Source organism: Pseudorca crassidens, chromosome 2 (genome assembly GCF_039906515.1).
Source record: "Pseudorca crassidens isolate mPseCra1 chromosome 2, mPseCra1.hap1, whole genome shotgun sequence".
In the NCBI taxonomy this organism is placed as follows: Eukaryota; Metazoa; Chordata; class Mammalia; order Artiodactyla; family Delphinidae; genus Pseudorca; species Pseudorca crassidens.
In genome coordinates, this window is record NC_090297.1 from 115,940,017 (window position 1) to 116,061,912 (window position 121,896).

General features: G+C 41.1%; 2 protein-coding genes and 1 pseudogene across 3 annotated transcripts; 2 read left to right on the top strand and 1 right to left on the bottom strand.

Moving 5' to 3' along the window:
- Positions 1-33,285: 33,285 nt before the first annotated feature.
- CD48 (CD48 molecule) lies at positions 33,286-54,693 on the bottom strand. The gene is made up of 4 exons (XM_067714060.1): positions 54,517-54,693; positions 38,833-39,126; positions 36,177-36,434; positions 33,286-33,478 (listed from the first exon to the last, which is right to left on the bottom strand). Exons 1-4 carry the CDS (start codon positions 54,596-54,598, stop codon positions 33,399-33,401), a joined length of 714 nt encoding a protein of 237 aa, XP_067570161.1. The 5' UTR covers positions 54,599-54,693; the 3' UTR covers positions 33,286-33,398.
- A 10,378-nt stretch (positions 54,694-65,071) lies between these two features.
- Positions 65,072-86,536, top strand: LOC137209241 (small ribosomal subunit protein eS1-like; annotated as a pseudogene).
- A 1,637-nt stretch (positions 86,537-88,173) lies between these two features.
- Positions 88,174-105,474, top strand: SLAMF7 (SLAM family member 7). 2 transcript variants are annotated; one of them, XM_067714073.1, is made up of 7 exons: positions 88,174-88,268; positions 96,599-96,931; positions 98,222-98,494; positions 98,712-98,828; positions 99,779-99,882; positions 101,658-101,720; positions 102,551-105,474. In XM_067714073.1, the coding sequence occupies exons 1-7, from the start codon at positions 88,214-88,216 to the stop codon at positions 102,620-102,622; spliced, it is 1,017 nt and encodes a 338-aa protein (XP_067570174.1). In that variant the 5' UTR covers positions 88,174-88,213; the 3' UTR covers positions 102,623-105,474. The 2 variants fall into 2 exon arrangements, with proteins under 2 accessions (XP_067570174.1, XP_067570183.1); XM_067714082.1 differs by lacking the exons at positions 98,222-98,494; positions 98,712-98,828; positions 99,779-99,882.
- Positions 105,475-121,896: the final 16,422 nt, after the last annotated feature.

The following is a 121,896-nucleotide window of genomic DNA, read 5'->3' on the forward strand; positions in this document are numbered from 1 at the left end:
CAATTAATCCATCATACCAACAGGCTAAAGAAGAAGAATCACATGATCACGTTAATAGACACAGAAAAATAATTTGACAAAACTGAACAGATTTTTTCTTCCCTCTACACAAATCTTTTATTTTTTTAACATCTTTATTGGAGTATAATTGATTTACATTATTGTGTTAGTTTCTGCGGTATAACAAAATGAATCAGCTATATGAATACATATATCCTCATATCCCCTCCCTCTTGCGTCTCCCTCCCACTCTCCATATCCCACCTCTCTAGGTGGACACAAAGCACCAAGCTGATCTCCCTGTGCTATGCAGCTGCTTCCCACTAGCTATCTATTTTATATTTGGTAGTGTATATATGTCCATTCCACTCTCTCACTTCGTCCCAGCATACCCTTCCCCCACCCCGTGTCCTCAAGTCCATTCTCTATGTTTGCGTCTTTATTCCTGTCCTGCCTCTAGGTTCCTCAGAAACATTTTTTTTTATTCCATATATATGTGTTAGCATACAGTATTTGTTTTTCTCTTTCTGACTTTCTTCACTCTGTATGACAGTCTCTAGGTCCATCAACCTCACTACATATAACTCAATTTCGTTTCCTTTTATGGCTGAGTAACATTCCATTGTATATATGTGCCACATCTTCTTTATCCATTCATCTGTCAATGGACACTTAGGTTGCTTCCATGTCCTGGCTATTGTAAATAGTGCTGCAATGAACATTGTGTTACATGACTCTTTTTGAATTATGGTTTTCTCAGGGTATATGCCCAGTAGTGGGATTGCTGGGTCATATGGGAGTTCTAACTTTACTTTTTAAAGGAACCTCCATATTGTTCTCCATAGTGGCTGTATCAATTTACATTCCCACCAACAGTGCAAGAGGGTTCCCTTTTCTCCACACCCTCTTCAGCATTTATTGTTTGTAATTTTTTTTTACATCTTTATTGCAGTATAATTGCTTTACAATGGTGTGTTAGTTTCTGCTTTATAACAAAGTGAATCAGTTACACATATACATATGTTCCCATATCTCTTCCCTCTTGCGTCTCCCTCCCTCCCACCCTCCCTATCCCACCCCTCTAGGTGGTCACAAAGCACCGTGTTGATCTCCCTGTGCTATGTGGCTGCTTCCCACTAGCTATCTATTTTACGTTTGGTAGTGTATATATGTCCATGCCACTCTCTCACTTTGTCACAGCTTACTCTATTGTTTGTAATTTTTGATGATGGCCATTCTGACCACTGTGAGATGATACCTCAATGTAGATTTGATTTGCATTTCTCTAATGATTAGTGATGTTGGGCATCCTTTCATGTATTTGTTGGCAATCTGTATATCTTCTTTGGAGAAATGTCTATTTAAGTCTTCTGCCCATTTTTGGATTGGGTTGTTTGTTTTTTTGATATTGAGCTGCATGAGCTGCTTGTAAATTTTGGAGATTAATACTTTGTCAGTTGCTTCATTTGCAAATATTTCTCCCATTCTGAGGATTGTCTTTTCGTCTTGTTTATGGTTTCCTTTGCAGTGTAAAAGCTTTTAAGTTTCATTAGGTCCCATTTGTTTATTTTTGTTTTTATTTCAATTTCTCTAGGAGGTGGGTCAAAAAGGATCTTGCTGTGATTTATGTCACAGAGTGTTCTGCCTATGTTTTCCTCTAAGAGTTTTATAGTGTCTGGCCTTACATTTAGGTATTTAATCCATTTTGAGTTTATTTTTGTGTTTGGTGTTAGGAAATGTTCTAATTTCATTCTTTTACATGTAGCTGTCCAGTTTTCCCAGCATCACTTATTGAAGAGGCTGTCTTTGCTTCATTCTATATTCTTGCCTCCTTTATCAAAGATAAGGTGACCATATGTGTGTGGGTTTATCTCTGGGCTTTCTATACTGTTCCATTGATCTATATTTCTGTTTTTGTGCCAGTACCACACTTTCTTGATTACTGTAGCTTTGTAGTATAGTCTGAATCAGAGAGCGTGATTCCTCTAGCTCCGTTTTTCTTTTCTCAAGATAACGTTAGCTATTCGGGGTGTTTTGTGTTTCCATACAAATCATGAAATTCTTTGTTCTAGGTCTTTGAAAAATGTCATTGGTAGTTTGATAGGGATTGCATTGAATCTGTAGATTGCTTTGGGTAGTGTAGTCATTTTCACAATGTTGATTCTTCCAATACAAGAACATGGTATATCTCTACATCTGTTTGTATCATCTTTAATTTCTTTCATCAGTGTCTTATAGTTTTCTGCATACAGGTCTTTTGTCTCCTTAGGTAGGTATATGCCTAGGTATTCTTTGTGTTGCAATGGTAAATAGGAGTGTTTCCTTAATTTCTTTTTCAGATCTTTCATCATTAGTGTATAGGAATGCAAGAGATTTCTGTGCATTAATTTTGTATCCTGTCACTTTACCAAATTCATTGATTAGCTCTAGTAGTTTTCTGGTAGCACCTTTAGGGTTCTCTATGTATAGTATCATGTCATCTGCAAACAGCGACAGCTTTACTTCTTTTCTGATTTGGACTCCTTTTATTTCTTTTTTATCTCTGATTGCTGTGGCTAAACCTTCCAAAACTATGTTGAATAATACTGGTGGGAGTGGACATCCTTGTCTTGTTCCTGATCTTAGTGGAAATGGTTTCAGTTTTTCACCATTGAAAATGATGTTGGCTGTGGGTTTGTCATATATGGCCTTTATTATGTTGAGGTAAGTTCCCTCTATGCCTACTTTCTGGAGCATTTTTATCATAAATGGGTGTTGAATTCTGTCTGAAGCTTTTTCTGCATCTACTGAGATTATCATATGGTCTTTTCTTTCAATTTGTTAATATAGTGTATCACATTGATTGATTTGCATATATTGAAGAATCCTTGTATTCCTGGAATAAACCCCCCGTGATCATGGTGTATGATCCTTTTAATGTGCTGCTGGATTCTGTTTGCTAGTATTTTGTTGAGGATTTTTGCATCTATGTTCATCAGTGATATTGGCCTGTAGTTTTCTTTCTTTGTGACATCCTTGTCTGGTTTTGGTATCAAGGTGATGGTGGTCTCGTAGAAGGAATTTGGGAGTGTTCCTCCCTCTGCTGTATTTTGGAAAAGTTTAAGAAGATAGGTGTTAGCTCTTCTCTAAATGTTTGATAGAATTCGCCTGTGAAGCCATCTGGTCGTGGGCTTTTGTTTGTTGGAAGATTTTTAATCACAGTTTCAATTTCAATGATTGTGATTGGTCTGTTTATATTTTCTATTTCTTCCTGGTTCAGTGCCTGAAGGTTGTGCTTTTCTAAAAATTTGTCCATTTCTTCCAGGGTGTCCATATTATTGGCATATAGTTGCTTGTAGTAATCTCTCATGATCCTTTGTATTTCTACAGTGTCAGTTGTTACTTCTTTTTCATTTCTAACTCTGTTCATTTGAGTATTCTCCCTTTTTTCCGGATGAGTCTGGCTAACGGTTTATCAATTTTGTTTATCTTTCAAAGAAACAGCTTTTAGTTTTATTGATCTTCACTACTGTTTCCTTCATTTCTTTTTCATTTATTTCTGATCTGATCTTTATGATTTCTTTCCTTCTGCTAACTTTGGGGTTTTTTGTTCTTCTTTCTCTAATTGCTTTAGGTGTAAGTTTAGGTTGTTTGTTTGAGATGTTTCTTGAGGTAGGGTATTATTGCTATAAACTTCCCTCTTATAACCATTTTTGCTGCATTCCATAGGTTTTGGGCCATCATGCTTTCATTGTCATTTGTTTCTAGGTATTTTTTGATTTCCTCTTGATTTCTTCAGTGATGTCTTGGTTATTTTTAGCTATTGTTTAGCCTCCATGCGTTTGTATTTTTTACAGTTTTCTTTTCCTGTAATTGATATCTAGTCTCATAGCATTGTGGTCTGAAAAGATACCTGATATACTTTCAATTTTCTTAAATTTACCAACGCTTGATTTGTGACCCAAGATATGATCTATGCTGGAGAATGTTCCATGAGCACTTGAGAAGAAAGTGTATTCTGTTGTTTTTGTATGGCATGTCCTATAAATATCAATTAAGTCCTTCTTGTTTAATGTGTCATTTAAAGCTTGTGGTTCCTTATTTATTTTCATATTGGTTGATCTGTCCATTGGTAAAAGTGGGGTGTTAAAGTTCCCTACTATGATTGTGTTACTGTTGATTTCCCCTCTTATGGCTGTTAGCAGTTGCCTTATGTATTGAGGTGCCCCTGTGTTGGGTGAATAAATATTTACAATTGTTATATCTTCTTCTTGGATTGATCCCTTGATCATTATGTAGTGTCCTTCTTTATCTCTTGTAATAGTCTTTATTTTAAAGTCTATTTTTCTGATATGAGAATTGCTACTCCAGCTTTCTTTGATTACCATTTGCATGGAATATCTTTTTCCATCCCCTCACTTTCAGTGTGTATGTGTCCCTAGGTCTGGAGTGGGTCTCTTGTAGACAGCATATATACGGGTCTTGTTTTTGTACCATTCAGCCATTCTATGTCTTGGTTGGAGCATTTAATTCATTTACATTTAAGGTAATTATTGATATGTATGTTCCTATTATCAGTTTCTTGTTTTGGGTTTGTTTTTGTAGGTCTTTTCCTTCTCTTGTGTTCCCTGCCTAGAGAAGTTCCTTTAGCATTTGTTGTAAAGCTGGTTTGGTGGTGCTGAATTCTCTTAGCTTTTGCTTCTCTGTAAAGATTTTAATGTATCTGTCAAATCTGAATGAGATCCTTCCTGGGTAGAGTAATCTTGGTTGTAGGTTTTTCCCTTTCATCAGTTTAAATATGTCCTGCCAGTCCCTTCTGGCTTGCAGAGTTTCTGCTGAAAGATCAGCTGTTAACCTTATGGATATTCCCTTGCATATTATTTGTTGTTTTTCCCTTGCTGCTTTTAATATTTTTTCTTTGTATTTAATTTTTGATAGTTTGATTAATTTGTGCGTTGGCATGTTTCTCCTTGGATTTATCTTGTATGGGACTCTCTGTGCTTTCTGGACTTGACTGACTATTTCCTTTCCCATAATAGGGAAGTTTTCAACTATATACTCTTCAAATATTTTCTCAATCCCTTTCTTTTTCTCTTCTTCTTCTGGGCCCCCTATAATTCGTAGTTGGTGCATTTAATGTTGTCCCAGAAGCCTCTGAGGCTGTTCTCAAATCTTTTCATTCTTTTTTCTGCTCTTTGGTAGTTATTTCCACTATTTTATCTTCCAGGTCACTTCTCCATTCTTCTGCCTCAATTTTTCTGCTATTTTTTCGTTCTAGAGAATTTTTAATTTCATTTACTGTGCTGTTCATCGTTGTTTGTTTGCTCTTTAGTTCTTCTAGGTCCTTGTTAAAGGTTTCTTGTATTTTCTGCATTCTATTTCCAAGATTTTGGATCACCTTTACTATCATTACTCTGAATTCTTTTTCAGGTAGACTTCCTACTTCCTCTTCATTTGTTTGGTCTGGTGGGTTTTTGCTTTGCTCCTTCACCTGCTGCGTTTTTCTGTCTTCTCATTTTGCTTATCTTACTGTGTTTGGGGTCTCCTTTTCGCAGGCTGCAGGTTCATAGTTCCCATTGTTTTTTGTGTCTGCCCCCAATGGCTAAGATTGGTTCAGTGGATTGTATAGGCTTCCTGGTTGAGGGGACTGGTACCTGTGTTCTGGTGGATGAGTCTGGATCTTGTCTTTCTGGTGGGCCGGACTGCATCCGGTGGTGTGTTTTGGGGTGCCTGTGACCTTGTTATGATTTTAGGCAGCCTCTCTGCTAATGGTGTGGTTGTGTTCCTGTCTTGCTAGTCGTTTGGCATGGGGTGTCCAGCACTGTAACTTGCTGGTCATTGAGTTGAGCTGGGTCTTAGCATTGAGATGGAGACCTCCGGGAGACCTCTCACCGATTGATATTACATGGGGCCGGGAGGTCTCTGGTGAACCAATGTCCTTATATCAGCTTTCCCACCTCTGAGGCTCAGGCCTCACACCTGGCTGGAGCACCAAGACCCTGTCAGCCACATGGCCAGGTACGTGGGCCGTTTCTTGACTTTTGGGAAGTCTGAGGTCTTCTGCCAGCGTTCAGTAGGTGTTCTGTAGGAGCTGTTCCACATGTAGATGTATTTTTGATGTATTTGTGGGGAGGAAGTGATCTCCTTGTCTTACTCCTCCACCATCTTGAAGGTCCTTCTGCACAAATCTAAAAGCTCTTTTTTCTCCTTTCCTCTTAGAGATCACAGAAGATTAAAGTTCCAGAGCACCCAGGTAGATCATTTACCAACTGAACAGTTTTTCTTGATAAAAACTCTTGACCAGCTAGAAACAGTGGGGAACTTCTCAATTTGATAAAGAATATCCACAAAATCCTACAGTTAAGCCATCAAGTTTGTGGTAATTTGTTATAGCAGCCACAGGGAACAGTTACAGGACCTAAGAGGCAAGGTGACTAACCTGAGGTTTGCAGTTATTATACTTGGTACATCAAGCTGCTTCATCAGCTATAAAGAACAGACTTTGGCAGCCAAACAACAAAAGATACACAGGTGACAATGCCTTGAATTTACAAAGCCATTTTCAAAGGCTTATTTGATCTTTACAGCAGCCCTATGAAGGAGGCAGTGCTGGTGGTGGTGTAAGGCACGGTCTGAACCAAACTTGGGAATCCTGACTCTGGGTCAAGAGATCTTTCTCTTCCCCTGGAGTGTACTAATTTCCCCCATGAATATTCAAGAGGGTAGGAAGAGGAAACTTCTGCTAACTCAACTTCCTAAATGTCCAGGGCCTCCACATACATTATTCCATTAATCTTTGTGATAGTAAAAAGCAGGCATATTTATCACTATTTTACAGATTGAGGAACAGAGCTGCTAAATAACTTGTCTAATGGCTCATAGCCAAAAAAATGGGAGGATTGGATTCAATCCTAATTTGACTCCAGAGTTTGTGCTCTATTCACTCACCATACCACTTATTACACTGGCAAGAACCTTAACCAATCTTCAAACTTGTGTTGGTCAACAACCCATTATCCGTGGAACATTCCATCTGGCACAGAGAAATGTATAGGCAACAAGAGCATCCCGGGTGAGCACCATTTCCTGACCCACATCTTCATCACTTGTGACAAAGCACCACTTCCTTCCCTTTGGCTATGTGGAACCTCTCCTTGAGAGCAAAGAGGACATGTGTCTGTGGCAAAACCCCTCCCTAAACAATCTCAGGTGGGCTGCACAATGAGGTCATCTCCTATTCCTAAACAAGAGAGTCTAAATATTCCCCTGAGACTTTCTGCTCTCTCTTCTGACATTTTAAGGCCTAGGATGGCAAAGTGACCTGCCTGAAGGTGCCTGGGTCTGGGCTGCCCCTGAGCATCCCATCTTCCCAGCCAATGACGGTTCTCATCACGGTCTCTGACCAAAGGTCCCTATAATATAGGCCAGCCCCACAGTGAAGGGTCACTGAGAAGCAGTCCAGACCACCTGGCCACTTGGAGCCCATGATGAGTACACTTATCTGGATAAGTAAAAGAAAATCAAAAAACAAAAACCCCACAAAAACAAAATGAAAGTATAAAATTCCCCCAAACTCTGAAACATCTCCTAGGAGATCTGATTGCAGAGTCTAAAACTGGCCTGGGGAAAGCACTGGGAAAAATACCCTGGGGTCAGCCCTGCTGGGTGAGATGAGGAAGCCCATGGGGACAGGTGTCTGATATGGAGGCTGAGCAGACCAGTGTACCAAACAGCCCTGCCGTGGGCTGGGGTTGTAAGGTTGAGCGGAGATGGGGGCGAAAATGAGACTATGAGGTGGCTCTCTCTCAGATCTAGGCCCAGGTTTTATCCAGCATCTTTCCCCTGAGAATTCAGGAAGTCACCTTCCTGAGCAGATAGCTGTGCCCAGGTTCAAGGAGGGGAGCTGGGGACATAGCCCAGTATGGCCTGTGATGATGCCCACTGGCAGTGCTTTCCGGACCTTACCCAATCTGTACTACTCAGAAAGCCCACTCCAAGGCTTTTACCAGGTTTCCCACATCAGTGCCTCCTCCAGGGTTCAGATCTGGTTCAGAACACTGGAGTTTGGAGGTTAAGGAGAGAGATTCATGAGCATCTGTAATCTGAGGATTTTCTCCCTGAACACTTGTCACTTTCCTGATGCTCCTGCCATCCTTCCAGACCCCAGAGCCAATATGTGGAATCTCTCCCCTTCTGGGGCCTTCCTGGGACTTGACCCTGAACTTCTCATGTCCCCGCAGTCTCCACAGCTCTTTGAGAAACATTCTTGGTAGGGTTGGGGGTACTTTTTAATGTCCCTCAAATTACCCTGCACGGCAAGCCACGTAGTTTGCTAGCTTGCTTTCTGCTGCCATAAGCTACTTGAGAGAGGGAAGTGTCCTTACCATTCCACACCTTCTAGGAAGGAACAGCGTTTACGGACCAGTAACCATGACTGTTGAGCCACCAACCTCAAACCATTTCTGTGCACCAAAAACTACCTCCCATAATTCTGATCTATCTTCTTAGACAAGAGTGGTAAATATGACAATTTGCGAAGTACCCTAGAAACCCTGACTAACCACATTCAGCCTTGTTCTTCCCTCTGTACAAAGCTCAAACCAAGGCTGCATCTTTGGCCATTCTAGAAGACTCTTTGGTATATCCACTGAACACTTTTCCTGAAAAGGCTGGCACAGAGCTGGATTCTCCTTTGTCTCTGAATAGTTCCAGTCCCCAACCAACCAAGCCTTCCCTGGGAGACAGAGACAGCTGGGGAATGAGGACTGCATGCTCCACGAAGTCATTCAATGATCCTCTGAGATGCTCATGGGTCATGTATGCAGCCCAGAACAGGGATTCCTGTGCTGTCATGCCAAAGAAGTGGGCTGACTTGAAGTGAGTCCAGGGAAGAAGGATAGGGAAACTAGGATACTGAGTTCTGAGAAAGTCAGACTCCTTCCTCTTAGCCCCCAGAAATACAGATGTTGCCTGGCCCACCTATTTGACTCTGTATTTATTTCCCAATAAAAGAAGGGCTCTTAAAGGCAAGAAAACAAACAAACAAAAACAAAACAACAAGCTGTAGACTAATAAGCTTCAGTGAAGAACTCTAGCTGGGATCACTGGAGAGTGCAATGAATTGTGGGGACAGCCCCAGATGAAACATGGTAGAGGAAGTGTCCAGTAACTTCCTTTTCTCCATCCACTTGCCTGCCCCAACACTACCCTGAGAAAACCATTCTGTTGGCTTAAAACATAATGACTCCAAACATCCTTTAATGATGTAATCATAAAAGGACTAAAACATTTAATTATCCACCACTCAAATTACTTTATCAGATATCATTTCTAGTTAAGAGCAGGACATTTAGAATATGGGATTTTTAAATATTAGGGTTCTGTCTCCTCTTTTAAAAATTGCAAATGTAATACAGCAGTGAAGAAGATTTTAAAAGAAAGAAAATAAAATCTTCCATAGTTTTCCAATCTTGTCACAACTGTTTTCAAGTTTGTAAATCTTTGTTTATAAGGTACTAGAGTGTCTGGTTCAGAACTCTGGCTCTGTGGTCAGGGAGACCTGGGGTTAAGTCCCCAGTCTGTTAGTTATAGATCATGTGACCTTGGCAAGCTGTTTAATCTCTCTAAGCCTTTCTTTCTTCAGCAGTAACAGAGTTAAGATGAACCATCTCATAGGATTGTTGGGAGAACTAAATGACACTAATGCAAGTAAGGTGTTCAGTGCAGTGTCTGGAGTATGATGGCCATACTGCATTTGGCATCTGTCATTTTCATTATTTCTGGAAAGTAGGCATAAGTGATTAAATGACAAACCTCATGTAGCTGCAGCAGGTGATGCACAGGAAGTACTACTTGTGGTCAAGATCAAGGGCAATACTCAGACACCTGGAACAGAATGCCTCAGGCACCCCAGAAAGGGATGTCATTCCTGGGTTTCTTCATAAGACCAATGGTAAATCTGCAGCATAAATTAGAGACAAAGCACATCATGGACCATTAAGAACTTCTAGCAATTGAAGACAGAAATGTAGATCTTCTGCAATCAGTATTTTAAAGCCCTGTTATAAAACAATTGAAAATTCTCAGCACAGACCATCACATTTGATAAAGAAAAATATCAGTGTATAAAACACAATAAGAACAATAAAATAAAATATGAATCAGAACTGAAAATGTAAAGCAGAATGAAAATATGAACTGAACCCATAGCCACACCTGATTCAGTTTTGCAAAATTCATGTGTGGGAGGTTTTGAAGTCCGTATCAAAATCACACAGTATAATAATTGCATTTATTTTTTATTTTAACTGTAACTGTATAAAATACCTATAGAGTTCTCATTGTAGTGTGGGTTGGTCAACTTAATTTATTCTTTTGCTGTATTAAGCAATTTCAAGTCAAAAATGCCTTTGGGTATCATCATAAGTAAACGTCTGATAGTTGGGCTACTTCCAAATAATTACAGTCAAGACAGGGTGGAGACAGTGGGAGGAATACTCCTTACTGTGCAGTGACTTAAGTTAAGTACTTTCTTGCCTCAGTGGACTACTTATTCTATAAGCACATATGTAACTAAAACGACTGGTGTGCAAACAGTTTTGTGTTTTTTTAATTTAACATAATACATAAAATGTATTGTTATATGTGCTGTTTAGTTTATGAACAGAGATTTCTTAAAGAATTTCATGTTAATTATCTTGCCTTGAAAAGAGAGCAAAGGAAGAGCAAAGGATTGTTTAAATTGTTAGGTTTTGGAAGGCATTCTATGGGGTAAAAGAAGTACAGACTGTACCCGAAGACAGAGGTTGCCTTCTTTAGTTTTTCTGTTTCTAAACTTTGTGCTGTTAAGCAAGATAACAGAGTTAAAACAGTAAGGAGAAGTTCCCATCCTATGATATTTTTCTGGGCATGAATAAGTCAATTAAGAGGAGGCCTCTAAAAAGAAAAAAAAAGAGGAGGCCTCTATCTATGTTGTCTTATATTTAGGAAGCATGGCTCATAGCTCCCAGTTCTGATGACAGAGCAGGGAAACAAACATTAAAATGCTAAATCTTGGTCTCATTGGGCCTCAAGTGGCTGAGATATTAAGTCCTACTTGCTCAGATGGCAACTTGAGCTCCAGCTGTCCTTCTCAAATTTCCCACCAGCTAGAGCCGACAGCAGGAACTTCTGCAGATGTTCCCCGCTGAATCCCAAAGTGTCCACTCTTCCCCCTTGGGGAGACCCACACTGGGACAGAAGGCTGGGAGAAAGACAGGCAATCATATTGCTTCCTGTGTTGTTTACTGAACTCTTTAAAATACAAGAATCTACTTAAGAGCCTGGGTTCTAAATTTGGTTTGTCCACACAGGTGTGTTAGGTCATGGGCGTGGAAGAATATGAGAATTCTAAAATAGAAACAGCTTATTTCTCCTAAGAGCTCTGCACCAGGCCTAGACATTACAATTATTATCCCCAATTGACAGATGAGGAAATTGAAGCTTAGAGAGTTAAATAACTTGCTTGAGGTCACACAGTAAATAAGTGACAAGTATAGCACCTGAATATAAGTTCTACCACCTCCTGCCACACTGGCTTGGAATACATGCTTCCTAGCAAAGCCATTATCAAAGCCCTTAATGTCTAGGGAAAAGAAGGCCACATAAGGAGAGATCAGGGGAAGAGAACGGCTATGACCCTATGCCCTCATTCTATCACATTCTTTCTGGACTCTGTACCCTGTATTCTATATATTTATCCATAAGTATCTATGACTCTTGACTTCCTTAGTACTTCCTGTCCTCTTCTTAGGAACTGCCTCCATTTTGACCTTAGGCTCCCTCTTTCTCCCCCTCCCTCTGTCCCACTCCCATTAGTCCTTTGAGCTCTCCATCTCCCAGGACATTTCTGGCCACTGGTCCAGGTCTGTGATTGCTGCCTTGCTAACATTTTTCAGCTGCCAGTTTTCTACAAAGACTCATTCTGGGCATGCCATAAGCATGGTTCTGCTTTCCTTGTCCTCAGTTTCACATCGAATCTCCATAGGTCCTGATTCTTACTCTGTCTTTTCTCAGAAATCTCTATCTAGGACTTTCTTTTCCTTCAATTGAATTTTTATTTTATATTGGGGTATAGTTGATTTACAATGTTGTGTTAGTTTCAGGTGCACAGCTAAGTGATTCAGTTATACATATACATATATCCACTCTTTTTCAGATTCTTTTCCCATGTAGGTTTTTACAGAATATTGAGTAGAGTTCCCTGTGCTATACAGTATGTGCCTGTTGATTATTTTATATATAGTAGTGTATATATGTTAATCCCAAACTCCTAATTTATCCCTCTATCCCAAGTTTCCCCTTTGGTAAACATACATTTGTTTTCGAAGTCTGTGAGTCTGTTTCTGTTTTGTAAATAAGTTCATTTGTAGCATTTTTTTAGATTCCACATGTAAGTGATATTGTATGGTATTTGTATCTAGGACTTTCAATACTTGACCTCACTATTGCTCAAATTCTTCCTCAAAGGATTAATGTGTGTGACAGCTTATACTGCCACCCAAGTACCTGAGGGTTCGAGTTTGACTTTACACTAGTGGAAATTTTTTTCCAAATTGTGAAGGTGTATGTAGTCAAAGGAGAATGGGATCAGAAAAATATGAATTTGAACCATAGAGTTTTCACTCACTACTTGTATAACCTCTAGGATAAGTCACCTTGTTGATGGAACACAGCTTTTCTACCTATAATATAGTGCACTACAAGTTACCTAGTATATACTGTAATGTGCTGCTCAGACCTCCTCGAAAAAAAGCAATCATTCCCCAGTTGCTGGAAGCATTGGTGACTGACAGCTCTCAGCTGAGTCCCACTTCCAGAGCTGCCCTCAGCCAGTCCCTTCCCTGAAGGCCACCCACATCTAACAACTGGTCAGTTGGTCAATGAAAGGATATAGAAGACCAGTCCCTCTGCCTCAGTTTAGAGCAGCCCTTCAGGAGTATCCCAGGTCAAGAGTTCCTCATGGAGCCAGCTGAAGTTTTTGCTGTAACTGCATTCAGAGCTCAACTCCTTTGTCTGCTCAGTCCTACATCCTTTGCTTCCCACAGGCATTGATTCCACAAGTACTCCCCAACAAACTTCCTGCATACACATCTCCATCTCAGTCTATGTTGGGAAGAACTGACCTAAGATATAGCATATATTTTTTGAATGTTAAAACAACATAGGGTATATAAAGCACAGTATTTGATATAGCATGGTCACTCAATATTTGCTACTTCCCTCCCCTTCCTATTGTTCTTTTCTCTCACTGATTCCTAATGATACTTGACGTAGTGAACCTAGGCCTTCTAACAGGAGGCAATGTCCCTCTTCCCACCTGATCAAAGCTCCTTTTCACATACAAAGGGTTAAAAACATTTTTGGAAAGGCTTTCATCCTCTTGATGGGAGCCACCAAAAGTTTTAAGTTGGTCAGTGACCAGGTCATATTTCTGTTTAGAAAGCTTACTTTGGCCATAGTGTGGGAGAAATTTAGGTAAAACTAGAGGCTGGGAAATGATTAGCAGAAAAAATGGTCTCCACTAAGAAGTGGCAGTGAGGTGGGAGAGAAGGAGGTCCATTGCAGACATTTTATAGTTGGGTTTGGTAGCGTTTGGTGACTGTTAGGATATGGGGTCTAAAGGAGAAGGACCTCTAAAGTGACGTTTAGACTTATGGTGTTGTTTCCAGGCATATAGCAATGTCATTCTCTAAGATAGGAAGTATAGGAGATGGAGATAACTTTGGATCAAAATTAGGAGCAAGGGCATAAGATTACTTTGTTGGCTTGGGATGGGTACAGTTGAAGTGGTTTTGGCTCACCCAGATGGAGATTTCCAAGGAGTACTTGAATATATAGAGCTGAATTTCAGAGGAGAGGTATAATCTGGAGAAAAACAGAAACAACAAAACCAAGTAAACCTTAGAAGCCACCTTTCAAACTTCCTCATCTCATGCTCAGAAAGCTGAGGTTTAGAGGTTACCACCTCTGAAGGATTTGCCAGAAGCCACGTGGCCAGTTTTTTAAAGCCATGACCAGAAATCAGGTCTCTTGGGTCAGTGTACCCATTCCTTAACTGAGTTTCATTTTGCTCTATTTATATATATGTTTCCCCAATTTAACAATGCCTACTATACAGTAGGTGTTAAAAGTGTTTGTGGAATGAACATACTAATTGCAACCATTCTTTGAGGTAGGGCTGGCCTCTCCCCTCCACATCATCACTGAAATTTTACCTCAGTGGCATCTTGGAAATCATCAGACCCAGAGAAGTCCTATTAAGCCACCAAATTTACATTTCCCCAGGTACCTCCTGACCCCTCTTCACTTCCTCTGAGAGCCAGATCTCTGTTGTGCAGGTCACACCCATGGGCAGGGTTTCTGTGGAGTCCACAGACCTGAATGGGAAAATTGATAAAAGCAAGAAGAATAGAAAGAAGGTATTATTTGGGGGCACAGAGATCATGTAATCAATTCCTTTTTATTCTACATTTGGAAAAACTTAGGCTAAGACCTTGTTCTGGATGATTTATTGAGGTTATCCTATTTAATCCTGGTGAAAAGATCATCCACTTGTTTTACATGAGGAAACTGAGACTAGAAAGTTTACTTTTCCTGAAGTTCTAAAACTGGTGGATTTGGAACTCAAACCCAAGACTGTCTGGCTCCAAAAGTTATGCTCTTTCCCTCATACCATGCAGCCTTCCAGAGGCTCCCATCGTGTGTGGTTCCAGGTCTTAAGTATAAGCATGGATACCAAACATGTCCATTCCAGTGCTTTCTCTAGGTACCAATAGGCCCTTCAATTTTCCCATCTTAGCAGACCCTGCAGAATTCACTGCTCTGGGGTCTGGGAGAATCCAGGAGACCTTTATGAACATAAAATAGGTAATGGGTCGAGCCCAAGGGAGTGCCTAGTGGGCATCAGGAAATCCCAAAGGAAGGAGAGAACATTTTTGACTTCTAGCCTCAACTCTGCTGGTAACTTGTTACGTGGCCTTGGGTATATCACTTCCCTCTCTTGGTCTTCTAAGATTGAAGAAAATATGGGGAAATGCAAATTTTCTGGGCTTCCCTGCTGATGATTTCCAAGTCTTCTCTGTAATAATCATCTCCATCACACAGGGTATGGAAAGAGGTGATGTATGGGGAAAGAGAGAAACTCATCCCTAAGAAGTGGTTTGGGGGCTTTGGAGAAGCAACAATTAGTTTGAATCTTAACAAATGGGTAGGAGTTTGTTAGGCAAACAAGGAGGAGGAGGGGAGATTCCAGGAAGTATAAAAGATTGAGCAAAGGTGCTGAGAGAGTTTGGGGAACTGCAAGTAGTTCAGGAAGGTTACAGCACTTGCTGCAAGGGAGGAGCCAGGTTACAAAATAGACAAGAGACATCCACAGAAGCCAAGTCATGTAGACATTAATTAGTAACCTTGAGGCCCTCTAAACAGTTTATCCTTGAAGATTGTAGGCATGGAGATGTCACAGTCAAACTTGTGTTTTAAAAAGACCCTTCTGCTCTGATTTCTGCCCTCTACCAGAGAATATAGCACAGCAAAGAAAGGAGCTGCTCCTATTGCCTGGGAACTGGAATGGAAAGACATTTATGGGACAGACCATCCAGAGCCACAGCCAACCTGTAGCCCCTACTTATCTGTTATTCATGACAGCCCTCTTCTCTTCTTGATTGATTTGACAGAAAAATGGTAAGAAGAACACTGTTATCCACACCTCATAGAGCTGCAGAATTAATTAATTACCTCTATTGTTTTTGACAAACACCCCCAGGGGAAAGACTTTCACACTGTGTGATTTTCTAGCCAGGTTTAATAAAGACAGCCTTGCAGATGGGGTCTTTCAAGGAACCACCAGACAGATCAAATAATGACAGTTCTCTGGGAATGAGGTTTTGAAAGAGTTCCAATCCCTTTCTACCCCTCCAGTGGCTTCCAGGCTGTTAGTTTTCACCATGATTGTGGACTTTTGGTTTTAAAGGCAAGAGAGAGGCTAGAGTGGAGTGGGAACCAGGCAGGTTAAAATGCCACAGAGCTCACTGTTCTTACTGGGATTCAGCCATTTTTCTTGAATAAACATTCCTTGAATTGTTGTAAGCCTTTGGTTAATTTCTAGAATTCTGAAAAAGTTGATTCTGATCATTCCCCACCCCCACCCCCACCTCCAGTTTTCTCATTGCTTTTACAGATGAGAGAGTTTTCAGAGGTCCATACTCTGCCATTTTTGCTAACATCTACTATTTGCGGGTGTGTGAAATTCTCATTCTATTAAGGGGATTCTCATCTACTAGGTTGATTTTTTTAATTGTCATAAAATTTTTACATCTTTTCTTTGTTTATTGAAGTGATTGTATGCTTTTTCCCCTTTAATGAGCCATTGTGATTAACTGCATAAATAGATTGTTCAAAGTGAAACCATCTTTGCATTCCTGGGATAAACCTATGGTATATCTTATTGGGTTAAGGAATTCCATTTGTTAATATTTTATTTAGAATTTCTATCCACAAGTGAGCTCGGTCTATAATACAGAGAAATAAAAGAAGAATAATTATCATTTGGACAACTGAACTCAGAAATGTCAGTAACCATGACGTGACTTCCGTGTACAAGAGTTGGCTGTAACTTTTAGTTGGTTCCTCTTGGGAAGTAGGTAAATCCATTTGAGGCTACACATGGCAAATCAGTTAGCGTTAGGATTAGATGAGTTGAAGAAGGCTGAAAAAGAGTGCTTTAAGCAAGATACATGTTTATTATTTCCTCAACTAAACTAAAAGAAGACAAGAGGTAGGCAGTTTATTTTAGTATGGTGATTCTTTGGATATCTCTAGAATATCTGGGATAGCTCTAGGATATGGTGGTTCTACTATCCTTATGTTGTAACCCTTGTTCTCATGGTCCAAGATGGCTATTGAAGCTCCATCCATTCATTTTTGTCCCAGGCAGCAGGATGAAGGAAGAAATGAAAAATACTTTCCCATTCATTCTCAGAAATCCCACACAATTTCTGCTTATATAGCAATGGCTAAAACTTAGCTATGTGTAAAGGAGTTGGGAAATGCACCCTTTAGATGAACGGAACACATCCAACTAAACATCAGGGTTTGTTAGTTTGAGAAAAAAAAGGAAGATAAATATTTATTTAATAAGCAATTAGGAGTCTCTGCCACCCAGAGAATGGTTTGATCATGGAAGAGAGGACATATTTGTAATCAGATGTATGGGAAGAAGGTGAAGGTGTACGTGCTTGCATGAACATTTGCTCGGCAGTCAAGGAGAATGGGGAGGACATCTACCAACATTACGTGCTCATCTCATTTTCTCTGAGAACAGTGTCACAATAGAATTTATCCCTCACATTTATTAAAAGTTAAACGCAAGTTTCTTGGTCTGGCTGCTAATTTTACAGGCATGTTTACTTTGTAGAAATTTACCAAGCACTTTTCAGAACATATGTAATATTCCAATAAGAAAAGATAATGAGAAATAGTGACTGGGAGAAAATACTGACTTTTAAAGTTTTGTTTCAAATCCTTCCCTAATTTTACCCATTTGAGCCACAACACTTTGAACCTATTTTCTCTCCCCTTTGTATAGAAATATACTATTATTTAGCATATAAATATATTTATATTATTTTATTATCATATATAAATACATAATAAAATTTATATAAGTATATATATTTATCAGGATCATTTCTGAGGGCCACACATCTACCTATAAAACCTTGGTATTGCATTACATTAATTATCCCATATCTAGAAAAAATTTTATAAAATAAAACCAAATTAATATTCAGAATTTTTCAATGAAATATTTCAAATTTCACAATTTTCTAACTTGCCAACTCACCCTGCAGAAATTTCACATAGAAACACTTCTATCAATACCTGTAACATCCTTGAAATTTCCCGTACATCAGCGAGAACAACCTATCAAAGCACAAAACTGGCTGTGCAACTTTCCTGCTCAAAGCCAAGCAATGGCTTGCTAATGTTTCTAGGATAAAATTCCCAAGACCCTGCATGATATGGTCCCTGTTACCCCATCAGTCTTTTCTCCTGCTACACTTTCTCTAGCTTTCCCAGACACACTGCTCTTCTCTCATTCTGAATCTCAGGAGTGGCAAGCTTCTCATGAATTATGGTTTCCTGAATTCAGTTTTGTATCTTTGGTGCTGATGCAAGGCAGGAGGAGGTGGGAATTAGAGCAGTGTCTCTATAGGTGCTGGTCTATGGATCTGTCCGATGGTACCAATAACTATCTCCGACTCTACTTGGAAATTCATAAGAGGATGGGGCTGATTCTCCTCCAGCCTCACCTCTCCAGAGCCCTCACAAGAGATTGGAGAGGGATCACTGGCTCTTTTCAGAGTACCTCCTACCTTTCCAGTTTTTTCATAAAAAGAACACCTCAGCCTACTATGGATGTATATAAATTTCTTTACTGAATTGTCCACAGGATCTCAAAAGCCCAAGGAACTTTAGCAAAAACAGCGGTCATAGGAATTTACATATAAAGCAGAATGTCACAAAGTCTGCAAGCGAAGCTGATTCACCTTGGTGGGGAACCCTAAAAATTTGCCCATTAAATCTTGCCACCTAGATGCCAGTGTTTAGCTTTTCTTTTGATTCTTCAATTTACTCCAAAACCCTTCAGTGAGATTCTCTCCCACCTTTTTTGTTTGGGTGTCTTGCGTACAACCAGCTGATACACGAGGCACAGTTTCTGCCCTTTCAGTCCTTTCTCATCTTTTGCAAATACAAATGCCCTGGCTTTGCCCTGACATTGTTTGAAATTCTCTTTTGCTCAATCAAAGTTGATTTTGAAGTGGAGAAAGGTAAATTCTAGTCTAAAGGGTGAGGGAGAAAATGGGTCCATTCCATTCTCATTGAGTCGCCTTGTCAGTGAAATTTTGCAGCCGATTTTCTCACTAGTATTGCTAAGAAATAAGCAGACATCAGTCACATTAGGAAAATGAGATTTTTTTTGGGGGGGGGCTGTGTGGCATATGGAATTTTAGTTCCCCACCAGGGATCATACCTGCGCCCCCTGCACTGGAAGTGTGGAGTCCCAACCTCTGGACCACCAGGGAAGTCCCAGAAAAATAAGACTTTTCTTATTGATCTGACCCTGACTTTTGTGAAATTAAAGTTCCAGAATTATTGTGCTAAGGAACATTTGATTCTTTGAGAACGGATTTATTTTTCGAGAGCCACCGCCCAAGATAGCTCTCTATTTTCCACCTAGAAATGTGGCAATAGCTTATTTTAGATGCTTTTAAATTCAGACCTCTCCAGCAGCCAGGTTAGTTTTTTCTTCCAGAGCATCCCTGCTTCATGCTCCTTTCCTCTTTCTTAAAGGCTCCTCCACACACCCATCCCTGACCTATCTAATGTCTGCTCATTTTTCAGCCTCTGATTCCAAGGGGAGGCTCTCTCTGACCCTCAAAACCAGATCCAGTCATCCTGGTTTGCATATGCTCAGCTCTCACAAGCTCATCTGTCTAGCAGTTGTCATATCTGACACCTGTCGCATTGTCATAATTGAAATTAAATTACCAATTTTCCTTTGTGCTGACTCAACACTTCCAGTGCAGGGGGCACAGGTATGATCCCTGGTGGGGAACTAAGAGTAGAATGTAATCTGCATGAAGGCAAGAACTGTGTCTGTCTTTCTACATGCTATATCTAGAATGGTGTTTGAATCATAGCAGCTGCTCAATAAATACATATAACCACTTTTTAAAATAGTCTGAACTTGGTTGTTTGGACACTAACATCAAAGAATGTGCTTTTCCCCCCATTTACATCAGGACTATGTCAAACTGCCTTCTTTCACTTAAGGATGTTTTGGGAAAATCCCTCAGTTTCATTTTCATCACTTCTAGTAACTTAACAGTACAGTTCAATGTAAAACTCCCCTTTAACCTCTTCCTGTCACTCCAGCTCAGGCTTGCCTCATGGTCCAAAAAGTCTATAATAGGGAGGGGGATATGGTTTAAACTCCCCCACACCCCTCCTATTTTACCTTGCCCATTTCCAGCTTCTCAAGTGGTTTTAGGTCAGGGAGGGACCTTCTGTTGGTTATCTCTGTTTCTCCGGATAATACTAATCCACTGTAGATGCCTTCTCTGACAGATACCTGAATATTGGCTCTTTGGTGGAGCATGGGTTTGAATGTCTTGGCGGTGGTGGGGGTGAGGAGTTCTCCACTGAAGAGTGCTGATGTGGGAGATGTTCTCTGGCTTCGCCTCTTCCTGCCCTCCCCCGACTCAACTCCCACTGATGATGTACCATACAACCTCCTGCTTCTGAGACCTGCCTTCCTGGTGGCCAAGGTGGCAAGACAACTGAAACCTGGTACTGTCTGCAGAGTCCACTGTGGAAGCTCATACATGTCAAGGAGTAAGTGTACAGGCTGCTTCTTCATCTAGCTCCAATGTCGTGTTTCTACCTCAGGGAAGATCAATGGACCTACTGCCCAACTAGAGAGTAAGGTGTTAATCTACACTTCCTTTGCATATCTTAAATCTCTCATGTAGTACTTTCAGGGCCCCCTTCATCTGGCATTGTGGAAAGGGGACCACACTCCTGAGGAGGGGAGGAGAAAGTCACAGGTCTCTCCAAACTCCAACAATCTTGATCCTGATGATTTTCTCTTCTCTCCCTAGTCTTCTGCTTATATAGAAGGGGGTTGAAGAGTGCTGGGGTGATTGCTGGGGTAGCAAAGTCAGTTCAGTCACCCATGACTAAACCTAGACATTGTGCTATCCATGATTTATTTGCAGCTCTATTTAGAATAGAGGTCTCTTTCTTGTAGCTCTAAATGAGAGGCATTTGGAAAAGTCCTGCCAGGAACTCCATTACAAATATCTGTTGATCCAGCCTCCACGGAGGGCAGAGGGGCAGGGGATTGAGCTGTTACCGATGGACAAGAATTGAATCAGTAGTGCCTAATGGAAGCTCCATAAAAACCCTAAATAAAGGGGTTCCAAGAACTTCTGGGTTGGGGAACCCGTCCACAATTTGGGAGAGTGGCGGACCCTAAACTCCACGGTGACAGAAGCTCCTGGACTCTGGACCCTCCCAGACCTCGCCCTCCACCTCTTTCTCTGGCTGTTCATCCCTTTATCATAAATGGAAAGACCTTCAAGATGGCGGAAGAGTAAGGCGTGGAGATCACCTTCGTCCCCACAAATACATCAGAAATACACCTGCATGTGGAGCAACTCCTACAAAACACCTACTGAACACTGGCAGAAGACCTCAGACCTCCCAAAAGGCAAGAAACTCCCCACGTTCCTGGGTAGGGCAAAAGAAAAAAGAAAAAACAGGGACAAAAGAATAGGGATGGGACCTGCGCCTCTGGGAGGGAGCTGTGAAGGAGGAAAGGTTTCCACACACTAGGAAGGCCCTTCACTGGTGGAGATGGGGGTGGGGATGGCGGGGGGGAACTTCGGAGCCACGGAGGAGAGCTCAGCAACAAGGGTGCAGAGGGCAAAGCGGAGAGATTCCCGCACAGAGGATCGGTGCCGACCAGCACTTACCAGCCCAATGGGCTTGTCTGCTCACCCGCCGGGGCAGGCGGGGGCTGGGAGCTGAGGCTCTGGCTTCGGAGGTCGGATCCCAGGGAGAGGACTGGGGTTGGCGGCGTGAACACAGCCTGAAGGGGGCTAGTGCTCCACAGCTAGCCAGGAGGGAGTTCGGGAAAAGGTCTTGACCTACCGAAGAGGCAAGAGACCATTGTTTCAGGGTGTGCGAGGGGAGGGGATTCATTTTTTCGGGGTGCACCGCCTAAACGAGCTCTAGAGACGGGCGCAAGCCACGGCTATCAGTGCGGACATAAAACACTAAGGCTGCTGCTGCAGCCACCAAGAAGCCTGTGTGTAAGCAGAAGTCACTATCCACACCTCCCCTCCTGGGACCCTGTGCAGCCCACCATTGCCAGGGTCCCATGATCCAGGGACATCTTCCCCGGGAGAACGCACGGCACACGTCAGGCTGTTGCAACATCACGCTGGCCTCTGCCGCCACAGGCTCGCCCCACACTACGTACCCCTCCCTCCCCCCGGCCTGAATGAGCCAGAGTCCCCTAAACACCTGCTACTTTAACCCCATCCTGTCTGGGCGGGAATAGACGTCCTCAGGTGACCTACACTCAGAGGTGGGGCCAAATCCAAAGCTGAACCCCAGGAGCTGTGCAAAGAAGAGAAATGGAAATTACTCCCAGCAGCCCCAGGAGCAGCGGATTAAATCTCCACAAGGAACTTGATGTACCCTGAATCTGTGGAATACCTGAATAGACAACAGATCATCCCAAAATTGAGGAGGTGACTTTGGAAGAAGCAATATATATATTTTTCTTTTTTCTCCTTTTGTGACCGTGTATGTGTAGGCTTCTTTGTGTGATTTTGTCTGTATAGTTTTCCTTTTACCATTTGTCCTAGGGTTCTGTCTGTCAGTTTCTTTGTTATTGTTTGTGTTTTGTTTTTGTTTTTTGGATAGTTTTTAGCACTTGTTATCATTGGTGGATTTGTTTTTTTGGTTTGGTTGCTCTTCTCTTTCGTTCCTTTTTTATTACTTTTTAATTTTTTATATTTTTAATAATTATTTTTTATTTTAATAATTTTTTTTTGCAGTACGCAGGCCTCTCACTGCTGTGGCCTGTCCCGTTGTGGAGCACAGGCTCCGGATGCGCAGGCTCAGCAGCCATGGCTCACGGGCCCAGCTGCTCCACGGCATGTGGGATCTTCCCGGACTAGGGCACGAACCCATGTCCCCTGCATCGGCAGGTGGACTCTCAACCACTGCACCACCAGGGAAGCCCTATTTTAATAATTTTTAAATTTTATTTTCTTTCTTTCTTTTTTTTTTCTCCCTTTTCTTCTGAGCCATGTGGCTGACAGAGTCTTGGTGCTCTGGGCAGGTAAGTCCTGTGCCTCTGAGGTGGGAGAGCTGAGTTCAGGACTTCGATCCACCAGAGATCTGGCTCCACATAATATCAAATGGTGAAAGCCCTCCCAGAGATCTCCATCTCTATGCTAAGACCCAGTTCCACTCAACGACCAACAAACAACAGTGCTGGACACCCTATGCCAAACAACTAGCAAGACAGGACCACAACCCCACCCATTAGCGGAGAAGCTGCCTAAAATCATAATAAGGTCACAGGCACCCCAAAAAACACCACCAGACGTGGTCGTGCCCACCAGAAAGACAAGATCCAGCCTCATCCACCAGAACACAGGCATTAGTCCCCTCCACCAGTAAGCCTACACAACCCACTGAACCAACCTTAGCCACTTGGGGCAGACACCAAAAACAATGGGAACTACGAACATGCAGCCTACGAAAAGGGGACCCCACACATAATAAGTTAAGCAAAATGAGAAGGCAGAGAAACACACAGCAGAAGAAAGAGCAAGGTAAAAACCCACCACACCAAATAAATGAAGAGGAAAGAGGCAGTCTACCTGAAAAAGAATTCAGAGTAATGATAGTAAAGATGATCCAAAATCTTGGAAATAGAATGAAGAAAATACAAGAAACGTTTAACAAGGATCTAGTAGAACTAAAGAGCAAACAAACAATGATAAACAACACAATAAATGAAATTAAAAATTCTCTAGAAGGAATAAATAGCAGAATAATTGAGGCAGAAGAATGGATAAGTGATCTGGAAGATAAAATAGTGGAAATAAACACTGCAGAGCAGAATAAAGAATGAAAAGAATTGAGGACAGTCTCAGAGACTTCTGGGACAAAATTAAACGCACCCACATTTAAATTATAAGGGTCCCAGAATAAGAAGAAAAAAAGAAATGGATTGAGAAAATATTTGAAGAGATTATAGTTGAAAACTTCCCTAATATGGGAAAGGAACTAGTTAATCAAGTCCAGGAAGCACACAGAGTCCCATACGGGATAAATCCAAGGAGAAACACACCAAGACACAAATTAATCAAACTATCAAAAATTAAATACAGAGAAAAAATATTAAAAGCAGCAAGGGAAAAACAACATACAAGGGAATACCCATAAGGTTAAGAGCTGATCTTTCAGCAGAAACTCTGCAAGCCAGAAGGGAATGGCAGGACATATTTAAAGTGATGAAAGGGAAATAACTGCAACCAAGATTACTCTACCCAGCAAGGATCTCATTCAGATTCTATGGAGAAATTAAAACCTTTACAGACAAGCAAAAGCTAAGAGAATTCAGCACCACTAAACCAGCTTTCCAAACAATTGCTAAAGGAACTCCTCTAGGCAGGAAACACAAGAGAAGGAAAAGACTGAAAATAACAAACCCAAAACAATTAAGAAAATGGTAATAGGAACATACATATTGATAATTACCTTAAATGTAAATGGACCAAATGCTCCAACCAAAAGACATAGACTGGTTGAATGGTACAAAAACAAGACCCAGGGACTTTCCTTGTGGTGCAGTGGTTAAGAATCCACCTGCCAATGCAGAGGACAGGGGTTAGAGCCCTGGTCCGGGAAGATTCCACATGCTGCGGAACAGCTAAGCCCATGTGCCACAACTACTGAGCCTGCATGCTGCAACTACTGGAGCCTGTGCACCTAGAGCCCATGCTGCGCAACAAGAGAAGCCACCAAAATGAGAAGCCCATGCGCTGCAACGAAGAGTAGCTGCTCCTCACCGCAACTAGAGAAAGCCCACGTGCAACAATGAAGACGAACACAGCCAAAATAAATAATTTTATTTTAAAAAAATGTTTAAAAATAAAAAACAAGACCCATATATATGCTGTCTACAAGAGACCCACTTCAGACCTAGGGATACATACACACTGAAAGTGAGGGGATGGAAAAGATATTCCATGCAAATGGAAATCAAAAGAAAGCTGGAGTAGCAATTCTCACTTCAGAAAATGTAGACTTTAAAATAAAGACTATTACAAGAGACAAAAAAGGACACTACATAATGATCAAGGGATCAATCCAAGAAGAAGATATAACAATTGTAAATATTTATGCAACCAACATAGGAGCACCTCAATACATAAGGCAAATGCTAACAGCCATTAAAGGGGAAATTGACAGTACCACAATCATAGTAGGGGACATTAACACCCCACTTTCACCAATGGACAGATCATCCAAAATGAAAATAAATAAGGAAACATAAGCTTTAAATGATACATTAAACAAGGTGGACTTAATTGATATATATAGGACATTCCATCCAAAAACAACAGAATACACTTTCTTCTCAAATGCTCATGGAACATTCTCCAGGATAGATCATATCTCTTGGGTCACAAATCAAGCCTTGGTAAATTTAAGAAAATTGAAATCATATCAAGTATCTTTTCCAACCACAATGCTATGAGACTAGATATCAATTACAGGAAAAAATCTGTAAAAAATACAAACACATGGAGGCTAAACAATAGACTACTTAATAACCAAGAGATCACTGAAGAAATCAAAAAAATACCTAGAAACAAATGACAATGAAAACACGATGACCTAAAACTATGGGATGCAGCAAAAGTAGTTCTAAGAGGGAAGATTATAGCAGTACAATCCTACCTCAAGAAACAAGAAATATCTCAAATAAACAACCTAACCTTACACCTAAAGCAATTAGATAAAGAAGTATAAGAAAAACCCCAAAGTTAGCATAAGGAAGAAAATCATAAAGATCAGATAAGAAATAAATGAAAAAGAAATGAATGAAATAATAACAAAGATCAATAAAACTGAAAGCTGGTTCTTTGAGAAGATAAACAAAATTCATAAACCATTAGCCAGATTCTCATCAAGAATAAAAAGGGAGAAGATTCAAATCAATAGAACTAGAAATGAAAAAGGAGAAGTAACAAATGACACTGCAGAAATACAAAGGATCATGAGAGATTCCTACAAGCAACTCTATACCAAAAAAATGGACAACCTGGAAGAAATGGACAAATTCTTAGAAATGCACAAACTGCCAAGACTGAACCAGGAAGAAATAGAAAATATGAACAGACCAATCACAAGCACTGAAATTGAGACTGTGATTAAAAATCTTCCAACAGGGCTTCCCTGGTGGCGCAGTGGTTGAGAGTCCACCTGCCGATGCAGGGGACGCGGGTTCGTGCCCCGGTCCGGGAAGATCTCACATGCCGCAGAGCGGCTGGGCCCGTGAACCATGGCCGCTGAGCCTGTGCGTCCGGAACCTGTGCTCCACAACAGGAAAGGCCACAACAGTGAGAGGTCCGCTTACCGCAAAAAAAAAAAAAAAAAAAATCTTCCAACAAACAGAAGCCAAGGACCAGATGTCCTCACAGGCGAATTCTATCAAACATTTAGAGAAGAGCTAACACCTATCCTTCTCAAATTCTTCCAAAATATAACAGAGGGAGGAACACTCCCAAACTCATTCTACGAGGCCACCAGCACCCTGATACCAAAACCAGACAAGGATGTCACAAAGAAAGAAAACTACAGGCCAATATCACTGATGAACATAGATGCAAAAATCCACAAGAAAATACTAGCAAACAGAATCCAACAGCACATTAAAAGGATCATACACCATGATCAAGTGGGGTTTATCCCAGGAATGTAAGGATCCTTCAATATAGGCAAATTAATCAATGTGATACACCACATTAACAAATTGATCACAAGATGATCATATGATCATCTCAAAAGATGCAGAAAAAGCTTTCGACAAAATACAACACCCACTTATGATAAAAACCCTCCAGAAAGCAGGCATGGGTTTGTTGTGCTGTCTGCTCCATAGGCAGCCTCTGCCCAAGCTGGGCTCCCAGGCACAGAGGTTACTGTACTGGGAGGCATTCATTCAGGAGATCACATTTCTCATTTCACTAAGGAAGGAAAGAAACCATCAAGGTAGTGCCTATCAGGAACTGTGCAGACTCTCACTGGCAGATGGTACATCAGGGGCAGAAATGTCTGGGTAAAAAGCAGGAGCAGTGAAAGAAATAATCAGTACTGTGAGGTGGAACAGAGGAATGAAAAATTAAGAGATGGGAAGAAAAATTAAGAGATGGGAAGAGATGGGAATAGAAAATGAGGGTGAGAGAAATTTGGAAAGAGAGAAGAAGGAGGAGAGAGGAGAGAAGACTAAGAGGTGGGTGTGATCGGGAGGGGACTGGGCAAAGGAACTGTGCTATAGCTTGCCCAGCTGGAGCATGGGGGGATGGGTAGTGCAGCTGGTGAAACAGGGAAAGGTCCTGTGGTTACCACTTTCCAGCTGGTACAGGTGTCTCTGGGCTAAATCTGTCCCCTCCCCCACCATGCAATCTTCTGAGAAGGTGGGGGGAGTGCGGGAGAATAGCAGGAGGTTGGGAGGAGAGGAAAGCACACCTCTCCAGGTGCAGGGGCTGACACTTTAACAAATGTGCTTAAATATAACCCAAAGGTACTGGAGGAGGTTGATCCTGTTATTCCTGGACAAGAAGTAAGGATAAAGGATGGAACATTTCTACGACTGCTTTGCTCTCAGCAAGAGTTGTGTAAATACACATGGTCAAAGAAGCCATTTAAATCTAAAACCCAATGAAGAATTTTGGAAAGACTTCTGCCAACACCCAACATTGTTTCCTTAAGAAGAGTGTTCAGGAAAAGAGCTTGACACAGAGCCAGGCACATAGAAAACCTCCATCAGTGTTAGTTCTTATTAAGCAGCTCCCAACACAGAGCCTCAGTATGCAGCATGGCCAGGCACTTGCTAAATATGGGCAGGGAATGAATGAACTCATTGATCCAAGGGTCCAGGTTTAATTTGCCTGGTCCCACCTCCAGGGCCAATCCAAGCTGTTTGTGCAGAGTCAGATATGAAAGCTGCATTCTCTCAGTTCACAGGAGCTCCTGGCCTTGCAAACCTTCCATGTGTCACCTTGTGCTGCCTGTTGGAACAAGCTGGTCCCTGGTGGCATATCCGATGCACCAGAGAACCATGGGAACCTGGGAGTGACCAATAGAAAATTTAACTTGAGAAGGGAAGGAGTGTGGTATACAGGAGCAGAGTAGGGCAGGCAGTGGAGGAGCGAACCAAGTCCCACGGACAGTCCTAGAATCATGAAGCTAAGTTCAGAACAAGGAAGCTTAGAGACCTTTTCTTGTACCTTGAGGCTCAGAAAGTGGTCCATGGACAGCAACGTTAGCATCCTGTGGGGGTCTTGTTAGAAATGCAGAGTCTTGGTCTCCACCCCAGACCTACTGATTCAGAGCTTGCATTTTAACAAGATCTCAAGGTGATTTGCTACTGTTAAAGTGAAGGTTAGAGAAGCACTGGACTAATCCAAGACTTTTTTTTTTTTAACATCTTTATTGGAGTATAATTGCTTTACAATGGTGTGTTAGTTTCTGCTTCATAACAAAGTGAATCAGTTATACATATACATATGTTCCCATATCTCTTCCCTCTTGCGTCTCCCTCGCTCCCTCCCTCCCTATCCCACCCCTCTAGGTGGTCACAAAGCACCGAGCTGATCTCCCTGTGCTATGCGGCTGCTTCCCACAAGCTATCTACCTTATGTTTGGTAGTGTATATATGTCCATGCCACTCTCTCACTTTGTCACAGCTTACCCTTCTCCCTCCCCATATCTTCAAGTCCATGCTGTAGTAGGTCTGTGTCTTTATTCCCGTCTTACCCCTAGGTACTTCATGACTTTTTTTTTTTCCTTAGATTCCATATATATGTGTTAGCATATGGTATTTGTTTTTCTCTTTCTGACTTACTTCACTCTGTATGACAGACTCTAGGTCCATCCACCTCACTACAAATAACTCTATTTTGTTTCTTTTTATGGCTGAGTAATATTCCATTGTATATATGTGCCACATCTTCTTTATCCATTCATCTGATGATGGACACTTAGGTTGCTTCCATGTCCTGGCTATTGTAAATAGAGCTGCAATGAACATTTTGGTACATGACTCTTTTTGAATTATGGTTTTCTCAGGGTATATGCCCAGTAATGGGATTGCTGGGTCGTATGGTAGTTCTATTTGTAGTTTTTTAAGGAACCTCCATACTGTTCTCCATAGTGGCTGTACCAATTCACATTCCCACCAGCAGTGCAAGAGTGTTCCCTTTTCTCCACACCCTCTCCAACATTTATTGTTTCTAGATTTTTTGATGATGGCCATTCTGACCGGTGTGAGATGATATCTCATTGTAGTTTTGATTTGCATATCTCTAATGATTAATGATGTTGAGCATCCTTTCATGTGTTTGTTGGCAATCTGTATATCTTCTTTGGAGAAATGTCTACTTAGGTCTTCTGCCCATTTTTGTATTGGGTTGTTTTTTTTGACATTGAGGTGCATGTGCTGCTTGTAAATTTTGGAGATTAATCCTTTGTCAGTTGCTTCATTTGCAAATATTTTCTCCCATTCCAAGACTTTTTAAACTTAAACTTGCTGCCATGGAGCCATCAGAGGGCAGTGCTGCAGAGCTCCCCAGAGCTGACTGAAGGATGACAGGAAACTTGTCTTCAGACTTCAGTTCACATGAGGCTGTTCATGGTAAGAACTTTAGGCCAATGCTGGAATATCTTCTTTGCACAAAGACAAAGGCTTGAGTTCACTGATAATCATCCCACTAACTTTTGAAATATATGAGGGTCTGAGGAACACATGAGAATCAGGTTTGATCCCTGTACTAGAACTCTCAGAGAAGCAATTGTCTTGGCCATAGGGTATGAGGCATCCTCGAGGCAAACCTGGCTTCATGGGCATGTGACCTAAGCAAGCAAACAGGGCCCTATGCTCAGAAGGGTGCTACACTTGGTTTAGTACTCTGCTGTCACCATCTTGAAATTCTTTTTTTTCCCCTTTTTTGTAATTTAATTTTTATTTTATATTGGGGTATAGTTGATTTAGAGTGTTGTTTTAGTTTCAGGTGTACTGCAAAGTGAATCAGTTATACATATAAGTATATCCATTCTTTTTCAGATTCTTTTCCCGTATAGGTTATTACAGAATATTGAGTAGAGTTCCCTGTGCTATACAGTAGATCACTGTTGATTATCTATTTTATATATAGTCGTGAGTATATGTTACTATATGTAACATAGTGAGTATATGTTATTCCCAAACTCCTAAATTATCTCTCTTCCCCACTTTCCCCCCCCCCCCGGCAACCACAAGTCTGCTCTTAAAGTCTGTGAGTCTATCTGTTTTGCAAGTAAGTTCATTTGTATCAGTTTTTTTTTTAGATTCCACATATAAGTAATAACGTATGATATTTGGAGTTGAAATTCTTAATAATTTTATCTTTCAAGTTGTGTTTTAAGTGAAGTCCGTTGAGACCAGGGAGCCACACACATGAGCAGGAGATGCGTGCACTATGCATGTCAGTCACTGTTCCTTGTGGCCTCGTTCATGGTACCGCATGAGTGCAGAATCCAGTGGAGGCCCAACGCACAGGAGTTCAGTGAGACTCAAAACAAGTACAAAGGAGTTGTGTTATGGAAGCCACTGGCTTCCATAGAGTGCTGGTAGAATGTGTGTGGACGTATGAGCTATGAAATATGAACTGAGTGATTTCAATGATTCTACATACAAAGTAAATATTCTTGTATTTCTTTCAAAACTGACATTGCACAATATAAACAGTAAAATTCATAGTAATAATTTAAGATTTTAATTTTCCTTTCCTTAGAACATCTTTAAATAGCAAGTTAAAAAATACCATCCCAAGTAGAGAGAGTCTGTGGAAGAAAGGAAAAAGCTTCATTTTGGTACATTTAATGGCACTCTTTTCCTGCTTTTTGAACAAGCGGTCCTTCATTTTCATTTTGTACGGAGCCGCACATATTTTGTATCTGGCAATGCCTCAAGGGATGGGAGAGGCAGAGAAGAGTTGCTGCTGGTGACCTAAGCTAACTAAGGTGGGATTTGCCGCAAGTTTTTAAGTAACTAGAACCAATAGCAACGTGATGCCTGGAGAGGTGTGCCTGTTCTTTAGCAGCCCAGGAATATGCTGATTTGTGATATAAAGTGACATTTCTTTCCTCTTACTACTTTCCCCAGAAATGCTCTTTTATTCCATTCATGTGTATGTGTGCATGCATGCCCGTGTGTGTGTGTGTGTATGTGTGTGTGTGTGTGTGTGTGTGTGTGTTTCTCCCAACAAAACCTCCTCCTCTCCCAAAATAAAGTGAAGGAAGAGGGGAGGACACTGCATACAGAAAAGAGATCTAGACAGCCTGATTGGAGGATGCAAGCTGATCAGAGGTCAGTTTGGGATTGGACTGCAGGCTGGGCTGAGAGAGAAGAGAGAGGGTGTCTTAGGGAGCCCAGGTTATCTTGTTGTAACAGACAAACACAAACTTTCTTGTCACGCATGTCCAATGCAGATCAGACAGCCGGCTTCCAAGCAACGGCTTGAACCGAGGCTCCTTGCATTATGTGGTTCCAATTCTGAGTCCCTCACTTTCTGTTACATCAATTCTACCCACATGCTATTGGCTAAAACCCGGTACAGGGCCCAATTAGATGAAATGGGAGCTGGGAAAAAGAGTTTTTCTATTGGCTGATGTATTAGTCAGGGTTTTCCAGAGAACCAGAACCAGTAGCACACTACACACACACATTTAAAGAGATTTATTATGAGGAATTGGCTCATGCAATTAGGGAAGTTTACAAGTCCCAAGATCTGAGTTAGCAAGCTGGAGACCCAGGAGAGCTGATGGCATAGTTCCCGTCCAAGTCCGAAGGCAGGAAAAACCAAATGTCCCAGCTTGAAGGCAGTCAGCTAGGAGGCGTTCTCACCTACTTGTGGGAGCCTAAGCCTTTTTGTTCTTTTCAAGCCTTCAACTGATTGGATAAGGCCCACCCACACTGGAGAGGATAATCTGCTTTACTCAGTGTACTGATTCAAATGTTACCCTCACCCAGAAACACCCTCAGAGACACCCCCAGAATAAGGTTTGACACATAAAATTATTAACCATCAAAGTCCAGAAAGAAAATGAAAGGGTTTGTTGAACACACAGTATTATCTCTGCTACAGAGGTGATGAGGGGAAGGGGAGGTAAGGCTGATTTGGTGGAAAGAGAAAGTGGTCTGTGGTGGAACAGTTCATTGAAAGGGAAGCACATCTTTTGGTGACCCTCTCAGCTCCAGACCCATGCAGAACCTTAGAGGAGGAGAACATACAGCAAAAAATCCAGGTGTTATGTCGATGGTGGGCCTGGTAGCTCTTACCTTCCTATAATGAAAGTCCCTGGTGACAGCATTTAGTCGATTTGATGGTTTTTTGGATCTCAGGACACAACGAGGACATGAAGAGCTGCCCATACAGCGACAATGGTGAAAAGAGGAGGAGAGGAAACTCAGCTCCCAATAAGAGGTTTGGGAAGGACCCTTTTTATGTGGTAAAGCTGCATACTCAATATATATGGAATCTAGAAAAATGGTACTGATGAATGTAGTGGCAGGGCTGAAATAGAGACTCAGACTTAGAGAATGGACTTGTGGACACAGGAGAGGAAGGGGAGGCTGGGATGAAGTGAGAGTGTAGCACTGGCAGATATCACTGCCCTGTGTAAAATAGATAGCTAGAGAGAAGCTGCTGCATAGAACAGGGAGATCAGCTCGGTGCTTTGTGACGACCTAGAGGGGTGGGATAGGGAGGGTGGGAGGGACGCTCAAGAGGGAGGGGATATATGTATACGTAGAGCTGATTCACTTTGTTATACAGCAGAAACTAACACAACATGGTAAAGCAATTATACTCCAATAAAGATGTAAAAAAATCAGGGCAAAAAAAAAAAATAAGCTGCATACTCAGTTCTGGGGGAGTAAGCCTGACCCCACATTCCCAGGAAACCTAATAAGTATGTTCCTCACAGAGGCTAGAACAGGCAAAACACTGAGAAGGAGACCAGAACTTGGTGGGGGAGGAGTTTGAGAGCTGGAACCCCAGGAGGTTTGGCAAGGATGTGGAAGCGGGAGTTAGAGACAGCACAAATTACCTCCCAGCCACGCAGGCACACAGGAGGCAGTGGTCCCAGGTGTTGCCCTTTGTATCTCCATGTTCCAGTTTGTCTAGGCTAATGGAGCAGGCATTGTCCGACAAATTTGGGGCAACTTTAGGAATCCACTTTGGCAATCATATCAAATATTTATTCCAACAAGAAAACATTTCATAATACATTTTGCCCATTTTTTGATGGGAAGAATGCATGTGTATATGTATGTTAAAAAACAACTAGAGGATATAAAATAAAATATTATTGTTGTTTAAAAAAGTTAATATGAAAATCCTTGTAAACATCTCAATTCTTTCACTCATCCTATATAACCAGAACTTCTGTCCTGGTTAATATTTTCGTTACTGATGAGGATAATTTCTTGAAGTGCCACTCTTGAGTTAGAAGAGTTTATCTCAGATCCATAGGAGACCAAGAACAGTGGTTACCGTGATCACTAGCCAAGTGGCAGTCCAAGCTACTCCAGAGGATGGGGCTGAAAGAACAAGAAAACACAAAACATTTAGGTGTCTTGATTAATGTGTTGAGAAGGGGCAGGGGTACTGGACATTGGCATGGGAGCTTATAGAGCAGGGGAATTGTTTCCTCCCTCAATCCAGACCCAATGTGCCTGGGACATCCTTTTACCAGATTGAGCAAAGCTCAAAGTCCCAGATGTAAAGTATAAAGAGTACAGAAATCCCTTAAATATCACTGGCTTAGCTGAGTCCTGTACTTGAAGGTTACCTTGGCACCTCTGTGGACCTGGGAAAGAATCACTCTCCTACACTGGGCAGCAATTAAGTAGGGCAGAGCTTCAGGTGCAGTTGATAATATGATGCTATGCGTTAACTTTAGGGAAGGAAGTATTAGTTCCCTTCCCTGTTTCTCTACACTACTAACCATCAGTACCAAATAGGAGGAAAAAAGGGGTAGGAAAAAAAAAAAGAAAGGGAAATAAAGAGATACAGAAGGGGAAGGCAGGATACTGATAAATTAGGGAAGAAGAATTAGGGATACTTTTCTAGGATAATTTGGATAGCTAAAAAGTGACAAGATGGGACTTCCCTGGTGGTGCAGTGGTTGAGAGTCCGCCTGCCAATGCAGGGGACATGGGTTTGTGCCCCGGTCCGGGAAGATCCCACATGTCGCGGAGCGGCTGGGCGTGTGAGCCATGGCCACTGAGCCTGCGCGCCCAGAGCCTGTGCTCCGCAATGGGAGAGGCCACAACAGTGAGAGGCCTGCATAACACAAAAAAAAAAAAAAAAAAAAAAGTGACAAGATGGGCTTAGCCCTTCAAAAAATAGATGTATTATTGCTTTCATCCTCTCTGTGAATGAGCAGCCACTTTCATTCTATAAAGGACAGGGATTGTTTCTCTTCCTTTTTCTGGATCTCAGGATATGGTGGTGATATAAAGGTGGTGTTAGGACCACCCAGCCAACTGGTGGTCTTATGGTCAGACAGCAAAGTGTCATACTGGGTCTATGGTGGCAGAAAAGCAGGGCATATCAGTAAAGACTAGAAGAGACATGACCAGTTAGTTGGGAAGAATACTGAACATACAGTTTCCATAGCTCATGTGTGGGAGCAGAGGTAAAGAAATCAGCACAGGTGGGCAGAGTAGATTGGGTCCAAGAAGACCATGAAAGAGCCATGTCTCCAGGGGCCATGATCCCTGATGATTGGGTATGACAGGAATCTCAGGTAAATGTTGGTGCCACAGGTATGAGTTATTCTGGAGGGATTTGTACACCAGGGCTTGGGGATATGATTTCAGGCCTGTGGAGAGCACAGGGCCTGAAATGCTGAAGATGGTGATCCAAATTTATTAAGTGGTTGCCAAATCCCTAGTGTCTCTAGAATTAAAAGGATTGGGCCTAAGTTATCTACCATTCATTGAGGACTTGTTAGATACTGTGCTAGGTAGTTATCTGTATTGCCTCATTTAATCCTTATAACAGTATGAGATAAGAACTATTGTTTTGTCTTATTTAAGAAGGACATGACTTCATACAGAGTGAAGTAAGTCAGAAAGAGAAAAACAAACCCCCTAGGCTAATGCATATATACGGAATCTAGATAAATGGTACTGATGAACCTACGGGCAGGGCAGGAATAGAGATGCAGACGTAGAGAAAGGACTTGAGGACACAGTGGGGGAAGGGGAGGCTGGGATGAAGTGAGATAGTAGCATTGACAGGTATACACTACCAAATGTAAAATAGCTAGCTAGTGGGAAGATGATGCGTAGCACAGGGAGATCAGCTCGGTGCTCTGTGACCACCTAGAGGGGTGGGATACGGAGGGTGGGAGGGAGGCTCAAGAAGGAGGGGATATGGGAATACATGTATACATACAGTGATTCACTTTGTTGTACAGTAGAAACTAACACAACATCATAAAGCAATTATACTCCAATAAATATGAAAAAAAAAGAGAAGGACATGATTTGGAGAAGCTAAGTAACTTGTTTAGCTAGTAAGTGACAGTCCCAGGATTAATCCCAGGTGTAACTGACTCCAAAACCTATACTCATAGCTACCCCACTATGGGACCTGTGTAGGCTTGAGAGAGAACGAGGAGTGATGCTCTAATGAGTGGATCCTCCCAGGAGACAGAGAAATCTGAAACACGAAACCCAGAGTTTGCTTTTCCAGCTTCATCAAGGAGCATACACCTGGGGAAGAACAGAAAGTCTCTACCTTAGGATCAGGTTCTCCTGTTCACCACTTGTTCTCACTCATGCTCATCCAGTTGGCCCTTTTTTCCTTCGCTGCCCACCAGAAATGCCTCTGTGTTGCGGCCCAACATTGTCTGGACTGTTCCCCTACTTGCCCTTTTTCTCCCTGCTCACCCTGAAATCTCAGATTATCCTGCAAGGACACTGGCCTCAGATTCCAGGATGATGCACTGTTAGAGCACGGCAGGAGAAGGGGAAATCAGAGCCCCTGTGCCAACTGCCCTTTGCAGATGAGGACCCTGAGCTCCACAAAGCCGAGGTGAGCTGCTGAGAGGCGGTGAACCCTCTCAGCAAGGCAGTGAAACCTTAGAGAACCCAAGTCTTCCATGCCTTTAGGATTCTCCACTAATTTCTGTGCCAGGAGGCTGAATAAGTTCTCCACGCTTTTCTTCCTTCAAGAGAAAACTAGTTACCCTGTGCCCACCTCAGCTCCCTTGGCAGTATCTCTTACCCAGTACACAGGGTGAAGTGAAGTTGACTGTGTAATTTTGGCTGCTCACAGGATTGCTGACTTGGCAGGTATAAGAACTGGAGTAGTTTTGTGGTGTATGAGTCACTTCAAGCACACTGCTCTGGAACTCTTTTGGAAGGGACTCTGCATACCAGGTGTAGTTTACAGACTGGTCCTGGATCACACAGGACAAGGTCAGGTTACACTTGTTCCCTTCCTGTGTCTTCTTGACTTCTATGACAGGCTTTGGTACAGGGTCTAAAAATGAATATGTTAAGATGAGACAATGGGTTTATGCATTTATGAAGCATTTATGCTGGGAGGGTTTCGCCAACAAAGTACAAAGGGAGCCCCAGAGGGCTGCAGGAGCAGTCATGGAGAAGAGGCCCCTGCAGAGGGAGCCAGTGAGCAGTTTTGACCTCTGGAGGCTTCAGACTGAAAGAGCTACTCCTTGGAGTGAAGCTAAGCTGGATCCAGAAGGGGGAGCCATGCACCCAGAAACAAAAATGGGGTTATGACAATCTGTGGGCCAGAAAGAACAACAGAGGTTTAGCATAGATATCAGCGGGGTTGGACTTGATATCCCAACTGTCTGAGCTGCTCAGGGCCCCTTCTCTAACAATGGTCCACACTTGGCACCTTGGTCTATCAGTCCTTCAAGAGTTCTTGGGCTCAGATTCAGCAAGAGTCCTGGGGTAAGGGGTACCACCCTATACCTTTCCTGGATGCTGGCAGAACTACAGAGAAGAACCTCATGGAATTCCCAGCAAAAGTCAGTAGTGATGAACAGCACTGCATCAGTTAACTTTGGTATCTCAGTGCCAGCCACAGAGCAGGTATTCTATAAGTATCTGATGAAAGGGATAGGTGGATGGATGGATGGATGGATGGATGGATGGATGGATGGATGGATGAATCAGTTATGCAATAGAAAAGACAAAACACTTGCTTTACAGTGAGACCAGCCTGGGTCCTGGACTTGGTCCTGCTAGAGTGACATTAGGCAAGATAATTGATCCCTTGAACTTCTTTCTTGCATGTAGGATGACTCATGTTAGTAATATACAATGCCATCATCCATGAGAAAGTGCTTTTGCAGGGTGTAAGCGTTACATGCATGTTGGAGGTCACAGCATCTTCACTGATGTCATCCTGCAGCCAGATTTGTTGAGAGGTAATCCCATCATCTGCTCCTTCCTTGACTAGGACTGCTTTACCTGAAATCCTCTGGGGTCTTTTCCTTCTGGTCAAGCGTAAAACACAGAATCAATACAGCTCAGATGTCATAGGATTAAAATGTGGCAGAGAATTGACCCAATCAGTGCTGGCCTCTGGATCATATGTCTGTGAGGGGCAGTGGAGGCTCTGCCATCTGACCTCCTGAACTCTAGATCCATCTCCTCCGTGAAACCCTATCAGATTGCTGGACTCCTCCTGCATACTTTACATGAGCAATCTTCATACTGTCTTCCATCATTTCCTGTGGTCTGGACTCAAGTCTTGCATACCTTCCTCATTTCCCATGGTGAGCAGCACAACCCTGAGCACATTGTGGACAGAGCGAGCTAGGGCAGACTGGCTCCAAGATGCCCCCTTTGAGCTGTCAGAAATTCCTGGGCTGGACTGAAGGATAATTCTTCTGCTAATCGCACCCTCAGGGTCTTATCCCTAGGCAAGTGTGCTAAAGCCAAGCCAGCTTGTGGATTTTAAGATATTCAGAAATTTTGCAAGCTGGTTGTGAAACCATTAGCAGTTTGGAGGTGGCTGTGGTGGGAGTATTTACCACAGAATTTGGTAAATGATACAAATTTGGGATTTTTTTTAAAACCACTGTAAGAGCCTTTGAATCTTTCCTGTTCCCAGTACGTCTTGAACTTTCAGGCCGTATGACATGGAGGAAGTGAGTGAGAAGGGGATTTTAGCCTCTTAGACCATTCTTCCTTCCCTTCAGCCCTTCTTGACTCTTCTAAACTCCTTGCATTGCTTTAAATAGTCCTAGTTTTCTTTTTTTTAAGAAATTCTTTTTTGCTAAAGGTACATCAAATTGGTCTCCATCGCTTGCCATCAACAGAATCTTACCTAATGGGGCAGAGATGGCAAGATCTTTCTCCAAGTTCACACAACTAGTAAGTTACTGACCAGGGTTTTAAACCCAGGTCTGTCTGACTCCAAGTATAATGTTCTAGCCCTTACTTCACTTATACTCGTTAGGCTGGCACTAGGAGTGGAAGTTTTTTTCCCACCCATTCAGTAAGGTAAAAACACTCTTGAATGGCTCTTGCCCAATCCTTTATCTCTTCTATCTTTTTCCTTATGTTTGATGAAGTCTTTGTTCAGTTATGTTATTAAGAAGAGCTCAGAACTGATTTGGGTTGATCACAGGAGAGCATGAAGAGAATAGAGAGGAAACCATCCTTACTGTTTTCTTTATCTTCAAATCTTAGACTCCTTAATGTCAGAAGAGGTTTTAAATGTCCCAGAGTAATCTACTTCGAGTCTGGCTGGCCCAGCCTCACTTCCAAGTGGAACTGGCTCCAGGAGAAATGAATTAAGCCTATCCTGAGGTTTTTCCCTCCCCCTCCCAGGGAGAGTCCCCTCCCAGTGGTCTGTCCAGGGCCCTGGAGTGGGGACTTGCCCTTTGGTTCCCCTAACTCACCAAGCACCTCCAGTGGGATCTTCCATTCGTCCTCGTACCCAGAGTCCTTCAGCACCCTCAGGAGGTAAGTGCTGCTGTCCTCCTTCTGGACGTTATTGATGTGCAGTGTGCCACTTTGACGATCAAGCCTGACCCTGTCCTTAAATTTAGTATTGAAGTATTTAAGCTGACCGGAATCACATTCTACAATCTTCTGGTCAGTAGTATAAAGCCAGGTGAGTGATTTGTTTTTCGTCGGCAAACTGGAGATTGACAGACTCACGTTGCTGCCGGAGATGGCATATTTTGAATAATCTGTCAATGAGAGGCAGAGTGAGTGAGACCCATTTTAAAAAAGGCAGAGCTGCCCAGTGGCCCAGGCTTTGGCCTGGGCTGGTGGAACAAAGAAGAAGGAAGAGCCTTTTGCTTGGGAGCAGTGAGTATGATCTTTATCAGAGGGCCTGACCCCTGATCAGGAACTCAATGATAGTCAGAGCTTGAGAAGTGGGCATGAGAACAGGAGATGTGCTCATAATCCGTCTAATTCTGCCCTAGAGGATAAAGAAAAAGGACACTGAGCCAGCCCTTGCTCTCTCCCTTACTCTCCTAATAGGACATTTTCAAAGAAAATGATGACGAGTCACGTCTCCTCTCTGTGCTTGTGTTCCTTGTGTTTCAATTTAGTTCTCCAGCAGTAGGTAAGAAGTGAAGGAGAAACAAGGTTAGAAAGGAAAGGGAACCAGAGTTAGTCAGTGGCAAAGTATTATAGGAGAGTGAACGCATTTTATTAATAAAAATATTGTGCTATTTTTCTGGCTTTCGTGATTTTTGTATTTGTCAGCTTTTAAAAAAACTTGTGATACACTGGGCTTTCTTTTCTCATCCTAACTACATTCATTTTTGTTCCTATTTGTATTTACAGTTCTGTTCTCTTTCTCATGAGGGCACTCCAAATTGTATAAGCCTCAGTTCTAAAAACCCTGGTTTCTTGAATGCAAGGAGAAAGAAAAGGTGATAGCCAGAAGACATAAGATGAAGGAAGGTCTGCTAACTCTCTCTGTGGAGGGAGGAAAACTAAGTGTAAATGTATAGGCTGAGAAAGAGCAGTAGAAAAAAGCTAATGGTAGAGGAAAGAAGAAATATGATCTATATCGCTCTTACCTCATATACTGTCACAAAAAACTTCATATTGTTTAACATCGTGTCTATACCTATTTACTTTCCACATGTCTATCGTTCCCGAAAACATTCTTTTCAATAAAGATTCAAAATGCCTGTGTCCCCAGGTCTTTCAAGTTCCTAGTCACTAATCCTTCCAACCATCCATCTATCCATTCAACAACCAGTTATGGAGCATTTAATTTTTGCCTGGCGCGTTCACAAACACACACAGGCATTTATTTCCAGAGTGTTTCTGATTGATCCATTCCGTACTTTATAATCTCTGACAGCCTAGGTCAGTGTTTTTCAACCTTGGCATTATTGACTTTTTGGACCAGAGAATTCCTTGTTGTGAAGGGCTGTCCTTGTGCATTGTATGATATCTAGCAGCCTCCCTGGCCTCTGCCCACTAGATGCCAGTAGCATCATTCCAGTTGTGACCATCAAAAATATCTCCAGACAATGCCAAATGCCCCCTGGGAGGAAAAAATCTTCCTGCCTTCATTCTGGTTAAGAACTGCTGGCCTAGGTCATCCTTGGTAGACTCTCCAACAAGTCTCAGACATATGTTTAGGAAGATAGCACAAGCCACAATTAACCGCTTTATTTCTCAGTAAGAAGTCACAGCCAACCACCAGGATGGCTTTTTTTGAATCATTACACATAGGTGGTGAAGGAAGGAGGACGGAAAGCTACAATATCCTGTGCATGTCTATATCTTAGAACTCATATCATATTAAAGTGATCCATTTAATATCTATTACTTGCCTTTATCACCAGATCACATGCTTCCTAAGGACAAAAAATGAGTCTTATGAGTTTAACTCATTTTCCATTGTAGTATGATGGTTAAGATCATGGGCTCTGGGGACTTCCCTGGTGGTGCAATGGTTAGGAATCTGCCTGTCAATGCAGGGGTTCGAGCCCTGGTCCAGGAAGATCCCACATGCCGTGGAGCAACTAAGCCCATGAGCCGCAACTACGGAGCCTGTGCTCTAGAGCCCATGAGCCACAACTACTGAGCCTGCGTGCCACAACTACTGAAGCCCACGTGCCTAGAGCCCGTGCTCCACAACAAGAGAAGCCACTGAAATGAGAAGCCTGTACACTGCAACAAAGAGTAGCCCCAGCTCGCCACAACTAGAGAAAGCCTGCGTGAGCAACAAAGACCCAATACAGCCAAAACTAAATAAAGAAAGAAAAGAAAAAAAAAAGATCATGGGTTCTGGAATTAGATTATGCAAATCCTGGCCCACTTATTAGCTGTATAACCTTGAGCATTTTACCTAACATCTCTGCATTTGTTTTAGTATTTATCTTACAGAGTTTGTGAAGGTGAAGTTCATGTGTCAAGTTTACTGAGTTAAAGGATGCCCAGACAGCTGGTAAAACACTATTTCTGGATCATCTATAAGGGTTTTTCTGGAAGAGATTAGCATTTGAATCAGTAGACGGAGTAAGAAGATCACACTCACCAATGTGTGTGAGCATCATCCAATCTACTGAGGGCCAGAATAGGACAAAAAGGCAGGAAAAAAAGGCAAATTTGCTTTCTACTTTGAGCTGGGATATCCATCTTCTCCTACCCTTGGACATCAGTGCTCCTGGTCCTTGGACCTTAGGACTTGAACTAGGAATTAGACCATTGGCTCCCCTGAAGACTCTCTGTGGAAGGATGAATGAAGATGAGTCCACTGAGAATGAAGAACACAGAACATATAGACTCAAATCATGAGTCTATATATTCTAAGGCCTGTGGATTTGTACTGGAACTACACCTGTAGCTTTCCTGGCCTCCATCTTGCAGGTGGCAGATCATGGGACTTCTCCAAAGAAGTACATAATATGGGTTATACTTCCATAACTGCATGGGCCTCATAATAAATCTCTTTCTATATATTTATATATATCCCATTGGTTCTTTTTACTCTAAAGAACCCTGACCCAGAGTTACACAAATAAATGCTTAGAATACAATTAAATTAACACAAATAATCAATACACATAAAGTACTTAGACTAATACTTGGAAGATTAGTAAGTATTCAATAAATGTCATGTATTGTTTTATTATTATTACCTACATTAATTTTGTATCCATAACATCTAGTACTATGCATTAAGTACTGAGATGTTTAACAACTGCCTGCTGAACTTACTTTATTGTACCAAAACAGTGGTAAAATAAGGACTAGACTAATGATATATTTTTAAGGAATGAATGCCTATGTGTGAATCTGGAAGAGTGAAGAATGTTGAAGTAGGGGCCAAAAATCCAAAAACCTGTAGCAGCTCCTGAAGAAGCTTTCACTTGTAGGCTAGGTCTAAAAGTAAAAGACATCAGCATGCACAAAAGAAAAACAGAACCAGGTCTTTGGCTAGGACATGTGATGATAAGAAAGAGGCCCCAGCACCAGGGTAGGACCAGAAAACTTACCTGAAGCTTCCTTGGGGAAGGAGGAATGAAGATGAACACAATGAGGAATGAAGAATGGAGCATATAGACTCAAGTCATGATCCAGACCCAGGTATAATACACATCATTTCTCCTTGTGAGAATGGAGTCTGCTTTATAACAATGAGATCTTGTTTGTCCAGGGTATCACCAACATGCTCAAAAAAACTTCAAACTACAGTGTAAGGGGGAGGGAGAAACTATAACAGACACATAGTCACTAAGATTATGAGCTTCTCAAAGGCAAAGACCATGTCTTACTCAATCCCCACAATATTTGGCTCACATTTGTTGTTTAGTATAGAATGAAAGAATGAATGAATGAATGGCAGGGACAAAAATGCATACATAAGTGTTCCCAGTTGTCTCCTCATGACCTCCTACTAGTCACATTTTTCTTACTTTTATTCTCCCTTAGCTTTTTTTTTTTTTTTTTTTTTGCTTACTTCTTAAGATTGGTTTGGACTGAAAAGGCAGAGAGGAAAGGAGAAGAAAAACAGGGGCCACTCAGGTTGGTTTAGGAAATAGGGGTGCTATAGTACTAAGGCTCAAAGGAGTGAGAATCTCTGGGCAGCAGATGAATGGGATGGTTTGAGAAGACTGAAGAGGACAGGAGAGGATATGATAGGAAGTATCACTATAACTTATAAATTGGATTCCCTTTAACATCCTTTGAGAGACTTCAAGTAGAAATTTGAGTTACTATTTAATTACTTATGACCAATGAACTGTGTTTCTTAAGTATCATACTGTGCCCAAACTGGGCCAGTGAAGCAGCCCTGTCTTATGGTTGGGTCCTGAATAAAAGAATAAAAGATGACAATTATGACATAGACAGCAGAGGAGCAATGGAAAAGCTGCCCAGAAACTCTCAAAAGAAACAACATAAAAGAGTGTTGAGGAGACAAGAGAAGATGGGCGGAAGAATAGGATGCGGAGATCACCTTCCTCCCCACACATACCTCAGAAATACATCTACACGTGGAACTGCTCCTATAGAACACCCACTGATCGCTGGCAGAAGACCTCAGACGTCCCAAAAGACAAGACACTCCCCACGTACCTGGGTAGGACAAAAGAAAAAACAGAGACAAAAGAATAGGGACGGGACCTGCACCAGTGGGAGGGAGCTGTGAAGGAGGAAATGTTTCCACACACTAGGAGCCCCTTTGCGGGCGGAGACTGCAGGTGGCGGCGACGGGGAGCTTCGGGGCCGCGGAGGAGAGCGCAGCAACAGGGGTGCGGAGGGCAAAGCGGAGAGATTCCCGCATAGAGGATCGGTGCCAACCAGCGCTCACCACCCCGAGAGGCTTGTCTGCTCACCGCCGGGGCGGGCGGGGCTGGGAGCTGAGGCTCGGGCTTCGGTCGGATCCCAGGGAGAGGACTGGGGTTGGCAGCGTGAACACAGCCTGAAGGGGATAGTGCACCACGGCTAGCCGGGAGGGAGTCCGGGGAAAAGTCTGCACCTGCCAAAGAGGCAAGAGACTTTTTCCTGCCTCTTTGTTTCCTGGTGCGCGAGGAGAGGGGATTAAGAGCGCTGCTTAAAGGAGCTCCAGAGACGGGCGCGAGCTGCGGCTAAAAGCGCGGACCCCAGAGACAGGCATGAGACGCTAAGGCTGCTGCTGCCGCCACCAAGACGCCTGTGTGCGAGCACAGGTCACTATCCACACCCCCCTTCCGGGGAGCCTGTGCAGCCCGCCACTGCCAGGGTCCCGGGATCCAGGGACAGCTCCCCCGGGAGAGCGCACAGCACGCCTCAGGCTGCTGCAACGTCACGCCGACCTCTGCCGCCGCAGGCCCGCCCCGCACTCCGTGACCCTCCCTACCTCCCGGCCTGAGTGAGCCAGAGCTTCCGAATCAGCGGCTCCTTTAACCCCGTCCTGTCTGAGCAAAGAACAGACGCCCTCCGGCGACCTACATGCACAGGCGGGGCCAAATCCAAAACTGAGCCCCTGGGAGCTGTGAGAACAAAGAAGAGAAAGGGAAATCTCTCTCAGCAGCCTCAGAAGCAGCGGATTAAAGCTCCACAATCAACTTGATGTACCCTGCATCTGTGGAATACATGAATAGACAACGAATCATCCCAAATTAAGGAGCCGTGTGGATGAAAGGCTCTTGGTGCTGCAGCCAGGAGTTAGTGCTGTGCCTCTGAGGTGGGAGAGGCAACTTCAGGACACTGGTCCACAAGAGGCCTCCCAGCTGCACATAGTATCAAACGGTGAAAATCTCCCAGAGATCTCCATCTCAACGCCAGCACCCAGCTTCACTCAACGACCAGCAAGCTACAGTGCTGGACATCCTATGCCAAACACCTAGCAAGACAGGAACACAACCCCACCCAATAGCAGACAGGCTGCCCCAAATCATAATAAGTCTACAGACACCCCAAAACACACACCAGACGTGGACCTGCCCACCAGAAAGACAAGATCCAGCCTCATCCACCAGAACACAGGCACTAGTACCCTCCATCAGGAAGCCTACACAACCCACTGAACCAACCTTAGCCACTGGGGACAGACACTAAAAACAACAGGAACTACAAACCTTCAGCCTGCAAAAAGGAGACCCCAAACACAGTAAGATAAGCAAAATGAAAAGACAGAAAAACACACAGCAGCTGAAGGAGCAAGATAAAAACCCACCAGACCTAACAAATGAAGAGGAAATAGGCAGTCTACCTGAAAAAGAATTCAGAATAATGATAGTAAAGATGATACAAAATCTTGGAAATAGAATGAAGAAAATACAAGAAACAGTTAACAAGGACCTAGAAGAACTAAAGATGAAACAAACAATGATGAACAACACAATAAATGAAATGAAAAATACTCTAGATGGGATCAATAGCAGAATAACTGAGGCAGAAGAACTGATAAGTGACCTGGAAGATAAAATAGTGGAAATAACTACTGCAGAGCAGAATAAAGAAAAAAGAATGAAAGGACCTGAGGACAGTCTCAGAGACCTCTGGGACAACATTAAATGCACCAACATTCAAATTATAGGGGTTCCAGAAGAAGAAGAGAAAAAGAAAGGGACTGAGAAAATATTTGAAGAGATTATAGTTGAAAACTTCCCTAATATGGGAAAGGAAAGAGTTAATCAAGTCCAGGAAGCACAGAGAGTCCCATATGGGATAAATCCAAGGAGAAACATGCCAAGACACATATTAATCAAACTGTCAAAAATTAAATACAAAGAAAGCATATTAAAAGCAGCAAGGGAAAAACAACAAATAACACACAAGGGAATCCCCATAAGGTTAACAGCTGATCTTTCAGCAGAAACTCTGCAAGCCAGAAGGGAGTGGCAGGACATATTGAAAGTGTTGAAGGAGAAAACCTAGCAACCAAGATTACTCTACCCAGCAAGGATCTCATTCAGATTTGATGGAGAAATTAAAATCTTTACAGACAAGCAAAAGCTGAGAGAGTTCAGCACCACGAAACCAGCTATACAACAACTGCTAAAGGAACTTCTCTAGGCAAGAAACAAAAAAGAAGGAAAAGACCTACAATAACGAACCTAAAACAATTAAGAAAATGGGAATGGGAACATACATATCGATAATTACCTTAAATGTAAATGGATTAAATCCTCCCACCAAAAGACGCAGACTGGCTGAATGGATACAAAAACAAGACTAATATATAGGCTGTCTACAAGAGACCCACTTCAGACCTAGGGACACATACAGGCTGAACCTGAGGGGATGGAAAAAGATATTCCATGCAAATGGAAACCAAATGAAAGCTGGAGTAGCAATTCTCATATCAGACAAAATAGACTTTCAAATAAAGACTATTAGAAGAGACAAAGAAGGACACTACATAATGATCAAGGGATCAATCCAAGAAGATATAACAATTATAAATATTTATGCACCCAACATAGGAGCACCTCAATACATAAGACAAATACTAACAGCCATAAAAGGGGAAATCGACAGTAACACATTCATAGTAGGGGACTTTAACACCCCTCTTTCACCAATGGACAGATCATCCAAAATGAAACTAAATAAGGAAACACAAGCTTTAAATGATACATTAAACACGATGGACTTAATTGAATTTTATAGGACATTCCATCCAAAAACAACAGAATACACATTTTTCTCAAGTGCTCATGGAACACTCTCCAGATAGATCATATCTTGGGTCACAAATCAAGCCTTGGTAAATTTAAGAAAATTGAAATTGTATCAAGTATCTTTTCTGACCACAACGCTTTGAGACTAGATATCAATTACAGGAAAAGATCTGTAAAACATACAAACACACGGAGGCTAAACACTACACTACTTAATAACAAAGTGATCACTGAAGAAATCAAAGAGAAAATCAAAAATACCTAGAAACAAATGACAATGGAGACACGACGACTCAAAATCTATGGGATGCAGCAAAAGTAGTTCTAAGAGGGAAGTTTATAGCAATACAATCCTACCTTAAGAAACAGGAAACATCTCGAATAAACAACCTAACCTTGCACCTAAAGCAATTAGAGAAAGAAGAACAAAAAAACCCCTAAGTTAGCAGAAGGAAAGAAATCATAAAAATCAGATCAGAAATAAATGAAAAAGAAATGAAGGAAACGATAGCAAAGATCAATAAAACTAAAAGCTGGTTCTTTGAAAGGATAAACAAAATTGATAAACCATTAGCCAGACTCATCAAGAAAAAAAGGGAGAAGACTCAAATCAATAGAATTAGAAATGAAAAAGGAGAAGTAACAACTGACACTGCAGAGATAAAAAAGATCATAAGAGATTACTACAAGCAACTCTATGCCAATAAAATGGACAATCTGGAAGAAATGGACAAATTCTTAGAAATGCACAACCTGCCAAGACTGAATCAGGAAGAAATAGAAAATATGAACAGACCAATCACAAGCACTGAAATTGAAACTCTGATTAAAAATCTTCCAACAAGCAAAAGCCCAGGACCAGATGGCTTCACAGGCGAATTCTATCAAACATTTAGAGAAGAGCTAACACCTATCCTTCTCAAATTCTTCCAAAATATAGCAGAGGGAGGAACACCCCCAAATTCCTTCTACGAGGCCACCATCACCTTGATACCAAAACCAGACAAGGATGTCACAAAGAAAGAAAACTACAGGCTAATATCACTGATGAGCATAGATGCAAAAATCCTCAACAAAATACTAGCAAACAGAATCCAACAGCACATTAAAAGGATCATACATCTTGATCAAGTGGGGTTTATTCCAGGAATGCAAGGATTCTTCAATATACGCAAATCAATCAATGTGATACACCATATTAACAAATTGAAGGAGAAAAACCATATGATCATCTCAACAGATGCAAAGAAAGCTTCAACACCCATTTATGATAAAAACCCTGCAGGAAGTAGACATAGAGGGAACTTTCCTCAACATAATAAAGGCCATATATGACAAGCCAACAGCAAACATCATCCTCAATGGTGAAAAACTGAAAGCATTTCCACTAAGATCAGGAACAAGACAAGGTTGCCCACTCTCACCACTTTTATTCAACATAGTTTTGAAAGTTTTAGCCACAGCAATAAGAGAAGAAAAGGAATCCAAATCGGAAAAGATGAAGTAAAGCTGTCACTGTTTGCAGATGACATGATACTATACACAGAGAATCCTAAAGATGCTACCAGAAAACTACTAGAGCTAATCAATGAATTTGGTAAAGTAGCAGGGTACAAAATTAATGCACAGAAATCTCTGGCATTCCTATATACTAATGATGAAAAATCTGAAAGTTAAATCAAGAAAACACTCCCATTACCATTGCAACAAAAAGAATAAAATATCTAGGAATAAACCTACCTAAGGAGACAAAAGACCTGTATGCAGAAAATGATAAGACACTGATGAAAGAAATTAAAGATGATACCAATAGGTGGAGAGATATACCATGTTCTTGGATTGGAAGAATCAACATTGTGAAAATGACTCTACTACCCAAAGCAATCTACAGATTCAATGCAATCCCTATCAAACTACCACTGGCATTTTTCACAGAACTAGAACAAAAAATTTCACAATTTGTATGGAAACACAAAAGACCCCGAATAGCCAAAGCAATCTTGAGAACGAAAAAAGGAGCTGGAGGAATCAGGCTCCCTGACTTCAGACTATACTACAAAGCTACAGTAATCAAGACAGTATGGTACTGGCACAAAAACAGAAAGATAGATCAATGGAACAGGATAGAAAGCCCAGAGATAAACCCACACACATATGGACACCTTATCTTTGATAAAGGTGGCAGGAATGTACAGTGGAGAAAGGACAGCCTCTTCAATAAGTGGTGCTGGGAAAACTGGACAAGTACATGTAAAAGTATGAGATTAGATCACTCCCTAACACCATACACAAAAATAAGCTCAAAATGGATTAAAGACCTAAATGTAAGGCCAGAAACTATCAAACTCTTAGAGGAAAACATAGGCAGAACATTCTGTGACATAAATCACAGCAAGATCCTTTCTCACCCACCTCCTAGAGAAATGGAAATAAAAACAAAAATAAACTAATGGGATGTAATGAAACTTCAAAGCTTTTGCACAACAAAGGAAACCATAAACAAGACGAAAAGACACCCCTCAGAATGGGAGAAAATGTTTGTAAATGAAGCAACTGACAAAGGGTTATCTCCAAAATTTACAAGCTGCTCATGCAGCTCAATAACAAAAAAACAAACAAACCAATCCAAAAATAGGCAGAAGACCTAAATAGACATTTCTCCAAAGAAGATATACAGACTGCCAACAAACACATGAAAGAATGCTCAACATCATTAATCATTAGAGAAATGCAAATCAAAACTACAATGAGATATCATCTCACACCAGTCAGAATGGCCATCATCAAAAAATCTAGAAACAATAAATGCTGGAGAGGGTGTGGAGAATAGGGAACACTCTTGCACTGCTGGTGGGAATGTGAATTGGTTCAGCCACTGTGGAGAACAGTATGGAGGTTCCTTAAAAAACTACAAATAGAACTACCATATGACCCAGCAATCCCACTACTGGGCATATACCCTGAGAAAACCAAAATTCAAAAAGAGTCATGTACCAAAATGTTCATTGCAGCTCTATTTACAATAGCCCAGAGATGGAAACAACCTAAGTGCCCATCATCAGATGAATGGATAAAGAAGATGTGGCACATATATACAATGGAATATTACTCAGCCATAAAAAGGAACGAAATTGAGCTATTTGTAATGAGGTGGATAGACCTAGAGTCTGTCATACAGAGTGAAGTAAGTCAGAAAGAAAAAGACAAATACCGTAAGCTAACACATATATATGGAATTTAAGAAAAAAAATGTTATGAAAAACCTAGGGGTAAGACAGGAATAAAGATGCAGACCTACTGGAGAAAGGACTTGAGGATATGGGGGGGGAAGGGTGAGCTGTGACAGGGCGAGAGAGAGTCATGGACATATACACACTAACAAACGTAGTAAGGTAGATAGCTAGTGGGAAGCAGCCGCATGGCACAGGGATATTGGCTCGGTGCTTTGTGACCGCCTGGAGGGGTGAGATAGGGAGGGTGGGAGGGAGGAAGATGCAAGAGGGAAGACATATGGGAACATATGTATATGTATAACTGATTCACTTTGTTACAAAGCAGAAACTAACACACCATTGTAAAGCGATTATACCCCAATAAAGATGTTAAAAAAAAAAAAGAAGATGTGGCACATATATACAATGGAATATTACTCAGCCATAAAAAGAAGCAAAATTAAGTTATTTGTAGTGAAGTGGTTGGAACTAGAGTCTGTCATACAGAGTGAAGTAAGTCAGAAAGAGAAAAACAAATACCATATGCTAACACATATATATGGAATCTAAGAAGAAAAAAAAGTGTCATGAAGAACCTAGGGGTAAGACAGGAATAAAGACACAGACCTACTAGAGAATGGACTTGAGGATATGGGGAGGGGGAAGGGTAAGCTGTGACAAAGTGAGAGAGTGGCATGGACATATATACATGTATAATAGATATATAAACGTAAAATAGATAGCTAGTGGGAAGTAGCCGCATAACACAGGGAGATCAGGTAGGTGGTTTGTGACCACCTAGAGGGGTGGGATAGGGAGGGTGGGGGGGAGGGAGATGCAAGAGGGAAGACATATGGGAACATATGTATATGTATAACTGATTCACTTTGCTATAAAGCAGAAACTAACATACCATTGTAAAGCAATTATACTCCAATAAAGATATTAAAAAAAAAGTGTTGAGTAGAGCATTCATGGTTTCAGTATCAAGAAATCAATAAAAAGCAGCTAAGGGAAACCTTGAAATATAAACCCAGCAGCCTCTCATGGGCTGAGACTAATGCTTTAGAATAGCAATGGAAAAGTGAGTTTGGGGAAAAGAATCTGAAAAAGAATGAATATATGTTTACGTATAAAACTAACACAATATTGTAAATCTACTACACTCCAATATAAAATAAAAATTAATTTAATAAAAGAAAAGTGAGTTTTGCTATGAAATATCTAATGAAAGGGTGGGCTTAAAAAGCAACATGAACCTAAAGATAGAAACAGTAGAAAGAATGCTTGATTAACCATAAAAAAAGGGAAAAAAATATTCTAGTCTTCTGGAAGGATTCTTTAATCCAATCACAAGTTGAAGAAAGATGCATTAATATTACTAATATAGATTGCAAAAATTAATGTACAGCCATTATATAATTTGGGATAACAAGGTGGTGGTTTAGTCTGTTACAGAGGATTGTCTAATAAATTCAGAAAGATAGATTCACTTATAGTTTTCTTATATATAATATATTTATGTATTTTTTCAAATTTTAAAGTAAATTGAAAAAAACCTTGATTTGCCTTCCTAACAATTCCATGTTTTAGAAGTAGAAAACTACCTTAAGAAAAGTACTATTTTGATTTAATTCTATCGAGAAGAAGTAGTTGGTTATGTGTGTGGATGCTTAGGATAAAGTAACTGTGTTTTCCTGTAGTTTATAACAGAAAATGAAGCAGATCTTTCCTGTGCTTACCCATGTTTCTTGTCTGTAGAGAAGAAAAACTAAAATGGGGTGGGGGGAATTCAGATCAAAGGAAGTTGTAATTTCATAGAAAAAGTGTCTACCCAGGAAGGAGAAAGAGGTTCTAAAGGGGAAATTCTGATTACTCTAAAAACAAGTCATGTGATTTCTAGTAAAACTTTGAAGAACTGAAAGAGGTGAGTTTTAAAGATATTGATATAGAGTTACCTGGAGCTCTCTAATGAGATCAACTATTTAACAAACCTGTACAAACCTTTCAAGGAAGTAATTTGTCAATAGATATCAAGACTCCAGATGTGTGTCATGGGGGACAAGATGAACAGAGAGAGTTCCATTTCCTGAGATGGGAAGTCTAATGAGTTTAATCGGCCAGATTGCAATGACTAACTGGAAGGTGAGGAAGTCCCAGTGTTGTGGTGGCTTGTTATGCAGCAGTAGATAGCTGGAACAAAGATGGAGAGTTAGATTTTGGAAATGTGTTTGGAGAGTCTGGAGATGTTTAAAAAGCAGTTAGAAATTCAGGTCTGTGGCTCAGGAGAGAGTGCGGGGCTTTAGAGTTTCCTTATGTTCTTCTCAGCTCTTATCTACCTCAAATTGTATGTGGTCACAATCACAGAGCAATTTCACATTCTTTATTTCTTTTGATCTTAACAATAACCCCTTGAAAAAATGGTGAGCATATTGTTATATCCATAACAGAGTGGAGAAAATTGAGGCTCAGGAAGCTTTCACAATTTATAGAAAGTCCCATGGCATGGAACTCAGAAAATAGATCTTCTGATTCCCAGTTCAAGCTGTTTCCACCACACTCTGTTGTACTGAAGGGAGACAGGGAAGATGCCTACTAGTGATGAGGGGGCCCTGAGGTCAGAGAGCTGAGAAACTCAAGTCTGAGGAGGAATTAAGGAGAAGATTTAAAATTACTTCTTAAATTTCTTCACAAGAGCATCCCTTACTGGGGAGGAGAGAATTACTATACCCCTAGGAAGATCTGGACAGATAACCTGAAAGGAAGTTCTTTGATGTCATTCATTCATAGGATTAACAATTATTTATTGAGCCCATGCCATGTTCTAGGCACTGTGCCATGTTCAGCACTGGACAAGGTCCCTGTCCTCACGGGGCTCAAGGAAACAGACAGTCAAGCAGTTCACCAACCATAACTTGGAGTCTGAGGTTTCCAGGAGGAAGTCACATGAAAATGGAATGCTAAGGGAGGAGCTGAAGAGAAGAGAGTGAAGGAAATTTTAGGCAGGAGGAAAGGCATTTGTATAGACCTAGAGGTAAGAGAGACAGAACCTCCTTCAAGGCAAACAGCAAAGTTAAATTTAGATGAAATGTGGTTATGGGGTGAGGGAGTCATAAATTGGGGTTAAAAGGACCATCTGTAGGCATAATCGAGGCATAAAAAGATTTAGACACATTGACCTAAGTCTAGAAAAGTCCTGAAATATTCCAGTTTTCTTGGCATCTCTATCTTTCCCAACAATTGGATGAATAATTCATGCCAGCCCCCACTCCCAAGGTCATATCAGTGCCCTATGAGTAAACTCAGTCCCATGGAGCCCACACAGCCATGAGCACCCTCAATATATCATGTATCTAGGCTTACACAGCCTAAAGGAGCAGAATTTGCCACCCTAATATATGTTTCTTTGGCATATTAATTGTTTTAAGCTGGTTATTTTCTAAAGAAAGAGAAACATTCTGAAAATCATGTAGGAGTTACCCTTTTGTAAGAAACATTTATATTTGTAAGGGAAATTTTCATTTGTAAGAGTGTCTCCCTCTCTGTACCGGAAGAGGACAGAGAGGGAGACCAAGTCTCTAGAAACTCTTATCAACGGAGAAGGCATTAACTTAAGTCTGCCTAACAACCTTACCCTTGTTTACTGTGCTTTTCCTGATAACCTCCCAGAACTGCCACCCTTAACATCCTCTTGTCTTTAGCTGAGGATGGTATTTAAAGTGAGGGCTTCAGCCATTATGGCAAGTTATTCAGGTTTTCTGGGTTTCTCCCATGTATGCAATATTAAACTCTGATTTTCTCTTGTTAATATGTCTCATGTCAATTTAATTCTTAGACCAGTCAGAAGAATCTAGAAGGGTAGAGAAAAATTTCTTCCTCTCCTAAACTTGTCATAAACCAGATCCAATGTATTACCACCCTGAGAGGCCTTGCATGAGTGGCCAACAGGGTTTCCTTCAAGCATTGCTATCTCATCTCCCTAAAAGTTACATACTGTCATAATTCTATGATGTTATATTTGTTTCCCATACGAACATTCACTTTTACTCATTTTTTTCCATTGTGGTGAGCATTAAAGCCCCTTAAATGAAAAAGACCTGAGTATTTATTAGGAGGAATAGTGAGAAAGACAATAGCTTAGCTCTCAATTCTCAGACAGGTACTGGAGGGCTGGGCAGCTGTAACAGGGAAAGGAAAGTTAGCACAGGAGGGGACCAGAACAAGCCCATGGCAGAAGAATGAACCTGAACTCTTAATCAGATGTTTGGGGGTTCCTCTGGTACTGAGTCCTCTGCTCAGACTTTCACTCAGAGACCCTAGACAAGTTTCCTTTCCCACAGTTTTGATCTCTCTCTGGGACAATGACAACATCATTTACCTTTGCTCATGACACAATTCCTTGCATAGACAAAGGTCTCAAAGAATGCCTCAAGGGGCACAACACACCTGAGCATAAAATGTGGCAGCTATCAGAGTAGCTTCCTGTTATTCACAATGCAAGGAGACTTTACAGAGGACAAACCACAGCACTAAATATGAGGGGCCTACTTTCTCATCTCACCAAGGTCCTAATTTTGTCACATCCCCTTGGGGAAATAGATGGAGTCTGATTCTCCAGGCTAAGGAAGGCTCCCCAACTCACCACAGCCCTGTTACTAGGATGAAAATACCTGCTGCCTGGAGCCCCTACTCCACTTCCAGGTTGAGCCACACCCCATATTCCCTTTTCCGTCTGACAGGGCTTTCAGCGCACAATTAGAGGCAGACAATTTGTGGAAATTACCTTGTATGCTGGTTGCCAAGAACAAATGAGGCAGCAGTAGAAGTTGCAGAGCCAGAGGCAGTTCCCACCTTCTGGAGCACATGCTACTCTCCAGAACTTCCCAGGAACTCTAGAGACAGGCCAGAACCAAAGGGCTCTCTTGAATTCGTGTCTTAAGGTTAGAGAAAAATAGCACTGAGCTCTTCTCTCCATTCAGCAACTCGTGGGTGGGGCCTAGGCACCAGAAACAGGAAGTCCCATTGCTTTTTTTTAATTTTTTTTTAATGCGAGCACAACAGGAACGAACCATTTTGTTTGAATGTGTGTTAGTTTTTTTTCTGGTGAGAGGATCCATAGCTTCTACTTGTTTTCAGAGGTGTCAGTGCTCAGAAAAGATTAAAGACCCCTGATAGAGAATATCTGCTTTTGGTTTCCCAGTTAGGAATCACCCTGATTAATCCAGAAGCTAAAATTTGCTGGTACCCACCCAAGGGGATTTCTGACCTGAGCCAACTTTAAATCATGTGAGGAGTAGATCATGTGTGGGTAGGTTGAGAGCACAAAGTGTGGGAACTCAGACCTACACAGTTTAAATACTGGTCTCCCACCCCCAGGCTCTTCCTCCCTTATGACAAATTCACTGTATGAACCTTTACATTGGCCTATCCACTGAACATTAGTAGAAAAGCAAGGTTATTTGACCCAAATGAATGGATTCCACACCCTTGTGGTCTAAGAAATTTCAGGTCCATCCCTCTTGTATCTAAATGAATTATTTCCCCACCCAGGACAATTTGGAGACCCATAAAGTAGCCACAGTCCCTGATACAGCATATTAGTAGCTATTTCCAATTGGGGACATTTCTGATTCTCAACATGGAGATGACAATAAAAACACTGCTCTCCTCAATCTCTGAACTCTTGTCTTGGAAGTAGTTACCCTCCCCAAAGGATCAGCATGGGGAAATGGAGTCGGCTAAATACCAGAAATTGTATATGACACTTGATCATATTGGGGCCCTGTGAGCCCTGTTTATTTTACTACCTGCATTTCCGAACTGAAACTCAGGGTCAGACTTGCCTGAGGTCATGCTTCAGCTCCAGTCAACCCCAGTTTTCACTCAGCTCTTCCCCCAATGTGGACTACAGTAAATACTTGGACTAGAAGATAAGATGAGACAGGAGTAGAATGAGCAAGGTTGAAGTGGAGTTAACTAAGAAAAACTTTAAAGTGAACCATGAAAAAGAAGCTGAGGAGGAGTAGGCGGAGTCAAATGACAGAACAGGGTAAGGGATGGAAGTCGAGGTCATGGGATTTGCTCAGACTGATTCCTCTGAGGATTTTTCAAAAAGGTTGTTGCCCAGTGGGTTTTGTTTTTGTTTTTTCTCTTGATCTTTTTTTATTTTAATTTTTGAATTTTATATTACTTATTTTTTTATACAGCAGGTTCTAATTAGTTATCCATTTTATATATATTAGTGTATACATGTCTATCCCAATCTCCCAATTCATCACACGACCACCACCACCACCCCACCGCTTTCCCCCCTTGGTGTCCATAGGTTTGTTGTCTACATCTCTGTCTCAATTTCTGCCCTGCAAGCCATTTCATCTGTACCATTTTTGTAGGTTCCACATATATGTGTTAATATACAATATTTGTTTTTCTCTTTCTGACTAACTTCACTCTGTATGACAGTCTCTAGATCTAGCCACGTCTCTACAAATGACTGAATTTTGTTCCTTTTTATGGCTGAGTAATATTCCATTGTATATATGTACCACATCTTCTTTATCCATTTGTCCGTCAATGGGCATTTAAGTTGTTTCCATGACCTGGCTATTGTAAATAGTGCTGCTATGAACATAGGGGTGCTTGTGTCTTTCTGAATTATGTTTTTTTCTGGGTATATGCCCAGTACTGGGATTGCTGGGTCATATGGTAATTCTATTTTTACTTTTAGTTTTTTAAGGAACTTCCATACTGTTCTCCCTAGTGGCTGTATCAGTTTACATTCCCACCAACAGTGCAAGAGGGCTAACTTTTCTCTACACCCTCTCCAGTATTTTTAGTTTGTAGATTTTCTGATGATACCCATTCTAAATGGTGTGAGGTGGTACCTCATTATACTTTTGATTTGCATTTCTCTAATAATTAGTGATGTTGAGCAGCTTTTCATGTGCTTCTTGGCCATCTGTATGTCTCCTTTGGAGAACTGTCTACTTATGTCTTCTGCCCATTTTTGGATTGGGTTGTTTGGTTTTTTAATATTGAGCTGCATGAGCTGTTTATATATTTGGGAGATTAATCCTTTGTCAGTTACTACATTTGCAAATATTTTCTCTCATTCTCAGGGTTGTCTTTTCGTCTTGTTTATGGTTTCCTTTGTTGTGCAAAAGCTTTGAAGTTTCATTACATCCCATTTGTTTATTTTTGTTTTTATTTCCATTTCTCTAGCAGGTGTGTCAAAAAGAATCTTGCTGTGATGTATGTCATAGAGTGTTCTGCCTATGTTTTCCCCTAAGAGTTTGATAGTGTCTGGCCTTACATTTAGGTCTTTAATCCATTTTGAGTTTATCTTTGTGTATGGTGTTAGGGAGTGTTCTAATTTCATTCTTTTACATGTAGCTGTCCAGTTTTCCTAACACCACTTATTGAAGAGACTATATTTTCTCCATTGAATATCCTTGGCTCCTTTGTCATAGATTACTTGACATAAGTACATGGGTTCATCTCTGGGCTTTCTATCCTGTTCCATTGATCTACATTTCTCTTTTTGTGCCACTACCATATTGTCTTGACTACTGTATCTTTGTAATATAGTCTGAAGTCAGAAAGTCTGATTCCTCCAGCTCCGTTTTTTTCCTTCATGACTGCTTTGGCTATTCGGGGTCTTTTGTGTCTCCATACAAATTTTAAGATTTTTTGTTCTAGTTCCATAAAAACTGCCATCGATAATTTGTTAGGGATTGCAGTGAATCTGCAGATTGCTTTGGGTAGTAGACTCATTTTCACAATATTGATCCTTCCAATCCAAGAACATGGTATATTTCTCCATCTGTTGGTATGATTTTTAATTTCTTTCATCACTGTCTTATACTTTTCTGCATACAGGTCTTTTGTCTCCTTAAGTAAGTTTATTCCTAGATATTTTATTCTTTTTGTTGCAATGGTAAATGGGAGTGTTTCCTTAATTTCTCTTTCTGATCTTTCATTGTTAGTGTAGAGGAATGCAAGAGATTTCTGTGCATTAATTTTGTATCCTGCTAATTTACCAAATTCATTGATTATCTCTAGTAATTTTCTGGTGGCATCTTTAGGATTCTCTATGTATAGTATCATGACATCTGCAAAGAGTGACAGTTTTATTTCTTCTTTTCCAATTTGTATTCCTTTTATTTCTTTTTCATCTCTGATTGCCATGGCTAAGACTTCCAAAACTATGTTGAATAACAGTGGTGAGAGTGGACACCCTTGTCCTGTTCCTGATCTTAGAGGAAACACTTCCAGTTTTTCACCATTGAGAATGATGTTTGCTGTGGGTTTGTCGTATATGCCCTTTATTATGTTGAGGTAGGTTCCCTCTATGCCCACCTTCTGGAGAGTTTTTATCATAAATCAGTGTTAAATTTTGTCAAAAGCTTTTTCTGCATCTATTGAGATGATCATATGGTTTTGTGGGGTTTTTTTTTACATCTTTATTGAAGTATAATTGCTTTACAATGGTGTGTTAGTTTCTGCTTTATAACAAAGTGAATCAGTTATACATATACATTTGTTCCCATATCTCTTCCCTCTTGCATCTCCTTCCCTCCCACCTTCCCTATCCCACCCCTCTAGGTGGTCCCAAAGCACCGAGCTGATCTCCCTGTGTTATGCGGCTGCTTCCCACTAGCTATCTATTTTACGTTTGGTAGTGTATATTTGTCCATGCCACTCTCTCATTTCGTCACAGCTTACCCATCCCCCTCCCCATATCCACAAGTCCATTCTCCAGTAGGTCTGTGTCTTTATTCCCATCTTACCCCTAGGTCCTTCATGACATTTTTTTCCTTAAATTCCATATATATGTTAGCATACAGTATTTGTCTTTCACTTTCTGACTTACTTCACTCTGTATGACAGACTCTAGGTCCATCCACCTCATTACAAATAGCTCACTTTCATTTCTTCTTATGGCTGAGTAATATTCCATTGTATATAAGTGCCAAATCTTCTTTATCTATTCATCCGATGATAGACACTTAGGTTGTTTCCATCTCCTGGCTATTGTAAAAAGTGCTGCAATGAACATTTTTGGTACATGACCCTTTTTGAATTATGGTTTTCTCAGGGTATATGCCCAGTAGTGGGATTGCTGGGTCAGATGGTAGTTCTATGTGTAGTTTTTTAAGAAACATCCATACTGTTCTCCATAGTGGCTATACCAACTCACGTTCCCACCAGCAGTGCAAGAGTGTTCCCTTTTCTCCACACCCTCTCCAGCATTTATTGTTTCTAGAGTTTTTGATGATATGGCCATTCTGACTGGTATGAGATGATATCTCACTGTAGTTTTGATTTGCATTTCTCTAATGATTAATGATGTTGAGCATTCCTTCATGTGTTTGTTGGCAGTCTGTATATCTTCTTCAGAGAAATGTCTATTTAGGTCTTCTGCCCATTTTTGGATTGGGTTGTTTGTTTTCTTGTTATTGAGCTGCATGAGCTGCTTGTAAATTTTGGAGATTAATCCTTTGTCAGTTGCTCCATTTGCAAATATTTTCTCCCATTCTGAGGGGTGTCTTTTCGTCTTGTTTATGGTTTCCTTTGCTGCGCAAAAGCTTTGAAGTTTCATTACATCCCATTAGTTTATTTTTGTTTTTATTTCCATTTCTCTAGGAGGTGGGTCAAACAGGATCTTGCTGTGATTTATGTCATAGAGTGTTCTGCCTATGTTTTCCTCTAAGAGTTTGACAGTTTCTGGCCTTACACTTAGGTCTTTAATCCATTTTGAGCTTATTTTTGTGTATGGTGTTAGGGAGTGATCCAATCTCATACTTTTACATGTACTTGTCCAGTTTTCCCAGCACCACTTATTGAAAAGGTTGTCCTTTCTCCACTGTACATTCCTGCCTCCTTTATCAAAGATAAGGTAACCATATGTGTATGGGTTTACCTCTGGGCTTTCTATCCTGTTCCATTGATCTATATGCCTCTTTTTGTACCAGTACCATACTGTCTTGATTACTGTAGCTTTGTAGAATAGTCTGAAGTCAGGGAGCCTGATTCCTCCAGCTCCATTTTTCGTTTTCAAGATTGCTTTAGCTATTCAGGGTCTTTTGTGTTTCCATACAAATTGTGAAATTTTTTGTTCTATTTCTGTGAAAAATCCCAGTGGTAGTTTGAAAGGGATTGATTAAATCTGTAGATTGCTTTGGGTATTAGAGTCATTTTCACAATGTTGATTCTTCCAATCCAAGAACGGGTATATCTCTCCATCTATTGGTATCATCTTTAATTTCTTTCATCAGTGTCTTATAATTTTCTGCATACAGATCTTTTATTTCCTTAGGTAGGTTTATTCCTAGATATTTTATTCCGTTTGTTGCAATGGTAAATGGGAGTGTTATCTTGATTTAACTTTCAGATTTTTCATCATTAGTGTATAGGAATGCCAGAGATTTCTGTGCATTAGTTTCGTTTCCTGCTACTTTACCAAATTCATGGAATAACTCTAGTAGTTTTCTGGTAGCATCTTTAGGATTCTCTATGTATAGTATCATGTCATCTGCAAACAGTGACAGCTTTACTTCTTTTCCGATTTGGATTCCTTTTATTTCCTTTTCTTCTCTGATTGCTGTGGCTAAAACTTCCAAAACTATGTTGAATAAGAGTGGTGAGAGTGGACAACCTTGTCTTGTTCCTGATCTTAGTGGAAATGCTTTCAGTTTTCCACCATTGAGGACGATGTTGGCTGTGGGTTTGTCATACATGGCCTTTATTATGTTGAGGAAAGTTCCCTCTATGCCTACTCTCTAGAGGGTTTTTATCATAAATGGTGTTGAATTTTGTCAAAAGCTTTCTCTGCATCTATTGAGATGACCATATGGTTTTTCTCCTTCAATTTGTTAATATGGTGTATCACATTGATTGATTTGCGCATATTGAAGAATCCTTGCATTCCTGGAATAAATTCCACTTGATCATGTTGTATGATCCTTTTAACGTGCTGTTGGATTCTGTTTGCTTGTATTTTGTTGAGGATTTTTGCACCTATGCTCATCAGTGATATTAGCCTGTAGTTTTCTTTCTTTGTGACATCCTTGTCTGGTTTTGGTATCACAGTAATGGTGGCCTCGTAGAATGAGTTTGGGAGTGTTCCTCCCACTGCTATACTTTGGAAGAGTTTGAGAAGGATAGGTGTTAGCTCTTCTCTAAATTTTTGATAGAATTCGCCTATGAAGCCATCTGGTCCTGGGCTTTTGTTTGTTGGAAGATTTTTTCTTTTTTTTCTTTTTTTAACGTGGACCTCTCACTCTTGTGGCCTCTCCCATTTTGGAGCACAGGCTCTGGACGTGCAGGCTCAGCGGCCATGGCTTACGGGCCCAGCCGCTCCACAGCATGTGGAATCCTCCTGGACCGGGGCACGAACAGATGTACCCTGCATCGGCAGGCGGACTCTCAACCACGCGCCACCAGGGAAGACCCTGTTGGAAGATATTTAATCACAGTTTCAATTTCAGTGTTTGTGATTGGTCTGTTCATATTTTCTATTTCTTCCTGATTCACTCTTGGCAGGTTGTGCATTTCTAAGAATTTGTCCTTTTCTTCCAGGTTGTCCATTTCATTGGCATAGAGTTGCTTGTAGTAATATCTCATTATCTTTTGTATTTCTGCAGTGTCAGTTGTTACTTCTCCTTTTCCATTTCTAATTCTATTGATTTGAGTCATTTCCCTTTTTTTCTTGATGAGTCTGACTATTGGTTTATGAATTTTGTTTATCTTCTCAAAGTACCAGCTTTTAGTTGTATTGATCTTTGCTATCATTTCCTTCATTTCTTTTCCATTTATTTCTGATCTGATCTTTATGATTTCTTTCCTTCTGCTAACTTTGGGGTTATTTTGTTCTTCTTTCTCTAATTGATTTAGGTGCAAGTTTAAGTTGTTTATTCGAGATGTTTCCTGTTTCTTAAGGTAGGATTGTACTGCTATAAAATTCCTTGTTAGAACTGCTTTTTCTGCATCCCATAGGTTTTGGGTCGTCATGTCTCCATTGTCATTTGTTTCTAGGTATTTTTTTATTTCCTCTTTGATTTCTTCAGTGATCACTTCGTTATTAAGTAGTGTATTGTTTAGCCTCCATGTGTTTGTATATTTTACAGATCTCTTCCTGTAATTGATATCTAGTCTCATAGTGTTGTGGTCGGAAAAGATGCTTGATACAATTTCAATTTTCCTCAATTTACCAAGGCTTGTTTTGTGACCCAAGATATATCTATCCTGGAGAATGTTCCATGAGCACTTGAGAAAAATGTGTATTCTGTTTTTTTTTGGATGGACTGTCCTATAAATATCAATTAAGACTATCTTGTTTAATGTATCATTTATAGGTTCTGTTTCCTTATTTATTTTCATTTTGGATGGTCTGTCCATTGGTGAAAGTGGGGTGTTAAAGTCCCCTAATATGAATGTGTTACTGTTGATTTCCCCTTTTATGGCTGTTAGTATTTGCCTTATGTATTGAGGTGCTCCTATGTTGGGTGCATAAATATTTACAATTTTTATATCTTCTTCTTGGATCAATCCCTTGATCATTATGTAGTGTCCTTCTTTGTCTCTTCTAATAGTCTTTATTTGAAAGTCTATTTTGTCTGATATGAGAATTGCTACTCCAGCTTTCATTTGGTTTCCATTTGCATGGAATATCTTTTTCCATCCCCTCAGGTTCAGCCTGTATGTGTCCCTAGGTCTGAAGTGGGTCTCTTGTAGACAGCCTATATATTAGTCTTGTTTTTGTATCCATTCAGCCAGTCTGCGTCTTTTGGTGGGAGGATTTAATCCATTTACATTTAAGGTAATTATTGATATGTATGTTCCTATTCCCATTTTCTTAATTGTTTTGGGTTTGTTATTGTATGTCTTTTCCTTCTCTTGTGTTTCTTGCCTAGAGAAGTTCCTTTAGCATTTGTTGTAAAGCTGGTTTGGTGGTGCTGAACTCTCACAGCTTTTGCTTGTCTGTAAAGATTTTAATTTCTCCATAAAATCTGAATGAGATCCTTGCTGGGTAGAGTAATCTTGGTTGTAGGTTTTTCTCCTTCATCACTTTAAATATGTCCTGCCACTCCTTTCTGGCTTGCAGAGTTTCTGATGAAAGATCAGCTGTTAACCTTATGGGGATTCCCTTGTGTGTTATTTGTTGTTTTTCCCTTGCTGCTTTTAATATGCTTTCTTTGTATTTAATTTTTGACAGTTTGATTAATATGTGTCTTGGCATGTTTCTCCTTGGATTTATCCTGTATGGGACTCTCTGTGCTTTCTGGACTTGATTAACTCTTTCCTTTCCCATATTAGGGAAGTTTTCAACTATAATCACTTCAAATATTTTCTCAGTCCCTTTATTTTTCTCTTCTTCTTCTGGAACCCCTATAATTCGAATGTTGGTGTGTTTAATGTTGTCCCAGAGATCTCTGAGTCTGTCCTCAGTTCTTTTCACTCTTCTTTCTTTATTCTGCTCTGCAGTAGTTGTTTCCACTATTTTATCTTCCAGGTCACTTATCAGTTCTTCTGCCTCAGTTATTCTGCTGTTGTTCCCTTCTAGAGTATTTTTAATTTCATTTATTGTGTTGTTCATCATTGCTTGTTTCCTGTTTAGTTCTTCTAGGTCCTTGTTAAATGTTTCTTGGATTTTCTCTATTCTATTTCCAAGATTTTGGATCATCTTTACTATCACTATTCTGAATCCTTTTCAGGTAGACTGCCTATTTCCTCTTAATGTGTTAGGTCTGGTGGGTTTTTATCTTGCTCCTTCATCTGCTGTGCGTTTTTCTGTCTTCTCATTTTGCTTATATTACTGTGTTTGGGTTCTCCTTTTCGCAGGCTGCAGGTTCGTAGTTCCCATTGTTTTTGGTGTCTGTTCCCAGTGGCTAAATTTGGTTCAGTGGGTTGTGTAGGTTTCCTGGTGGAGGGAACTAGTGCCTGTGTTCTAGTGGATGAGGCTGGATCTTGTCTTTCTGGTGGGCAGGTCCACATCTGGTGGTGTGTTTTGGGGTGTCTGTGGACTTATTTTGATTTTAGGCAGCTACTCTACTAATGGGTGGGGTTGTGTTCCTCTCTTGCTAGTTTTTTGGCATAGGTTTCCAGCACTGTAGCTTGCTGGTCATTGAGTGAAGCTGCGTGTTGGTGTTGAGATGGAGATCTCTTTTCACCGTTTGATATTACGTGGAGCTGGGAGGTCTCTTGTGGACCAGTGTCCTGAAGTTGCCTCTCCCACCTCAGAGGCACAGCACTGACTCCTGGCTGCAGCACCAAGAGCCTTTCATCCACATGGCTCAGAATAAAAGGGAGAAGAAGTAGAGAGAAAGAAAGAAAGAAAGAAAGAAAGAAAGAAAGAAAGAAAGAAAGAAAGAAAGAAAGAAAGAAAGAAAGAAAGAAAGAAAGAAAGAAAGAAAGAAGAGGATAAAATAAAGTAAGATAAAATAAAATACAGTTATTAAAATAGAAAATAATTATTAAGAAAAAAAATTTTTAAGTAAAAGAAAACAAACCAAAAAATGAATGGACAGAACCCTAGGACAAATGGTGAAAGCAAAGCTGTACAGACAAAATCTCACACAGAAGCATACACATACACACTCACAGAAAGAGGAAAGGGGAAAAAATAGTAAATCTTGCTCTCAAAGTCCTCCTCCTCAATTTGGGATGATTCGTTGTCTATTCAGGTATTCCACCGATTCAGGGTACATCAAGTTGATATTGGAGATTTAATCCGCTGCTCCTGAGGCTGCTGGGAGACATTTCCCTTTCTCTTCTTTGTTCGCACAGCTCCCGGGGCTCAGCTTTGGATTTGGCCCCGCCTCTGTGTGTAGGTCGCCTGAGGCCGTCTGTTCTTCGCTCAGAGAGGACGGGGTTAAAGGAGCCGCTGATTCGGGGGCTCTGGCTCAGTCAGGCTGGGGGGAGGGAGGGGTACGGATGCGGGTTGAGCCTGCGGCGGCAGAAGCCAGTGGGATGTTGCAACAGCCGGAGGCGCCCCATGCGTTCTCCCAGGGAAGTTGTCCCTGGCTCCAGGGACCCCGGCAGTGGCAGACTGCACAGGCTCCCTGGAAAGGGAGGTGTGGATAGTGACCTGTGCTGGCACACAGGCTTCTTGGTGGCGGCAGCAGCAGCCTTAACATCTCTTGTCCGTCTCTGTGGTCCACGCTGATAGCCGCGCCTCGCGCCCGTCTCTGGAGCTCCTTTAAGCAGCGCTCTTAATCCCCTCTCCTCATGCACCAGGAATCAAAGGGGGAAGAAAAGGTCTCTTGCCTCTTCGGCAGGTCTAGACTTTTCCCCGGACTCCCTCCCGGCTAGCAGTGGTGCGCTAACCCCTTCCGGCTATGTTCACGCCACCAGTCCTCTCCCTGCGATCCGACCGAAGCCAGAGCCTCAGCTGCCAGCCCCCGCCACCCTGGCGGGTGAGCAGACAAGCCTCTCGGGCAGGTGAGTGTTGGTCGGCACCAATCCTCTATGCAGGAATCTCTCCGCTTTGCCCTCCGCACCCCTGTGGCTGTGCTCTCCTCCGCGGCCCCGAAGCTTCTCCCCTCCGCCACCCGAGTCTCCACCTGTGAAGGGGCTTCCTAGTGTGTGGAAACCTTTCCTCCTTCACAGCTCCCTCCCACTGGTGCAGGTCCCATCCGTATTATTTTGTCTCTGTTTTTTCTTTTGCCCTACCCAAGTACGTGGGGAGTTTCTTGCCTTTTGGGAGGTCTGAGGTCTTCTGCCAGCATTCAGTAGGTGTTCCGTAGGAGCTGTTCCACATGTAGATGTATTTCTGATGTATGTGTGGGGAGGAAGGTGATCTCCACGTCTTACTCTTCCGCCATCTTCCCCCTCTCTCCCGATCATATGGTTTTTATTCTTCAGTTTGTTAATATGGTGTATCACACTGATTGATTTGCGTATATTGAAAAATCCTTGCATCCCTGGGATAAATCCCACTTGATCCTGGTGTATGATCCTTTTAATGTGTTGCTGGATTCTGTTTGCTAGTATTTTGTTGAGGATTTTTGCATCTATATTCATGAGTGATATTGACCTATAATTTTCTTTTTTTTGTAGTATCTTTCTCTGCTTTTGGTATCAGGGTGATTGTGGCCTCATAGAATGAGTTTAGGAGTGTTCCTTCCTCTGCAATTTTTTGGAAGAGTTTGAGAAGTGTTGGTGTTAGCTCTTCTCTAAATGTTTGGTAGAATTCACCTGTGAAGCCATCTGGTCCTGGACTTTTGTTTGTTCGAAGATTTTTAATCACAGTTTCAATTTCATTACTTGTGATTGCTCTGTTCATACTTTCTATTTCTTCCTGGTTCAGTCTTGGAAGGTTATACCTTTCTAAGAATTTCTCCATTTCTTCCAGGTTGTCCATTTTATTGACATAGAGTTGCTTGTAGTAGTCTCGTAGGATGTTTTGTATTTTTGCCGTGTCTGTTGTAACTTCTCCTTTTTCATTTCTAATTTTATTGATTTAAGTCCTCTCTCTCTTTTTCTTGATGAGTCTGGCTAATGGTTTATCAGTATTGTTTATCTTCTCAAAGAATCAGCTTTTATTTTATTGATCTTTACTATTGTTTTCATTGTTTCTATTTCATTTGTTTCTGCTCTGATCTTTATGATTTCTTTCCTTTTGCTAACTTTGGGTTTTGTTTGTTCTTCTTTCTCTAGTTCCTTTAGGTGTAAGGTTAGATTGTTTATTTAAGGTGTTTCTTGTTTCTTGAGGTAGGATTTTATAGCTATAAACTTCCCTCTTAGAACTATTTTTGCTGCATCCCATAGGTTTTGGATTGTCATATTTTCATTGTCATTTCTCTCTAGGTATTTTTTTATTTCCTCTTTGATTTCTTCAGTCATCTCTTGGTTATTTAGTAACGTATTGTTTAACCTCCATGTGTTTGTGTTTTACGTTTTTTTCCCTGTAATCCACTTCTATTCTCATAGCGTTGTGGTCAGAAAAGATGCTGATATGATTTCAATTTTCTTAAATTTACTGAGGCTTGATTTGTGACCCAAGATGTGATCTATCCTGGAGAATGTTCCATGAGCACTTGAGAAAAAAGTATAATCTGCTGGTTTTGAATGGAATGTCCTATAAATATCAATTAAATATATCTGGTCTATTGTGTCATTTAAAACTTCTGTTTCCTCATTTATTTTTATTTTGGATGATCTGTCCATTGGTGTAAGTGAGGTGTTAAAGTCCCCCACTATTATTGTGTTACTGTTGATTTCCTCTTTTATAGCTGTTAGCAGTTGCCTTATGTATTGAGGTGCTCCTATGTTGGGTGCATATATATTTATAATTGTTATACCTTCTTCTTGGATTGATCCCTTGATCATTATGTAGTGTCCTTCCTTGTCTCTTGTAACATTCTTTATTTTAAAACCTATTTTATCTGCTATGAGTATTGATACTCCAGCTTTCTTTTGATTTCCATTTGCATGGAATATCTTTTTTCCATCCCCTCACTTTCAGTCTGTATGTGTCCCTAGGTCTGAAGTGGGTCTCTTGTAGACAGCATATATATAGGTCTTGTTTTTGTGTCCATTTAGCGAGCCTGTGTCTTTTGGTCGGAACATTTAATCCATTCACGTTTAAGGTAATTATTGATATGTATGTTCCTATTACCATTTTCTTAATTGTTATGGGTTTGTTGTAAGTCCTTTTCTCCTGTGTTTCCCACTTAGAGAAGTTCCTTTAGCATTTGTTGTAGAGCTGGTTTGGTGGTATTGAATTCTCTTAGCTTTTGCTTGTCTGTAAAGCTTTTGATTTCTCCATCAAATCTGAGTGGGATCCTTGCCAGTAGAGTAATCTTGGTTGTAGGTTCTTCCCTTTCATCACTTTAAATATGTCATGCCACTCTCTTCTGCCTTGTAGAGTTTCTGCTGAGAAATCATCTGTTAACCTTATGGGAGTTCCCTTGTGTGTTATTTGTCATTTTTCCCTTGCTGCTTTCAATATAATTTTTCTTTGTCTTTATTTTTTCCAATTTGATTACGATGTGTCATGGCGTGTTTCACCTTGGGTTTATCCTATATGGGACTCTCTGCACTTTCTGGATTTGGGTGGACATTTCCTTTCCCATGTTATGGAAGTTTTTGACTATAATCTCTTCAAATATTTTCTCTGGTCCTTTCTCTCTCTCTTCTCCTTCTGGGACCCCTATAATTTGAATGTTGGTGCATTTAGTGTTGTTCCAGAGGTCTCTTAGGCTGTCTTCATTTCTTTCCATTCTTTTTTCTTTATTATGTTCTGCAGCACTGAATTCCACCATTCTGTCTTCCAGGTCACTTATCCATTCTTCTGCCTCAGTTATTCTGCTACTGATTCCTTCTAGTGTAGTTTTCATTTCAGTTATTGTATTGTTCATCTCTGTTTGTTTGTTCTTTAATTCTTCTAGATATTTGTTAAGCATTTCTTGCATCTTCTTGATCTTTGCCTCCATTTTTTTCCCAAGGTCCTGGATCATCTTCACTATCATTATTCTGAAGTCTTTTTCTGGAAGGTTGCCTATCTGCACCTCATTTAGTTATTTTTCTGGGGGGTTTATCTTGTTCCTTCATCTGGTACATAGTCCTCTGCCTTTTCATCTTGTCTATCTTTCTGTGAACGTGGTTTTTATTCCACAGGCTGCAGGATTGTACCTTTTCTTGCTTCTGCTGTCTGTCCTCTGGTGGATGAAGCTATCTAAAAGGCTTGAGCAAGTTTTCTGATGGGAGAGACAGGTGGTGGATAGAGCTGACTGTTCCTCTGGTGTGCAGAGCTCAGTAAAACTTTAATCTGCTTGTCTGATGATGGGTGGGTCTGGGTTCCCTCCTTGTTGGTCACTTGGTGTAAGGGAACCCAACACTGGAGCCTACCCAGGCTCTCTGGTGTGGCTAATGGTGGATTCTGGGAGGTCTCACTCCAAGGAGTACTTCTCAGAACTTCTGCTTCCAGTGTCCTTGGCCTTATGGTGAGACACAGCCATCCCCCGCCTCTGCAGGAGACCCTCCAACACTAACAGGTAGGTCTGGTTCAGTCTCCTATGGGGTCACTGCTCCTTTCCCTGGGTCCAATGCACACACTACTTTGTGTGTGCCCTTCATACTTGGAGTCTTTGTTTCCCCCAGTCCTGTCAAAGTCCTGCAATCAAATCCAACTAGCCTTCAAAGTCTGATTCTCTAGGAATTCCTCCTCTCATTGCTGGACCCCCAGGTTAGGAAGCCTGATGTGGGGCTCAGAACATTCACTCCAGTGGGTGGACTTGTGTGGTATAAGTGTTCTCCAGTTTGTGAGTCACCCACCCAGCAGTTAGGGAATTTGATTTTATTGTGATTGCGCCCCTCCTACCATCTCATTGTGACTTATCCTTTGTCTTTGGATGTGGGGTATCTTTTTTGGTGAGTTTCAATGTTTTCCTGTTAATGATTGCTCAGCAGTTAGTTGTGATTCTGGTCCTCTTGCAAGGACCTCTTGCAAGAGGGAGTGAGAGCACATCCTTCTACTCCGCCATCTTGAACCAATCTCCCTGTTGCCCAGTGATTTGCTGAAGCATTTGACGTCTTAGCCAGCAGAGAATAGCAAAACCTATTTGCAACACCCTAGGATGAGGGGCTCTACTTTTGCTGGCTGGCCTCTTGCTGGTTCCAGTAGGCGGCAGTACAACACTGCAGGTGTCTGAGTAAGCTCCAGCTTGGACCTCGGTCTCCAGTGAAACTAAAAGATCTGGAGACCCAGGACACTATCCTGAGGTAGGAGGTAAGCTTAATATTTAAGAAGCAAGCAGAAGAAAAGGATCCCGAAGAGGAAAATGAGAAAGATCTATCTGATAGACAGGAGTCTAAGAGAAAGCAATGTCTCAAAAAACAATACAAAGAAACAAGGAAAAGAGTTTCAAAACTGTATCCAGATTAGCAAAAATTATGTCCAATGCATTTAGTAATTGTGTGGTCACTGGTAACGTTGATCTTGGTGAGCACTATTTTAGTGGAGGTAAATGCCAGATTCTCCTTTGCTCTTCTTCTTCCTTCTATCTATTGGATATTTCTTGAGCTATATCTGAGGATGTAGAAATAAAAGCTACACTCTTTTCTGCTCTTAAGCAGCTCGCAGTCTCATGGAGGAACCAGCTAGAGAAGCAAAGCATTAAAATGTAGTTCTGAAACTATGGGGTCACTTAGAATGACTGCATAATATAACTCTGTGTTATCAGAGGAGGCTGCTGGGAGAGAAGTTAATAGGTGTGGTTCCTTTGAAGAATGGGGGAAGTATGTTACATAATGAGGATGAACAAGGGTAATATCTGAGAAGCCAGAGAACTTAGCTAGTTCAAGAAACTGAGGATGTTTTAATGTGGTTGAAAGAAAAGGAAAGAAAACCAGGTCCATAGTGCTAAGGTTTTAGTGTCCAAGATTAGGAGTTTGGATTTTATCCTGAAGTCTTTCAAGGAGATGTAAAGAAAGGATTTGGGGCAGGGGAGTGTTATACTTCAATTCACATGTTAAAACTAAACTGATGAAGAGGAGAATGAGACTAGAAACAAGGAGATATTCCAAGGCTATTGGAAGAATCCAGCTAAGCAATAATGAAGGCCTTAGTTGAAGTGGGGCGGGGAGGGGGGTGGATAAATGGAAGAAGTCAGATTCAGCAAAACTTGATACCTGGTTTTATATGCTAGTTGAAGGAGAGGGAAAAGGAAGAGTCTGGTTGCTGACTTGGGTGATCAAACCCAAGATAAGAGAAGGGACAAGTTGGGACATGAGAGATGATAAGTTCAGTTTGGGACACGTTAAGATTAAGATGTCTATGACAGAGTTGAATATATGGATGTGGGACTAAAAAGAGTCACTTGAGCTACATACCAGATACATGTATAAGCAGCACACAAATTATGGTTGAAGTCATACCATGTACTAGAAGGATCTTTCTTGGAAAGAAAATGTAAAGTGAAAAGGGGGCTGAGGAGGAGCATCCCCTGTGGCTTAGTCCTTGCCAGCCACTATGTCAAAAATACCATTATCTATATGGCTTAAACAACACACATTTTTTTTCTCACAGTTCAGGAGGCTGGGAAATCCAAGATGAGGGAACCAACGGACTCAGTGTCTAGTTAGAGTCCGCTTACTGGTTCATAGACGGGCATCTTCACACTGTGTTCTTACATGGTAGAAAAGAGGAGAGAGCTCTCTGACGTCTCTTTTTTAAAAGTATTAATCTAGGGCAGGGCCAAGAGAGTGGAGTTGGAAGACCCTGAGCTCATGGGCATAACAAAATTATAACTATTTACAGAGCAACTATTGATGAGAAAAACTGGGAGACTAGAAGAAAAGATCTCCTACAACTAGAGATATAAAGAAGGAGACACAATGAGACAGGTAGAAGAGTGAAGATACAGTATAGTCAAGACCCATAACCCAAGGTGGGTGACTCACAAATGGGAGGACTATTATAATTGTAGAGTTTCTTCCCAAGGAACAAGGGGTTTGAGCCTTCCCTGGGGTCCTGCACCAGAAATATGAACCCCCAGAATGTTTGACTTTGAAAGCAAATGGGGCTTACTTTCAGGGGTGTGAGAGGGTTGTGGGAAGTAGACATTCCAGTCTTAAAAGGTAACACAAAATTCCCTGTACTAAGGGACCCAGGGAAGAGGCAGTAATTTGAAAGGAGCCTGGATCAGACCCACCTGCTGATATTGGGGAGCCTCATGGAGAAGCTGGAGGAAACTGTAGCTCACCCTGGGGACATAGACACTGGAGGCAGCCATTTTGAGGAACTCGTTCTACCATGTGGGAACTGGTGCTGGCAAGCACCATTTTGGAATTCTCCCTCTAGCTTATTAGTGCAGGGACCTGGCCCCACCCACCAGCCTTTCAGCACCAGTACTGGGATGCCTCAAGCCAAGCAGCAAGCTGGTCGAGAACACAGTCCCAGCCACTAGCAGGGCTTCTGCCTTAAGGCCTCCTGAGCCCACAGCCATCCCAGGACCATACCCTGCCCATCAGGGCACATATACATATACCAGTGCACCACAACTCATATACCAGTGCACCAACACTAGCCCTGGGAACACAAGGACCCTGCAGTCAGAGGCCCTGGGACCTGGCTGTGCCCACCAATGAACTGGTACTAGCCCCAGGACCATCCTCATCCACCAGTGGGTAGGCACCAACCCTACGACCTGCTGGCCTTGGCCCTAGCAGGCCAACCCCAGCTTCAAGACACCTTGGACCCCTCACTCAGCTGCCCTAGGATCATCTCCACTCATCATAGGCCAACACTAGTCTTGGGACAATTTAGACCCCACAGCCAGTTGTGTCTGGAGCTGGCTCTGCTCACCAGTAGACTGAAAATAGATATGGAACCCTTGGTCTCACAACCACCCATGCCTGACCTGGCTCTGCCTACCAGTGGCCCAGCACTAGACACAAAACCACCTGAGGTCCTGCAGCTATCAGCCTCATGACTCAGCCCTGACAACCAGTGGCCAGCAGCTTCCACACAAGACAGAACATGGCAACCAACTGGACTGGGGGCCAGCCACATCTACCAGATTGCCCACAGTAGTCAGCCTGCCACAACAGAAGGACCCACACAGCCCAAATAGGGGACAACTCTAGAGCATAGAGCTCTGGTGACCAGAGGGGAATACGCTACTGTGAGACATAGGAGGTCTCCTCCAAAAGGTCACTTCTCCAAGCACAGGAAACATAACCAACCTACAGATACATAGAAATAAAAACAGCAAATTAAGCAAAATGATGTAACAGAGGAATATCTTCCAAATGAAGGAATAAGATAAAACCCCAGAAGAAGAACTAAGTGAAGTGGAGATAGGCAATCTACCCTATAGACAGTTCAAGTTAATGATCATAAATATGTTCAAAGAACTCAGAAGAAGACTGGATAAAAAGAATGAGAAGTTAGAAGTTTTTAACAGTTAGAAAATATGAAGAAGACCAGAGATGAAGAATACAATCATTGAAATGAAAAATACACTAGAAGTAGTCAACAGTAGATTAGATGATTCAGAGGAATGGATCAACAAACTGGAAGACAGAGTAAGGGAAATCAGTGTAAAGGAACAGAAAAAAAGAACAAAAAGAAATGAGGGCAGTTTAAGAGACCTCTGGGACAACGTCAAGCATACTAACATTCACATTATAGGGGTCTCAGAAGGAGAAGTGAGAGAGCAAGGGGCAGAGAACAAGTTTCATACAAGGGATCTCCCATAAGGCTATCAGCTGACTTTTCAGCAGAAACTCTGTAGGCCAAAATGGAGTGGCCCGATATATTTAAAGTGATGAAAGGGAAAAACCACAACCAAGAACACTCTACCCAGCAAGGCTTTCAATCAGATTTGATGGAGAAATCAAAAATGTTACAGACAAGCAAAAGCTAAAAGAGATCACACCACACCAGCTTTACAAGAAATGTTAAAGGGACTTCTCTAAGTGAAAAAGAAAGGCTGCAACTAGAAACACGAAAATTATGAAAGGAAAAATCTCATTTGTAAAGGCAAATATACAGTAAATCAGCCATGTATAAAGTTAGGAGGGAGGGCAAAAGACAAAGGTAATAAAATCGTGTATATCTGCAATAAGTAATTAAGGGATACACTAAACAAAATGATGTAAAATATGACATCAAGAACAGTTAGTGTGTTGGGGGGAGTGAAAATGCAGGTTTGTCAAATGCATTTGAATTTAAGAGATCAGCAACTTAAAATAACTATATGTGTGTGTGTGTGTATATACAGATAGATACAGGTAGATAGTTATGTACAATGGGGGGAATATAGTCAATAACTAATATCTTTGTATGATGACATCATAACTAGACTTATCGTGGTGATCATTTTGAAATGTATAGAAACACCAAATTGCTATGTTGTGGCACAGGAACTAACACAGTGTTGTAGGTCAATTACACTTTAAAAACAAACAAACAAATCATAGAAAAAGATTGGATTTGTGGTTACCAGAGGCTGGGGTTGGGGGGAGGGGAATTGGATGAAGGCAGTCAAAAGCTACAAACTACCAGTTATAAGATAAATAAGTACTAGGAATGTAATGTTCAACATGATAAATATAATGACCATTGCTGTATGTTAAATATGAAACTTGCTAAGAGAGTAAATCCTAAGAGTTTTCATCACTAGAAAAAAATGTTTTTCTATTTCTTTAATTTTGTTTCTTTATGAGACGATGGGTGTTCCCTAAACTTGTTGTAATAATCATTCATGATGTACAAAATTCAAATCATTATGGTGTACACCTTAAACTTACACAGTGCTGTATGTCAATTATATCTCAATGAAGCTAGAAGGAAAAAAAGACCACTAATCCCATTCATGAGGGCTCCACCCTCCTGAGTTAATCATCTCCCAAAGGCCCCACTTTCTAATGCTATCACACTGGAGATTAAGTTTCAACAGAAGACTTAGGGTGTTGGAAGGGGAGGGGCACACAAACATCCAGTCTACAGCATCCTGGCAATACTAATATTTAAAGAATTGTAAAGGAAGAGACATACACAGAGGAGATTGACAACAACTCACTAGAAAAGTAGGAAGAAAATTAAAGTGTTTTAAAGGAGGTCAGTAGGAAATTAGAGAATTTGAAGAACTGGGATGTTAACAATGTCAAATACTGCAGAAATGAAATACAGGGATGTGTTCATTGCAGCAATTTATAGAATAAGAATAAGAAAATGCTTAAAAAACATGAAAAAATGCACATTCATTCTAGGAATCAGAGAAATATAAATTAAACAGATATTGATAGTATTTCCTATGAAATTGGAAAAAAATAACTGATAGATTCCAGTGATGACAAAATTAGAGGAAACAAGGCACATACACTGTTTATGGAAGTATAAATTGGTGCAGAGTTTTTGGAGAAAAAATTGGTGTTACCTGTCAAAATTTTAATTGTTTGATACCCTTGGTACTCTGTTCTATTTGTAACAATCTGTATACACACATACTAGCACAATTGCACAAGGATAAGTGAGACATAAAACAATGTTCATTACAACATAATTCACAATGAAAGAAGTTGGAAATAATTTACAAATACCAATCAATAAGAGGTTAGGTGAATAAATTATGGTATAAACATACTATAGAACAATATGGATCTGTAATACAGAATGAGACAAAACAGATGGTATTGATCTAAAAGAAATCTGTTATATATTGTTGAAGAAAAAAATTGTAGACAAATACACGAGAGACTCCTATTTTTTTAATTTTATTTTATAGAAATATAGTTAATTTACAATGTTGTGTTAATTTCTGCTGTACAGTAAGGTGATTCAGTTATATATATATACTTTTTAATATTTTTTCCATTACGGCTTATCACAGGATATTAAATATAGTTCCCTGTGCTATATAGTAGGACCTTGTTGTTTATCCATTCTAGATATAATAGTTTGCATCTGCTAATCCCAAACTCCACTCCTGTTTTATTTCTACCTCTCTGATTCTATTTCTTGTGTTCATCTTTATTACTGGCAGTTCCCAGAATTGTGTCCTTCATCCTTTCTCTTCTCACATATGGTCCCTGAATGATTTACTCTTTTTCTGTGGCTTCATCTATCCCCTGTCATGTTATTTATGATGGAATTTTTCTAATATCAAGAAGATAAAGTTGATAGCAGTATAAGCAATTGGCATACCAGTCTAAACATGCATTGACTCTAGCTCATTCAGTTAAAACTTCACAAGGGTGGCATATTTCTTGTGCATCTGAGAATGTTCCTTCTTTTCCCTTGTACTAAATGATGACTTGAAGTGGCAATAGAGTTCTTGGGTCATCATCTGCACCTTCCTCAACTCTGTAGATGTTATTCAAGTCTTTTATTACATTTTTGCAGCAGAAAGTAGAATTTTCAGGTCTGGTGGTGCTGGTGGTTCTCCCCTATCCAGCTATCTGACTGGAAATCACCACCATTTACCTCCTGGATGTATAGTTCCCTCACAGGAGAGTGAGTCTCAAGGCAGGCCTCACTCTTCCCTCACTCTTGTGTGGTCTACACAGCTTTATCGCTCTAATAAACAAGCTCAGCCAAAGATGGTTTTCCTCCAAGTCTGAGAGGTAATCTCTAAACCCTTGGAATGTCAAGCCTGATAAGAGTGTCTTTGTTTGCCAGGGGAGCTTGCACCTGCCAGATAGTAACAATGTGATTTAGGTTAGGGGATTTAAGCCACATCAAAAATGTGATTCAACGTGGGGACTTTGGGTCATATATATCAACTCAACTTCCTGAAGGGCTGAAAATCGAGATCAGTAATATTGGAGCCTGAATGATGAACCAACACTGACTCTGGACACCAAGACTGGAGTAAGCATCCCTAACTGACAATACTTCATGTATATTGTCATTCATCACTGCCAGGAAGAGTTAACGTTGTTCATGACTCCATGGGAAGAGGACAATTGGAAGATCCATGTTTAAAACCCTCCTGGACTCTTACACAAGCATCCCTTCCTTTGGCTATTTTAATCTGTATCCTTTCCCTATAATAAATCATAACCATGAGTATAGAAGATTTTGGTGAATTTTTTTTTAACAAATGGAGAGAGAGACCCAGAGAGGTCAGCACAGCAAAGAGCTCACACAGTGGCCAAGTGGCAGAACCAGGATTCAAACCCAAGCCCTGCTGTGTGCACTAATCCCCTAGGCCAGCTATGTTCTTGTTCACAGGGGCCTGTGAGGGTGAGGCTCATTTTGCTGTTCTCCAGAACTGCCTGGAGAGCCTGGTATTTCCACCTGGTTACAAATCTCGAACCTTTCACATGTGAGGTGAATTCTAGTGAGTAATCAAAATAGAGTGTGGTTTTGGGAAGCCCCCTGAACTTGTAATTGGTGTCAGAAGTGAAGCAGTTTTTAGGGACTGCCCCCAACTTCAGTTGGCTAACCTTCACACAGAGACTTTCTAGAGGTTGAGAAAGTGTAGACTGAAGTACCAAGAACTTCTCCCCTTTTGGAGAAAACAGTGGTTTTCTACTTTTCTGTGAATGTTCTGGGAGGCATTAAATTCCATTCATTTCTCACACTATTCTCTAGTCACCCTCCACTGCTCCCATTATTTGAGTAGAACGATTTATAACACTGATTGTGCTGTTATATTCTCAGGAGGTAAATTTCTTGCATGTTCCAGTAAACATGCCATCTCCTTTTAAGATAAAATTGACAAACCTTTATCTAGACTAAGAAAAAAAGAGAGAAGACTCAAATAAATAAAAACAGAAATGAAGGAGGAGACATTACAACTCACACCACAGAAATACAAAACATCACAAGAGACTACTATAAACTACTATATGCCAACAAACTAGATAACCCAGAAGAAATGGTTCAATTCCCAGAAATGTGCAACCTGTCAAGCCTGAATAATGAAGAGATAGAAAATTTGAACAGAACAATGACAAGAAAGGAGATTGAATCAGTAATCAAAAACTTCTCAACAAAGAAAAAGCCAGGACCAGATGGCTTCACTGGTGAACTCTACCAGACATTTAAAAAAGAATTAACACCAGTCCTTCTCAAACTCTTCCAAAAAATTTGAAGAGGAGAGAACATCCCTAAACTCATTTTATTATGCTAGCATTACCCTGATACCAAAGCCAAATAAGGAACTACAGGAAAAGAAAACTACAGGCCAATATCCTTGATGAATATAGATGCAAAGATTCTCAACCAAATACTAGCACACTAAATTCAACAACATATTCAAAGGATTATACATCGTGATCAAGAAGAATTTATCCCTGGGATTTCAACACAGGTAAATAAATAAATGTGATAAGCCATATTAATAGAATGAAAGATAAATGTCATATGATCATCTTAATAGATGCAGAAAAAGCATTTTAAAAGATTCAGCATCTTTTATAATAAAAATTCAGCAAATGGGGTATAAAAAGAATGTACCTCAACATAGTAAAGGCCATATATGACAAAACCATAGTTAACGATATACTCAGTGGTGAAAGGTTGAAAGTTTTCCTTCTAACATTAAGAAAGTGGACACAAATGTGCCCACTCTCACCACTCTCATTCAACGTAGAGCTGAAAGTCCTAGCCAGAGCCATTAAACAAGAAGAAGAAATAAAGACATCCAATTAGAAAGCAAGAAGCAAACTTGTCTAAATAGTCGTAACGACTCCACCAAAAAACTGTTAGAACTAATAAAGGAATTTAGTAAAGTTGCAGGATACAAAATCAACATAAAAAATCAATTGTATTTTTTTAACTAGCCACAAGATTTTATTGTAGGGATCTATATATATCTTTCTGAGAAATGGTTTGAGCTATTCACTTGATGGTTATGAACACAACAGGATCTGTTTCATTGGTATATTTTTGGTTTGCTTGGCAAGGGAAAATCATGAGTCATTTTTATATATTAACAATGAACTAGCTGAAAAATAAAGAAAACAATCTTATTTGTAATAGCATCAAAAATAGTAAACTATTTAGGAATAAATTTAACCAAGGAGTTGAAAGATTTGTATACTGAAAATCACAAGGCTTTGATGAAAGAAATTGAAGACATAAATAAGTGAAAAAATATCCTGTGTTCATGAACTGGAAGATTTAATATTGTTAAAATATTCATACTACCTAAAACCATCTATAGATTCAGTACAAACTCTACCAAATTTCCAATGGCATTTTTCATAGAAATAGAAAAATTTATATGGAACCATGAAAGACCAAAAGTAGACATAGCAATCCTGAGAAAGGAGAACAAACCTGGAGGCATCACATGTTCTGATTTGAAACTTTATTTCAAAGCTATAATAATCAAAATAGTGTGGTACTGGCATAAAGACAGACACATAGACCAATGGAACAGAATTGAGAGTCCAGGAATAAACACATGTATATACAGTCAACTAATATTTGACAAGGGAGCCAAGAATACTCAATGGGAAAAGTATAGTCTTCAATAAATGGTGCTGGGAAAACTGGTTATTTACATACAAAAGAGTGAAATTAGATCCCTATCTTATACCAGTCACAAAAACTATCAAAATGGATTAAAGATTTAAGTGTAAGACCCAAAACTGTGATACTCCTAGAAGAAAACATAGCTGAAAAACTCCTTGACACTGGTGTTGGTAATGGTTTTTTGAATATGACATCAATAGCACAAACAACAAAAACAAAAATAAAGAAGTGGGGCTACATCAAACTAAAAAGCTTCTGCACAGCAAAAGAAATAATTGAAAAGGTGACCTACTGAATTGGAGAAAGTATTTGCAAAACATCTGATAAAGGGTTAACATCCAAAATATATAAGAAACTCATGCAACCTGCACCCCAATGTTCATTGCAGCACTATTTACAGTAGCTCAGATATGGAAGCAACCTAAACGTTTATTGACAGGGGAAAGGATAAAGAAGATGTGGTACATATATACAATGGAATATTACTCAGCCCTAAAAAAGAATGAAATCATTCCATTTGCAGCAACATGGATGGACCAAAGATTGTCATACTGAGTAAAGTATGAAGTAAGAAAGTCACAGAAGAACAAATATCGTATGGTATCACTTATATGTAGAATCTTAAAAAAATGCTACAAACGAACTAATTTACAAAACAAATAGAGTCACAGAAGTAGAAAACAATCTTATGGTTACCGGGAGGGAAGGGGGGAGGGTTAAACAGGGAAATTGGGATTGACATATACACACCACTATATATAAAACAGATAACTAATAAGGACCTACTGTATAGCACAGGGAACTCTACTCAATACTATGTAATGACCTACATGGGTAAAGAATCTAATAAAGAGTAAATATCTGTATACATATAACTGATTCACTTTGCTTTACAGCAGAAAGTAACACAACATTGTATATCAACTATACTTCAATTTAAAAATATATATGGAACTCATGCAACTCAATAGAAAAAAATATGATTTAAAAATGGGCAGAGCACATGAATAGACATTTTTCCCAAAGAAGACATAAATGACCAACATGTTCATGACTTATTAGTTCCATGAACTTGGATGTCAAAATCTCTTTCCAGATTTGGGAAATTCTCAGCCATTATTTCTTTTTGTTTTTTGTGGTTTTTTAGAACTTTCTTTTTTTTTTTTTAACATCTTTATTGGAGTATAATTGCTTTACAATGGTGTGTTAGTTTCTGCTTTATAGCTATACATATACATATATCCCCATTACTCTTCCTTCTTGTGTTTCCCTCCCACCCTCCCTATCCCACCCCTCTAGGTGGACACAGAGCCCCAGGCTGATCTCCCTCTGCTATGCAGCTGCTTCCCACTAGCTATCTATTTTACGTTTGGTAGTGCATATATGTCCATGCCACTCTCTCACTTTGTCACAGCTTACCCTTCCCCCTCCCTGTGTCCTCAAGTCCATTCTCTACATCTGTGTCTTTATTCCTGTCCTGTCCCTGGGTTCTTCGGAAGCTTTTTTTTTTTTTTAGATTCCATATATACGTGTTAGCATACGGTATTTATTTTTCTCTTTCTGACTTACTTCACTCTGTATGACAGACTCTAGGTCCATCTACCTCACTACAAATAACTCAATTTCTTTTCTTTTTATGGCTGAGTAATATTCCATTGCATGTATGTGCCACATCTTCTTTATCCATTCATCTGTCGATGGACACTTAGGTTGCTTCCATGTCCTGGCTACTGTAAATAGAGCTGCAATGAACATTGTCGTACATGATTCTTTGAATTTTGGTTTTCTCAGGGTATATGCCCAGTAGTGGGATTGCTGGGTCATATGGTAGTTCTATTTGTAGTTTTTTAAGGAACCTCCATACTGTTCTCCATAGTGACTGTATCAATTCACATTCCCACCAACACTGCAAGAGTGTTCCCTTTTCTCCACACCCTCTCCAGCATTTATTGTTTCTGGATTTTTTGAAGATGGTCATTCTGATCTGTGTCAGGTGATACCTTATTGTAGTCTTGATCTGCATTTCTCTAATGATTAGTGATGTTGAACATTCTTTCATGTGTTTTTTGGCAATCTGTATATCTTCTTTGGAGAAATGTCTATTTAGGTCTTCTGCCCATTTTTTTGGATTGGGTTGTTTGTTTTTTTGACATTGAGCTGCATGAGCTGCTTGTAAATTTTGGAGATTAATCCTTTGTCACTTGCTTCATTTGCAAACATTTTCTCCCATTCTGAGGGTTGTCTTTTTGTCTTGTTTATGGTTTCCTTTGCCGTGCAAAAGTTTTTAGGTTTCATTAGGTCCCATTTGTTTATTTTTGTTTTTATTTCCATTTCTCTAGGAGGTGAGTCAAAAAGGATCTTGCTCAGCCATTATTTCTTTAAGTAAGCTTTCTGCTCCTTTTTCCTCCTCTTCTCCTTCTGGGTCTCCAAACATGTGTAGATTGTTTATTTTAATGTTAGCCCATAATTCACATAGGCTTTCTTTGCTCTTTTTCATTGTTTTTTCTTCTCTGAGAGAATGATTCAAAGGACCTGTCTTCTAGTTCACTAATTCTTCTCTTTGGTTGAGTCTATTGTTGAAGCTCTCTATGGACTCTTTCAGTTTAGTTACTGTATTCTGCAACATAGGATTTCTGTTTTGGGTTTTTCTGTGTTTTTTTTGTTTTTATGGTTTCTATTTCTTTGTTGAACTTTTCATTTTGTTCATGCCCTGCTTTCCTAATTTTATTTAGTTGTCTCTCTGTGTTTTCTTAGAGTTCACTGAATTTAAGAAGATTATTCTGAATTCTTTGTCAAACACTTTGTAAATCTCCATTTCTTTAGCATCAGCCTTTGGAGCTTTATTAGTTTCCTTTGATGGTGTCATGTTTCCTTGATTATTCATGATCCTTGTGGCCTTGAATTGGTGTCTGCACATTTGAGGAAGTAGGCACCTCTTCCAGTCTTTAAAGACTAGCTTCAGCAGGCAAAGCCATTTACCAGTCAGCCCATCAGAGATCCAGAGATCCTGAGTGGGCTTACTTCTTGAGTCCTTGTACTGGCAAGTATGGTGCCTGGGTCAGCAGACTGGCAGGCCTGGTGCTTGGGTTCATTTGTGCCTGGGTCCATGGGTTGGGCCCAGAGCCTGTGTTCACTTGGGTGGGTCTGATGCATAAGTCTGTGTTGGGGAGCCTGGGATCTGTGTCCAAATGGGAAGACCTGTCTTCTAGGACCACAGGGGTCAACCAAGGCTACCAAGGCTAGTCAACCAAGGCTAGTCTCATAATTTGCCTGCAGATTCCTTTGGATTTTCTACATCAGCAGTAATGTGATCTAAACCAAGGCTACCAAGTTACCAGTGGGATGAACCTGACATCTGGGTCTAAAGGGACCAGTCAGGTGCTGGAATGGGCCAGGAACCTGGTTTTGTGGGAGCCAGCCTGGAGGCTGTGGACATGGGGATTGGCCTGGACCTAGGGTGATCCTGGAGCCTGAGGCTACAGCTGCTGGTCTGAAGGTTGGGTCTGAGGGAAGTCATCTGGCACTACTAGGAGGGCAGACTAGGAGCCTGGGTCTGTAAGAGATTATCTAAAGTCTAGGTCTGCAGGGGCCAGCCTGGCACTGGGGCAGGCTGGCAGCTTGGGGTGTGGTAGCATGGGCCCAGCTGGAGTCTGGGTTCATAGAAGCATAGATTCATGGGAGCTAGTTGGGAGCTGGGGCCACAATAGTCATGATCTAAGGGAGCTGGCTTGCTCTGGGGTGGTCCAGGAGGCTTGGTTCACTGGAGTCCACCAGGAGCCTGTTGTCACAGAAGCTGCCTGGAGCCACTGGAGTTGTTCAAATTGATGTTTCTAGGAGGGGACAGGTACTAAAAAATCCTACACTACCATCTTGCTCATTTTACTCCTGTCTCTTCTAAGACTGAATTTTTCTATACACTTGCTAATCACAATATCTGTGTGTTCTTTCTGTGAGTTTTTACTAACTGTAACTGCATTCATTTGCCCAATTTAGCTGTGGAGTCAATACTGACTACTTACATGAGATCAGATCTGGCCACAGCTTGTCAGGGGCACATGGTAGCAAGTTCTTCCAGTGTGCTTTCTAGTCTTAGTATCAATTTGATGTGATTTTCATCTTAATGTGCTAACACAGTGTACCTTCTTTACATCAAAATATAGTATTTTATATAAAAATCACCCTTAATTTCCACAAAATGGCTCCCAGAGTGATTTTTAAATCTGTTTATACTAATTTGCACAGCTGCTAAGTAACTGAAATATGTTGAGATTCTACCAATTCCCCCCCTTCTTTTTTTTGAAAAAGATTTACATTACAGTCAGCCTTCCATATCCATGTTTCTAGAACCCACAGATACAGAGGATGATTGTAAGGGACTTGAGCATCCAGGGTATCTTGGTGTGGAGTGAGCAGTCCTAGACTCAATCTCCCATGGATACCAAGGGACTACTGTATATGATTATAATGTCAGAACTTACAATTTGTGTCATGAGCTCTGTGGAAACAGAGACTAGGTGTAACAGACATCTCCATGTTTGTCAACTTACACACACCTTCCATCTCCCACCTACCTCCCCCATCCCTCTTACCTAAGCCTGGCACATGGCACACATATCTGTGCCAGCAGATAACAGCAAAGAGTCAGGGAATCAGAGATGAGGTATCAGTTAGGAGTGCTGTGACCTACCTGAATGAGTCAGGTGGCTTTTCTGCAGTGGGGAGGGAGCTGGAACATCAACGCAGAGGGCAGAGGGCAAGTGCAGATGCACAGCAGGCATATGGCTCACCAGCATTCCTCACATAAAGACTGGGACTAGGGGACTTCCCTGATGGTCCAGCAGTTAAGACTTTGCCTTCCAATGCAGGTGGTGTGGGTTTGATCCCTCGTCAGGGAGCTAAGATTCCATATGCCTCCCGGCCAAAAAACTAAAACATAAAGACAGAAGCAATATTGTAACAAATTCAATAAAGACTTAAAAAAAAAAAGACTGGGACTTCATCTGTTTACACTTACAGCCCAAGGTCTGGCTCTTTATAACTGATTAGAAGCTATTTTAAATGAATTATAATTAAAATAATAGCTAATATTTACTGAGGACTTACTAGGAGGTAATCTTGAACTATGTCAAGATTAGTAAACAAGTGTTAACCTGTGAGCCAAGTTAGAATAATATTTTGTATACAATATGGTTGTTTGCTGGAGTCCTGTTCACTCCTTTATTAGCTCTCATAATTTGCCTGCAGATTCTTTTGGATATTCTACATCAGCAGTAATGTGATCTAAAAACATGATAATTTGTGTCTCCTTTTCTAATCCACATACATTTTTATTTTTCTTGTCTCATTGCTTTGGCCAAGACACCAGTTAATTAATAGATAGTAGCAGTAACTGGAGAAATTCCTGCTTTATTCCTGACTTTGATAGTATTGCTTCTAAAGGCTCACTACCTAAATATTATGTTTGCTGTAGTTTTCTACAAATTTTTGCAATTATGAGTGAGTACTGAATTTTACCAAGTTTTTATTAAATCTTCTGAGATTTTACCAATTAACAAGAAGTCATTTTTAAAGATCCCACCATTATTTCCATGAGAGAAAGATAGATAGATAGATAGATAGATAGATAGATAGATAGATAGATTAGAAAGGTTATAAAAACACATGATCAGACTACTCATTCCAGAGAAGATGAAGTGGGCACATTTTTCTCTACTTTTCCAAAAATCCTGGACATTATATATAAAACACAAACACAAGAAGATTCTAAAAGGTGGAGAGAAGAAGTACTGGATAGGGACCTCAAGATCCAAGGAATGACATGGTGGTTAGTTCCCTGGGTTTCCTTTTTGTCATGTATATACCTTGGGCTGTGTGTTAAACAAGTCTGTAACCCAGAAATGCCAATCCCAAGAGAACTCTTCTCTCTCTTGGCAAAGGATGAGAAAAGAGATGGCCTAGCAAGATAGAAGCCTTTAGGCAATAATCACCTTATTCTGGCCAAATGCCATTGGAAAAATGTGGGACCCCACACCATCAGCAAGGCCAAGAGGAAGGCCTAGACCTCCATCTCTCTTGGCAGTAAGGAGGAATCCCTCCTCTTCCCAACTGAGGTGACGTCAGAAGAGGCTGATTGGGAAGACTGAACTTCCATTCCCACCCTGAAGTAATGAGGCACTACTTCCCTCTCTTGCTTGGGGTGTTATTGAGCAAGGACAAGGGAATATTTGTATTTTCACAACCACCCAGTGGTAATAACATCACCTACCCCACCACCACAGTGTCAAAAATCCCTCATCATACCAAAAACCAGGAAAATATCAACTTGAATGAAGAAAAGGCAATCAATAGGCACCAAAACCAAGATGAGAGATGTTGGAATTATCTGACAAGGATTTTAAAGCAGCCATCATAAAAATACTTCAACAAGTAATTATAAAACCCCGGAAATGAAAAAAAAGACAAAACCACTAGAAAGTCTCAGCAAAAGAACAGAATATATGAAGAAGAAACAAAGGGAAGTTTTAGAAGTGAATAATGCAGTAAATGAAATTTAAAAGTCACTTGATGGGCTTAATAGCAAAACGGAGATTATAAAGGAAAGAATCAGTGTACTTGAAGATAGAAAATGCCCAACCTGAACAACAGAAAGAAAACAGACTGAAAAAAATTAACAGAGACTCAGAGCTCTATGGGGGCAATAATAGAAGATCTAACATTCTTGTTATCAAAGTCTCAGAATGAGAGGAGAAAAAATAAGAATGCTGGGCTAAAGAAAGAAAAACTATTCAAAAAGTATTGAAATTTCTCCAAACTTGGCAAAAAGCACAAATCTACAGATTCAAGAAACTGAATGAACCCCAAAGAAACTCAAAGAAATACATACCAAGACACATTATAATCAACCAGCTGGAAACTAACAAAAAAGAAAAAAATATCTTCATAACAGAGAGAAACAACACATTAACTACAGGGGAAAACAATTTAAATGACTGCTGATTTCTCATCAGAAACCAATGCAGGCAAGAGGAGTAGCATAACATTTTTCAAGTGCTGAAATAGAAGAACTGTCAATCTAGAATTCTATACCCAGGGTCGGCAAGATCAAGTGCCTTACAAAAGGTGGTAAAAAGGGAGCCAAGAAGAAAGCAGTTGACCCATTTTCTAAGAAAGATTGGTATGATATGAAAGCACCAGCTATGTTCAATGTAAGAAATATTGGGAAAACACTAGTCACGAGAACTCAGGGAACCAAAATCTCATCTGATGGCCTCAAGGGTCATATTTTTGAAGTGAGCCTTGCTGATCTGCAGAATGATGAAGTTGCATTTAGAAAATTCATGCTAATTACTGAGGATGTTCAGGGCAAAAACTGCCCGACTAATTTCCATGGCATGGATCTTACCCATGATAAAATGTGCTCCATGGTCAAAAAATGTCAGACCATGATTGAAGCTCACACTGATGTCAAGACTACCTATGGTTATTTGCTTCGTCTATTCTGTACGGGTTTTACTAAAAAACGCAACAATCAGATTCGGAAGACCTCTTATGCCCAACACCAGCAGGTCCTCCAGATCCGCAAGAAGATGATGAAAATCATGACCCAAGAGGTGTAGACAAATGACTTGAAACAGGGTAAATAAATTCATTCCAGGCAGCATTGGGAAAGACAGAAAAGGTCTTCCAATCTATTTATCCACTCCATGATGCCTTTGTTAGAAAAGTAAAAATGCTGAAGAAGCCCAAGTTTGAATTGGGAAAACTCATGGAGCTACATAGTGAAGGTAGTAGTTCTGGAAAAGCTACTGGGGATGCAGCAGGTGCTAAAGTTGAGTGAACTGATGGATATGAGCCACCAGTCCAATAATCTGTTTAAAAATCAGACTTCCAATGGTGACAAATAAAAGATCTTATTTGTGAAAAAAATAGAATTCTATGCCCAGGAAATGAAGGTGAAATCAAGACATCCTCACTGTAAAGGAAAACTCAAAGTATTTGTCACCATCAGACCTACCCTAAAAGAATGGCTAAAGGAATATCTTGAAACAGAAAGAAAAAAGAAGGAAACTTGGAACATCAGGAATAAAGAAAGAGCAATGGAAAGAGTAAAAATATGGGTTAAATATCATGGACTATCCTTCTCCTCATTTCTTTCTTTCTATTGGCTGCACCAGGTGGCTTGCAGGGTTTTAGTTCCCCCACCAGGGATTTAACCCAGGCCCTGGAAGTGAAAGTACTGAGTCCTAATCACTGGACCGCCAGGGAATTCCCTATCCTTCTCCTCTTGAGTTTTCTAAATTATACTTGACAATTGAAGCAAAAATTATAACATTACCTGATATGGTTCTCAATATGTGGAGAGGATATGGTTAAGATAAGTAATCAAGGAGCGATGGTAAAGGAATCTTGTAAGGGTAATGTTTCTACATGCTAGTTGAACTGGTAAAAAGCCAACATCAGTAAACCATAAGTTACGTATGTTTAATGTAATGCCTTGAGCAGCCATTTAAAAATCTATTCAGAGAGATATACTCAAGATACACTATAGTAAATCAAAATGGAATTATTAAAAATATATTCAAATAACCTACAGAATGGCCAGGAAAGTAAAACGGAGGAATAAAAAACAGAAGAAACAAGAGGAAAATAAACAATAAAATGGCAGACTTAAGTCATAATATATCAATAATTACATTGTATAAATCAATGGAACAGAATAGGTAGCCCAGAATATACCCACACAAGTATAATCAACTGCTTTTTGACAGAGGTATAAAAGCAATTCAAAATAGACAACTAGTGAAAACATACTGTATAGCACAGGGAATTTTACTTAATGCACTGTGGTAACCTAAATGGGAAGGAAATCCGAAAAAGAGGGAATATATGTATATGTATAGCTAATTCATTTTGCTGTACAGTAGGAACTAATACAACATTGTAAAGCAACTATACTCCAATAAAAAATAATTTTAAAATAAAAAGCAATTCAATATAGAAAGGACAGTCTTTTCAACAAATGGTGCTGGAACAATTGGACAACCATATATTATGGATATAAGTCTCTTGTGGAATAAATGTATTACAAATATGTTCTCCCACTACGTGGCTTGCCTTTTTACTATTATAATGGTTACTTTTGATTAAAAGAACTTCTTAATTTTGCTGTACTATACTCTAAGCCTTCATTTTCTCATCTGTAAACTAGGCATTATGGTAGTATTTCACTCACAGGGTTGTTATGAGGAATAAATAAAAGAATACAGGTACTCCTGGTACTTAGCAAAGCTCAAAAGATATTATTATTATCCCCAGTGCCACCCTTTTTTCTCTGTATAACCTTCTATTTCCTTCCAGGTTCTCTATTATGAATCTCTGAAAGGTCACATGTGTAACAGAAAATGCTGGCCATATGGAGAAAATTGAGATGACTCATTCTCAATCTCATGACCCCACCTACTTAAAATCCCAGCCGGGGTGACTACACCGGGTGACTACAAGAGGGAAGTGGGTTCATTTTAGTGACTGACATCCAAAGAGCAATATGCTTTCTTCCACAGCATGCTTCACCTTCATCTTTCTCCTCTGCCAGCTCACAGGTGAGTCCAGCAAGATCTTCCTGTTTTCTGGACTGCCTACCCCATCCTGCTTGTAGCTCCAGGCTTCTGGCTCCACTCTGGGCCTCTGGCTCAACTTAGGAGGCTCTGCTCCCTCATCTAATATTGCTTTTTTTTAAAAAAAAAAAAAAAACATCTTTATTGGAGTATAATTGCTTTACAATGGTGTGTTAGTTTCTACTTTATTAACAAAGTGAATCAGTTATACATATACATATGCTCCCATATCTCTTCCCTCTTGCGTCTCCCTCGCTCCCACCCTCCCTATCCCACCCTTCTAGGTGGTCACAAAGCACTGAGATGATCTCCCTGTGCTATGCGGCTGCTTCCCACTAGCTATCTATTTTATATTTGGTAGTGTATATATGTCCATGCCACTCTCTCACTTTGTCACAGCTTACCCTTCCCCCTCCCCATATCCTCAAGTCCATTCTCTAGTAGGTCTGTGTCTTTATTCCTGTCTTACCCCTAGGTTCTTCATGACACTTTTTTTTCTTCTTAGATTCCATATATATGTGTTAGCATATGGTATTTGTTTTTCTCTTTCTGACTTACTTCACTCTGTATGACAGACTCTAGGTCCATCCACCTCACTACAAATAACTCTATTTTGTTTCTTTTTATGGCTGAGTAATATTCCATTGTATATATGTGCCACATCTTCTTTATCCATTCATCTGATGATGGACACTTAGGTTGCTTCCATGTCCTGGCTATTGTAAATAGAGCTGCAATGAACATTTTGGTACATGACTCTTTTTGAATTTTGGTTTTCTCAGGGTATATGCCCAGTAATGGGATTGCTGGGTCATACGGTAGTTCTATTTGTAGTTTTTTAAGGAACCTCCATACTGTTCTCCATAGTGGCTGAACCAATTCACATTCCCACCAGCAGTGCAAGAGTATTCCCTTTTCTCCACACCCTCTCCAGCATTTATTGTTTCTAGATTTTTTGATGATGGCCATTCTGACTGGTGTGAGATGATAATTCACTGTAATTTTGATTTGCATTTCTCTAATGATTAATGATGTTGAGCATTGTTTCATGTGTTTGTTGGCAATCTGTATATCTGCTTTGGAGAAATGTCTATTTAGGTCTTCTGCCCATTTTTGGATTGGGTTGTTTGTTTTTTTGTTATTGAGCTGCATGAGCTGCTTGTAAATTTTGGAGATTAATCCTTTGTCAGTTCCTTCATTTGCAAAGATTTTCTCCCATTCTGAGGGTTGTATTTTGATCTTGTTTATGGTTTCCTTTGCTGTGCAAAAGCTTTTACGTCCTGTGGTCTCTGACTCACAGAGGGTAGGAAGAGACTGGAGGGAGAGGAGAAGGAATGACTTTGGGAGTTGACTGCCCTTCTGACTGTCCCAGGGAACAAAGGGCTGAAAGAAGTGGTGTTGGGTATCAGGAAAACCTGTGTCCTTATCTGGATTCTGCCATGAAATAGATGAAGAATGTCATCTTCCTCGGACCTCAGCCTTCCTTCATTTTGAGGGTAATTTTAAGAACAAAATGAGATGGTACAGGTGTATATTTATTTACTTAGAAATATATATTTAAAATATTTTAATTCAAATACATTTATACATATACTTCTATGTTTTATATTTATGTAAATATAAATATGTATTATTTAGAAAAATATTTTAAATTATTATGCATTTAACAATCATACTGATGGCAGAGAACATTTGAATTTTCTCTCTTAACCCAAGTAACCCAATCAGTCTCTACTTAGAAAACCAACTCATAGGTAGGAACTTTATATTTAATGCCATGAAGGACTGAGGACTTTTCTATGCCTGTCACAGGTATTCTAGTCTTTCAAGATGTTACTATCTTCAGGGCTCTCAGGAAGGACCAGGAACCCCATAAGTTAGGAATATCTCTCTGGTCATCAAACTCATGGAGAACCACATGAGGTCTCCCTCTGAGGATTTGGTGTGGCTGGTTCATTTATGTGTGCCCCAGGCCTGCCAGAAGAGAACTGCCCAAGCCCACGTAGTAAGTCAGGGCTCACTATCCTCTCTTGCCCGCCACCTGGTGTCTTGAACTGTTCAGCATCAACAGACTCTCACCCTCTGTGAGTTCGTTAAAAGTTTGCATTTTTAGGAAGCACCTGGTCCTGGAACTGGAACTGACCCTTACTTTAAAAATCACTCCTTGAACGGAAATGGTGATCAGAAGGGGAACTTGGGGATGGTGAAATGGGGAAGGACATGGCAGGACTTTTCAAAACCCAGGTGCCCACCTGAAACATGATCTGGGGCAGCAGGGTGCAAGTTGCAAGTGTGCACCCTGCTCCAGGAGGCTGTGGCAGCCTGCGTGCTATAACTTCCATGATTGAAAGAATAATCTGAGATTGTCATAGAGCCTCCAGTGGGCAGGACGGTGAAAGCAGTGCTGGCCCTGGAGAAGAACTCCTGGGCTTGACTTAGTAGCTATATTATTGTGGATAAGTTTCTTAGCCTCTGAACCTCGGTCTTTACAAGTATGTAAGAGAAAATGAAACTTAACTTGCAAATTATTGTCATGTTTTAAATAAGATATCAAATGCAAAACAATATAATAATAATCACCATTTATTAAGCTCCTATTACATCCAAGGCATTTTTCATACAATCTCCTCACAAATCTACAAGATAGATATTATTATCCCCAAAACTTAGGCTCTGAGAGGTCAAGTGTCTTAGGCACGATTACACAGCTATTAGGAGGTAGAACAGAAACTGAGTTTCCAAACCTAGTGCTCATTTCATCACACCAAACTAATGGCCTAATATTGTACCCTCAGAAAAAGTGCTCAATGAATGTGTATTTGAGATGAATCTTCCCCAGAGATTCCTTCCCTCTCCAGGTACATGAGGCCAAGGTAGGCAGTGGAAATGCCCAAGAAGAGTAGGGAACTCCATTTCCAGGATGTGAATGCACCAAACAAAATTCACCCTGGCCAAATTCAGAGGGACCAAGGAATAACTCTTGCAGCCTCAGTATTCTCATCTGGAAAATGGACACAATTTTATGATGATTATAGGATACAGTAGGGTTGAGGAGACAGTTTATAAAAGGAAATCAGAAAAAGTGGGTGAGGAGGTATTGAGGAGGTGTTGAAAAAGACCAGAAGAGACAAACAAGAGGAACGTTTCAGAGATGAGTGAGGGGCAGAACAGTAGGGAACTTGAATATGAATGTTGCAGGTTAGAACTGGAGTGTTGGCAAAGGTGGCTGGTGAATTGGGAGGCTTGTCAGCCTCTGTTCCATGTACATCTTACATGGTACTGATTGTAAATGCCCTTTCCAAGTACATTAATTAAGGGGAATTTGGGTAAAGAACAGTAGTTTCCAAAGTCGTTTTTTTCTTTTTTAAGCAGTGGTTTCCTTTTATAAAAAGAAAACTTACACAGAAACAAACAACTCTGATGCACAGAATTGAAGCCTCCCTGATGGAGGGGGGTAGTTCCATAGCTTCCACCCCATCCCCTACCCCCTTGACCTCCATCTAAGCTCCCAAGAAATACACTGAGGCACTGCCACAGACCTCAAAGGTAGCAGGGGCACAGCTTGGGAAACCCTGCCTTAGGAGCCCTTGTTACTAATCCTGGCCTTCCACTCACTTGGCACACATCACTATAACCTTCAGAGCACCAGACTCTTCATCTATAAAATGGGATTGGACTAAGTAGTCCCTAAAATTCCTCCTAGCTTTGAGATGCTCTGATCCTTGGTTTCCATGGTGAGGGTGGCATGACACTGTGGTGCATTCTGATAGAGGCACCCAGTACTGGAAGGGGTGCTCGGGGACAGGGCTGGCAAGCAGGAGGTGGGCTTTACACACTCCGCTATGCCGAGGTCTTCCTCCTAGGTCACCATTCCTTGATTCTGGCTGTACTGATGGTGCCCCTTCCTCCTAATTTGGCTCCTTCCCTCCACTCAACACATGAGCCTTGGGGGAACAGGTTAAGGGGAGGAGGTGACAGCAAAAAGGAAAGGCAGGTGGCAAAAGGGAGGAGCTGTTGTCCGTTCTTGTTATGAAGAGCATCTTAGGGCTGAATCTTCTGGTGCCAAAAATACCTGAGACTTGGCCAGGGCAGAAAGCAGAGGGTCTCCTGCCCCAGCTTCCTCAACCTCCAAAAGTAGGTTGGTGGGGATGCTTGCTGTAGGAATTATCTCCCTGCGTGGTGATTGGACTTACTCTTTTGCTGTGAATTAGCCAGTGACTGATGTATAGGCATTAGTGTCCAGACCACCTTCTAAGAAGCTTACCTTACTGAGAAGCCATCCAAAGAAGTTTTGGGAAATCTCACTTTTAGCCATTCTTGCAGAAATGAGACCAAAAAGTGGGAAGGTTTCTCAAAGCCTGTCTCATAACACTCCTGCCTGTCGTTTCCTCTTGCCTCCCACCATGTCTCAGACTGCTCTGTACTTCTCAAAGTGTTTTCACATCTGTATTCACCCTTCATCCTTCCCTAAATCTTGGTGAATAAAGATTATTCTTTTTCTCCTATGAGAGGTAAGAACACTGAAATTCAAATTTACGTTTAGGATGTAAACTGGGGATAAGCTGAAATTCAAAATGGTAGTGGGAGGTAGCAGTGGAAAGAATGCAGGCCTCTAGAGGAGATGGGGGAACAAACTAGCTTCTCATGTCACTTCTGCCACTTTCCAGTTTGGGTCCTTGGGAAAGTCACTCAGCATCTTGGATCCCCAATGTCTTCATCTATAAAGTGCAGCTTAACCTTTATCACATAGAGTTGACTTGAGGATCAAGAACGGGAATACCCATTAAACCAAGTATTCATTGCTGGAGTTATTATTACAGTGGAACCAGAATGGAACCCAGGTCTCCTGACCCCCATTTAGGCCAGACCTCTAACTTTTTTACACTGTTGCATGTTGTCTGGGAGAAGAGACCATCTCCACATGTCCCTGGATGAGACTCCAGACCCCATCACCAGGTGATCTGGAACCTAAAGCCTGTAGATCAGTGATCCGCTAACTCACAGCAAAATGGTATGTCCAGTCACCACCCATGGGAATAGCTCCTCATGGGGAATTTCAAGTGGAAAATGAAGTGACATTCATGGTGGAATTTCAGGGTGTAGGTGTGAGAAAGAGTTGAAGACTTCCTCAGGGAAGGGCTTTGAACTAGGATTTATGGGTCTTAAATAAGACTTAGATGGACAGAGAAAAGGATAAAGCACCAATAAAAGCGTGAGTTAGGAGGTAAACTGGGGATAAGCTGAGGAAGGAGCCCTGGCTGCTTGTCTGGTGGTAGTAAGTGGGTGGCAGTCCAAGGCTTCATATCTTCCCACAGCATCAACTATTGCTGGCCTAGGAACAAAAGCCCTGATACAATCTCAGATTGTATCTCAGATACAATCAGATACAATCAACCTGGGACATGTGATACCCCTGAACTAATTACTGTGCAGAGGAAAGCTACCACTTGAGTTGAGTTACCCAAACCATATGGCTGCTACAAAATGAGGAAGGACTGAAATGAATGCAGAGGAGGCAAGTTACAACAGTCACCACATTGATCCAGGTGGGAGGGTAGATGATTCTCATGGGGCCCAATCCTCCCTGGCCTTGTAGATAGGTGTTAGTAGCTACTCATTCTCTAGGGCCTTCTGATCACACAGGTCATGTTACATCCCCCACCCCCATCATGTGTTCCCTAAGTACTGTCATTTCCCCTTTCACAGCACATGTTGTTACTCATTTAATGACTCTCTCCCAATTCCATGAGTGCAAGGATCATGATTATCTTGCTCCCCAGTTATACCCTCAGCTCCTAAACAGTGCCAGGCACAAGTATGGAACTAAACAAATTTTAGTTAAAGGAAGGAATGACTGAATGATCAGAGCATGACTTACCTAGACATGGTAAAACCCTATAGGGTCACACATCACAGGTGGAGAAGTCATCAGAGAAAGGGGAGCTTCAGTTCAGTCTTAGAAGCTGAGAAGAGAAGTGTCTTGTTTCTGGACCCCCTTTCACAGTCAACTGGGAAGAGGAAACAAAACTGGCTAGGACTTAACCAACCCAGGCCCTTAACGTCTGAGCTCACGTTTAGGGAATGGCATGGAACTACTTTCTTCTTTTACGACTCTTCTCCTCACCCTGAAGATACAATAAAGATAGACCAATATCTTCCACCTAGGTTCATGTTGGCAATTTGCACTGTATTGTCCTCCAATTTCATTCTAACAAGGAACAATGAATTTGGGGATATTTTCTTATATCTCCACGCAATTAACATTTCTTAAAATGTACCCTAGGAAGATAGCACCATGTATATAAAGATGTAAAAAGAACAATTAATTATTCATGGCTTAAGTGCATGCACACATGCTAAAACACTAAAACCACATCCTTACAATTTTGTCACCTCCTTGACATATACATGTCCCCCAAACCTCACATGAAAATTAAAATACTCAAAGGTGCCCTAATCCAATAATTGAACCTACTTGGGTGCAAGTGATATCCAATCTTTATTTGACTGCAAAATATTCACCCCTTCCATCTCATGGTTGAAGTAAGAGAATGAATACATTAATTGATAAATCAAAAATTCAAATAAAACTGGTTTTGTCTATAACATTTAGTGGAAATATTTTGACACCCCATGAGATGATCAAAGAGAAAGTAATGAAAAACAATCCTCCCTTAGTATTAGAGTAGCAGGGAGGGTAGCTTTTTGGAAAATCAGCTTACTTAACAGGATGATTTGATAAAGGCTTGAGTGATCCAAAGTATATATGCATATATATAAATTATAGGGGAAAACTGTTTGAAAACAGGAATCAGCTCCTAAAAGGCATTTACTCAGGAAGAGAAACAAGTACTTTTAGAGATAAATTTAGCAAAAAATTTGGTCAAGATCCAAGACCTGTTATCAAGGGGCTAGGTCAACATTTGGTAGCACCAGATTCCCTTACTCTGGGGGCACTGGTAGAGCAGCTTGTACTTGAAGGAAGGTCACCAAAGGACTTGAATGGTAAATCGGGATTCCATGAGACCCCAGGGCTTCAGAATTGACACCTGAGCCCTTGAGGGAACTGAAGAAGGGGACTAATGGAAAGGGCTGGAGCTGGTACAAATGCCAAGGGACCTTCAAACTGAGCCATAGTGGAAAGAGTCCAGACTCCAGGGCTGGAGTGACATTGGGTTAAATCCTCAAATTATCACCTGCTAGCTTTGTGCCCTTGGAAAACTTACTTACTTTTTTTGAATCTCAGGTTTGTTTTTGTTTTTTTAATCAAATCCAGTTAACAAACTTTTGCTGTAAAGGGCCAAATAGTAAAATTTTAAGCTTTGCAGGCAGTATGAGCTCTGTCACAACTATCCAACTCAGCCTCTGTAGTGGAAAAGCAACCACAGACAATGTGCAAAGGAAAGAACATGGCTGTGTTCCAATAAAACTTTATTTTCAAAAACAGGGGGCAGGCCAGGTTTGGCCCATGGGCTATTTATTAGGTTGCTGCTCAGTTGACCACTTCTGGAAGCTTTTTCAGCAGCCATTCCTAACTGTTTTTCACCTGGAGCCACAAAATCAGTGATGGTTGTTTGCAAGTCACGCTCTCTGAGGTGAATTAAGATTGCACTGAAACAGAAATTTGGGAGGCAGGGAGCAGTAAAGCCCTACTACAATTCCTGATAGTTCAGGTTAAACATCACAAGGTAGCCTGGGCATATTCCAGAGCTCCCAGTCACTCACCCTTTTCCTTTCCACTCAAGGAAGGATATTGGAATTCAAGTGAATGAGAACCTCATTTGGGGATGAGCTTTAATTCACTCCCATCCACCATAAAATAAAAAGATAAATCATCCTCAAACTTCTAAGCTATCACTATCTTTAAAGACTTACAGCTTGCCTCTCGATGCCCTGGTTTGTGCTTAAGAACCTCTGCCCCAGGTCAGATAGACTGTTACCTTCTTCATCTGCAACAAAATCAGCTCTCCCAGGAGCAATCTGAGAGTCCTAAATGGAGCTTGGACAGTAACCTCCCCACTTGTCACCCCACAGGAACTTGTCAAGGATGCAGCCAACCTCATGGTTTACCTCAGAGCTTGGTCTTTTCAGCCAGAGATCTCTGGGAATGGGGTGGGTTTGCCTGTAGTCACCCCTTTCAGACAGAGAGTTCTGACCTCAGTGCCTTTGTGTGAGTGAGGTTCCAAAGGGTTTCCCAGGACTGGTTGGGTTAGACTGAGAGGGTTTCTTGGGACCTTTCCAGGACCCAAAGGGAGTGAGTAATTGGTGGCAAGGTCAGGAACTCAGGTTTATTTTATGGTTCTCTGTTTTTACAGGGCCAGCAGCCTGTGGAGTACTGAAAAAGCTAGTTGGTGCCCTTGGTGGGTCTGTGAATTTCCCACTGAATCTCTCAGCAGATCCAATTGACAGCATTATCTGGGTCTTCAACACAACCACTCTTGTCACCATACAGCCAAAGTTGGCAGACAAAAAAGCCCTTATCATAGTGACCCAACATCGTAACAAGGAAAGGGTGAATTTCCCACATGAAGGCTACTCCCTGAAGCTCAGCAAACTGAAGAAGAATGACTCAGGTGTCTACCGTGTGGAGATACACAGCTCAACCCTCCAGGATCCCCTAACCCAGGAGTATGAGCTGCGTGTCTATGGTGAGCAGAACCAGTTCCAAAGGTGGATGACTGCCTTCTTAAAATGGTGAACTCCCTGATATTGGAGCTGTTCAGACAAAGGCTGGATAAACCCTTGGCAATAAAGTGGAAGAGGGAACTCATGCATGGATGAAGTAGATATAGCCAACCCTTGAAGTCCCCTCTTAGATATTCAGTAAGAAGGATTGTGGTGCAGCAGATAGGCTTTATGAGAAGTGACAATCACGCAGGTCAAATGTTGGCTTCTCTACTTACTAGTTACATGGCCTTAGACAAGTTACTTGGTCTCTTTGAAACTTAGTTTCCATATCTGTAATGGGGAGTAAAGTGATACCTATCTTAGAAAGATTATCAGGTATAACTATCAATCACACCTCTTCCCGTGAAGATTCTAACCAAATGAGAAATAGACACAAGAATCAGAAAGGAAGATAAAAATATCAGTTTTATTTTTTCTGGTAAAGCTGGATAATAAAAATACTTTCCCCCAAGTCTAGACTTTGGTGCCTATTCAGGGAAAATGAACTTATGAAACAATTACTCAACCAGCTAAAAGAATAGCTGCCTTTCTCACTGAGCTGCAATATCAGGGACACCAGGAGATGGGCCTGCAGGTTTGCATGTAGGAGGTAGACCATGCACCTTGATCCAGATGTGTCCTCCATATAGATATAGTTGAGAAGAATGGAAGACCTGCATTCTGCAGGCAAACTAGCAGGGGTGGGGGGAGGGGGGAGGGTAAACCACATTTAAACAGCAATCATAACAGCCCAAACATGTAAATAGAGAAATGTAGATGAGGGATGTCAGACTCACCATCTCAGCAATGAAACAATTGCTCATCCTCTGAAAGAGTGAGCACAAGGTAGAGAGGGGAACCAGAAGTGTTGCTCCAATACCTTTGTTCTCTCCTAGAGAGTAAAGTGAGTCTCTTCAAGGAAGCCTGAGGACAGGTGAATAGGGAGCCTCCAAAAAAGATAAAACTAATGAACATCTAAAATGCTTTTAACACAGTGCTTACCATATGCCTGTGCTTAGTAAATGGCAACTCATTCTTGTTGCATTGTAATTATTTCTATTACTACTGTTGTTGTTTTATGGCTGTGGGCAATCTGACCTAGATTGTTCTCTTCCCCAGATAAGAATGAGAATTCTGCTCTGAATTGCTGCTTCCTCTCCACTCTGTAGCACACCAGGGAGATTCAGGTCCAAGGTTTACAAGAATAATGCAGAAAAAATGAGGGCTATGGGCATAATTTCCACACTTGGTTGTCTATTTCTCTTTTACAGAGCACCTGTCAAAGCCCAAAGTCATCATAGGTCTGCAGAACAATAAGAATGGCACATGTATAACCAATCTGACATGTTCCATGGAACAGGGAGGAGAGGATGTAACTTACAGCTGGAAGTCCCTGGGACAGGTGACCAATGAGTCCCATAGTGGCTCCACCCTCCCCATATCCTGGAGGCAGGAGAAAAGTGATATGACCTTCATCTGCATGGCCAGAAACCCCATCAGCAGCAACTCCTCAAACCCCATCTTTGCCTGGAAGCTCTGTGAAGGTGACTGTCTCTCCTCTTTCTCCAGGAGCCCCTGGTCTTAGGACCTATATCTTCTTCAGCTCCTGGCCCCCCTTGGGAACAAGCCCTTTGTGAAAACTGGAAGCCCTGGGGAAGTCATCAGACTGGGAGGAAGGTTGCAATTGCTCCAAAAGTTGGGTCATTTTCCCTAGCTGACTCTTCTCCCTGCCCTGTGCCTACACCCATTCTCTCTTTAAAGGTGCTGCTGGTGGCCTGGCTACCACTGTGATCCTCAAACTTCTGTTGTCACTCACCCTGCTCTGTTTCATTGCACCGGTGCTAATTATTTTGATCATACGAAGAGAAAGAAGAAAAGGTAGAGCATGAACTATTTTTGTCTTCACCCTCAATCATGCATTTTCTCCTTCACTCATTCAACAGTATGTTGGACTGTGTGCCAAGCTTGGTGTTAGGCACTAAGGATGCAGAAATGAAGAAGCCATCATCTCTGTCCTAAAGGACAGCACCAGCCATCTGTACTCCTTAATTCTGGAGTGGAGAGAATACCTGAGCCCTTAACTTCTCTCCTAAGACAAAGGTTCTCCTAATTCCTTCTCCAGTGCCTGCCCTTCTCCTTCCCCAGTGCCTGCCCTTCTCCTTCCCCTCAGAGGGACTTACTAGTGTATCCCTCCTGCTGACACAGGTCACACACTGTTGACTCTGCTCCCCTGACTGGGAGGCCATGGCCTTCAACTCTGAGGTCCACAAACCAGCACCGTCCGTTCAGCCCATCCCTGTCAGAGCCCCCAATCCATCCCAGTTCTCTCCATTGGATCAACTCCAGAGACTTCTCTCTACTCCCCACCTCAGTCTAGATACATTACTCCTGGAGAAGCCTTTCTCTGTCTTTCTCCAGGCTGTACCCCATGCTCTGTGTCCCTAAACCCTGCTGATTTGTCTTCTCGGGTTCCCACTGATACTGTCCACTCAGGGTATTGGGGAGGGACCTAAGCGTTGGTTGGGTACGAACTGCAAACTTTGAGATATTCTCTCCCTCCTGTAAACACTGTAAAAGCATTTCTGATCTCCTCTGCTTCCTCTTTTGGCTGCCTTTGTCCAGAAATTGGGAAGTGAAGTGATGAGGGTGACCAGTTCATCTTGGGGTTCCTGGGTTTAGCACTGAAAGTCTCATGTCCTGGAAAACCCTTCAGTTACAGGGAAATCAGGATGGTTGGTCACCCTAAGTGGGTCATCCAGATGGTGGGCCAATGTGGGTGGCCAGGGGAAAGAGGAGCCAGCTCTGATTCTCTCCCAACTTGGTTTCAGAGTCCATTGAAGAGAAGAAGGGACTGAACCTTCATCCAGAAACTCTTAACTACTCCCCCACTTTTGGAGAGGCCTCGGAGTATGACACAATCTCTTACTTAAATGTGAGTTCTTTCCCGTCTTTCCTGGGGACTGATTCTCCTCTCTGAGGCCCTCCTTGCTTTACTTGAGATTTTTCCATGGATTTGGGCAACATGGGAAATGAAAATGTATAACCCTTTAAACCCAATGTACCTGTGCCTCCCCCAAGTCTTCATGGATTCTCTCTTGTGCAGGAACTGGTGGCCCCTGGAGCATCTGGCTCTGACCTAGCCAGTAACGCTCACACTGTGATCTACGGAATCACTCCTTCCCCTCCACTGTTCAAAATGGCCACTCAACAGACCCAATTCCTTTTGCATAGGATGGCGGGTAGAAAAATGTGACTTTGATATGATGTTTGAGTTATGGTATCAGAAAACTGGCTTTAGAGATGCCATTTCCTCTGAGGCAACTCAAGGAAGCATCAGGAGGGGGCTCAGAGGGTCCATGGTGGCTCTGGGCCCTCACTCAAGGCTTCCCAAGTGTGGGTCGCCAAGCTGCAGTGAACAAACACAAGGTTAATTCAAAGAACACTCTTTGAAAAGAAAATCCTAAGACTAAGGTTTAAAGAAATGCAAATAACAAGAGACAATTTGTAGACAAGAACTAGGTAGACAGCTTCAAAAGGTCCACTGGCAAAAATCATTGCAGCTGAGGCTAGGTTTGCTCCTTAGGTTTCATAGTGCCCTTTCCACATTGGCCCACTTAATGAAGAAATAAAAGCACTTTGGAGCTTCAAAACTCTTAGTTTTACTCCAGCCTTCAGTGTCTCCTGATCAGGATGCATCTTCTTACACTTATCCACAACTTTTCCAAGAGGAGGTATTATGTTTCCTCTTCGAAGTTGTTGGTGTCCTGAGAGCTCCTTCCTTCCTCACAGGGGTGACCTCTTTGTGCTTCACTCAGCCCGGCTTCTGTCAAATTCGATCACTTTATCACCATCCTCCCTCTTCCCCTGCTCAAGACACATTCCCTGGAGACCACAAGACTGTCCTAGATGTTCAGGAATAAACTTCACTGACCCAGGATATTTTTCTCCAGCCTGGAAGGAGCTTTTGTAACAATGCTGTCATTGTTTTGTTTTGTTTTGTCCCTTTAGTCATCATTTCTGATTTGCCCCATAAGTTCTTTTGACTGATGAAAAAGTTTATTTCCAACATTGACAATATGATTTCAAATTATCCTTTAATAACCTTAGGAGGCTCATAGCTCATACAGTTTAAACAAGATACAGTTTTAAAATAATGCAATTTCTTCTTTTTAAAATTTTATTTATTTTTGGCTGCATTGGGTCCTTGTTGCTGTGCACGGGCTTTCTCTAGTTGTGTTGAGCAGGGGCTACTCTTCGTTGCGGTTCAGTCTTCTCATTGCAGTGGCATCACTTGTTGCGGAGCACGGGTTCTAGGCACATGGGCTTCAGTAGTTGCAGCTTGCAGGATCTAGAGCACAGGCTCAGTAGTTGTGGTGCACGGGCTTAGTTGCTCCGTGGCATGTGGGATCTTTCCAGACCAGGGCTCGAACCCGCGTCCCCTGCATTGGCAGGTGGATTCTTAACCACTGTGCTACGAGGGAAGCCAGCAATTGCTTCTTGAAAAAAGTCATTAATAATTACAATAGCAGTCACTGACAAGAGCACTTCCCACTCCCCCATTCAGGCTCCAGAACCCTCTCTTCTCTCTCACCGTCTCCTCCCACCTCTGTTTTCCCTTCTCTGGATTCTGGATGTCTTTTTGGCCTTGTCTATGTGACCCAGGGGGTTGGCAATGATTTCTTTTGTTTGTTTTTTGTTTTTTAACAGAGCATTGTACCAGAGGAAAATGCAGTAAATACACTTTATTCCACTGTGCAAATACCCCCAAAGGTAAGAAGCTTTAGAGCTGAGTTTTATCTTAGCTGTCCCATCCTTCTTCCTGTTTCAAGTTTAGCTAGAATTTCTTGGGCCCCAGAGATCTCATTTTCCCTGGTACTAAAAGGCACACCAGGATACCCATTCCCTTTGCTTAAGGTTACACAAGTATGTGGGGAATAGAAGAGAACTGTGTTTTAGGAGTGAAAATGGGGGCAATGTGGAACAAATAGAGTGGGAGAGAGGTTCCAGGCAGGATCAATAGGGAAAATCAGCAGGATCCTGACTGAGGGCCTGGGGAAAGTTCCATGGCTTAGGCTGTGCCTGGGAGAAAGGGATGGCTGGGGAGACAACTCCGGCTTGTTTCTGAGCCACTAGTAAACTGGAGGCAGGAGAGTGTTCCTCTTCTTTTCCATGGTCTAGCTATGTTACATGCGATTTGCAACTTCTCCCCAGTCAAGCTACTAACGTAGTAAGCTTTTAAAGCTTATTCCTTCACAGATCACACTTGGCAGAAGCCAGGAATGCCTTCCTGTCTCCTCTCCCAACCACATCAGAAAAATGAGGATGGGTAATGCACTTTGCCTAGTAATAGGAAAGGTTGGTTTGGATAGATCATTAGAAGGAAAGTTGAGTTCATTAAGCATTCAACAAGATAAATGTGGGTTAGGCTTGAGGAGTAGTTTTTCTAAGGTCAAAATGATTAAACAGTGGGAGAAAGCATAGCGAGAGGTTTAGGTTGGGTACCCTTGGCAATGAAGAGTGTCTGGGATGGTGGGGTCTCCTGAGGGGATCCATAGGTCTGCTCCTCTTCAGTGTTCTGCATCCTTATGTCTGCCCAGCAGGTGGAGAAATCCCACTCACTGCCCACGTTGCCAGACACACCAAGGAAATTTACCCATGAGAATGTCAACTAAGCAGCCATGTGCTCCAAAGAAAATGGTCAAAAGATTTCACTGACTTAATCAAAAACATCAAGGAAGAATGAAGGACACTGACTTCCTTCCAGAATAAAGTATCCCTTAGGCTCCTACAGACTTAAGAGTTCCCAATCTGGGAATTTCCTGGTGGTCCAGTGGTTAGGACTCTGTGCTGTCACTGCTGAGGTCCGGGGTTCAATCCCTGGTTGGGGAACTAAAATCCCACAAGCAATGTGGTGAGGCCAAAAAAAAAAAAAGAGAGAGAGAGAGAGTTCTTCATCCTACCCACTGCTGAGAAATCTCTTCAAATCCAGAATCCCTCCTGGAAATGTGATTGGGAATTTATCAGCCAACTCAAAGCAAGGGCTTAGAAGCATCTCTGTTGAAATGTAAATGCGGTTTCACACATTTGAATGACAGCTCCCCTTCCAGGGTTTGGAGATGAGGAATATACCAAGGGTTAGGTTGCCAAGAGGGCAAGAACTTCGGATCAGCCAGCTGATGTTCCCCGCAGAAGCAGAAGACAGCAGTCAGAAATGGATTTATTTACTGACTCATCAACGACGTGCCTGGCACTGCGCTGAGCTAACTGTGATTTTCGTCAGATGTGCTCTCTGTTCTCCTGAAACTGACCCTTCATGAATTATTTCCGTGGGCAGTGGCATCAGGCCTGACCACGGATTCCCAACACCCAGGGGGTCAGGTGTGGATTCACAGGACTTGGGAGTCAAAGAACACAAGGACAGAGAAGCCAGGTAGAAGACCAGGTAGAAGCCAAGTGAAAACTCAGAAGTGTGATTGACCACTGCCCCAGCTTCATTTACACTTTTGTGCTGCAAGGGAGAAACCCAGGCCTTAGGCCTATGTAGGAGCCCATCTCAGTGGAAGAACTGCCCTGAAGACATACTTTGAATCTATTTATAGGAGACTTGCAAACATTTAAAGTTGTTTAATTCATTCAATGAATATTTATTAGGAACCTCTGTTAGGTCAGTCTAGCAAATAAGACAGACATGATCCCTGCCCCCATAGAGCTCACCTTTTTAATGAAATGAGAAATATGTGGAGGGAGAGTGTTGCTTTGGATGTCTTCCTGGACACGCATCTTGAATGGAAATGTTGGAAAGGGATCTGAGGTCTCAGGTCTAGGGTTGTGAAGTATTTCCTTTATTCAAGGGAAAACAACTTCTGCATTGGGGGAGTACAGTGCCTCACAAGCAGTGCAGCACTCTTCCTGAGGGATTTTGGACAAGAGTGAGTTTTATAGAGTTTTAGAAGAGGCAACTTAGAAACAGGGCGTGATCGGCTAAGAGGTGGGGATTTCCCTCTAAGTTCTAGTTTCTAGGGTAAGGCGAGCTAGGGAAAGCTGAGTTGGAGGATTGTGATGAGTGGATGTTAGGTTCCTGGACAGGTGTTTCCCATAAGTGCAGGCTGACTTAGGCTTAGATTCGTGATGTGGGCTGGACCACTGGGGCAGCTACCATTTTGTGGGTCCAAATATATGAACTATTAGAAATAAAGTGAAGAAATGTGTGTTAAAGTTTGTGAAAGGAGAAAATATCTGCTCTGTGTAGAAAGGCCCACGTGGGAGAAGAGCAAGTCCACTGGCTGACAGCCAAGCTGAGCTTCCAGCCGACAGCCAGCACCAGCTGCCAGCCACGAGAGTGAAGCCATTCTGGATATTCCATCATTCTTGACACCTCAACCAACACCACGTGAAGCAGAAGAACCAGCTAGGAAATCCAGAGAATAGTAAGAAATTTAAAAATTGTTGTTTTAAACCATGAGAGAGAGAGAGAGAGAGAAAGAGAGAGAGAGAGGAAATATCTAGAGAAAAAAAAACTTCCGATAGGGCTTCCCTGGTGGCGCAGTGGTTGAGAGTCCGCCTGCCAATGCAGGGGACATGGGTTCGTGCCCCGGTCCGGGAAGATCCCACATGCCTCGGAGTGGCTAGGCCCGTGAACCATGGCCGCTGAGCCTGCGCGTCCAGAGCCTGTGCTCCGCAATGGGAGAGGCCACAGCAGTGAGAGGCCCGCGTACCGCAAAAAAAAAAAAACTTTCAGATATAAAATGGCCAATGTAAGAGATAATAAGCTGTCAAGAAAAAAACTAAAAGGGAGGGGACCAACAGAACAGTCTGAGGCTGATTTGAGGGGAAACAAAGGTTGTGAGTAGGAGGCAGTCCCCCAGCTCTGAGGAGCCTGGAGGAGGGCCCAGCTGGCCTCCACGTGGAGCCGTGCAGATGTAGATGAGAAAAAATAATTTTCCTCTGCCCTTCTGGGTTCTTGACTGAGACCCCACAATAAAAAGATTAACAGAAGAAAAACAAACACGTTTAATAACAAGTATTCCTCCTATATACATGTGAGATACCCAGGAAAACTGAATAAACCTCCCTGAAATGGCCTCTTCCATCACCATCTCCAGACAAAAGAAGATGGAGGTGGGGGCAGTTATGGGAGGTTATCAGGCAAAGCACAGTACCACATGATTGTTACACAGTTTTAAATCACTGCCCTCTCCATTGATGAGTTTTTAGAGATTTAGTCACCCCCCTCCTCCTGGTACAGAGAAGGAGACGCCCTCGCAAATGGAGATTTCTCTTGTAAATGTAAATGTCTCTTACAAAAGGGTAACTTCTACTCATTTTCAGAGCTCTTCCTATGTCTGTTGTTTCTTAAAAGTAATCAGCATGAAATAATCCTTATGCCAAAGAGACATATTTTTGAGGTGACAAATTCTGCTCCCCTTCACAGATGTGTCCTTTCTGAGACACCACATCAAATAGAGTGTGATTCACATATAAATATTGTAAATGTCTGTATTTATTACTACAATTACCTTTTTAATAAAATAAACATGTCTTGAGGAAGATTTTCTTTTTTCTAATTCTCACAAGGATTGGTGTGGGGTGGAGTGGGGTGGAGTGTAGCTATAGCAGCACTTGGAGGAGAGGGTGATCTACATTGGAGCCAGAAGGGGAAGCTACCAACTGAGTATATGTGTGGCCGACACTGATGCCACCTCAGCTGTGACACTGTACCACATCTTCATGGCCTAGGGTGAAGCCAGTGTGGCATTCATCATGGCACAAAATTTAAGGGAGCACCAAAACACTCAGCCATCAAGGTAAATAATATTTTTGTGCAATATTTAGAAAAATCAAAATTAATGCGAAAAATCCATTACGGGTGAAGGAGTGTTTCCCTTCTTTCCCCTCTTAGTTCTTTTGGCTAGCAATTAAAATGACATAAGGCAGATTAACAGGAGAAAATCAAATTTATTACATGCACAGTAGGAATCCATGTAAGTATGAAGAATTTCAAAGACAGCAAGACAAGGTGAGCTGTGTATGTATTCTGGACTAAGGAGAAGGAGGCAGGAGTCTGAAGTTTCAATGGGAAGTAAGGTAACTCACAGGAAGATAAAAAGAGTTAATGTTTGGTAAACAAATGTGTACTGGGCCATCAAAAGATAATGGGACACAGGACTTTGACCAAATGGGCTTTGCTAGGTTCTACCACTGTCTGCCACGCCTAATACTTTATATAGTTTTCTATGGTGAGAGCATCTTCCTGGACAGGCCTACTATCTTAAAGTCTTTTAGTCAGTAAGGGGTAAGTTCAAGATTCTTCCTGAGACACCAAGATCTGCAGCAGAGAAAAGATTTATTCTTGAGACAGCCAAGTGGAGAGACAGGAGAACAAATCTCAAATCCACCTCCTCAAACGTGAGGGGTTCATGTTATTTATGGGGTAAGAAAGCAGGGTGGTCTGAAGCATGGGGAATGTGGGAAAAGGTGAAAGGAAATAAGAAAAAAAAGGTGAGATAATCATCATTCTGCACACTGCAACTAAACTGCAGGCTTCTTCGTAGGATGCATATTCGGAAAACGGCTGCATACATGTCCTCAGGGTGGAGTTTTAGACCCTCTGATGTTAAAAGGTCACCGAGAGGACACTCATGCATGCCCACTTGGAGGGCCAGAGGTCTTAACTGGCTCAAGCTCCAACTGAACATAGCTAACTCCAAATTCCTGAAAAACAATTAAGGCAAACATCTTATCATTTAGGCTACATGACTCTTGGAGAACATGAAAGTTTTTGTTAAAACTATTAAAGCAAGCTTGATCAGTGAAGGCAGGTTACAAGTTTAATGGATCTAACTGATGACTAACCTTGGTAATTTTCAACTCAAAATAATCTGCATGCCAGAGTGGCACATCTTGGGGTGGTCTGCTCTCTGCCCCATCACTGTGATGGACAAAATATCAAAATTTTAAATAAAGAAATGCCATGCCAAGTCAGATTGGAGACTGAAGGAAGAGGAAAAATTAGTAATACTGATTCTGTCTTTAGTCAAAATGTTGATACTTTGTTCTCTGAGCTGCGTTGTTCTCTCTCCTTCAGCCCAAAGCCAGGTGGGTCTTTAGGCAAGCGTGTGAGTCCCCCATTATTCTAAGTGGAAAAAAATACTAATTTACAACATTCCCTAAACTGAGATGACAACCTCTCTGGGTGTTTGCCTGACTCCACTGGAGAAAATGTGTCATTGAGATTCCACTAGCATTTTGCACCTGCCTAAACCTCCCAACAACAAGTGAGTCTTCTAAGACTCCCCTCTCTCCCCACACATCCCCAGCCTACAATCCCTTGCTAGGGACCAGTTACTTTTGTGTAAATTTTGTCCCATGGGTCCTCATATGACTCCTGTGGGACCAGCTTCTCTGGGGTATGTATGGCCAGTTTACAGATGTTGAAACTGAAACCAAGACAAACTAGGAAACTTGCCTGAAGTTTCACACTTCAGTATGCAGCCAAAGCTAGAACAAAAGCAGCGCCCTCTCCACCAGCCATTGTCTACTGCAGAGGAGGATGGGGCTCAAAGCTTGAGAGGGGTTGGAGCTCAAATCTCCAACTGTAGGTGGAGGAAAGGACATAGCTTTTGAGACCGTCAGGACTGGGGTTGAGAGCCCTTACTAGCAGAGTAACCCTCACCAAAACTTGGGTTTCATGAGCTTCTAGTTTCTTATCTCTAAAACCCTTATAGGGCTTGCAATGTGAGGATTATATGAAACAAGTGCTTGGCCTGTAGTTGGAGATTCACATATGGTACATGATGCTTAGGGAAGAAGACAGTACATAAAAAATGGTTAACTTCCCAAAAGTCAACTCAGAATAAGGTAAAAGAAGCATTAAAGTGGAGACTCAGCCCTTAAAAGAGAAGTATCTATTGTAGGGGAGAAAAAATTTCCCTTTTTCACCATCTAGGTTCGTTGGCTGGTATAATAATTAGATTGATGGAAGACAGAGTAACAGGAGAAAAACAAATTCAATTTTATACATACAAGGGACCCATAAGAATATGAGACTCAAAGGCAGTCAGACAACTAAAACCTATATATCATCTTGAGCTAATGAAAGAAATGGGGGTCTGGGACTTCAGAGGGGTAGAAGACAACTCACAGGTAGATGAGAAGAGCAGATGTTTGGTTAACAGATGTTTGCCCTGCCATGCAGATAAGTGACTCATGAAAAAGTTGTCTCTGGTCGTAGCTCTCTTTCTGGCACAGACCCCATTTCTAAATTCTTTTAGTCAGTTTAAGGGATGGTAAAAAGCTTTTTCTGAGTTGGTTCCGTCTTGATTGCCTTCAGCTCAAAATAATCCACCTGCCAAAGTGGCACATTTTGGGGTGGAATATTCTCTTGTTAATCTTTGATTAAGGGGAAGGTCTCAGTCATAGAACCTAGAAAGGTAGAGGGCGGAAGATTGTTTTTCCTCCCCTACAACATCACAAGTGAAAAAAGTAGAATGTAAATTTTAATATGCTGTATAATTAAAACTGCTTTTTAAAAACGCCTATGCAAAAAATTGTCGTGAAAAAATTAATCAATAGTTGATCTAAGGAAGAAATGGAAAATTTTCTTTGAGCCAACCTGAGGATTATTACCTGGGAGACAGTCTTTCAGAAAGTTCTGAGGACTGTTCAGCCCCTTAGAGGCCAAAGCACAGTTATATATGGTTTTCAGACATATGGCTATAGTCAAATGATGGATTACTGACAGTTTACACAATCCAGCTCTATGCGTACAAAGCAAGTAGTGAGTCATGGGTCACGACCCCTTACAAGATTAAGAAGGAAGGTTATCTCCTAAGGAGTTATGACCCTTTATGAGATTAAAAAGGAATGTTACCTCCTAAGGAGGTCTGGTTATTGCAGATGCACAATACACAGTAACGGGGAGGAAGGAGGCCAAAATGGCAAAGAAAAATTTTATGTTTAAATTTTTCTTCTGTCTTGCCATAAAATATGAATTTATTTCATCAGAAGAGAAAAACATCAAAGTATTAACACTGGTTTTTTTGGGGGTGGGTGATAGGTGGCATGGTTTTCTTCTACTTGTCTTCATTTGTCAAATGTTCTTTAATGAGAAAGCACATATTACATAATGGAGTGGAAGAATTTTGTTTCATTTATTTATTTATTTATTTTTGGCTGTGTTGGGTCTTTGTTGCTGCGCACGGGTTTTCTCTAGTTGCGGCGAGCCGGTGCTACTCTTCATTGCGGTGTGCGGGCTTCTCTTTGCAGTGGCTTCTCTTGTTGCGGAGCACGGGCTCTAGGGTGTGCGGGCTTCAGTAGTTGTGGCACACGGGCTCAGTAGTTGTGACTCGCGGGCTCTAGAGAGCAGGCTCAATAGTTGTGGCGCACAGGCTCAGTTGTTCCACGGCTTGTGGAATCTTCCAGGACCAGGGCTCGGACCTGTGTCCCCTGCATTGGCAGGCAGATTCTTAACAACTGCACCACCAGGAAAGTCCAAGAGTGGAAGAAATTTTTAAAAACATTCCATGAAGAAAAACAAAGATGTTGCCCACTATGAGGGGCAAGGGAAAGTCTGAGACCCACATGCTGGGGGTGAGGTGGAGGAGGATGGAAAGTGCCTCCTCTGACTGAGGATGGGTGGAGAGAGGTGCGGAAGCCCCTCCACAATGATCAGAGGAAAATGTTACAGAGAGGCCGGCTTGAGGTTAGAGGAGCTTCAAAAGGGGTGAAGATTAAGAGGGGGAGAATTGTAACTGTCAGCTTTCAAATGCATCCGTTCCCCCCACCCCCTCTCTCCTCTGAGCCAGTTTAGATGGTAAAACAATTAGAATTACTCTCCCCCTTCCTCTTTTTTTTTCCCACCAGTGATGAAGTTGGGCCCAGGGATACGAATAGATCTGGAGTCTGGACATTCAAGATCTTTCCCAAGGCCAGATGCAGAAGGAGACCTCACCTCAGTAGCTCACCCAGCAGGCAAAGGAAACCACCAGCTGGTTAGGTGAGAAGTCACACTTCATGTCAAGGTCCAACACTTGCAGCCCCCAGTGCTGTGTGGTTTGGGGCCTGTGAGCTGTAAATACCAGGTTCTCAAATATAGAAATACAGAAAAGCAGTCTGCCATTTTAGGCAGGTATTCATTTGTTCATGCATGCCTTCATTATTTACTCATTCAGCAGGGCTTAATGAGCACCACTCAGTGCCAGGCACTGTGCTGAACACAGAATATAGCAGTGAGCTCAAAACAAAGTTCTCTGCCATCATGGTACTTAACATTCTAATGAAAGAGGCTGTGATATGGTGATATAATAAAAAATATATGTTGGTCTTATACTTTCTTTGCACACAGTGCCAAAAACCCTTGAAATCTTCAAAGCGAAGTGATTTTTTGTGTAGTGAGATGACTGGTGGCAAGAGGTTCCTGACTAGCCTCAGGCTGTTGGCTGATTGTCAGGGAAACGAAACATGTGATTAGAGGGTTGGAATTTCAGCCCCATCTTCCCCGGACTCCTCTACTCTCCCACCTCCAATCTCCAGGGATGGGAGAGGGGCTGGAGATAGAGTTCTGTCACCAGTGTTCAATGATTTAATCAATCATGCCTACATAATGAAGCCTCCAAAAAAAATCCCCAGCCAAGGGGGTAGAGAGCTTCCAGGTTGGTGAACACATGGAGGTTCTGGGAGAGTGGTGAGCCTGGAGAGGACCTGGAAGCTTCACACTCCTTCCCACATAACTTTGCTCTGTCCATCTCTTCAATTACTTTGTTCCCGAAATGTATCTTTTATAATAAACAAGTGATGAAATAAAAATTCACATTTTAAGGCAAGACAAGAAAAAATTAAACATAAAACTTTTTCTCTGCCCTTTGGCCTCCTCCCACCCCCACCCCTAGTGTGTATTGTGCAGCGGCATTATGTGTTATATGTTAACCAGACCTCACCAATGGCAGAAATATCTACTCAACCATAAAGATCAATTTTTCTCCTTCTGGCACCAGCCATGTCACTCTTTAGAAGATAACATTATCTGGCCCCTACCCTAAAATACCTTCAGAGTCAACCATAATTTTCACCAGGCAAACTTGTGGCTTTTTGTCTTTATAAGTCCCTGACTCTTTCTCTTCCCTGGAACACTCTTACACTCTCTTGGGGTTAACCAAATCTATGTCTCCTGAATTGCAATTCTTAAGACCCTAAATAAACTCTTTTTTTTTTCTTTTCTTTTTTTGGCTGTGCTGTGTGGCATGCCCCACAGTGGAAATGTAGTCTTAACGACTGGACCACCAGGGAAGTCCCTTAAACTCTTTTCTTATTTGCAGGCTCCTGCATTATTTTTTGGTTGATACTAGGCAGAACAAAAACCAAGGGGTAAACTGGCTTAGAGCACCAGGGAACAAAAATAAAGGATTCTTAATTAAAAAATGAGAAAGGAAAGGAAAAGTTCATGTTCCCAAAGGTGGTTAATCACTAATCTGAATTACCTTTGCCACCCTGAAAACTGGGATGAGAGAAAGAGAGAGAGAGAGAGAGAGAGAGAGAGAACAGCTCTGAGTATTATATATCTTCTCTTGATCCTATAACCATGAGCAAGGAGCTTAGCTTCTCTGAATCTCAGTTTCCTCATCTAGAAAATATAGATAATAGTTTCTACCTCATAGGTGTGTAGTGAGATTAAAGGTTAAAGGTAATCATACGTGAAAATGGTTTAGCAGAGCATTTATTACATAATAATCATTCAACAAAAGTTACCTAGTATTAAGTAGGTCACTGCCTGATCATGCACATTCCATTTGGAACTGAACCTCTATCTTTAAGTATAAAGAATAATTGAAGACCTGGGAATAGCTGTTAATCAAATAATTAAAATATTGAAGCATGTCATAAGAGGTGGCAGACCAGTGCTCACAGATCAAGTGATGTACCTAACACTCTCCAGCAAACCCCTTGCTGTTTTCTGCATTACTTGTTTTCTGGTCAAGTGCCTACTGGTCAAGCAGTGTTTTGAGGCCCTGTTCATCCCACACCCTCCATTCCTCACACCTTCCATATCACTGTGGCAGCCACAGGACTCTGGAAGTCCCCACCAGAACGTCAGCTTCATAAGGGTGGGGAATTCTTGTCTGAAGACTTCTCTGTTCTGTCCCCAGAGCCTAGATCAAAGCCAAACTTCTCCTATTTAAACTTTACACACAGAATTATGGAGCTGGAAGAGACTCTAAGGATCACTCAATGCGAACTCTTCATTTCACAGATGACAAACAAAAACAGAGAGAAAATGAGGAACCCTGGTCTGAAGTTCTGGGTGCAAGACCTCTGCATGCAGCACCCTCTGAGCAAGTGAAACTAGACTAAGCACAAAGGAAAAGAAAAAAGCTGTTCTTCAAGTGACAATTCCACTTATCAAAGTAGAACTCAGTGTGGATGAATCTAAATTTTTCACACATACAGCAATTGGTGAACCTGAGAGTACAGATTCGTATAATTCCTCAAGGAGAGAAGATAATTTCAACACAGAAGGTAGTGGTGCAGAAGGAAGGTATTAGGTCATGATTAGCCATCTACATTGTAAATATAGAAGATGCACAGATATATATCCTGTTGAGCAACAGATACCAAAGGACAGATACAGGAAGCTACTGTTGTTTTGGAAATTTACCAAAAACTCACTTTCAGAGAAGTGGTATGTCCTCAAAAGTTCAAACAGAAGAGAATGCCAAAGTGGTGTGCCAAGTTAACAGTTCACATGTACCTGTTGTCAGCTGGTTGTATCATTATAAAGAAGTCACTGCTACTCCCAACATATCCCAGGATGAAATGATATGAAGCTGGAATTCCATCATGGTACTCTTTTCCTTGGTCCTGAAGCTTTGAACAACTTTTCTAACTGCTCTGTGCCTAATTCAGATTCTTCATCTGTAAACAATAAGTTACTATATGCATTTAAAAAAAAAAGGACATTGGTTCAAGATGGCAGAGTAGAAGGACGTGCACTCACTTCCTCTTGTGAGAGCACTGTAATCACAACTAACTGCTGAACAATCATCAACAGGAAGACACTGGCACTCACCAAAAAAGATACACCACATCCAAAGACAAAGGAGAAACCACAGTGAGGTGGTAGGAGGGGCGCAATCACAATAAAATCAAATCCCATAATGCCTGGGTGGGTGACTCACAAACTGGAGATCACTTATACCACAGAATTCCACCCACTGGAGTGAAGCTTCTGAGCCCCACATCAGGCTTCCCCTGGGGGTCTGGAAATGGGAGGAAGAATTCCTAGAGAATCAGACTTTAAAGGATAGTGGGACATGATTGCAGGACTTTGACAGGACAGGAGGAAACAGAGACTCCACTGTTGGAGGGCACACACAAAGTACTGTCTGCATCGGGACTCAGGGAGAGCAGCAGTGACTCCATAGGAGACTGAACCAGACCTACCTGCTAGTGTTGGAGGGTGTCTTGCAGAGGTTGGGGGTGGCTGTGGCTCACCATGGGGACAAGGACACTGGCCACAGAACTTCTGGGAAGTACTCCTTGGCATGAGACCTCCCAGAGTCCGCCATTAGCCCCACCAAAGAGCCAAGGTAGGCTCCATTGTTGGGTCACCTCAGGCCAAACAACCAACAGGGAGGTAACCTAGCCCCACCCATCAGCACAAAAGTGGATTAAAGTTTTACTGAGCTCTGCCCACCAGAGCAACAGCCAGCTCTACCCATCACCAGTCCCTCCCATCAGGAAGCTTTCTCAAACCACTTAGATAGCCTCATTGACCAGAGGACAGACAGCAGAATCAAGAAGAACTACAATTCTGCAGCCTGTGGAAGGAAAACCACATTCACAGAAAGACAGACAAAATGAAAAGGCAGAGGACTTTGTACCAGATGAAGGAACAAGATAAAACCCCAGAAAAACAACTAAACGAAGTGGAGATAGGCAAACTTCCAGAAAAAGAATTCAGAATAATGATAGTGAAGATGATCCAGGACATTGGAAAAAGACTGGAGGCAAAGATCAAAAAGATGCAAGAAATATTTAACAAACACCTAGAAGAATTAAAGAACAAACAGCTAGAAGAATTAAAGAACAAACAAACGGGGCTTCCCTGGTGGTGCAATGGTTGAGAGTCCGCCTGCCAATGCAGGGGACAGAGGTTCGTGCCCCCGTCCAGGAAGATCTCACATGCCGCGGAGCGGCTGGGCCCATGAGCCATGGCCACTAAGCCTGCATGTCCAGAGCCTGTGCTCCGCAACAGGAGAGGCCACAACAGTGAGAGGCCTGCATACCGCAAAAAAAAATAAAATAAAAAAATAAAAAAGGACAAACAAACAGAGATGAACAATACAATAACTGAAATGAAAAATACACTAGAAAGAATCAATAGCAAAATAACTGAGGCAGAAGAACAGATAAGTGACCTGGAAGGCAGAAAGGTAGAATTCACTGCCATGGAAAAGAATAAAGAAAAAAGAATGAAAAGAAATGAAGACAGCCTAAGAGACCTCTGGGACAACATTAAACACAACAACATTCACATTATAGGGGTCCCAGAAGGAGAAGAGAGAGAGAAAGGACCCAAGAAAATATTTGAAGAGATTATAGTCGAAAACTTTCCTAACATGGGAAAGGAAATAGCCACCCAAGACCAGGAAGCACAGAGAGTCCCAGGCAGGAAAATCCCATGGAGAAACACCCCTAGACACATAGTAATCAAATTGACAAAAATTAAAGACAAAGAAAAATTATTGAAAGCAACAAGGGAAAAATGACAAATAACATACAAGGGAACTCCCATAAGGGTAACAGCTGATTTCTCAGCAGAAATTCTACAAGCCAGAAGGGAGTGGCACAATATATTTAAAGTGATGAAAGGGAAGAACCTACAGCCAAGATTACTCTACCTGGCAAGGATCTCATTCAGATTCAATGGAGAAATCAAAAGCTTTACAGACAAGCAAAAGCTAAGAGAATTCAGCACCACCAAACCAGCAGTACAACAAATGCTAAAGGAACTTCTCTAAGTGGGAAACACAAGAGAAGAAAAGGACCTAAACAAGAAACCCATAACAATTAAGAAAATGGTAATACATACAAATCGATAATTACCTTAAACGTGAATGGATTAAATGCTCCAACCAAAAGATACAGGCTGGCTGAATGGATACAGAAACAAGACCCATATATACGCTGTCTACAAGAAACCCAATTCAGACCTAGGGACACATACACACTGAAAGTGAAGGGATGGAAAAAGATATTCCATGAAAATGGTTATCAAAAGAAAGCTGGAGTAGCAGTACTAATATTAGATAAAATAGACTTTAAAATAAAGAATGTTACAAGAGACAAGGAAGGACACTACATAATGATCAAGGGATCAATCCAAGAAGAAGCTATAACATTATAAATATATATGCACCCAACATAGGAGCACCTCAATACATAAGGTAACTGCTAACAGCTATAAAAAAGGAAATCGACAGTAACACAGTAATAATAATAGTGGGGGCTTCAACACCTCAATTACACCAATGGACAGATCATCCAGACAGAAAATTAATAAGGAAATACAAGCTTTAAATGACACAATAGACCAGATAGATTTAATTGATATTTATAGGACATTCCATACAAAAGCATCAGATTACAATTTCTTCTCAAGTGCACACAGAACATTCTCCAGGATAGATCACATCTTGGGTCACAAATCAAGCCTCAGTAAATTTAAGAAAATTGAAATTATATCAAGCATCTTTTCTGACCACAAGGTTATGAGATTAGAAATCAATTACAGGGAAAAAACCTGTGAAAAACACAAAACACATGGAGGCTAAACAATACACTACTAAATAACCAAGAGATTATTGAAGAAATCAAAGAGGAAATCAAAAAATACCTAGAGGAAAATGACAATGAAAACAGGACAATACAAAACCTATGGGATGCAGCAAAAGCAGTTCTAAGAGGGAAGTTTATAGCAATACAAGCCTACCTCACGAAACAAGAAAAATCTCAAATAAACAATCTAACTCTACACCTAAAGGAACAAGAGAAAGAAGAACAAACAAAACACAAAGTTAGTAGAAGGAGAGAAATCATAAAGATCAGAACAGAAATAAATGAAATAGAAACAAAGAAAACAATAGCAAAGATTTGTAAAACTAAAAGATGGTTCTTTGAGAAGATAAAGAAAATTGTTAAATCTTTAGTCATACTCATCAGAAAAAGAGGGAGAGGAATCAAATCAATAAATTTAGAAATGAAAAAGGAGAAGTTACAACGGACACCACAGAAATACAAAGCATCATAAGAGACTACTACAAGCAACTCTATGCCAATAAAATGGAAACCTGGAAGAAATGGACAAATTCTTAGAAAGGTATAACCTCCCGAGACTGAACCAGGAAGAAATAGAAAATATGAACAGACCAATCACCAGTAATGAAATTGAAACTGTGATTAAAAACCTTCCAACAAATAAAAGTCCAGGACCAGAAGGCTTCACAGGTGAATTCTATCAAACATTTAGAGAAGAGCTAACACCCACCCTTCTCAAACTCTTACAAAAAAATGCAGAGAAAGGAACACTCCCAAACTCCTTCTATGAGGCCACCACCACCCTGATACCAAAACCAGACAAAGATACTACAAAAAAAGAAAATTACAGACCATTATCACTGACGAATATAGATGCAAAAATCCTCAACAAAATACTAACAAACAGAATCCAACAACACATTAAAAGGGTCATACACCATGATCAAATGGGATTTATCCCAGAGATGCAAGGATGCTTCAATATATGCAAATCAATCAATGTGACACACCATATTAACAAACAAGAACAAAAACCATATGATCATCTCAATAGATGCAGAAAAAGCTTTTGACAGGGCTTCCCTGGTGGCGCAGTGGTTGAGAGTCCACCTGCTGATGCAGGGGACGTGGGTTCGTGCCCCAGTCCAGGAAGATCCCACATGCCGCGGAGCGGCTGGGCCCGTGAGCCGTGGCCGTTGAGCCTGCACATCCGGAGCCTGTGCTCTGCAACGGGAGAGACCACAGCAGTGAGAGGCCTGCGCACCGCAAAAAAAAAAAAAAAAAAGCTTTTGACAAAATTCAACACAAATTTATGTTAAAAACTCTCCAGAAAGTGGGCATAGAGGGAACCTATCTCAACATAATAAAGGCCATATATGACAAACTCACAGCAAACATCATTCTCAATGGTGAAAAACTGAAAGCATTTCCACTAAGACCAGGAACAAGACAAGGATGTCCACTCTCACTATTATTATTCAACATAGTTTTGGAAGTCCTAGCCATGGCAATCAGAGAAGAAAAAGAAATAAAAGGAATACAAATTGGAAAAGAAGAAGTAAAACTATCACTGTTTGCAGATGACATGATACTATACATAGAGAACACTTAAGATGCCACCAGAAAATTACTAGAGATAATCAATGAATTTGGTAAAGTAGCAGGATACAAAATTAATGAACAGAAATCTCTTGCATTCCTATACACTAACAATGAAAGATCAGAAAGAGAAATTAAGGAAACAATCCCATTCACCATTGCAACAAAAACAGTAAAATACCTAGGAATAAACCTACCTAAGGAGGTAAAAGACCTGTACTCAGAAAACTATAATATACTGGTGAAAGAAATCAGATAACAAAAACAGGTGCAGAGATATACCATGTTCTTGGATTGGAAGAATCAATATTGTGAAAATGACTCTACTACCCAAAGCAATCTACAGATTCAATGCAATCCCTATCAAATTACCAATGGCATTTTTCACAGAACTAGAACAAAAAAATCTTTAAATTTTTATGGAAACACAAAAGAACCCGAATAGGCAAAACAATGTTCAGAAAGTAAAATGGAGCTGGAGGAATCAGGCTCCTTGACTTGAGACTGTACTACAAAGCTACAGTAATCAAGGCAGTATGGTACTGGTACAAAAACAGAAATATAGATCAATGGAAGAGGATAGAAAGCCCAGAAGTAAACCCACACAGCTATGGTCAACTAATCTATGACAAAGGAGGCAAGGATATACAATGGAGAAAAGACAGTCTCTTCAATAAGTGGTGCTGGGACAACTGGACAGCTACATGTAAAAGAATGAAATTAGAGCACTCCCAAACATCATACACAAAAATAAACTCAAAATGGATTAAAGACCTAAATGTAAGACTGGACACTATAAAACTCTTATAGGAAAACATAGGAAGAACACTCTTCGACATAAATCACAGCAAGATCTTTTTTGATACACCTCCTAAAGTAATGGAAATAAAAACTAAAATAAACAAATGGGATCTAATGAAACAAAAGCTTTTGCAAAGCAAAGGAAACTACAAACAAGACGTAAAGGCAGCCCTCAGAAGGGGAGAAAATATTTACAAATGAATCAATGGACAAAGGATTAATCTCTAAAATATATAAACAGCTCATGCAGCTCAATATTAAAAAAACAAACAACCCAATCCAAAATTGGGCACAAGACCTAAATAGACATTTCTCCAAAGAAGATATACAGATGGCCAAGAAGCACATGAAAAGTTGCTCAACGTCACTAATCATTAGAGAAATGCAAATCAAAACTACAATGAGGTATCACCTCACACCAGTTAGAATGGGTATCATTAGAAAATCTACAAACAATAAATGCTGGAGAGGGTGTGGAGAAAAGGGAACACTCTTGCACTGTTGGTGGGAATGTAAACTGATACAGCCACTATGGAGAACTGTATGGAGGTTCCTTAAAAAACTAAAAATAGAATTACCATATGACCCAGCAATCCCACTACTGGGCATATACCCAGAGAAAACCATAATTCAAAAAGACACATGCACCCCAATCGTCATTGCAGCACTATTTATGATAGCCAGGTCATGGAAGCAACCTAAATGTGCATTGACAGATGAATGGATAAGGAAGATATGGTACATATATACAATGGAATATTACTCAACCATATAAAGGAACAAAATTGGATCATTTGTAGAGACATGGATAGATCTAGAGGCTGTCATACAGAGTGAAGTAAGTCAGAAAGAGAAAAACAAATATCGTATATTAACACATATATGTGGAACTTAGCTAAATGGTACAGATGAACCGATTTGCTGGACAGAAATTAAGACACAGATGCAGAGAACAAACGTATGGACATCAAGGTGGGAAAGTGGTGGTGGTGGTGGGGAGTGGTCATAGAATGAATTGGGAGATTGGGATTGACATATATATATACTAATATGTATAAAATAGATAACTAATAAGAGCCTGCTGTATAAAAAATAAATAAAATTAAATTTAAACATTAAAAAAAAAAAAACAGAGAGGAAACAGTGAAAGTAAGGTCACAATGCACAGTAGTGACTTTAGGGTTTTCCATCAAGTCATTTAGAAAGCCCTGGGTCAGCTCGCTCCTGCCCCCTCCTGGTGCCAGCTGGCAAATTCAGCCAATTTACTAGTCAGTTGGGTTTTTTTATTGTTTTGTTTGTTTGTTTGTTACAAATTTATTTATTTATTTTTGGCTGCATTGGGTCTTCGTTGCTCTGCACAGCCTTTCTCTAGTTGCAGTGATTGGGAGCTACTTTTCATTGCAGTGCACAGGCTTCTCATTATGGTGGCTTCTCTTGTTGTGGAGCACAGGCTATATAGGTGCACGGGCTCAGTAGTTGTGGCACACGGGCTCAGTAGCTATGGCTCACAGGCTCTAGAGCACAGGCTCAGTAGTTGTGCACACGGGCTTAGTTGCTCCGCAGCATGTGGGATCTTCCAAGACCAGGGCTTCCCAGACCCGTGTCCCCCTGCATTGGCAGGTGGATTCTTAACCACTGCACCACCAGGGAAACCCCTTCTCTCTGAAAGTTTTGAGAATATTTTTTCTATTCCTTTTCTTTTTCTATGCACGATCTTGTGGCTGGAAGTGGGTGTTTTTTCATTTATATTTCTGGGAATCAGATGGGCCCTTTGTGAAAGAGAAAACCACAGGCCCCAAATGGTGTCACTTGTGCTAAAGCCCATGACCACAAACCTAGATTTAATATCTGACCTAATTGTAGTTATGACCTTCCCCAGGGACATAATCTTAATTAGCCAGTCTGGAATTTTCTGGTCAGTATCAGTGAGGTATTCTGTCACATGTGTTCTCTCCATCCCCCTGTCAAAGGAAGAAGAGGTAGTCTGCATGATAGACCCTCAACTTCTCAAAAGAAAGTGACCCAGCCTGAAAACATTCTTTCTTTTCTTTTACTGACAAATTCTTTGCCCAACACTCCTATAAAAACCCTCCATTTTGTACAGCTCCTCAGAGCACCCTTCTGTTTACTAGATGGTATGCCGATCTATTCATGAATCATTGAATAAAGACAATTAGATCTTCAAATTTACTCAGTTGGATTTTGGTTTTTTTAACACAATTGAAAAACATACGTTCTTTAGCTCTAAGGGGAAAAAATTGTATTATTTCTTTCTTAAATTTCTTCTATCTGTTTTCTTGACTCTCTCTTTCTGGAACTTGTATTATTCAGATGTTGGGGTTGCTGGGCTGATTCTTTAACTGTCTTATCTTTTCTCTTTTATTTTTATCTCTTTGTCTTTTGCTCTGCTTTCTGAGTTCCTCAACATAATTTTCCAAAAATTCCATTGTTTTTTATTTATTTCTGTTATCATATATTTTTATTTTCTAGAGCGTTTCCTTATTTTCTGATTTTTTCAGTTTTCTTATTTGGCATTCTATTCCTTTTTTTTTTTTTTTTAGGTTTTATTTTATTTTTTTCTTCCAGTTTTGAGATATAATTGACATAAGCACTGTATAAGTTTAAGGTATACACCATAATGATTTGACTTACACACATCATGAGATGATTACCACAATAATTTAGGGAACATCCATCATCTCATATAGATATAAAATTCTATTTTATAGAATTTTATTTTATAGAAAAATATAAATTTTTCTATTTCTAAAGAATTAGAAAAAAACTGTTTTCCTAGGGATGAAAACTCTTAGGATTTACTGTCTTAACAACTTTTACATACAACATACAGCAGTGTTAATTATATTTATCATGCTATATATTACATCCCTAGTACTTATTTATCTTATAACTGGAAGTTTTTACTTTTTGACCACCAATTCATCCAATTCTCCCTCCCCCCACCTCACTGTCTCGGGTAACCACAAATATGCTCTCTTTTTCTATAAGTTTGTTTGTTTGTTTTTGAGGTATAATTGACCTACAACACTATGTTAGTTTCTATTACACAACATAGTGATTTGGTAGTTCTTTACATTTCAAAATAATCACCAGGATAGGTCTAGTTACAATATGTCACCATTCAAAGATACATAGTTATTAACTATATTCTCCACACTGTACATAAGTATTTATCTATCTGTGATTGTTTTAAGTTGTTGATCTCTTAAGTTCAAATACATTTTAACAACCCTGAATTTTTATCCCCTCCTCATGTTTACTGTTTTTGACATCATATTTTACATCTTTTTGTTTTGTGTATCCCTTAACTATTTATTGCAGATAGAGATGATTCTACTACTTTTGTCTTTTACCTTTCCTACTCACTTTATACATGGCTGATCTGCTACCTTTACTGTATATTTGCCTTTACCAATGAGATTTATCCTTTCATAACTTTCATGTTTCTAGTTGTGGCCTTTCTTTTTCACTTAGTGAAGTCCCTTTAACATTTCTTATAAAGCTGGTGTGGTGTGAACTCTTTTAGCTTTTGCTTGTCTGTAACACTTTTGATTTCTCCATTAAAACTGATTGAAAGGGGCTTCCCTGGTGACGCTGTGGTTGAGAGCTCGCCTGCCGATGCAGTGGACACGGGTTCGTGCCCCAGTCCGGGAGGATCCCACATGCCGCCGAGCGGCTGGGCCCGTGCGCCATGGCCGCTGGGCCTGCACATCTG

What these genes read in the sequence shown, in the direction of transcription:
- CD48 (XM_067714060.1), bottom strand. Translation starts at nt 54,598, where the DNA reads ATGTGCTCCAGAAGGTGGGAACTGCCTCTGGCTCTGCAACTTCTACTG. An exon ending in GATCCCACTGGAGGTGCTTG is followed by an intron (nt 36,435 to 38,832) that starts GTGAGTTAGGGG and finishes ATTCATTTTTAG; the next exon opens with ACCCTGTACCAAAGCCTGTC. An exon ending in CACTTCACCCTGTGTACTGG is followed by an intron (nt 33,479 to 36,176) that starts GTAAGAGATACT and finishes TTGTTCTTTCAG; the next exon opens with CCCCATCCTCTGGAGTAGCT.
- SLAMF7 (XM_067714073.1), top strand. Translation starts at nt 88,214, where the DNA reads ATGCTTTCTTCCACAGCATGCTTCACCTTCATCTTTCTCCTCTGCCAG. An exon ending in ACACAATCTCTTACTTAAAT is followed by an intron (nt 99,883 to 101,657) that starts GTGAGTTCTTTC and finishes GTTTTTTAACAG; the next exon opens with AGCATTGTACCAGAGGAAAA. An exon ending in CTGTGCAAATACCCCCAAAG is followed by an intron (nt 101,721 to 102,550) that starts GTAAGAAGCTTT and finishes TCTGCCCAGCAG; the next exon opens with GTGGAGAAATCCCACTCACT.